Source organism: Pezoporus flaviventris, unplaced genomic scaffold, assembly GCF_033815535.1.
Source record: "Pezoporus flaviventris isolate CSIRO_AGI_PZ_B2104156 unplaced genomic scaffold, CSIRO_AGI_Pfla_v1 ptg000036l, whole genome shotgun sequence".
Taxonomy (NCBI): domain Eukaryota; kingdom Metazoa; phylum Chordata; class Aves; order Psittaciformes; family Psittacidae; genus Pezoporus; species Pezoporus flaviventris.
In genome coordinates, this window is record NW_026892584.1 from 7,838,351 (window position 1) to 7,982,529 (window position 144,179).

The window sequence follows — 144,179 nt, forward strand, 5'->3', positions numbered from 1 at the left end:
ATAGAAATATCACCATACAAATGCACCAGTAAGTGAGCAGCATTCCAATCCTCTTGTTGTCAATTTTTTTTCGTGTGGATAAAGCAAGACAGATTAGGCATAAGAGAAGTTGCCCATTATAAAGCAGCTGGTGTTTGTTTATTCAAAGGCATGGACTTCTACAGGACAAAAGTCCATATAAGTCACGCATCATTTTGCTGCATGAGTTTAGGAGGCAAGAACATTTTCTTCCCAAAGGCACAGCAGCAGCATAGACCCTTGTAGATGCAGCAGCATTCCTGACTGCTACAGCCTTTCTTCTATCAACATCTATGTCCGTAATCCACACAGTTGTCAACTGCTTTGATCCATCTTCTGTCTGATCACAAATCTCTTAAATGTTCAACAGAGGTAAATGACACCAGGCAGCACACTGATGTCCAGGAGGAGGAAATTGCATCTCAGATTTCCAGCATCTTGCCTGCCTTCATCACGATATTTTTTATTTTTTATTTGTTTCCATTTGCAGGACCTTAATATAATTTGAACAAGTGTTTCTGAAGTTATACCCATCTTGTCTTCCTCTCATCTGTACCTTTTTGCACAGGTACAGATTCGCTTGTTCTGCAAAACCCTTTAGAAAGTCAGCTTTAGCACTCTTTGTAAGAGCAAGGATCCAAGAATCTGACTCAAGTTTTCTCTCCCTTTGATCTTTCTGCTGTCTTCCATTCTTACTTCCAAGCTTTATTACAGTTACAATGCAATAAAACTCAAATTAAGGTGATGTCATAGAAAGCCGTGCTGGAATGTTAACGTGTACTTAAAGCTGAGTGTAGGTATGAGCTATAAGCATCTAACTGAATAGTTATGACTTCCAATTGATGCTTAGAAATTGAAAGGAGTCAAAAATTGATGCCAAGCAACTGGGGGCTTACACAGCCTGCCGAAACAGGGCTCGTATCAAATGTCAGCAGCTGTCTTCGTAGCTTATGTCAAAAGTTACCCCCTTCCTAGATTAGATAACAAAGCCAGTGCACAGAATATGATGACAGAAATCCCTTTGTCATGGTAATTAATCATAATTCTTTTTTAAAAATTACTAAAAGTCTTATCTTTACATTGAAAAACACCCTGCAATAATGAATCTCTTATTAAGAAAAAGCACATTTTTAAAATAAAAAAGCAAAATTAACATTCTAAAAGGATGATTCTGAATTTAGAACTGTGCTCTAAACCTTGACCTGGAGTCTTAGTTCATATTTTTTAATTCTCTCAAGTCTAGGTGTTTTTTTTTCAGTTCATGAAAAAACAGAGACATGAAAATGGCATTTTTAGCCACTAACTCATACGTTTAGATTTCTGGGTTTAGGTTTTGGAAAAAATGCACCCAGTTGTTTTCTTATTACAGTACTGCTGGTTTTGTTCACTGTTCTATGTTTTTCTTGGAATGTGGTAATGTGGAATGTTTTAAATTAGGGGTTTTACTTTTTACTATCCAGTGTCTACTAAATAAGTCCATCATCTAATTCTAAAATTGTGAGGCAGCAAACATACACTTGTAGCCAGCAATATATATATTTCTACTCCAGAGAAATGCTCTTCTGTTCTAAATTTACTGCAGAAAGCTTCAGAGACAAAAGAAAGGCTCTTTGCCAAACCTAGCATTGCTTCTTTATAATAGTACTTCAGGTCTCTTCAAATATCCTAACTAAATATTGTAAACTGCTGAGAAGTTTCCACCAGGGCTATAATCAATAATAACAGTTGTTAAGCTTCAGCTGACGTAACATCAGAATCTTTTGTGTGGAACAAATGAAGGCATTAGATCGGATGCAGATACCAATCAAAGTCATATTTTATACCCTAATTATAATCAGGTTTTGAATTATGAGCCATGTATTAAAAGGATACAGTATATAATCCCTGCTACTGCAACCCACTGCATATTGTGCCACCCACCACAACAATCACTATGGTCTGTTGAATACACAATGCTGTTTGGAATATGTAGTGATGGGTGCATTAACAGTGCTGAGGTGTTGAGAGACCCTCAAGAGGTTTGGAATTGGCATTTGCTTTGAATAAGAAATTTGAAGTTGGAATTAAAATCTGATACTTCAAGATTACCCATACGGTTCCTTCCTTTAAAATCAGAACAATTGACCTTGGGACTGAGGCACTGAGCTGGGTTCAGTTCCTGGGTCTGATACACAATCTATTGAGAGATTTCCAGTCCAAAAATTTTGGCTAATATGACAGTGTTTCATTATCCTCTTTGTGTTATTCTCTACTTATGCCAGTGTACTTGAGCAGGAACTGTCTCTTACTATATGTACAAACAGTGTACAAAATTATGGACTCTCTCAGTTGGATCTCTAAGTACCACTGAAAACATTAGCCATTCCTAATATTCTCTTCAGAATAAAAAGCTTCCCCCTCTGTTTGTCCATTATTTTTTCCCTAGCAGTTTTGCAGTCCACAGCTTGATGTTGTCTTTCCGTAAGGGGAGAAAAGGAATTTTAAAACTTCAGCATCTTATCTACTTAGCAATACATTTTGCTTAATGTAAGAAATCCTTTTGCCTAATGCAGACTGAAACAGCACAGTAAAATAGTTCTCAGATTGTCTTTCCAAACACCACTCAGCATGATGCACCTTGTCTGTAAAAAAAAATACAAAACAATCCAGTACTTGGAATTACAATGGACATCTCAGAACCAAAACTAAAATCACTTTCAGTTTGATTTGAGTGCTCTTTGATTGTTATTGATAGTGGTTTTGAAGAGGACTTGCTAAGTAAGAACCAGAATTATATAATTTTAGAAACAGTTCATTTGGGCCCTGCCCAAGCTTATGCGATATCTGTGAAGGTACAGACATTTTCATAGAATCATAGAATAGTTAGGGTTGGAAAGGACCTTAAGATCATCTAGCTCCAAACCCCCTGCCATGGGCAGGGATACCTCACGCTAAATCATATCACCCAAGGCCTCGTCCAACCTGGCCTTGAACACCACCAGGGATGGAGCACTCACAACCTCCCTGGGCAACCCATTCCAGTGCCTCACCACCCTCACAGTAAAGAACTTCCTCCTTATATCCAATCTAAACTTCCCCTGTTTAAGTTTTAACCCGTTACCCCTTGTCCTATCACTACAGTCCCTAACGAATAGTCCAACTCCAGCATCCTTATAGGCCCCCTTCAGATACTGGAAGGCTGCTATAAGGTCTCCACGCAGCCTTCTCTTCTCCAGGCTGAACAGCCCCAACTTTCTCAGCCTGTCTTCATAGGGGAGGTGCTCCAGTCCCCTGATCATCCTCGTGGCCCACGTCTGGGCTTGTTCCAACAGTTCCATGTCGTTTTTATATTGAGGACACCAGATCTGCACACAATACTCCAAGTGAGGTCTCACAAGAGCAGAGTGGAGGGGCAGGATCACCTCCTTCAACCTGTTGGTCACGATCCTTTTGATGGAGCCCAGGATATGGTTGGCTTTCTGGGCTGCAAGCGCACACTGCTGGCTCATGTTCGTTTTCTCATCGACCAGCATCCCAAGTCCTTCTCCGCAGGGCTGCTCTGAATCTCCTTCATATTTCATAAAGCACTAGTGTAAGAGGACCCTAATTTAATGAAGAAACAGGAAATTATTCTCCACCTAGCTTTTTAGAATACTCAACCGCGTACTGTCATGAAGACCACAGACTTGCACATTGCAGGTTATGCTGAAGAAATATTCAAGCTCTCCCCTTCATCTTATACCTTCCCTCACTTCCCCAGGCAAAATTTCAAATAGTTTACTTGAAAGGATCTAATAATTTCTATATGAAGCGTGGCTGACAAGCAGGTGCATGTGAGGAACAGGACAGTTCTCATCCAGGTGGCATGGCTTGATTAACTTAGGAATTGGTGCTGATGCACCATCAGGGTGATAAGAAATGATACCACGTTATGGGTAACAATTCTCACATTTTTGTTTTCATCTAGTAAGGATCAACATTTGTACAGTCCAGCTGACAACAATTGTGGACAAAACACGTGATTTCCGTCTAGAGCTATAGTGCTTATAGCACTAGATAAGAGAGGTGGAAAGTTCTGCCCTTTAAAATCCTATGCAAAAAAACTTCACAACAAGAGACGTTCTCATGTAATAATTTCTCACTAGAAAATTTTGTTCTCCAAGCACCTCTGTGCCAAACCAATCATCTCTGCCCCCCACTTCTAGCAATAATGTATTTGTAGATTTGGAAATATTTAGATTTAAGGTTTTGGGTTGGGTTTAACATACAGTAAGACCATAGTCAGGAATAGTCAGGAACAGAAGCCTGATGGTTTATGACTTCTGTGGCTAACATCAGCCTGGTGGGTCTATTAATATGACCAGCGTTACCTTGAACTGCTCTTAGACTGGACTTGTACTAGAAAGATTAATACTCACCGCAAGGGATGATATATAGAACTTGGAAAATGAAATGAGCAGGTTAAGATAGAACTACTGTTCTGCTCTTCTTTGTGTTTATATTTCAGCTTCTAGTCAGCTTGTATAATAAGGAACAGCTGCAGAACATGCAGGATCTATAAATAAAAACAGAAACAACAAAATGTCACATTTTGATAGTGTTAACTAGTATTTTCGTGTGTGTTCATACTGAAGATTGTGCCAAACTGTACAGTTGCATGAACATTCAGACTTCCAAAATAAAAAAGTTTTAGCTACTATTGACCCACATACTTTTCTAGGAGTCAAGATTTTCATCACACACACCAGAATGACACTGTAACTGAAGAAAATACAATAAACTGAAATAAAACCCAAAACCAACAACTAGAGCTTTATTTGTTCTTAATAACATTGAGGGTAGGTAATGTTTTTCCTTCCACAAAGTGAGTTACTCTTTTTCTTTAGTACGTCTGTTCCCAGAAGGGCACTGAAACAAATACTCGCATTCAGTACTGTTTCTGTAGACCACTTTTCAGATAGCCACATTTCTGTCAGAAATGCTTGGGATGTCATCTGCAAATATGATGGGAATGATTTTTAAAGAACAGTGTGAAACTAATACATGCATTAGACTTACAGCTCCCATTCACATAATTTGTTGCTATATCCAAACAATGTGTCTCTCACAAAGACCCCGGTGTTTCTTTATAGAGCAGTGATGCATGAGAATTTTTTTAACCAAGCACTTCTTTGTGTTCACTTCCTATGATAGCAGTAGAACAGAGCTGGATAGTATCTATATGGATAACAAAGTCCTGCTGTCAGTCCTTTGGCTTCAGCAGATTGCATCCAAGGTATATTTCCTTCTTTGGAAACAGACTTCAAGATGAGAGTCTCTCTTAGTACACAACAGACAAGTGTTTCAGTTCTATACTGACAGTCACACAGGTAGGCTTCTGAACCTCAGCTGTGAAGTACTGTTCAATGAATGTTTCTATTTCAAGGCAAAGATTAGATTTCAGTACCAGCAAAGTTGGAAATGCATTTGTGTTAGTATGAGTTACTTCATTCTAGCATCAATCAAAAAGCAACTATATTCATACGATGGAGGAATCTCTGATAATACTGTGCAGGGAGGAAAGTATGGTAGAGATCTTTTCCTTCATAAACACACAGTTTCAGCAATCCAAAATTGCACTTAGGTGTGCTTGGTTTTCCTTACTTCAGCATAGCACAGTAGCTGAAAGGTGGTATATCACCACCCTATTGACTGTAGGTGAGATTCCAAATTTTGACATTCAAGCTTTGCTTTGTATATGACAAGATAACTACAGCTCAGAGAAGACGTGATTTTTACTCTGTTCTGCACAACAAATGAGCCAAAGAATGATGAAATACGGATTCTGTTGCCCATAGTTTTAGGGCACTTAGTCAAGGATGTAAAAAATGTGACCAGGCTCCAGTTCTTCACTTTCATAAATAATTATTCCTGCAAAATTGTATAGGCCTTTTGTTGGCACATGAGTAAACAGGGTTCCCTCATTGACTTTCTGAGAAAATGATATTCCAGTCCAAGTACCCAACTGCAGCTGAAATGCAGGAGAGTTAGGAACTTCTGGTCAAGAGGCAGGACTAAAGGCACGATCCTTGTTACTTTACATTAACATTCCTTATTATTTTACATTATCTCATCTGGCCAGTTTCATCCACCTTCCTCTACTTAATCTCACAAGCGTCATCCTTCATGCATTTTACTGTTTGGTACGTAACTCAGTGCTTGCATTGCCTAAAAAGCTGGGATCATAAATGTGATATTAATTCTTCAATCTGGCAAGGTACCTGAAAGAATTGTGTCACAACACAAGGAAAAGTTACAATCTTGAGTTAAATTTGTGATTCTGTCTGTGATTACATTATTACATATATCTTGGTTTAGGCATGTCAATTGCTATTTACAATTGTAGATCTTAAAAGTAGAGGACAGATGCCCCAAATAGTTTTTTGTGTTCTTTGTGCTAAATGCTGTACAAGCCTAGAGTGAAATAGATCTCACTTCAACAAAGCATGTATGCATGCAAGGTAAACCATGAAAAAAGCTTGTCCTGTGTACTTCAGGGTTAAAAAACCCACACGTAGTTCTTTTTTTGCCAGTCATAGTGCTAAGACACTGTTTCATCACAGTCTTTTTAAAAATTACTTTTTAAGTAGGAGTGCAGCTGATATTTCACTGGCTCCTTCTACAGATTTTAGTGGCAAACATTCACACACATTAGACATGTATATGATTCTTCTATTCTGTGATTTCAAGATGAGACTTGAGCTCCAAGGTTTCTTTATTCATTAAATGTATCAGTTCAATGAACACACATACCAAACCTTACTTGCAACACTGTCTCTGTATGTGTTACTCCAAAATTTAAAAGAGGGGAGGGAGGAAGCAAGGTTTTACCAGTAGTTTTATTTTGAAAATTTAAGTGAAGAAAACAGAAGGAGGTGGTGTCAAAATGTACTCACCAGTTCTGCTGTGGTCTAAGAAACTTTCAGTTTTCAAAGGTCGTATTTGGCTGCGGTTTGGGTTTATTCCTACAAGGACTGATGTCCAACTTTCAAAGGCTGATGTTTTTGAAGGCAGGGACACAGGGGAAGCAAAAGTGGGTTTTAGACATCACAACACTTTGGGGACCATTTGGGGACATAACTATCTCTCAATGCTCTGAGGACATTCTGACAGGAGCCGCACCTACCAGGAGCCCTTATGAGCCCCTGCTGTATAAAATAGCTTTAATAATTGTTGAGACCTACTAGGTGGCTGCAAAAGATTGTGAACGCTTGCAGCTGGACAAGTGAGGGAGGCCCTGTGATAATGGATTGCTCAGGGAATGATCAGGAATGAGTTTCCACAATTTCCCTGGCAGTGAATACTATTACAGAGGTGTAATGCAGGGAATTTTTGATAGCCTGAGCCATCTCCTTCCCTTACTGCAGTGACACTGTGGTTCACCCCCTTCTCTTAATTTGATGAGGTAGTAAAAAAGCCTCAAGCCTTTGAATGGCAGGCTGGTCTCCCTCACATGGTCCCTCTGCTTCCCACCTCACCCTTAAGGGATCCGCTATCAAAGAATAAACCAATATGACATGACTAATTCATCACTATGCAATTTCTTTCCTGATATCCTAGGCAGAGTGTTTGGTTTCTTAAATTTCTTTAGCATGGTAGTATTTCTTGCACCTCTTATGTCAGATTGAGTTCTTCATAAACTTTCCATGCTAGGCTTCTGTCAAGGTATCGATCTTCATAATATTACTGGTTCAGAATATCAAACTACTGGTCAAATGTGAAGATGTAAGCTTCTCTAACATCACTAGCTAAGAAGGCCTTGTTGAGTGTTTTAGTGTTGGGAAAAGAACACATTCATCCACCAGCTGCTGGTGGCAGTGTGTGATGTCAGCTCCTTGGTATCTGGAATAATCTGAAAGAAAAACAATTCTGTAGTTAGTATGAAGAACACTACTTCAGTAAAGGCTGCATTGAACCACAACGCTCTGAAATCTTACTGACTCAGCTGATAGCTAGTCTCTGTTCTTGGGTTTATTTCTGCACTTTAGCTACTGACAGGGCAATGTTGAACGCATCAACAATTCTAGCAGTAGTATTCAAAACTGAGCTCAGTCCTCTCCCACTTGCTTGTTACACCTCTGATAACCTGCCTCCTTTTGGGATTTGTTACAGGAAGAAAAGTGCAGAAAATCTCCAAAGCACCTTGCCAATACCTTTGTGACATTTCAAGGACAGATCCTACTAGAAATTGCTGTGAAGAGAAAAAAAAAAAAAAAAATGCAAGGTTAAGGCCAGTTTAAAAAAAATGCCTAACTCTTCTCCAGGTTTTCAAAGGCAGCCTGACATACAAAACTGAAAAGTCACTCTATATTACTTATACAGTTAAAAAAGACCATTGGTGGATTCTTTTACCCCCAGTATTTTTTTTTTTTCTCTCTCATACCTTCTATCTCAGTTAAAGTTCATCTTTGACCTGCATATATCAGGAGCCATCAAGAAGAACAATAGTAGGAATTGCTTTATTCTAATATTAAACCAGGCATTCGTTAATGGTATGAAATCTCTCCATTATAGGGCTTCTGTCCTGGGTTCAGCAGGAGCAGTCATTTTTCTCAGTCTTAATAGGTGCTGTGTTTTTGACTTTCACTCTGGGAACAGCGCTGATAACACCAATGTTTTCAGTTGCTGCTCAATAATATTTACTCTGACCAAGGACTTAGTGAGTCTCATGCTCTGCCAGGGAGGAGGGGAAGCTGGGAGGAAGCAGAGACAGGACACCTGACCCAAACTAACCAAAGAGGTATTCCATACCACATCATGCCCAGTATATAAACTGGGAGCAGTTACCCAGAAGGGCTAGATCAGTGCTCGGGTCAGGCTGGGTATCAGTAGGCGGGTGGTGAGCGGTTGTATTCTCTTCCCTTGTTATTTCCTTATCATTATTATTATTGGTTGTAGCAGTAGTGATTTGAGTTATACCTTAGTTACTGGACTGTTCTTATCTCAACCTGTGGGAGTTACATCCTTTCGATTCTCCTCCCCATCCCTCCCGGAGAGCAGGGGAGAGTGAGCAAGAGGCTGTGTGGTTCTGAGTTACCAGCTGGGTTTAAACTACAACAATTTTCGAGGAGATGCACTCATTTCATTTTTTTGCTACAATGTATTATTTTTTATCAGTAAGTGTTATTCAAAGCCAGCAACAGTTACATGACTGCAAGGACGCTGATCTGAAATAATACCCACAACACACTTGACACAGCCTAACAAAAGCATTGAACTAGTCAGCTGTGCAATCTTCTTGTCCTCTGTTAGTGTCTCTGAAACCTCATGGCTATTCCCACCCCGTAATTTACATGAGCTACTATGTTTTATTTCGTACTGTGAACAGTTCAGAAAAAGATCACCCCTATCGGTACTATATCGTTTAATCAATGCAGCAAAGAATACCTAAGAAATACATACTGTGCCAAAACTAGATTGTTTGTTTCAAAGCGATAGATACTGAGGAAATTTCTCTAAAGTCATTTTACTCTATAGCATTCTTATACCTTAGCCTTTGCTGTGAACACAAAAAACAGTTTAATCTTCTTTTGTTTCTTGCCAATCTCTTACCTGGGAGAGGTGAAGGAAATAATTTTGATAGGTGATTGCTTAGTTCTCAAGAAGCATCTGGGAAGGAGAGGTGAAAAAAGACCACTAACTGAATGAAAACTGTAGTCAATAAAAACTAATGTTGATTTTAAAACAATACACTGTCAGACAAAGGCTTTAGTAAGCAGACTTAAAATGCTCTTACTTAAATCTTCTGTATTCATTCTTCATCTTCTCTTATTCTGATCTTGGTCATCAGTCTTGTGTGATGTACCATTTGCTCACTACAACCATAAGGTTGCTGTGAGTTAATTGTATGATTCTTTCAGTCCTCGTTACAGTCTTTGACACAAGAATGAGTTTTCACAGAAGTGAATGCTAGGATGTTCTGATTCTCATTGAATATTCTCATTAATCCATTCTTAGGAGAAAGATTAATGATAAAGAATAAGCACAGATATTAATTATTTTATTTCTCATGGCAATCTTGGGGATGTAATGAGAATGGAATGATCACCTCTTCTTGGTTCTTAAAGTAAGGGTGTTTTGAAGGATAGAAAAATATTCAAAGTTAATTTATTCTTGTAATTAAACTGTTATAAGACCAGAAGCTTAAAACCCATCACATTAATTCATTCTCATGCCAGTTTTAAGGGCCCAAACCTGTAAGTGCCAATTAGAGTGAACAGAAGCAGAGGATACAGGTCAGTGGAGAGCAGAGCATCACAAATTTGTGTGCTGAAAATAGGCAACAGTATAGTTCTTAGATGGCAACAAGATGTAATAACATCATATATTATCTCTTTTTTATTTCTATTAATTTCCAATGGGTTTTCTGTATTGGTGGCTGTGCATTAGCACAGTTCCTTAATTATCACTATCTTTCCCTTCAGTAGGGGTGGCATACTGAATTAGGCTATAGTTTGATAGAAGTCAGTGAATAGTTAAACTGTACCTCATCAGATAAACATACTGGTTTTTAAAGATAGCTAAATCTGTCAAGATTATTTCTGAGATTATTACAGAGTAAAATCTACAGAGCTTTCTTGATACATCCATCTATGAGAGAATGAATGCTGCAAGAGGGCAAATATCACATATGGGAAAGGCATTAAGGAAATCTAGGCTCCTCAAACTGTTAGTAGAGTACAAGGCCATGAACTGCCAACAGCTTCCTTTACTGGCCTTTTCTTCTAGAAAATTCTTTCAAGAAAGGAGAAGGTAGGAGGACAAATTCTGACTTTCTCTTGTATTCTGCTTTAACCCCAAGCCCCACACTTCTTTCAGCAGGAAACAGATGAGAGCTTCTGACTACTGAGGTCATTGGCAAATCATTGATAATGCTGCCGTTTATACTGGGACAGCAGAAGAGTGTGAAGAATCCAAACAAGGCACATCATTTACTTCCAAACCTATTTTTAAATGAAGTTTTGTGTCAAACCTTTTTTAAGAACATCTTCAATCTTTCTTACAGCTTTCATGAATTTGTTGTGATATTATAGGCATATTTTGATTTAGTGCACAAACAATATGTGGCTAATTTCAAAATAAATCTATTAGAGATAGGAAGCAATGAAATATTGTGAAGTGATACTCAGTGTCGTAATGTGACGATGCACAGGATGAAAGCAATGCATTGCCCAAGTGCTCATCCTGTTCCCAGCCAGTTGCAGCTCAGTCTTTCACTAATCCTACTCACTTTCCACATACAAAACACTCAGACATACCTGTGGTTGAGTCACTCCAGGATCCTTAAACAAGAAGTTATTTCTCTGGAGTTACAAGTGCTAAGCATTCATTGATATGTTTGTGCTGAGCCATCAAACAGATCTAAAAACAAAAAAAGAGAAATTACATAAATATAAAATGACAAACATGTTTCTCTGAAAATGTCTGTGTTAATTTGGCAGTTTTCACTCTCATTGGCATTAATGCAACAGTGTGGCTACAGCATTCTTTACAGCCCTTTGTCTGAATAGTACACTGCCTGTGAAAAAACTAATTTCTAAGATAACACAATAAAAACACAAAAAGCAAAAAAAAAATGTACTTCATAGACTTTAATAAAGTTAAAGAGCAATACCAATGCATAGAATCCTAGAATCGTTAGAGTTGGAAAGGACCTCAAGATCACCTAGTTCCAAACCCCCCTACCGTGGGCAGGGACACCTCACACTAAACCATACCACCCAAGGCCTCGTCCTACCTGGCCTTGAACACCACCAGGGATGAAGCATTCACAACCTCCCTGGGCAACCCATTCCAGTGCCTCACCACCCTCACAGGAAAGAATGCTTCTCCCCAGCATCCCTATAGGCCCCCTTCAGATACCGGAAGGCTGCTATGAGGTCTCCACGCAGCCTTCTCTTCTCCAGGCTGAACAGCCCCAACTTCCTCAGCCTGTCTTCATATGGGAGGTGCTCCAGTCCCCTGATCATCCTCGTGGCCCTTCTCTGGACTTGTTCCAACAGTTCCATGTCCTTTTTATGTTGAGGACACCAGAACTGCACACAATACTCCAAGTGAGGTCTCACAAGAGCAGAGTAGAGGGGCAGGATCACCTCCTTTGACCTGGAGGTCACGCTCCTTTTAATGCAGCCCAGGATATGGTTGGCTTTCTGGGCTGCAAGCGAAAACTGCCGCCTCATGTTCATTTTCTCATCGACCAACACCCCCAAGTCCTTCTCTGCAGGGCTGCTCTGAATCTCTTCTCTGCCCAACCTGTAGTTGTGCCTGGGATTGCTCTGACCCAGGTGTAGGATCTTGCACTTGGCATGGATAAACTTCATGAGGTTGCCATCAGCCCATCTCACAAGTGTGTCAAGGTCCCTCTGGATGGCATTCCTTCCCTCCAGCGTATCAACCGAACCACACAGCTTGGTGTCATCGGCAAAGTTGCTGAGGGCACACTCAATCCCACTGTCCATGTCACCAACAAAGATGTTGAACAAGACCGGTCCCAACAGCAATCCCTGAGGGACACCACTCGTTACTGGTCTCTAGCTGGACATTGAGCCATTGACCACAACTCTTTACGTGCGGCCATCCAGCCAGTTCTTTATCCACCGAGTGTTCCATCCATCAAATTGATGTCTCTCCAATTTAGAGACAAGGATGTCGTGTGGGACAGTGTCGAATGCTTTGCACAAGTCCAGATAGATGACATCAACTGCTCTACCCCTGTCCATCAGTTCTGTAGCCCCATCATAGAAGGCCACCAAATTGGTCAGGCAGGATTTCCCCTTAGTGAAGCCATGCTGGCTGTCACCAAACACCTTGTTGATTTTCATGTACCTTAGTGTGCCTTCCAGCAGAATCTGCTCCAAGATTTTGGCAGGCACAGGGGTGAGACTGACTGGTCTGTAATTCCCCAGGTCACATTTTCCCCTTCTTGTAAATGGGGGTTATATTTCCCTTTTCCCAGTCTTTGGGAACTTCACCTGACTGCCATGATTTCTCAAATATGATGGCCAGCGGCTTCACAACTTCATTTGCCAGCTCCTTCAGGACCCGCGGATGGATCTCAGTAACAGATACTCAGGAAAGCCATCCACAGAGTTCAAAACTAACCTTGTCTCTCTAATCCAGGTACTTTTTGGCTGGTTTTTTTGTTGGTTTTGGGGGGATTTTTTAAGTGTTAGTCATCCAGAAGGGTATCTGTTGGAGAGGAACCTACCTACTTCATGCAGGTTCTCTAAAGACTCCCTGCAAGAAGGGAAAATCGTATGCATATATGAAAACTCTGAAGGACACTGAACCAACAAAAGGGATTATAAAGACCTTGCACGTTACAGTACTTGTTTCTTAACTAGTTTTAAAGGTTCTTAGCCTAGAGAATCTCCTGTGCAAGAACTGAGGTAAATAATGCAGGTTCACATTTTGTTTGAAATATTTCAAAACTCTTTTGACTTACGTTTCTCATTCACAACACCCAGTTGGGCACCAGGAATAAGCAAAAAGTGCACCAGCAGAAAGCAATGGAAATATCTGTGGTCTATCTGCTTATGTTGTTTCTATTGCAAAGTGAGAGATAGGGTAGTAATCAGGAGATGCTGAAATGTAGCACAGAATCCTCTGGATAATGTTTCACCCAACTACAGAAATTAGCCACAGTTGCCCTTGCAGCTGGAGATCTGTAAATGAAGAGTGCTATAGTCTGAGCTAGATTTCATTAGATTTCATAAAGGAATCTGAATAGGAATCAAGACAGATGCATCCAGCTCTTCAGTAGGTCACCTGGGCTCTCATCTCATTTAGCTAAACTCATCTTGACCAGTAAAATAAAATAAATTTGTGTTTAAATGTTGGTTTGTGCAGTGTAAATCTAACTCTGATTTCAGGGAGCTTTGCACAATGAAGGTGAGGATAATAAATATTTTTTTGTTGCCCTGGCCATTCAGAATGTAAATTCTAGGAGGCTAGGATATTTTTTTCTTTCTAATTTTATTTTGGCTTTGCTTGGTTTGTGCAGTGTAAATCTAACTTTGATTTCAGGGAGCTTTGCACAATGAAGGTGAGGATAATAAACATTTTTTTGTTGCCCTGGCCATTCAGAATGTAAATTCTAGGAGGCTAGGATATTTTTTTTTCTTTCTTATTTTATTTTGGCTTTGTTCACGTTCACTTGCTGGGATTTTCACAAATATTCTATCATGATAGTTGAGGAACAGGAATGTTCACCTACTCATTGAATTTGAAGTTTGATCCAACTAACACTAAAAGTAATGATAAGTGTTCAAGGAACCCTTACATTTCTATGCAATATTGCATTCACAGAACTTCAAATTTAGCAGCATCTTATTCACATGAAAACATAATTCTAAATTTTTTTTGCGTCTGGTTAGGAAACAGAATTGTAATGTCTGACCCATTTCCCCATTCAAAAAAAAGCATAAATGTTGATTTGTACAGGCTCAATATTTGCAGTGAATAAATAACAGACAAAAAAATTATTTTTCAAATAATTTCTAATTATGAAGAAAATCATACTTTGCAGCCTGGTGGAGACACAGATTAAAGTATTGTTCATAGTCCTTTCTCTCAACTTCACGTCCGTGTCACAAATTTCTTGAAACAGTGTATTATGTGAAACAAATTTACCTGTGGTGTTACATCATTGACTGCCATTTGAATTGCCTTCCATGTCACTAGAGAAAAGGTGAATGTACTCTTATGCCTTTTCATATAGGCATTACATAGAGTGCTTTCCCACAGTACTATACCACTGATGAGGGGAAGCCAAAAGAAGTGAAAATGTGCCTTTGGGGAGCTGGCAGAGAATTCACTGGGACAGGAAAAATGTAAAGGGTTTTGCAAGAGCAGAAGCTAAAGACTATGAGAAACTTTTGTTGTTGTTGTTGTTTATAAGCACTGTTTAAAATAAAAATTTCAGACTAGGAATTAAAATTTAAACAATGCAAGTGCCTCAGAGAACCAGGCTCTAAAGCAGTCCCATAATGGGACTCCAGCACAGCTTTTAGTTTTTAATGTGAAGAAGGGGAAAGATTTTTCATTAAAATTTAAAAATTATGAGAATAAAAATCCTTTTTGTTTTTGTAGGCAGTGTTACTAAGAATGATTGTGTTCACTTAATGGGTGAATTTCCTTTTCTGTAAAAGCGGTTAGATTCAAATTTAAGCTTATCTCAGTTGTCCTGTAGTCTACCTTTTTTCAGTCAGTTATGCAGAATGTTATGTCTGAAGTATCTCCTCTTTAACAATTATATCTCAACCATTAGTATGTGTGTAAGTGCTTAAGGACTCACTGCTTTTAGAACATGAAATAAGGCATATGAGACAACTGTATTAAATAAATGTGATCTGGAAGATCAACACCTGGTGCTTTTTGCATTATTTGCTGTGAGAAGTACAAGCACACCTTAGCGTTATACTGCACACTTCACGCCAGACAATTACCCAATTCAGTGCAAACCTTGAGAAAACATGAAACTATCATCTTTCTGTTCTACTATACAAACAAGAGTTTTCTATACTGCCAAAGGCAGTGCAAAGAAAAGAATACATTACCCATTCTTTAACCTCCTTCTTTTGGGTCTCCCTCAAGTAAGCTGGTCACTGTAATATGTAGAAACATAGAGAATATAAACAGGAGACACTGCAGTTGGGGAAAAATGTACATTTCTAAAGGACAAAGCAAATCCAGCCTGTAGGAGGAAACCTCGGAACTCGAGGCCCTAAACTTCCAGATCAAGCCTGTTAATACAGTAGTGTACCTCTTAAACTGAACCTTTAGGCTCTGTTACTACTTCTATGTCAGTAATGAAAAATAAATGAAAATAAATACACAAGCAATGCTCCTTGATACCCCCAAGGTTTAATATAAGCTGATGAACATCAGTATTTCCAACAACAAAATTATGCCTTTCTACTCATTACTAGTGGACCATGCTCTCACAATATCGCTACTTATTGTGATAATTAAAGTTACTTGGAAGTTGAATCTGCAAGTGAATGTACCGTGGTGTACACAGTACATAGTTCCCATAAATTTAATACACAGGAATTTATTTCAGAAGCTACAGCTTTCAGTAGTTCATCAGTTTTGTTTTGCATGAATGTAATTTACTTTTCAGCCACCAAAGGCTTACAGTACAGGTCTTGTACTGAAACAAAACTAGTACTGTAACGGCACTCACATCTTGTTCCTGAAGTGTGTGGGGGGAAATCCTCATATTTATTCCAAAGTTTTCCAAGCAGTTAAACTCAAATGCATATGCATATCGCTGCACATTTTTAGAGCAGTGTTAGCATTCTGGTTGCACAAGGCTAGTAAAATCACAATTTCAATAATGCAGCTGTAATTATTTCTGTAATACAAGGATGCACAGTCTCTTCCTTTTTTTTTTTTTTCCTCTTAAAATAAAGAAACCACGGAAAGAGGAAAGGTTATTGAAATGTTGTCGTATGGTATAGTCACAGTTCTTAGGGGAAGAGAAATGTTGTAGTCTAAAATGAAATATATGACTGCATTTCAGAGACAGTCTTACCCACTGGAAATAGCCACAAATAAAGGAGAAGACAAAAAGACGCTTCAGACCCTGAAAGTAAAGAGATTTCCAATTTTGTTTGGATTTACTGGCTTTCATGAAGAAGGACCCATTTCATGAGTGGAAAATTTACCTTACTAAAGCACAAAGAATTTGGCCAAGTTTATACCACATGCGTTAGCTTCTTGTATAAAATGTGGGCTAGCCTGTTTTATGTTGAAGTCATTAGGATTTTTGGCGTTGATTTCATGATGAATAGCCAGTGGGTCCCAAGCAGAGAAGCTGAGGGGAAAGGCATACTCCGTCTTACCCAAAGTGCAGGGCAGATCAAATGCTGTGAACTTCAGGGGTGTATTTCCTGATGTTTTCTTAATGCCTTAGACATTTCTGTTCACAATAACCAACTTCTCTGGTAGTCAATTTTACAACTACATTTGAGTTTTGGAGCAACATTAATTTGATGGATGGACCACTTGGTGGATAAAGAACTGGGTGGATGGCCGCACGCAAAGAGTTGTGGTCAATGGCTCAATGTCCAGCTGGAGACCAGTAACGAGTGGTGTCCCTCAGGGATCGGTGTTGGGACCAGTCTGGTTTAACATCTTTGTCAGTGACAGGGACAGTGGGATTGAGTGCACCCTCAGGAAGTTTGCCGATGACCCCAAGCTGTGTGGTTTGGTTGATACACTGGAGGGAAGGGATGCCATCCAGAGGGACCTCGACACACTTGTGAGGTGGGCATATTAAGCAGGTTCCTGAAGAGGCCAAAGTCTGTTCTCTTGAAGTCCAGGGCATTTTTAAGACTTCAAGGATACCTTTAATTATAAATCCAATTCCCATTAAGATACTGTTGAACTTCCTAAATAGTACTAGATCTTGCTAAACTGTAGATGTTTGTCTTTTCATTACAGTGGGGTATTTTGCCAACTGGGCTAACTGCCTCTTCAAAAAGTATTAGAATCATAAAATCAACTAGGTTAGAAAAGACCCTTAAGATCATTCAAAAATACATGCTGAGTTTCAACAGCTTTTCGTCGTTTTGGGATTCCTGTGAGCCTTGATACTACAGCATTCAGGATCATCTAAGAATCTACAGAGTTATGGTAACTTTATGTTTTGACACCTTTATATACAACAAATACAGCTAAAATGATATTCTTTTCTGCTTTGTTTTATGCACCAAGTTCTTTCAATGAACATTGTGGAATTTTGTCTAAGCAGTCTTCTACAATGTAAAGAAACATACATCAGAGATATTTATAAAGATATTTATGGTCTACTTTCGTTTTATGGTGCATCATCACTGACATATATGTGTAAAATATCTTTTAGTCTTTTACTGTATTTCTCAAATATTTGGTAGAGCAGTAAGAAGCATTTTTGTGGTCATGCAAGGAGTACAAAATCAATACTGTATGTTTTTCTGGATTAAATGCTTCGTGCACATCCATATACACCTGAGGGGTGCAAGACTTAAAGTTTCTACATAACCTTACTTTGATCTGTGTTTTTTTTGTGTTTTATTTGCAAAATAAATAATTTTGAAATGAGCTTCAAACACCATTCATAATTGTTCCATCCTCATCCATCTCATCATTTAAATGTCATGAAAGGGTCACATAACAGATTAATTTGTTTAAATCAAACAGGATAAATATTTTAAAGTATAAAATAATATGAAAGATGCTTTACTGTTAAAACAATGTGACAAGTTAATACATTTCTTATGTCATCACAAAAAGGATTATCTGTTGTCCCAAATATGCAAATTATTATACAGAAATGGATTTACTATGAGCTTTATTGTCTTAGTAAAGATGAGGGATTCGTCCTTCAAGATTGCCTCTTTTAGATTGCTTTAATGCAGCGATTCCTCAGAATATTACTGGAGTGAAAAGAAAGTCATCTCTTATTAAGCGTGAAAGATAAGTATTTTAGCTAAGTTACTCTGGTAAATATTCCACAGATACAGTGGAGTATTTTAAGGCCACCAAAGGGCAAAAGCTGTACTTGGTATGATGCAAATCAGAGGTCCAGGCTAAATCATTGCAGGTTCATTGGGATAGGAGACAGTCTTCACTGCATGCATCAAACAAGGTTTTTTTGGTACTTTCCCTGTCCTTTACTGCCCCTTTTATATCGCCAGGTATCTCTTGCTTCACCAGTTGTTTAATTTGTATTTTATTGTCCAGCAATTTGAAGTGCACTGCAAATAACATCCAAGTCTGACCTGGTATCATCTCTGTCAAGCAAAGATCTTGATACATGATAGTTTAAGTGATTTTTTTTCTTTTAACTAGCAAAATATAAGCAACATTGTAACATCATATGCAACCTTGGAAAGTAGTTGTAGGTTTTTTTCATTCTTTTTTTTAATGCTGAAGTGGCAGAAACAGCAGCTGACAGAGCTGTGCACTTGCATTTGCTTCGCATACTCTCCGAGCTCTCCCTGTCTTGTCCCTGTTATAACTACAGCCACATTAGCACCCTAACTAATTCTATAATCAAGGCTTTTCATTCAGCAATATTGGTCCAAAAATTAGGGTCAGACTGGCAGTTGCTGACCTCTTTATTCACATAACAAATCCTGATTATTCTAGGGTCACAGTTCATTTATATAACCTTGTTGTTACATACTTTACTGAGCATTCACACCTAGCACAATATTTTGCTAACTGTATGAAAATGAAATAAATCATAAGCTCAGATGTTGTGGCACACATGAAAAAAAGAAAAAAAAAGAAAACTACCAAAAAATCAGAACATTAGCAGTCAAGGAAGTGAAAAATGGAGATGAAAGCTGCAGACCTATCAAACAACATTCACTATTACGCAGTGAAAACTATGAAACAGTATTAATTTTCCTTAACAGTTTCCTGTAAGAAGATACCTGTTAAAGATTCCCCAAAACAAATTGGAAAAGTCTTTGGATGAGAGTATTTCATTTTATGTTCAATGAAAATATTAACTTAAAATACTCACTGTAGGTATATAATTATACCCTGCAGTTGCAGGGGCCACCTACAAACCCAGTTTGTAGGTGACCAGTTATCAGTTGATACAAAAAGTAGTGTGTATTCTCAGCAACAAAGACTACAGAGAGAACACCATGCTCATTTTCTTGCCACTTTCCCATACTATCTCCAATATTGCGAATAGATACTAAACTGTTTTTAAAACTACTTTCGTATCCCTCTTCATCTTCCACGGAAGTCTCAAAATTTGCCATATATCAGAGACAGAAGCAAAGTACTGCTGAACTTCAAGAGCTTTTTTGCTTAACAGCCCCTTAATCCAGTACAGATGAATTTGCCTGTACAAACTATTCTGAAGCAGCTCTAGTTTGTGCCACAGACCAAACCACTGTAAGTAGCCTGTGGGAAAAAATACATGCTGTCTTCACATTTTCATTTTTGATAGAATAGAGCTGGGCTTAAAATCAAGCACTTTATGGCATCTAATGAGAAGCTCTGATTAAACAAATATTCCGTTCAAAAATGAATGTCTTTCAATAAATAACCATCTTATTGAATACTTCTAATAAGATTTTTTAAATGAAAATAATGTTTTCATTTGTAATTTTTTTTTCTAACCATTCAATTTTCAGCAAGCTCATTCATCACAGAAAATTAAGTTATCTGTTTAAGAATGCTACAAACATTACCATTTTATTTCATTTCCATCAAAATTTTGTACAAGAGTAAAAGCAATTATTTCCAACTTTGGTAGAAGCTTTTTCTCTTTTGTTTGTTTTATAAACATGTAGTCTGGATAGCTAGCAATTGTTGGCAATTACAGTTCAGTTATATACTTCCAAAGAAAAATGCAGACAAAAGACTTATCTCCTGGGTTTGTTGCATAATATCTTCCTTGTAAATGGCTTGTCTTCATCTGTATATACTTCTATGACCAGTTTATTCCTATTTCATTTTAAATTTATAAACAGGAAATTTTCATATTCATCTGCTTAATGCCATCTCAGTTCTCTTTTTCACTGTCACCATAGTCTGAAAACTTACACGTCACCTCTGCTAACTTAAGACTTAAATGCAGTACAAGCTGAGAAAGTGCTGAGCTGTACTAGATGATGCTCTCTAGGAAATCAGAGAGAAGGAAAATCTAAGCAGTTTTGTATGCCATGCAAAGATGATGACCTTAACAATAAATTAGCACACACTAAATTTGCAGCTGCCACCTAACTGTGAGGAGAGACTGTAGGCAGAAGAGCTAGAGTTCAAAATTAATCTGATATCAGTTGACCTAAAAACTGATGGGTTCATCAGTTGGGAATGCCCAATATTCTAAATTCCAGATAAAGACAGCTAAGAGATGGCAATTTCACAAAAAAAATGATTCAAAGGAGTAGGCATCATGGGTCACATTAGTCATTAGTCACATTAGTCAGCAGTACCACCACATCTGGGGTGGGAAAAAAAAAATCCCCCCCAAAAAACCCAGTTCACTAGGATAAGCATGAACAGGAGTATCATTAGAAAGACACATGAGAATTTTTACCCACTACTTTGCATTATGGTCACAACTGAAATACAGTGTGTGTGCTGGGGCATCACATTTGAATAGAAAGCAGCCTCCATTTGGCCCACTGAAGAATAAGAATGATCTGGAAAACACATTCAAAGCTGGCCATTAGAGATTACAATCTTCCAGTAGTGATGGTAGCAAACAACTAAGAACACTGTTGAATCCCCAAGCCTGCTGACTTTTGAAGCAAGCGGTTTAGGTATAATCAATCCAACCTTGAGGCTGCATCTGTCATGTAGCCCATAGTAAAGGATATATATAAGGTCCCTTTCTGATCTTACTTTTAATGAATATTAATGACTGCACACACACCCCTACCCTGTGGTATTCAAGAGGATATAATTTCATATCCACTAGCTGTGGTGTGTGTAATTAACAACAGAAAGTGAGGTATGGTAAGCAAGGCCCAGCATAATATCAGAAATAGCCTGAAGTGAGCGACATGTTGGTTCAGGCCTTATAGCTGCAAGTACCCACCTATATTATCCCAAACTCCCCAAAACATGTTTGGAAAGACATAAGTACTTCATTGATTCTAACTGTGACTGAGAACAACTTCTCTGGTATTAGACTCTTACAATAAAGCTTAGCTCAAGTTTTTGGCCCAATGGTAATTTTTGAGGTTTCTTCATGGCTGGGTTAGTTTTTCAGAGGAATCTATCTGCTCTCTATATACATAAGTTTTGCGTGTATATAAAGAATCTAAATTTTCATTCTAATAGCACACCCATAATTTGCTTACTACATTTTCAGTGAAGCCTCACAGCTCTCTTAAAGAAGTACAGCTTTGACTGCATGGTTTTTTCTTCCTGAATTGAACAGACTTGAAGCCATGTTTCAGATTTCAAAACAGCAAGAGAACACAAGCCATCATGAGTGAAAAGACTGGATTTTACTATTTCAAAAATGCTTCTAAAATAAACTTTTGGGTTTCTTTCCTCCTTGTCTCTTATGAAATGCTTTAAGGAAAATCCATGTGCTTCTTTTCATGTAGTTCATTTGAAAAATGCGAGAAAGCCCATCCTGCTTATCCACATTTAGCATAAAAACCACAAGATCAAACAATTAGAATTGCATCTCAAATGCACGTGTTTGCTGAATGAATTAAAATGTAACCTTGACTGTCTCCTCCTTCATGTTTGGATCCTGACTCTATGTAAATAATGCTTAGATCAGGGCATGAAATGGTGCCAATTTCATCCTTCCTTTAGTGAAATTACCACAATCCTATAAATTTAAAAATAAAATAACATGCATTATTTACTGCTTCTGTACATAGTGTTTTACTTTTTCAGTGTGACACAACTAGCAACAGAATTGTATGTTACCTCACACTAACCCGATTCTTAAAGACTAAAGGACTTGTGCACTTAGAGCAATTGCCTTAAAGGCATTTTTATTTCATGCTTATAAAAGACTACCTTGGCTTTGAAAACTTGATGCCACTATACAAGGTTATATATTTACATTCCTACTTAAAATTAAATTATATTTGAGTATGCAAATGCAGTATGGGGGAGGATTTAAAAAACTGGCAAGTAAACCCTAGTGCACTCAGAGGTAGAAATTATTATCCATTTATCCATAATGATTAACAGTTAAAATGCACTCTCTGCTCTTCCCTGTGTCTCAGGAAGAACAGAAGCTTTTGTTTTCCTGAAATAAAAAGCCACATCTCTTTTTACAGTAAGTGCCTTAAAAGGAGGGCACATCACTCTTATGGCACAAAGCCAGAGAAATTTAAAATACAGATCACATGCTAAAGAGTAAGTTAAAGCCATGAGCCTTGTTTCTGAGACATGAATAGAAATACGAGTTGAAAAAATACATTTTACTTTCTTCATATGTATTAACTTGCATAGGGTATTGCAGAGGGAGGTACATATACGCTATATAATACCACCTGAAAAAGTCTGACTGTTGAAAAAAAGAGGACAATAAAGCCCTCCCAAGGGTGGGGACACTACTTAATAATATGACATGCATCACAACATCTTTTGGTGGTCCAATACACAAAAATAAACAAATTATAAAAAAAAACAAACCAACCAACCCTGCAGAAAAACATGGAATTACTTTGGAAACATTCAGCAATCCATAAGAAAAACAAAAAATTCCATTACAAATAAAAAGGAACCATCAGACATGAGAGCATCTCCACCTACCTAACTGATATTATAAGGACCTCTTGGCACTATTAAGAGAGAGAGGATGGGTTTGATTTTGTTTTTTTTTAAAGAATGATTTAAGCTGTTTTTATTTAGGCTTCACACTTTTCCTGGGGCCTCTGGGCTCCTGTCCAGTCCAAGACACTTCACAACTGACTTTGATTTTTCTGAGGTAGGTGCTCTGTTGCTTTCAGAGCAGTTACAGGAGGGGTCAGGAGTGAGGTGGCATGGTATGGCCTCACTCTGGCTCCTGACTCTCTGACATTGTACACGCTAATGCAATGTGAAGTAGCACGTCTAAATAGCCTGTCAAACTTTTTTGATGTTAGCAGACCTACAGATGGGATTCATTTCCACACTGTTCAAAAAATGTAAACGATACAAGGACATTAAAGAGCATTAAACTACTTGATGACATTTTGGTCACATTAATGAAAAGTGGCGTTTGTAAACTACTAAAAAAAGGTGGAGGCTGGGGGAAGAGAAGGGAAAGCCAGAGGAAAGGAGAAGTGAAGAGGGGAAGAGGAATTAAAAATCAATTTAAAAAAAAAAATCACAGAAAAAAGAAACCAACCCAAACAAAAAAAAAAAACCAACCCACACACACCCAAAAAAAAACAAACCCACAAAAAACCCTAAAGAGATCTGTACAACCTTTGGGTATTACTAAAGAAATTAAAATCTTAAAATGAAATAAAACCCAGAGTGAAATTTTCCCTGTGTGCATGTACATGTGCATTTGCCTGTGCTGTTGCTTGGGTGTAAAGGGTGACCCCAGGGATCATTGAGTAGGAAGTATAACTGCCTCTTCAGGTCTGTATTTGTATCTTTTCATTCATAGTGGTTAGTAACTTTCTAATTAAGGTATCCCATCCACACCAATGACTAGAGTGTTGCTGAATATAAAAAAGGGCGTCAAAATCCAGCCTCACCAGCTTAGTCCCACTTAGCTCAGGGTTAATTTATCATTCAGTGACTTATATGAAAATATCTCCCATGTCATCCAAGAGTATTAGGCCACACTATACCCTATAAAGCCACAATGGACATCAAGAGGGTAAGATCTAATAAATAAAAAAAAACATTTTACCATGGAAATTGCAGAGATCCATTTCTGCCACTTGTACAACCTGTTAGGCACACTCAGATAAGGTCTGGGACTCATCTGGGTATAAGGGGTGAAGAGTTGCTGGTTCATTTGCTGGAGTAGAGACCTTGGAGCTGGATGAACCAGGATGCCAGCCTTGCTGGGAAGAAGGGCAGACAGGAGACGTGCTGCGCTGGCTGTGCCACTGCCACTTGTGGCCACAGCATATATTTTTGAACGCTCGTGGTTACATTAATTGTTAATGACAAAGGCAGCCTTCACTCTGTGTGGTTTCCTGCCCATATTTGGATCCTTTACAAGGCTCCCCTTTTTCTTCCTCTCCTCCCCCTCCCATTACCCCATCCCTTTCTCTGATAGGAAGTGCAACCCGAGATGTGCGAAAAAACAGTGTGCATATTGTTATTTAATTGGCCCCTTGCTCAGGCGCATTGGGCCTCAGCGCGTGTGCTGTAGGGTGTCTGCTCCACAACAGGAAAGAATAAACCCAGACTCAAATCATAGGAAATTCATCAAATATGCTTCTTAGAGTTCTGTCTTTCAAGGTCTGTTTCCCTGCCATATGATCTCTATAAACCAAATTACTGCTGGCCTGAGTACAAGACTGGAGGCGCCTGGGGCTAACATATAATGAATGCCAAATGAATGTGACAATAGACTGATCATGGAGAAGAATTGAAAATTTTTAAGTAGTTCTTTTATTTCATTTATAAAAAGCAAACTGACTACACTTAATACATTTAAAAGGAGCCAATCATTTCCCTGCAGTTCCAGACCTGCATTACAAATCTTTTATATCAACCCCATTAAATGGCTAAGACACAAGATACTTTTGAATAAGGCTGAATAAAGTGTAGAATAGGAAATAAATTAAAAATACCTCATTTTAGTTTGGGAGGAATGTATACATTACTGAATTATCTTAATTTTTCCTTTTACCAGCCTTTGCACATAAAGATCCTACCCTTCAACTGCAAAACAACAAGAAGGTAAATTCCTTCTGCTGGGGATGCATTATCTCAGAACTGCTGGATTCTAAAAAAGTGAGAAAGCGGCTTAAAGTCTAGAGTGCTGTGAATTATTTTTATTAATGCATACATTTATCAGTCAACTAGAAATTTTTATCCCTCTGTTGTAAATTTTTCTAAATAACCTAAAAAGTTCAAGTGTTGCTATTGCAGGATCACAGAAAATGTGAAAACTCCAGAAGAAAATATATTATACCATTATAGACAGAGAGGAATCAGTACTGCTTTTTAGGTTTCAGAAAATACTGCATTTGGAACTGCAAGTCAACTAACAGACCGTCTATAACTTATAAATGCTTCCATAGTCCCAGACATCAGCAGTCTTAGAGTTACAAAAAAGTAGTAACACACATTAATAGATCATGTTTTGTCCTTTGTGGAGTATATTTTTTAAAAGGGCTAAGGCAGCAATAGTAGCTCTTCTAAAATCTCTAAATGCTATAATTGTTGTAGATTAAGTACAGCGCTCATATTAATTAATGATGAATGGTTTGTATATGTAAGTATTTGATAAATTCAGCCAAACAAACAAAAAATCTTGTCTTTTAAGTTGACATTTTTGAAAAAAAACACATGTTGCTGTATGAAGGTTTGGAAATGGTTAAAGAAAAGATGATTCTGACCGCATTTCAATGAGGAAGGTGAATGATGGTCCATGAGGTCATGCAAATTCAGCAAAACTTTTTTTTTTTTTTTTCTCCTTTAATTTCTGGTTAAATAGAAATAAAAGCAGAATTGACAGAATACCTCTTTAGTTATATTTTAATCAAAGTGCTTAAGAAAACTGCCTGCAGCTAATATAAATTTGCATCCTTGGGGCACTATGCTTAAAGAATCTAAAGAGGCATTGACCTATTCATGAAAGCAGTAGCTGTGTCAGGAACACACATGACACTTAGGTCTCACCGTCCTCATTTTGGAGAGCTACTGTATGGACTGAGGTGACAGACAGGAAAGAGAAGAGCTTATGGGACTAGGGCGGTAATTTTGGACTCTAGCTCTTAATATCAGTTTATTAGGTGGAGCAGAGCAGCATTGTTTTTCATCGGTATTGGGTATTTCTACACTGCTGTAGAGAGCAGGTTCCATTCTTCTGTCAGTGCAAATCAGTTGGATATAGCTCTACTGACATTAGTTACAATTAACTGATATGAATCCAACAGCATTGAAATACGGATCAGTGCTAGAGCATGTATTTGTAGTGTTCTCATAAGCATTATGGAAAATGTGTGCTTTGGTGTGTGCGAGCAAAGGAAAAGCTTTCTCAAGTAACACCACAACAAAATTGTTCGGTCTTCCAAGTTGATGAAGTGAAGAACTATTTTAAATTCAGTTTCCAATATTTACTCCTACCTATAAAACTTCTTTAACATGGTCAGAAAACCAGGAAGTAGCAAGATACTAGCTTGTGTCAAGTATTTGTTTCTGATTTTTTTATGCAGGATGTCAAAAGGTACATGTACACAAAACGACTAGGCACACTGAATTATAGTGACAGCCAATGCATCAGTCACATTCTTCAAAATTTCCAGAGACATTTATATACAAAAAAAGTTTCAGTAAGCTACTTACATAAAACAATGCCAAACAAGCCAAAGGATTATTATAAACTGTGGTTTTTTAAATGCACAAGAGCAAAATGCTTTTGATGAAAAGCTGCTCTCTCTAAATCTCTTCCATAATTTTAAAACAACTTTGCTTCCTCTTTGCTGAAAGCTCTTTCAGAACTTTGGCAAAATAACTAATTTATATTGATATAATATATAACCAATTTACATTAATCTTGTACAGTATTTTAATATTAATTATCTGAGTTATCTTAATATTAGCAAACATCCTGTTTGAACTCCTGAAATTAAGGATGGACGAGTCAGCAGAATGGGACTTTCTCTCCTGGCCACTGCTGGAATGAATCTGTGACCACTGCCCTGGAAACAGGGAGGACAGATAGAAAGTCTATCATGTCACCTGTAGGTCTGTATGACAAGAACACTTATCCCTACCCCGCCACCTCAGTCAGGCCACTCTTTCTGTAGTCTTTGCTGCCTATGAGGTGCAGGATGTTTAATCTCTTCTTGCACTAAACATGCTGAGTTTCACAACAGTGTATGACAATGGATCACAAAGTTGCAGCCCAAGCAATATTTAGAGCAGGTACTCAAACATTTTCTGTGAATTTGTGGCAGATTGGTGCATTTGAGATACAAGAATGCATAAAGCATCAATGAATCCATAATCATTTGGACATGCATTCAGATGTATTAACAATACAATATAAAAAGCTGTTGTTACTCGGAATTGCCACTTCAGGTTTTGACATTCTGTTCTACTATGTACATTCTCCTGGCAAATGGAGAGTACAAATAGTACCAGAAACAGTAATCTTTAAAAACAAATAGTCCAGACTATCTCAAATACAGTTGATCTCCTTCTTCATAAACACAGAGATTAAAGGTATCTACCCTTCTTCAGTTCTAAATATGAAGTTCAAAGTACCCGATTTGGACTACTATTTAGTGCTATATATCACCCAGTCATTTGCAGCTATGCATATTTCAGCAGATGAAAGCGCCATGTCTCAAGTTAGACACCCCCCTTCCCCCACCCTAAAAAAAGAAGAGAGATGAATGAATAATGACTCCTTAAAGGCATAGCTTGATGGAGATTTGATGAAAACACTATAGTAAAAGACAACAATTCTGTGCCATAACCAAGAAAACATCCTTTTATCTTTGCAGTCTTCACTAAATCTACATAAAACCTCAAACTGCCAAACCTGGAATACAAGGCAGGAAGTGTAAATATTAAAATACATAATAAATTCTATGGGATATGTCCATGTACCTCAGATACCAAATATTTACAGCTGGTTGATCTGTGGGAATTAAAGTCATCATATACTACTGAACAGAAACAAAGTGATGGGCTACTCTTGTGTGAGCAGAGCTGCACCCTGAAAACTAAGCGACTGCTTGTCATATGGAAATTAGAAAGAAAAAAAGCAATTTAGTACTAAAAAACAGGCTTCAGCAATTGGAAGGCCATCACCCCACCAAATGCCTTTTCAATAGGTATCTATTTAATCCTGGAAGGCTTTATTGAGCTTCTCCTTCACTTGGAATTCCTTGAAATACAGTCTATGCCTATTTGGTAACAGCTCACAGAAAGACTTGTAAAGCAGCAATGACAGAGAAGCAGCAGTCTCAGTTCTACTCTTCTTTTCTTCCTGAAAATACACCCACAATATCATTTGAAAAAACAAAGGCTTGAAACAGCAGAGATTAAAGGTTGTGACCCTGCGCTGCAATATATACTGCCTGAACACATCGTGGAAAGAAACTCCACTCTGAAGAAATTTCACTGGCAAGTCAAAGAAAGCGAAAGATAGCAAGGAAACCAAAACTGAGAGAAGGAACTAGACCAAGCTGAACATTAGCTGACTGGCACTTCTTGGAATAGGTTCTAAATTTCCTGAGTCCTTGTCTGCTGCTGTTGTTGACATCTGGCAAACATTGGGAGGGGATGTGTTTGGGAATTTTTATTCTCGCTTCAAGTGTACAAAGGGCCACAATGTTAAATCTAGTTGTAATCTCAGCCCTGATAATGTAACAGGTAACTTTATCATGGTGATACTAATAAGATTTAGCATACCTATTAATGCAGATTAACTGTTAAAATTTATCTTTTAACAAAGTTATAAAAATATTACGAGCAGCTACCATGCATTAATGTTTTAATGGCAACCACTGAAACAATAACATTTGTATATGTTCATGCTGGAAATTCATGAACCATATATGACTGGGGGGGAAGAGGAGAGATCAAAACCTGCCTACAGCGCAAGAAGTATAGAAGTTAGAGTTACACACAAAAATTCAAATGAGCCAACAAATACAGAGAGCGCCAAAAAATAGTTTAGTTGAACATGTGTGCTTCCTGTTTATAGAAGCTTTTTAGAGAATGTTTTTCATAAAAGTGATGTAGCACTGTTCAATGCTCAGTCGCTGTGTTTCTGAGGATCTGTCTTGGCTGCACTATGATCAAGAGTTTAAACTGCTACTGAAGGAGGAAACAATTCTCTCCTGAGGCAGTTACGATTTAAATCTCCTATTAGGGTGGAGAAGTTTGTTTTATCCTACTTTTTCCCCTCATTTTTTTTTTTGCTATTACTGGGTGCACATGGCATCCATCAGTTTCTTGCTGCAGATTTTTCACACAAATAGAAGTAGATAGAAGTGTGATGTTGCAGCTGCAGGACAAATGCATGAAACCATCAATTCTTAAAGGCCAATTAAAAAAAAAAAAGTTAGAAAGAAGCTCTAACAAGTCATTAATGAAAACATCCATATAATCCATGGTCACCAGATTAATATTTGATCAGAAATGATAGCACATAGAGTTGGTGATTGATATTATTATGGGTTAAGAAATAAGAAACAGGATTTCATTATGTACTACTGGATGCTCAGTGGGTTTCAAGTTGCTTTACTTTCCTGGAGTAATTTCATTTTATTATAATATAAATAGAAAGTTAGTTAGAATTTCTCAGGAAGGAATATCTTTTTAATTTTATCTACTGCTTTTAACACCCACAAATATTTTTTATTTCTGCTAGAACAATTTAAAAGCATCCAGTATGAACTGGTGCTCTTACTCATCATATATTTTTCAAAGAATATACTAAATACTCCTAATGAAACCTTGTCACTGCTCACCTCTCTCAGTTCCCTGTTGAAGTCAATGAGTTTTGTTACTGAACTCAGTTAAGGATTTCATTCTTTCTCATTAGAGGTATTCAGAGACCACAGGCTTTTGTTTGGCAAGATCTAGTTTCCATTTTATACAAACCATCATAGCTCAGAGAACAGGCAAGGTCAACTCCCTCATGAATTCCAAGATCAATTTGTATATCTCAGTCAACTACAGAATCATGCTCACTCTCAGATATTCTTTAAAGCATTTCTTCTTTAGATTTGAAGCATTAAACTAAGACAGTGGGAAGAATTCTGTTTCCAGTAATCTTAATACAAATTTAAAGGACCTGTACTTGTACTAATGAAAAATAAGATAGATGGCTTTTTTCTTCTGTTCGTGACAGGGATTCTAACACAGTTTGAAAAGCTGCAAAATGAAATTTACTCAGCTTATCTAATTGATTAACCTAATTCTTCAAATAACTTGTACCGAGAACACAAGTAAAAATTTTTTTTTCCTGGAAAACACAGATCAAGTAGTTAGAAATTACAAGTATATCATCAACATCTCAATACACAGCCTGTATCTCAGTGCTTTGTAGATGAAGTCCTCCAATACGTGGCCCTGCGCACATGAAGGAAAGTGTGCAATTGTCAAATTTTCCTTGTCTTGAATTTGAGAACCTTAACCATAAAGATGGCTTGTCATAGCCTGTTAAGTCCCCAAGATAAACTAGCTGGTTTATACATAGGGTAAATCAGTTAGTGATTTCATAGCCATTTCACTTCCAGAAGTGTCAGATATGCAAGTGGGTGAGGCCACCCACATGGTCCAGTGTTGTGGTCTGATTGCTCTGCTGGAAAAAGTGGTGTAAAGTCATTTTTTTGGCTTCTGCCAGTGCATCCAGATGATTTCAATTTGTTAGAATTCCACTAGAGTGGTCAGCATTACTTTGATGAAGCTGTGCCAACAGACAACTCTTTCTGCAGGCTTAAGAACCTCAGTATACTTTGGGACCAGGCAGAGGTACAAACCTATCTGCTTTATAGTCTATTACCCATATGGCTTCCTGAATTTGTATCCATTAAGTAGCTCACATATATATGAGTGTTTATTATGTGGCTTACACACAATAAACACTTGACTGATCTTGAATTTCTGCTGATGGAGTAAGGAAAAATTATGACAATATCCATACCTTAGGGAACCATATATTGAATTCACTTTTAAGTACAATTCAGGCTCCTGAAACAAAGAATAAGACATTAGACTGAACTTGTTCATTATTAGTCAAATCAGTAAATGCCAAAAAAAAAAAATTTGACACTACAATTTTTATGCTCGGTTCTAAATAACTGAAATTTTATATGTAAGACACCAGTACCACAGAGGTCATTCTCATTTTCAGCTTATGTTTGGCAACTCGGACTACAAGGACTCAAAGTTATTTGGATCATATAAGATTATCTGCTGATCACGATACAGTTAAATTATTCAAAAGGTGCTCCTTGAATTTTCTGATGAAGTTTTACTATGCAGTAAAAGAGAGGAAATAGTCTTGGCACTTCTTATGTTCCTGATGTTCAACAAGTTAACCATCAGCATGAGTCCAACCTCACATTGGCAAGAATCTCATGTTCTCAGAATTTCCATCTACTAGTTTCTATTTTATTAGAGAGATGGTGTGTGGAGAACAAATGGGTTCTCTTTCTAGACATTCAGACAGTTGTATAGGTTGTTAAATAATCAGAGGAATTAAGTGTTTTAAAAGTCTTTGGGACTAAGACTGCAGTGCATAATATATAAGAAACATTTCTTAGCTAAGTACTGTATGTACTTGGAAAAGCAGATAACATTGCTGATGCCACTGATTAACTCATTACGTGCAACAGAATTTCCAGTTTTGAAACCAGGCCCAGGACACAGTTTACTACTTGGAATTGACAGGAAATCTTTTTCCTTTTACTTCCTCACTTTGCCATTCTACGTTCACTGAACTGTAATGATGACTTAGAGAAAATGAAATGTATCTATAACAAAGCGTAATACACAAGTTGAGTTCCTGGACAGAGACAAATACAATTTCATAACACGATTTCCAGCATTCAGGGAACAAACCCATCAACTAACAGTAACCCAACTGGTAGGCACACACATACTTTCTTGATTTTTACTGAATCTATAGGCTTCCTGAGCCAATTAAGAATATTATGTGTACAGGACTGCTAAAGGCTTGGCACATTTTACAGACCTTAACACTGAATTGATATTCTACCCAAGTTAATAAAAGTCTGTTGCATAATGTAAGTGGATTTTCCTATCCAGTTACAACTTGGCTCATTTAGCAATAGGAAGTCAGGATTGTCTCAATGACTTTCCGTGTTTCTTTTGGAAGATACAGAAAACAAGTAACAAGTACTGTCCTGCTGGACAGTAGCGAAGGGGAAAGGGACCTGGGGGTCCTGGTGGATAGGAGGGTGACCATGAGCCAGCAATGTGCCCTTGTGGCCAAGAAGGCCAATGGCATCCTAGGGTGCATTAGAAAGGGTGTGGTTAGAAGGTCAAGAGAGGTTCTCCTCCCCCTCTACTCTGCCTTGGTGAGGCCGCATCTGGAATATTGTGTCCAGTTCTGGGCCCCACAGTTCAAGAAGGACAGGGAATTGCTTGAAAGAGTCCAGCGCAGAGCCACAAAGATGATTAAGGGAGTGGAACATCTCCCTTATGAGGAGAGGCTGAGGGAGCTGGGTCTCTTTAGCTCGGAGAAGAGGAGACTGAGGGGTGACCTCATCAATGTTTACAGATATGTAAAGGGTGAGTGTCAGGATGATGGAGCTAGGGTTTTTTTAGTGATGTCCAGTGATTGGACAAGGGGCAATGGGTGTAAACTGGAGCATAGGAGGTTCCATGTGAACATCAGGAAAAATTTCTTTACTGTGAGAGTGACAGATCACTGGAACAGGTTGCCCGGGGGGGTGTGAAGTCTCCTACGTTGGAGATATTCAAGGCTCGCCTGGACAAGTTCCTGCGTGATGTACTCTAGGTTACCCTGCTCTTGCAAGGGGGTTGGACTAGATGATCTTTTGAGGTCTCTTCCAACCCTTGGGATTCTGTGATTCTGTGAAATAGTCATGAATTGACTGTTGTATGCTGCAGCAGAAAGGACCAAACAGATAGTACTTCAGCTCAATATGGAGCTGAAGTCCAAACACAGCATTAACAGACAAAACTATTATAGTAGTTCAGTTTTGTGAACAGTTAGCTTCTGTGGTATCTTCCCAAAATTAAATGGGGAAATAATTGGTTTCACAATCAGAAATTCTGCTACTTGTAGGAGATATGCAAAGACCAAAACTCAATCCCCCATCTTAAACAAATATGAGAAAGCCATAGGCTACAAAGTCAAAAATATTCTCCTTCTGGCACTGTAAAAATCCATGCAGAAAAAAAGTAAAAGCCATGCTCCTATCCAATAACTTCAAGACATAAAACCAGTATTAGTCTTCACATATATGTAGAAACTAATAGATCTGCAGATCAAGTCACCAAAACAAACAGTAAGTTCTTCTCAGAGCTGAAGCTGTAACTCTTAAGCACTTAGTATCTACAATACACTGTTAAATTCTCTGAAGTCCCAAGAGACTCATGAGAGGTCCCAAGTACCTCTGTGTTCAAAGAAGGCAAAGGTCTTCATCCTTTCTGAAGTCGTTCAGCATTTATGCTTACAGTGTTAGAACTGTTCAGTAAAAAGATATAAATTATGATCTGTTTATTTCAAACAAATGGACAAAGCCTATGTTTCATTAGCAAGGAATGATTTCCTGAGAAGTGTTCTCATCTCAAACTAAAGAGCTGCCAGCTGTACAGAAAACCTTGCTTAAAGAAATATCATTTGGGGAAAACTTAAAATATCCCTATACCCCCTCCACCTCCTTACGTGTATTTAAATGAGAAGCAACATACCAAATCTGAACTCTTAAAAGTCTGAACAATGTAATTTCTATATTTAGCATACTAGTAGTTTGATGCCAAGATTTAGTCTTTGGAATATTTGCTGCATATGTACCACATACATGTTGCTACATGTATGTAACAAATATGTAACGTCTGAAATTTTTTTGTTCCGGTCTTGAAACATGAAAAGTAAATGAAGCAATTTTACACAATGCTTAATAGTAGTACATCTAGGCTTAGTTCAGGAAGTGATCTAATTGCTAGCACAGGCTATTCCCCCGTCTCATGAACACAGGACTTTTTGAAAACACTGAACCCCAGATCTTAGTTTAGTCAAGACTGTCTGATCTGTTTTTGTGGCAGCGAGCCCCTAGGACAGTGGACTTTGTTACTTTTTGCTCACAGGGGACAAATCTTTCTCTTCTTAAAGGTCCATCCAACAGTTTTAGTATTTGTACCAACAGAATTGTTAGTTTTAGTTCCCATTAAATGTCATTCTATTCAAAGAGAAAAGGAAAAAAAGATATTTTAAAGTATCTAGTCTTCACCTAACAGCTCCTGGACTTTAAAAAAGATCATGAAAGTGCTATGCCAGTGTCTTTAATATGACATCCTGCAAAATACCTTTTTCTAAGCTTTTTATTTTTCTCTTCCATAGGATGGGGAAGGTACAGATGCTGTCATCAGGGAGTGAAGTAAGGACAGATGAGGCAGAAGGATCTGAATCTCAAAAAAGTGTGTTCAGATGGTAAACACAAGAGACTTCAAAACCAACATAGTCAGTGCATCCATCACTAGGATTCAAAAAGAGAACTGATAAGAATGATTAATTTCTAATTTGATAATTTCAATTAGAAATTATTGAAAGCATAAAGGAGACAAACTAAATCCAAATAGAATTTACAAAGAAGATCATAAAGTGTTTAAAATTGCACCTTTGTCTAAAAGTTATAGCACTGGCTACTGCCTAATGGAATGTGCACATTAAGCTTGTTTTCCAGTTTTGGAGGTTTTAGTGTTCAGCTTTTTTTTGTGGGTTTGGATTTATTTTTTTGTGGGCGTTTTTGTTGTTTGGGTTTGTTTTGGTTTTTTGTGGTGTTTTTTTTTTTGGTTGGTGGTTTTTACTTTTTTTTGTTGTTGCTGTTTTATGTTTTTTTTTCAAGCCAATCACAAGCTTTATTATCAATACTGTATATTTGGAGCTGATTGAAAAAATTCTGTGTGACTTCTTACCGGATACAAATCATATGCCTTGAATAAGGATTAGCTGGATAACTCACAAGTTCCCTAGGGAAAATATGTTGTACAGACTACCCCTTGTAAGAGGGGATTAATATCAAATCCCACAGGAAGTCATGTACTGCAGTGTTTGTTTTCATTTCATTTTATATTTACTGGCAGTTTATACTGTTCTTTCAGCTTGTGTTTAACAGACATTGCAGCATGACAGATTTTTCAGCACATGTAACATCATGTCTCACATCTTGGCCATCTGATAATATTTACTAGGTATAATTATTGTCCGGTGGGTCTTACAAAATTGAAGATGGCATGCACTCAATTTTTCCACATGGGATGTGCCCCTTACAGACTTTTTATGCTTAAAACATTTTCAAACTTAATATAGTATTGACGTGGCAACTGTGGCCACTGCTCACCATTAATCTCATTGCTGATGTTCTCACCCTCACACAGTCTTCACTCATTTTTTTTTCTTGTATTTCTTGATTCTTTCCCTGTATCTGTAAGATTCCCTATCTCTTTAGCTTAAAGCTTAGTTTATGCTAGTTCTGGCCAGCTCTCATTACCTTTCCCCACATCTTCAGAACTCGGTTTTTCTTACCTATCCCATCACCAGCCTGTCCTTTGAAATTAGAAAACAAGTTATCATTAATATAGCTGTGAAAAGGAAAGCATACCATACAAACCAGTGTTCAGTAAATCCCAGCACCGATAGTACAAAATCATAGAATCATAGAATCATAGAATACTTAGAGTTGGAAAGGACCTTAAGATCATCTAGGTCCAGCCCCCCTGCCATGGGCAGGGACACCTCACACTAAACCACGTCACCCAAGGCTCTGTCCAACCTGGCCTTGAACACTGCCAGGGATGAAGCATTTACAACTTCTCTGGGCAACCTATTCCAGTGCCTCACCACCCTCACAGTAAAGAACTTCCTCCTTATATCCAATCTAAACTTCCCCTGTTTAAGTTTTAACCCATTACCCCTTGTCCTGTCACTACAGTCCCTAATGAAGAGTCCCTACCCAGCATCCCTATAGACCCCCTTCAGATACTGGAAGGCTGCTATGAGGTCTCCACACAGCCTTCTCTTCTCCAGGCTGAACAGCCCCAACTTTCTCAGCTCATCACACTCTTAGCATTCAAACTGGAGGAATTCTTTGAGCTATCTAATCCAGTATTCTATTATCAGCTAATTTTAGACACTTCTGTCATTAGCATAAAACCAAACAATCCAATGGCAGGCAATTTCTACTAACAGTTTCCTCATAACTCTTAAATGAAACCTGACTGGGTGTGGTTTGTGCTAGCCTGATCTAATATTCCACCCTGCTTTGAGTGGAAAGACAATGCAAAGTGGCTGACCTCAGGAGGTCCCTTCTTTTCTATGAGTCTATTCATTAACTACAACCTCCCTATTACACTGTATTGTATCTCAAATCATAAATTTATGATTATAGTCATAGCAAGATCCTTTTATTTAGTGTCTTGGGTAAGACATAAGAACAGATGCATAAACCAGACTGCTTATTCCTGAGGTTAAATGAAAAGTCAAACATCACCCTTCAGAGCTTCCCAAGAAAGGGAAGAGGATAAAGTGATTGTGCTACTGGTACTTCCTGCGTACAGTATTTTGACATGGAAACCTTTGTAAAAAAAGCAGCAGTAGGGAGTGTAGAAGATCTGTTCATCTACTTCTGAAAACTACAGAGTTTGTGAATGGATAGTACCAACTACTTTACCTACTAATAAATGCCAGCGTGGTAGACAAATACTCCATCATGTTACCTGAGGCTCAATGCTTATAAATGCCCATTTGACTTACTAGTCTTATATTTATGAAATACTCATACGCGTCAATGTTATAACATTGTATAGACCACCTGTGTCTGCACACACATTTATCATTTGGATTCTTTTAAGTTTACTTTAGTGATCTTTCCAAATTCTCTCTAATTGAACAAAATCTTCTTTCGCAGTAATCTGTCTTGCCTCATTAGTGAAAGGCTATTGCTATGCTTTACAGGAATCTGTTACTGCACATTTTGTATATCTTGCTCTTTCAGTCTCTCCAGGAAAAGATCACTGAGGGATGGTATAAACTGAAATATACTTGATTGATAAATGATGTTGTGCCAACATACAGAGAATGCCCTTGTACAAAACCAAAAGTGTAGCTGTGCATTGAGTATTACAACAACAGGCAAAAACCCTGTGCCTAGAAAAGTAAAATTTAGGTCATGGTAGTTCACCTCTGCTAACTTAATGTAAGTAGCATAGGCAAAGGAGAGCAAAGGCAGTGACAGACTCCAGTATATGCTAACATATCCTTAAAACTTTGCAAGCACAAGCTAAACCATTGCATGCAAGTGCAAAACATGGTAGAAACCTTAAAAAATTTCCTGCTCAGTAAGATCTCTTGTGAATTTAACCTGCAGTGTCCTTCATTCCATGACTGCTTGAAAACCTTTGTAATATTTTAGTCAATAATTTATCTTTTATTACAATATTTTTATTGCAAACAATAAGAAATCCTTTGTGATCACCAGAGTTGGTCATCTTTGAGTCTTTCTCAGAGTTGGTCATGATAAGTCATTCTCTCATCAGTGTGGCAAGCACCCACACTGCTTCAAATTATGTCCATTAGCCGTACTTAAGGGGATAAAGGAGGGAGGCAAGGAGGATGCAAAGGAAACACAGCACATTTTTGAGCAGTGGTTCGCATCTAAAATATTAAATGTTGCCTGTGACCCATCAATATTAACATTACAGCCACCTACAAGTAGAGACAGTTTTTATTTGCTCCTTGCAGGTCTGAAGTGGAGATTTGCTTTTTAATTGCTTTTTCACAGTTAGATTTTCCAGTAGCAATTTTAACTACTACCCTTAGACATCATAAAACAATTGGATAGAGTTGAGAAAATACACCTATTCATCTATAAATTGTCAAAATACCTTGGTTACTTATAAAGACAGGTAACAATATTCAGGCCTTGAAATTGATTATGAAGGAATCAGCATTTAATTTGTTCTGTTCAGATTTTAATTATATACCATGTGCCTTCCTGAGAGGACACTACCAAAAAGTATAGCTGTCAGATGGAAATTAATTTCCTAGTAGATGACCACATACTTCATGAATTATACATGAAACTTTGTCTCATGGTGGCTGTTGCCAAAAGACTCTTTCATCACTCTTATGTTTAAACAAACCACAATAGTTTTTAAAGAAGTCTGATCCACAGCAAGAAGATTATGATAAAGTGCTAAGAATGACTTTTAAAATTGTATTTGAGGCACATTTCATATTGATGTGCTTTGCTGCAATTTGGGTCATGTTCCTCTGCTCTTAGTTGTTAGCAGAATGATGGGCAGACCATTGCATTTGCTTTCAAATACAACACTGATAGCTGGATTTACATTTCTTTTTAAGACTCAGCTTCTGCAAACAAGCCTTAGATTTCAGACATAATTCTGTTATTCAAATGGGAGAAGAGTTTGATAGCTATGCTAATCACTTTTATCTGAGAAAACATAACTAATAGCTTGGTTTACATTTGCCTGCATTTACGAGCATAATTTTAGCACATAATTTTATTGCACTATAAAATATAATACTGCATTAGCCTGCTCTTAAAAAAAAAAAAGTTACCTTAGAGTGATTTGCACTTAAACCTTCATACCACATTTAATAACACTATCATTTTAAAATTCTGACGTTTTATTTTTTATTTTTTTTTAATTCTGTATAACAATTAATCCTAAAAGGCTACTTTCTGTAGAAATAATATTCAGTGAATGTATCTAAGGTAGTCACATTGATAACAGGACTGTTTTGAGTCATTTATTTTCATGTATAAATTGGATTGAATTAAGATAATTTGTTCTTACATTGCATCAAAAGGACCTCTAAGTTGTTCATTGCTGTATGCATTAACAAAGTGTGTGGAAGAAAAGAGGAATGATCCACACAATTACTTTTATGTACTTTCAGTATTTTCAGCATTAGAAACTTCAAAGGAAATAATGCCTTATATTTTAAGAGGGTCAGTTATTACTTTCAGTGGTGCACAAACATAAAGGAAACATGAGTAAAAGAGCTCCATTTTGTAGTATTCTACAGTCCTGGGTGCAGCAGTAGCAGTCATTTTTCTCCTTAGCAGATGGTGCAGTGCTGTGTTTTTGACTTTTGGCCTGGGAACAACACTGATAACACCGATGTTTTCAGTTGCTGCTCAGTAATGTTTACTCTGACCAAGGACTTCGTAGTCTCATGCTCTGCCAGGGAGGAGGGGAAGCCAGGAGGAAACAGAGACAGGACACCTGACCCAAACTGACCAAAGAGGTATTCCATACCCCAGCACGTCATGCCCAGTGTATAAACTGGCGGCAGTTACCCAGAAAGGCTAGATCACTGCTCGAGTTGGGCTGGGTATCGGTTGGCAGGTGGTGAGCGGTTGTATTCTCTTCCCTTGTTATTTCCCTTATCATTATTATTATTGGTGGTGTGATTTGTGTTATACCTTAGTTACTGGACTGTTCTTATCTCAGCCCGTGGGAGTTACATTCTTTCGATTCTCCTCCCCATCCCTCCAGGAGTGGGGTGGAGGAAGAGGGAGGAGTGGGAGAGAGAGACTGTGTGGCTGACCGAGTTTAAACCACAACATCTACTTAATGTTTTCTTTTGGAATAGTCATAGCTAGTAATGATATGAGAACTATATTCTGGGACACAACTATGCCAATTGGCACAAATCAACAATATTAATAATACTTTGCACATACACGGCATGTTTCCTCTCAGAATTTGAAAATATATTTTCAGATTTAACCTTCCCATTCTGGGGGGTGGGGCGTGGGGGTGGTGTGAGAAAATAAAATAACACCAAGGTACAGAAATGCCAGACTCCCTGTGATACCAAGAAACGACCTATGACAGCACCTGGATTTTCACATACTTCTCGTTTTCTAGCCAGTCATAGACCTTGTCTAAGAAAGGACTTAAAGAGTCAACAATTGGTCGTGTAATTGCCTGCAGTATGCAATGCATTTTGTTCCTCACCAAGCCCCTTCTCCCTCAGAATAGGTTTTCTCCTGCAATACAGATTATTACCACATTAATATACCTGTTCAAATAAACAGATACCCAGAAGGTTAATCTTAACTACATGAGTAAGCCCACATACATTGTATCTCAAACAAAGGCATGGTAAGGGGATGTTTTGTCTTCCCTAATATTACAGAAAAGTTGTTTTGAAATGGCTTGCTTGCTTACTGACTGCAAATTAATTTATAATACTAAGCTATATTTTTTTTTACTTGGTTTGATAAGGTTTTTTTATTTGTTCTTTTATTTTAGATGATGTTGGTGTTCATTGAATACTTCATATGATATATTGCATTGACTGTAATACTAATATGGCTCAATTGTAGAATTATTCCATGACATTCACAGGCAGATAGAAACATCAAGAAATCTGCATGCAGAAATAAGCATTAAACAGAACCTTTTTACATTGTACCAGAGCACAATGAATTCACAGTAATGAACAGGGAAAATTTAGACATATTATTACAGTTTAAGTATAAGCACCCCCCCCCCCCCCAAAGTGAATTAGACAAGTTAAAACACTAAGAATTTCTAACCCAGAAAATACAAACTGTATTTTCTGCAAATACAGCTTTTGATTCATTTCATTAAATAACACTACAAAATCTCAACTTTATGCATATCTTCACTGCTTCTGAAGATAGTGTGGCCTAGCTGTAGATGTCCAAAACTTAACTGCTTAGATCCTGCTAATGGTCTATTCAGCCCATATTGCTAAAAAATATGGCACTCACCAGTGATGTTTCTGCCTCAATCAACTGTAGAGTTCAATGAGACTAGGTATTTAACTAAAGTCATATCAATTAAGATGAAATCCACCAATCTTTTCCTTTCAAATGCCATTTCTTGTTCACATCATTTCACAAAAAACCATTTTTGGGGTTGGGTTTTTTTTGTTTTGCTTTGTTGGTTTGTTTTTTCTTAAGAAGAAGAACAAAGTTCATAGCATCACAATTTTTAAAAAGAGCCTTGAAAACATGACCAAAAGCCAATTAACCAGCACAGAATGAAGAAAGGTAATAGAAATACTAATAAATAATTCAAATAAAAAAGCATAATTTTAACCTTACAGTATGACTTCTGGCATTCAAACCCAAATACCTGGAATACTAAATCTTATTTCAAATCTGTTACTGATAATAACGTCAAAACTGTGAAAAGCAGGTGAAGAATAGCCCCAAGTATCATAGCACAGGTCAAAAAGGTTAACAAAAAGGACAGCAGGAAATATCTATTTTTAGTGGCTCAGAGGTGAAAAAACTAAAAGGTTTTTCTCTCCATAAAGTAGCATGAGATTCTCTAAAAACTTCAAGACACTGCAAAATAATTTTAAAATTAGTACAGATGTTTGTGGAGTATAGATTTACTTCTGGTCCTTTACTTTTCCCTATTACACCTGCAGGAAGGTAGGAAAAATGGAATAAAAATCTTATTCCTCTGAAACAACATTATCATGCCCTCTTTCTCCAAACTGGCTAGAGAGACCGGTTAAACTGTTGGTGGAGCAACCACTCTGTCATGAACAATTTCTTGAGTTACATCATAACACAGCCTACAGAATTGGTCTTTATCCGCAATATGCTAGACAGAATTGTGATGGCTTCCATGTAAATTTTACTTAAGACGATGCTGGGACTCAATTATTGCATTTGCACAAATTTGTTCATATTCCTTCATATCTAATACTAGACCTGTGGTAGGTAAGAATCAAACAGTAGTCTTGTCCTTCTGTGGTCAGTCTGTAGTGGCCAACGTGGTTAATGACCTCAGGCACAAAGGCACTATTAAATCTTCCACCAATAGGAAAGATACAATGCAAAAGTGCATGTCTAGAAGAAGGGCTCATTTACTGACTGTCATGGTTTAAGGCCAGCCAGTAACTCAGAACCACACAGCCACTCGCTCATTCCCCTCCCTCTTTCCCCCCCCCACTCCTGAAGGGATGGGGAGGAGAATCGAAACAATGTAAATCCCACATATTGAGATAAGAGAAGTCCAGTAACTAAGGTTACATAAACCACTACTGCTACCACCAGTAATAATAATGATAAGGGAAATAACACAGGAAGAGAATATAAAACTAAAAGGGGAAAGGAAAAGACAACAAACACAAGTGATGCACAATACAATTGCTCACCACCTGCTGACCAATACCTAGCCTGACTGGAGCAGCGATCTGACTTCCCAGGTAACTCCCCCTAGTTTATATACTGTGCATGATATGCTGTGGTATGGAATACCCCTTTGGCTAGTTTTGGTCAGGTGCCTTGTTTCTGCTTCCTCCTGGCTTCCTGTGCCCCTCCTCACTGGCAGAGCATGAGACTGAGAAGTCCTTGATCGAGGTAAGCATTACTTAGCAACAACTAAAACAACTGGTGTGTTATCAGCATTGTTCCCAGACTAAAGTCAAAAACACAGCACTGCACCTGCTACTAAGGAGAAAAATAACTGTTACAGCTGAACCCAGGACACAGACACGATAAGCATATCCTTCACATACATACATACACACGCAAACCACATTATATTTTTATATATTTATATATAAAAATACAGACACCCTTTTGAATTCCTGAAAATTCCCAAACAAACAGATTCTTATACTTCAATAAAACCTTCAGTTTAAAGCCTATGTTTCCCCACCATTTAAAAAGGAGCAACTGGATTTTTTAGATGGGGAGGGTTTGCTGACACCAGTATACACCCTCTTTTGAGTTGTTGGAAACCTTTTATTCACTTACTACCCCCAAATAATTAATGTTTGAAAATCAAGCATGTGAGTCATCACGTGTCAGCAGAAAGTCACAAAATTCCAATTCAAGATTGATGTTCCAGTGTTAATTCAGGTAACTGTGTACACTGTGGTGCTGAGGGGATTACAACAGGAAAAAAGCCAAAAATGATGGCAAAAATATCATCCTTAAATTTCAGTTCCATAGCTACCGTTACCTTAAGCAACTCCTGTATCAATTCCAAAGTCAACAAGATTGCATTTGCTCTGTGCTGTGAATGACACTGCCTCAGTATGTCATTAACAATTAGCTTTATTTCCTCCTTGGGCATTTTATTTGATTGAAGACTGGTATCCTTTAAAAATAGAAATGATCATTCTTTTCAGTGAACAATGCTTCTCAGAGATACAATCTTTTAGCATCACTGGATTTTTTAAATATCCATAATTATATGCTTAAAATTGGTCATTGTTAATTAAGACATTTTCAATATTTATTTCTAATGCCGGAATCCATATTTTGAGGATCAAGCCAGAAGCAACCTCACCAACCAATTTCCACAAATAATAAAATCAAATTACTTAATTATCACATAAATGCCTTTAAACTGAGAACTTTGGTGACACCATCTAGCACTGAAACTATAGGAGCTTGGGATGGGGCAGACAACTCTACTTTTTATATGGTGGAATCACTAGCTTAGAAAAACAGCCTGCTGTTGCAGCAACTTGTTCAGCAAGTCTTTTAAAGGTCTCATTCAGTAGTTCCTGGAAAAATTTATTACACAAAGACTTTCAGTTTCTAGGCCAGAGTCTTAGCACTGTCCTTAGTGAGCATTATCTATCCATCTATCACTCTGAAATAGCTTTAACATATGAACTTTGATCAACACTTTACCAAAATGAGGGTCTCAAGCATAATAAATTAACTTAGTGCTGACTGATACTTGGAGAGGTCAGATGTCAGTGCCCCAGATAATTGTAGTTTCACACTCATATTCACCTGAGAAAATAAAACTGTTCTATGAAAATGAAAATGAGGCATGGAGTTATAAAAGACTTGCAGCAAAATTACACAGGAAGTCTATCAGATTTGGGAGCAAAGCCTCAACTAAAGCAAAGTTTCCAGAAACACATTCCTTTAAGGTTGCATTTGTCCATTTAATTCCCCCCCCAAAGTTATCTCCTAGACTCAGTTTGGTGTATAAAATAATTTTTATCACTTAAAATAATCAGACTCTTTAAGATAATAAAGCCAGCATGTTTCCTGTCATCCTGATTTTTTCCTATATTCAATTTGATAAGTATGATAAAACCTTTTAGAATCTTCAAGCTTCAAAATGTAGATATTGCTACCTTCAACATAACAGGATGATATAATATGGACAGGATAATATCTAGCTAAGTAGCTGTTCACTTAGCAGTTAATAGTTCATTCATTTCTATAAGAACTAGGTTTATTTCCAGATGATTATAAAGCTTCCAGTCAGAGAAAAGTGAATAGCAGCTGAGGTATAAGAATATAAGAAAGTTAGAAAAAGGGGAAACTGGGAAAGCCATTTTTGCTGTGATGGGCCAGCTAATTATTTCCTAAATGGGAAAATGCTTTTGCCATAACTGGCTGGCCACTGTGCACATTTGGTATGAAAAATGCTTCCTAACATCTGTTCTGAATTTTCGTCTTGCTTCCACGTATGCTCCTTTGTCCTGTCGTTTGTGTCAGCCTGCAAACAAGAACGTGAAATGACAGGTTCTAATCACCTAAATATTGAAAATTGTCCTTTTTTATTATTTTTTTTTTTTTTTTTTAAGACTAGGTTTCAGTAGCATACTGTTTCCACTCAGTTAAGTGTCTTCTAATTGCTGTCATGTGACAAAGTTCAGTTTGTGACAGGATTAAAAAAAGGTTTCTAACTGAGAAAATATGGTCTGCAAGACACAAAGAGTGAAATTCAGATTTCCCAAATGGAAATTGGGCTCAATGGAAACACAGATTACCCACCCCTTTCCACCAGACAAAGCACTTCCTAGCATGAATACTTATTTGTGGGTCTCTTGCATATCTAAATTGCCAATTACTACTATAACTATCACTCCTGGCACTGACACAAAGAGACTACATAGCCTGAAGAGAGGCTAAAGTTGCAGAGGATAAGTCTCATAAGTTAAAGTCTTCCTGCATTAACTTCATACTAACACAGGCCAATGCCAGGAGATAAAACTGTGATGCCTTCAAAACTCTCAGAGCTCAAAACATACCTGGTTTAGTTCATGTCTCTGCGAGAACCAGGAGACTGAAAGAAGCTAACAAGCATACGGATTGCTCCTAGTATTTTAAAATAGGAAGGATTCCAAATGCTGGTTATTTCTGTGACAAAAAAGTAAGGTTTGCAGTCAGTCTGTTTTGAAGACTCTATTGAGAGTCTCTTGTTAGGTGAACCATAAGAAGAATGAGGCACAAATATCCAGATCATTTTCACAGGCTTGGGCAATTAGATTTCCAGTTCATGCTAATATATGGAGATGTGGATAATAGAACTAAACAGCCACATTCCCTCATGAAGACAAGACTTGACTTAAATGAGCAAGAATTTTTCTGAACCAAGACTGGCATGCAGGTCAGTTTGTCATGATGTTTCACCAAAAAACTCAAGATAAGCCTGACAAACCTAAGGTCAGGATTTGATTCCAGCCCTGCCCCCCACCCTCCCCCTTCATAAAAAGTCTAAATAAACTTAACATGAGACCTGGTGCCTAGTACAAATTCAGATAATCTATTTGGTTGCAAAGTAGTCATTAAAATATTTACACTGTTCTTTAGTATATCCTATTCAGTATGTGCTATTTGCTAATCTCACAAGTAAAATCTGCATAAGCATCTCTAGCCCCAATTCAATGAAAAGTAAGTTTCAGACACAGTCTATAAATTATCTTCTGTCCAGTAGCCAACAGCGTAATTATTTTACTTCCCACAAATGAAATATGGATACCTGAAAGTTTTCTTTTTTAATCTGCAAGAAAACCAGTATTATGTTCGTAGCTGGAATTTCCATCTAGCATAACAACAGCTATCATTGTGTGGCTCTGTTGCAGTAAGCATATTCTGAAGGAGACCAAGCATTCCCCTTTCATCTTCTTCTTGCATCCTCTCCCACCCTAAGTCTTAGGCCCCAGTCCTGAGGAAAGAAATGTACTGACTGATCTCTTCACCCTCATCCCGCAGAGGTCTGTAGGGTTTTATGTGCATGTATCTCCCAGTTTGAGTTTCTAATCGAAGAAGGCCATAGTAAGGGTTTTTGTTCTCTACCAGAGTTGGCCCATGTTTTTTGGTAAGTTTAGCAGTCGAGCTTGCAGTTTTCCACTTACAACAACTTCAGGCCTGACAGAAATAAACTGATTCGTAAGTGTTGGGTATAGAATGATCAGCACTGCAAGACATGATGTCTGTGTCTGTTGTTGTAGAGTTGGCAGGATACATTATGGAACCGTTGCTGCTATAACAGCAACATAACATATTGGGCATAGCTGGAGGCCATATTTGATGATCTACTGTGGTTAGACATACTTCTCTAGATACATTAAGACATTAAGACTCAAAGACTTGAAAGGCTTTTTGGTTTGTTTCTTTTAATACCCAATATAAGAGATCCTTTGGCAAGAGTTTATGAAGCTGAAAATGGTGATGCAGAAAGATGTATGATCAAAAAGCAAAGCAGGAAGGTTGACTCATAAACTGACTTATAAGAGCAGCTAAGGTGTGTCAAAATGTGTTCATTTCAAAACTAGATAGTCTTTACCTAAAATACCTGAACTGCTTTGGTTGTATTGCAATTTCTGATTATTAAAAAACAATTTATTTAACTTCATATTAATTAAAAAATAATTCCTTTTGCTGAACAGCATGGACAAAGTATAGCTTTGACCCAGCTTTAAATGGAAATTAGCATCTCAATTTTTTGGTTTGCTCAAGATCCTACAGTATGCAGCAGGTGAGTTTTCGCAAACCTGAGTTTTGGATCAGGCCCAAAAATATGAATTTTTTTTCTTCTCTCTCATTATAATACAGCTTTTGAGTGATCTTTTGGTGTTTCAGGAAGGAGCCATTTTTCAGCAGAAGAAAGGACAAGGGAAACAGTTTCATTAACTGCAAAATCAACCTAAGTCTTTGATGCAGGCTTCACTTTTGTCACGAATTTACACATTTATAGAGCACAGTCCCCAGAGAACAGAAATATATGGTGTCTAAGTTGCTCCTGAGTTAAGACCTTAGTCATAAAAATAATACTGTGAAAAATTCAGTCTGTAGGTAACAATGAGAAGTTAATACAAATGATCATTGACTTCATCATTGAACTCTTTGGGAGCAACTTTTCCAGACTCATGTTGAGCCTTGAGAGGGAAATGTTTCAGCACAGAACCACACAGCCTTTCATATGAATGAAAATGAGTGCAAACAGAATGCTGAGATGGTTTTAAGATCACCTCTTTTTTCTTGTACAGAATACCCACCATAATTACATTTTCCTTGTCAGTTCATAAATTTTGCTTATTACAAAACAGGCATTATTGATTACTTTTTAAAAGTACTAAAACTAAGCTAAAAGCAGCAGATCTCTCAGCAAATTCAAAACATACTATCTTCCAAGCTAATCACTGGCAAAGGGACTGTGGAAAAACCATCCAAGTTTATTGTAAGCCTAATGCAAAAAATTGAAGTTACCATGAGTTTTAGGTTAGTAACTTGGCTTTGGGTTTAGCATGCTTCAAGCCACAATGAAAAAAAAAAGATAAACTTATTTGGCAAAGCGAGACACTTTTAAAGCCCACATCCTGTAATTGTTTCCTCATTTGGACTGGCAGCTTAAGCAAAAAGAGAAAAGAAAAAAGGAAAGGGGGCAGGGGACGGGAGGAGGGAAGGGAGGGGAGGGAAGAAAAAAAAAAAAAAGGAAGAGGGGAAAGAAAATAGTGAAAATGCAAAACATTTTGAGAAAAAAATGGAGGGGAACAAATAAATCAACGTATTTGTCTCATTTGTAGCAAATGAATATATAAATTATGTATTTGCTTCTTTTGTTCCCCTCTTAGGTAACATTCAACAATATAAATGAAGGAAACTCACTAGTCTTGTCAGAAAAGCTTGAATTGGTTAGAATTAGTGCAAACAGTGAATTTTCTAACACAGAAGAGCCAGAGCGATAGCAGGCAGCATAAGAGGACTCAGCCTCTTTGAGATCAGTTGATTAAACATCTCCAAGTGAGATTAATATACACTGGGAATATCCATATCTAGAACCAGTTAGAAATAAATGCTATCAGAAGGGATTTAGAGCTGCCATTCTCATTAAAATAAGGTTAGAGGCTGACACCTACAAATAGTTATAGGAGAGGGAAAGGAAATCTTGCAAAAATGAAATTAACAATGTTTGCTATTGGATTTGATCTAAACAATCTCTGAGCATACTTAAGCTTTTACTTCTTTTAACTGCTGTATTGTTGCCAATCCTGAACTAGTACTGAAAAAAATCCATAGGGTAGCTACTGATCTGGGCTGGGAAACAATGTCCTATTTAAAGTTGGTATCTGCTCTAAGTATCAAGCAACAAAACTAACTGTCCTCTGTAAAGAGGAGGAGAAAAAGAGAACATTTATGTCAGTGTCAAGCCAGAAAAACAATTTTCTACTAACCTAAGAAGTTAATAAAATAGAATACATGAAAGTATTTTTAAAGTGGAAATAATTTAAGAATGTTAACAGTGCACTTGGCTACACTTTGATTTAGGAAGCAATATTTTACATGCAGCAGTAGGTTATTATTTTTATTTTTATTTTTTTTACAGCTTTAAATCCGAAGAGGCTGCGCTCCATCAAGAAATGACAACAGCAACCTTAATGCCACTGTGAAAGTCCCAGATGAAATTTGGAAGTAGTCAGAAAGCAGCCAGATAATAAGGCTATGACTCAACAGGTACTGTGAGGGAAGCTGTGTTCAAAACAGTTGCAGACATATGGTCCCAGTGTCAGATGAGAGACAGCTGGAAAAGCCTTTGTTCATGATGCTTTTAAAGACAGCACAGCAACTGTGCAATTATCTATGAAACATATTGCAAGAACAAAACATATGCAAAATGCTTTTGCAGCACCAGCCAGGGGAAGAAAAGAAAAGAATGAAAAAAGGAAGACTTAGTTTCACACAACTGTCCTTTGCACTCTTCTGGTGATCTAAAGAGAATACCATGGTGGTACCATTATACTGTAACAGATAACTGTAATAAAGGTAAATGACCTACTGATATACTGGAATCGAAAATAAACTCTCCATATTTTCCACATTAGCAATTCAAGAACAGAAAATTACTAATATGTAGCCTAGTAAGAAGCTTATTTTTTCTCAGAATAAACCATGAACTATGTATCTGGACTGAGAATAAAGACTACCCTAGAAATAAATAGCAGGAGTATGTTGAGAAGCGGGTCAAGGTCTGCTTCTCTGTGTGCTGTGCTCCTGAATTTCCTCTCCCTAGTAACTGAGTTACAAGGAACAGGAACTCACATGTGCCCAGAAAGCTCAGGTGTCCAGAGATCTGTCCTTTCCTTTGCCTTTAACTTGGCATCTGCCCTCAAGGAGACAGAGGTGGTAGAAGAAATCAGTTCTGTCCCCTATGAAGACCCTTAAGCTACAGAATGACAGCCAAAACAAACTGGAAATTTAACTAGTTTTTTTATGCACTTTGGGGCAACAAAGTAGAACAAAGAGTTGACAGACTGCTAGGTTATCTGCCAGGTTGCCTTTTAAGTGTATGGGCCACATTCATTGGTAAACTGCTGCTGCATGTTGTTGGAAAGTAGCCTGCCCCTGGGACAATGTCCTGGCCAAAGGATTCATTAGGTAAGGTGGTTTCCCAAACTGGCAGTTCTAGCTTTCATAGAAATTGGTATTTTCTATTATTTCACATGGTGTCTACCAGTCTCACAATTATGATACACAGTTGTATCTTTGTCCTGAGTTCAGCAGTAGCAGTCATTTTTTTCTCATTCTTAGTAGCTGGTGCAGTGCTGTGTTTTTTACTTTCGGCCTGGGAACAGCACTGATAACACCGATGTTTTTAGTTACTGCTCAGATGTTTACTCTGACCAAGGACTTTGTGAGTCTCATGCTCTGCCAGGGAGGAGGGGAAGCCAGGAGGAAGCAGAGACAGGACACCTGACCCAAACTAACCAAAGAGGTATTCCATACCACAGCACGTCATGCCCACTATATAAACTGGGAGCAGTTACCCAGAAGGGCTAGTTCACTGCTGGGTGGGGTGAGGTGTTGGTCTGCGGGTGGTGAGGTGTTGTATTCTATTCCCTTGTTATTTCCTTTGTCATTATTATTAGTGGTAGCAGTAGTGGTTTGTGTTATACCTTAGTTACCAAACTGTTCTTATCTCAACCCGTGGGAGTCACATTCTTCTCACTTCTCCTTCCCATCCCTCCAGGACTGGGGGGAAGAAAGGGCTGGGGCGGGGGGGGAGGGGGGGGGATGGGGGATTAGACTGTGTGGTTCTGATTTACAGCCTGGGCTTAAACCACGATAGTGGTTTATATAACAGTCCTCCATCTTGTGCCATATCATAATGCCAATAAGATTAGATGTACCAGTGATGGTGTTTTTAGTCTGGGAAGGCAGTTAAATCACCAGTTAAAATCAGCAGTTAAAGATGCAAGGTTAGCCTGTTGCAGTCTTATTTTCTATTAATGTTGGTAACTAACCTTTCCTCAAAAATTTGTGCATTCCAGCATAACAGACCAGATGCTCCAAAGACTATCACAATCATCTTACATACCATGCCATTCTCCAGCCATCTGGTGCCATTCATAGGCATGTTAAAAACTCTTGAAACAAGATTTTTATTTCTTTCAGTGTTCTAGATGGAAGAAATCTAGTTCCCCAAATATAAGCATATTCAGCTCTTTCAATTTTAGTTGCACCTTGGTTAATTTCTATTTCCATTGTATTACTCCCTAGTCATTTTGCCTTTATTTCTGTATTAAACAGCTTCAAATTATTATCACTCCCAACTTGACAAATCTTGTCCTAAATAGGAGATTATGTTAGAATATATTATTGTAGGAATTAATTATAAATATGCAGCCATTACCCATGTTACGTGAAAGAGCTCTGTGGCTACCAAAAGAACTACGAAACAGCTTTGCAGTGAACAGTGAGAAAAAACACTGAAGACATTCTTCTGTCTTGAATATTACCTGCCAACAGGACAAGTTAATCTGATCCAGGTAAGTAAAACTTAGACTGCCAATACCACAAGGATCTACACAATCCAGCAAATGTTTGAGAGTTTAGAGAGCAGACTTTAGCCTCTTCAGGAACCTGCTTAGTAAGGTTTCCTGGGATATAGCCCTAGAGGGCAGGGGGGCCCAAGACTGTTGGATGATATTCAAGGATCACCTGCTACGAGCTCAGGAGTGTTGCATCCCAAATAGAAGGAAGTGCAGCAGGAGGGCCAGGAAACCTCCTTGGATGGATAAGGAGCTGCTGAGGAAACTTAGAAGGAAAAAAGAGGCTCATATAAGGCAGAAGTGGGGACAGGCAGCCTGGGAAGAATACAGGGATGTTGCCCAGAAAGCTAGGGAGCAGGTTAGGAAAGCTAAGGGCCAGTTAGAATTAAACTTGGCTAGGGATGTTAAAGATAACAGGAAGAGATTCTGTAAGTACATAGCAAAAAAAAACAGACTAGGGAGAACGTAGGCCCCCTCCGGAAGGTATCGGGAGAACTGGCTGCACAGGATTTGGAGAAGGCTGAGGTTCTGAATGACTTCTTTGCCTCGGTCTTCACTGGCAAAGGCTCTGACCAAACCACCCAAGTCTTGGAAGGCAGACACAGGGACTGTAAGAATGAAGACCTTGGGCCCACTGTAGGAGAGGATCTGGTTCGAGACCATCTTAAATACCTGAATGTACACAAGTCCATGGGACCTGATGAAATCCATCCACGGGTCCTGAAGGAGCTGGCAAATGAAGTTGCTAAGCCGCGGGCCATCATATTTGAAAAATCATGGCAGTCAGGTGAAGTTCCCGATGACCGCAAAAAGGGAAATATAACCCCCATTTTCAAGAAGGGAATTACAGACCAGTCAGTCTCACCTCTGTGCCTTGGAGCAGATTCTCCTGGATGGCGTGCTAAGGCACATGAAAAACAACAAGGTGCTTGGTGACAGCCAGCATGGCTTCACTAAGGGGAAATCCTGCCTGACCAAATTGATGGCCTTCTATGAGGGGGCTACAGAACTGATGGACAGGGGTAGAGCAGTTGATGTCATCTACCTGGACTTGTGCAAAGCATTTGACACTGTCCCACACGACATCCTTGTCTCTAAATTGGAGAGACATCAATTGATGGATGGACCACCCGGTGGATAAAGAACTGGCTGGATGGCTGCATTCAAAGAGTTGTGGTCAATGGCCCAATGTCCGGCTGGAGACCAGTAATGAGTGGTGTCCCTCAGGGATCGCTGTTGGGACCGGTCTTGTTTAACATCTTTGTTGCTGATGTGGACAGTGGGATTGAGTGTGCCCTCAGCAACTTTGCCGATGACACCAAGCTGTGTGGTTCGGTTGATACGCTGGAGGGAAGGAATGCCATCCAGAGGGACCTCGACATGCTTATGAGGTGGGCTGATGGCAACCTCATGAAGTTTAACCATGCCAAGTGCAAGGTCCTACACCTGGGTCAGAGCAATCCCAGGCACAGCTACAGGTTGGGCAGAGAAGAGATTCAGAGCAGCCCTGCGCAGAAGGACTTGGGGGTGTTGGTTGATGAGAAAATGAACATGAGCCGGCTTCAGTGTGCGCTTGCAGCCCAGAAAGCCAACCGTATCCCACGCTGCATCAAAAGGAGCGTGACCTCCAGGTCGAAGGAGGTGATCCTGCCCCTCTGCTCTGCACTTGTGAGACCTCACTTGGAGTATTGTGTGCAGTTCTGGTGTCCTCAACATAAAAAGGACATGGAACTGTTGGAACAAGTCCAGAGGACGGCCACGAGGATGATCAGGGGACTGGAGCACCTCCCGTATGAAGAGAGGCTGAGAAAGTTTGGGCTGTTCAGCCTGGAGATGAGAAGGCTGCATGGAGACCTCATAGCAGCCTTCCGGTATCTGAAGGGGGCCTATAGGGATGTTGGGGATGGACTTTTCATTAGGGACTGTGGCGATAGGACAAGGGGTAACGGGTTAAAACTTAAACAGGGGAAGTTTAGATTGGATATAAGGAGGAAGTTCTTTCCTGTTAGGGTGGTGAGGCACTGGAATGGGTTTCCCAGGGAGGTTGTGAATGCTCCATCCCTGGCAGTGCTCAAGGCCAGGTTGGACAGAGCCTTGGGTGACATGGTTTAGTGTGAGGTGTCCCTGCCCATGGCAGGGGAATTGGAACTAGATGATCTTAAGGTCCTTTCCAACCCTAACTATTCTATGATTGTATAAAATGTGTCATAACTGCAGTAGTTTTCTGGTTTTTTTTGCATGCATCTATGTATCAGACATCTTCATTTCCCTGCAGCTACCACATCGCGTTACTGTGCTCAAGTTAGTATTCTGGGAGACTCTAGGCAACATACGTTCAGAATGTTCTTGGCTGCTTAGAATACAGCAGAGGAGTGCGATTTTTTTTACTTGTGGACGGTATAGGATTATTTTGTACAGAGATGAATCCTGTTACAGTTTCATTGTTACCAGCTTGGTTAAAATATATATTCAATACAGTTAAATACTTAGCATGAAATCTGCACGTTAATTCCGTAGCGTACATAGGGTCTTATGCCACTCTCAAGTTGCACTATTCGCAAAAATCCTCTGTTGCTTTAACTGTGTTGAAAACCCAAAACGTTTTGAATGTCAGCCACAACCTCTTTCACAGCAACTTTCCAACACAGTGTTTCAGTAGAGAGGATTAGTAGGATCAGCTATGTTATTTTTCATTACAAAGCTGTTAGAGGACTCATCTGTGCAAAAGTTTACCTCAAGTAAATCCTACAAAGTGTATCACAGAAAGAAATACCATGTAACACCAGTATATTTAGTTACTTTGACTAAAGCCCAAAGTACAAATATACTTGATGGTAATAGAAAAAAAACTGAAAACTGAAAAATAACTCCTTTTACAAAAGGAAAGGATTCCCCTCCTCCATTTTGAGGATCTTCTCAATAAAGAAGCCTGTTCTTAACTGAGACTGTAGCTGACTAAATTAAAATCTAGGCACTGGCCTCTGGATAAGCAGAATGAAATATTCGGGAATTTAAGTCTGTGGGTTTTTATTACCAAGCTTTGAGGTCAGAAGCCAAAGATGGAAATCCTGTTCTTAAAAAAAAAAAGTGGAGTAAGGACAAAAAAAACCAGCAAACACTACACTAGAGAAAAAGAGTGTGATGTCATCAGGCTGTCTTAGAAGGCCTGTAGGATTTCCCATGGAACAGGATTGAATTCCAAGGCTTCATGCATTTTGTAAAAAAAGTCTATGGTAACCCCCATAGAGCAGAACTAAAAATCCAATAAATAAACTTATAAGGAAGGCACGCAGGTGGGTAGTGATGGCAACTCTTTTTGCTATCAAAAAGATTGCCCTGCCCTTTACCACAGTGTGTATTTTGACAGTTTATTGCAAGACTTTAAAGCAGTCAGACTATACTATTGGGAGTTGGTGTCCCATAGAAAAGTAATCACAGTGTTACACCACGACAAATCTCTAAATTTTCTGCGAAGATACCAGGTTTGCTGTTTCAGGGGGTGTTGAACTGAATTCCCATAAATTGAAGTGGAAGAAGCAAGATCTGGCCTAATCCATGGTTCAAGAATAGGCTGTGCTTGGAACAGAACACAGGGATGACAGGGCTCAGTTCTCAGGCTGGTGAAAGGCTGTTCTGGTTGACAGATTATGCTAGCAGCTTCTGTGCTGAGAGTCTGTCAAAAGGCTTCAGGGAAACTGTCTTTTTGCTTTCATTCATATTTTATATAAGTTATATATATACACACAGAGAATGCTGCATGTATTAGCCTGTAATTTTCTCTCGCAATCATGGTCATCACACTATGTATGTGAGTAGTCATTGCTAAGAAGGGATATCTCAGATCTTATTTAATAGTCTCCATTCTTACATTCTGGCAAGGAGATCTGAGAAACATTACCTTACAATGTTAAGCAGTGTTCCCTCTCGTGCAGCAGATACCACTTCCAGTGCAAATACATGTGCTTACAAGTTTAATGTTAACTGTCAGCAGGTACTCAAGCATGAAAAGTTAACATTTGCTTTCTATCAGGATTCACGTGACCAGTGTTCAGTGGCTTGAGTGTCGGGAGAAAAGCAAGCACAGAAAGTCCTTGACACCAGAGTAATAAAACTTTTAGATTTAAAATAAAGTTTTACAGATGTTTTGGCATCTCCCCAGTACAATTTAAAGACAATAACAACAAAACCAAGCAAATAGGCAGGTGGTTAACTAATGAGAAATGTTTTTCAGTTGCATTTCAGTTTAAACTTCACTCGTCTGGTAGTTGACTGAAAGCCAGAAATAGCCGATGTTGAATACTGTGATACTGAGGGCGTTGCTCACTAGCAGTCCCCCCAGAAAGTCAAAAGGACCCAAGGCTGTTTCTATACTTATTTACAATAGCAGAATTTTAGGAGTGTATAAAAAAAAACCCTGGCTGATCCAACGTATAGATGATCCATCTTGGATTCAAAAGTTGCCTTCCATCATTCACAAATATATCCAACGTCAGATCAAATCTAACATTTAAGCCACAGAAACTCACAATAAATTCCCATGTTGAACCAGCTTTCCTTTTCAATTGCTTAGAAATTTCAATTGCTTAGAGTTTTTGCAAACTCTTGAAAAAAAGTTTTTACTTCCAAATTGAATGCAAAAAGTTTTCAAAGTTTCAAACTGTTAAAAATTAAAAAAAGGCATTCTAGGTTAGACTGGCAACCAGATGTAAAATGCAGGACTGTGAGCTGACTACATGTACTCAACTGGAAGTCAGAAAATTTACAGAGAATGAAGTTATATAAATATTAGCTCAGTAGCAGTCAAAAAAAGGAAATTAAAGGTTAGAAATGTTGAAGCTGAAAGGGTAGTGGTCAGTACTTCAAAGACTAATGGCAGCTGGTTATGAGGAGTTTTCCTCAGGTGCTGCTACCTGGGTAATTGTTTAATGTCTCCATCAGTGACTAACTCTAAAATAGAGAACACCCTCACCAGCTTCACAAATGACACCACACTGTGGGGAGCAGTAGATACACTGAAGACAGGGCTGCCATTCAGGAACACCTCAAACAGCTCAAGGAGAGGGCCAGTGTGAGCCTCATGTAAACTAAAAAGACAATGCAAATTCTGGAAGAAAGACCCCAGTGCAAAAATAGAGGCTAGGAAGCATTTGACTAAAAATAGCTCTGCGGAAAGAGAATTGGGGGTCAAGTTTAAATGAGTTCCTGTGGCAAAGAAGGTCAACAACCTACTTGTTTGCATTAGCAAGAATATAGCCAGCTGGTCAAGAGAAGGTGCTCAGCACTTGAGAGGCTACACCTGGAATACTGTGTCCAGTCTTCCACAAACTCCTGAGAGTGCAGAAGAAGGGCCCTAATATGGGTAGGGGCTGGAGGAAATGATACAACACAGGCTGAAGGATCAGTATTTAGCCAGAAGACAAGTCTCCAGAGGGATCTAACTGCAGTCATACAGAGTGCCTGTGGAGCCTCTACCTTAGGAATTTTTTATAACTCAGCTTGATAAGGCCCTGAACAACCTGATCTTTATGTTAGCCCGCCTTTAACAGGTCAGACTGGATGACTGCAGTTGTCCCATCCTAAGATTTTCTTAAATATTGATGCAGGACAGGACAAGTGACCACATTCAAACCCCTCCATATAAATTCATTTACTTATTCCTCAACTACACTGTGCTATTTGGCTTTCAGTATTGAAAACGATACTTTAGAAGTATCTCCTTCTATATAGAAGGAAGAGACTGATTACAGTAGGACTTCAGCATGAAAGACAGTGTTTAGAAGGTGGTATGATAAGGCTACAAGATCATGAGTGGCGTGAAAAAAGTGGATAAGAATAATATGTTGACTTTTTCCTAATACAAGCACAAGGGACTACCAAACAAAGCTAGAAAACAAAGTTTATTAAAGAAAAAAGCAGGGGGAGGGAGACATGACAAAAAACAGCAAACAAGATAGTAGACCAGCTGAATGTTTTTCAAGCAAGAGCACACCAGCACCTTACACTTAAAAGAAGAAATACACTGCAAGTTACTAAACAAACACACAACATGAGACTCAGAAATTCTGAGCTGAAAAATAGAGGCTAGTGGAAGGCTGGGTTAAAAATATCATACATATTATTCCTGTTCTTAATCTATGCTGTGGCTTATTAGCATTGTTGAATAAATGATACTTGGCCTTAATCAGTGCTGTCACTCTAGCAAGGTTCCTAAGCACATGTTGGCCATCCACTTGTAATTCTGCAACTTTTGAGTTCTAGCCATTACTAAAAAGAATTATCTTCATATGATGGTCAGAGCCCTTCGAGTTCTTCATGAGAGATTTCAGTAATGCATACATGCACAGCAACCGGGCATCTTACAAAGAGCCTAAGACACAAGTAGTATTCTGGCACCATGTTCTGTGATACCAGACCATATAAAATGACAGAAATACTCACAGAACGTGAAACACCAGAAGATTAAGCCACATGAGTAAGTTCGATAGAGATATGCTGATTTATATAAGACAGAGATCTATCTGAGTGACGGTTTAGATCAATAAACCCACCACTGTTTTATCGTAAATGCTCTGCCACAGCAGTAAAAATTACAATACAGTGTGAAACCAACAAACCTTATAGATAGACAGATGATGAAACATGATTAAATACATGAAGCAAGTAAAAAAGGTCACACCAAGTATAGAACGTATGCAAAACCAGAGGTCATGTCAGCTGTGTTAATATACAAACTGTTGCCACTTGTATTTTACATAATAGGGTGACCAGGCAAAGTTAGTTCTTACAGATGAATAGAATTGATTGTCATTGATTACAGACACACTAGTTAACTCAATTTGTTCCAAAACTCTATTAATAATCATTACAAAGATTTGGGCAGCCACATGCAATTTGGCATAGTTTCAATCACCACAGAGAACTGCAGCAGTCCCTTCAAAGAATAATGAAGAGACAGGAAAAATGCCCAAGAAAAAGAAACCTTTGGCAGAAAAGAAGCGTACTTAAAATAGGCCACTTTTCAACTTAAGCAGCTTGCTAATCACATTAAGCATCCTGACAATTTAGGCAATGAGGATTTAGAATTCATCCCATAAAACAATGTTTAAATGAGGGGTGTGAAACTGTGCCAGAGCTCTTTTATATAAAAGCTAGGGAGGCCATGTTTGTGCTTTGTTGGGGAAAAAAAGAAAACAAACAAACACCCCACCCCACAAAAAAAATATCCCTCACCCAAAAACCACCAAACTAAAAACTTGCCCAGATATATACTGTCCTGGTTTAAGTGAGCAAAAGCTGCCATTGAGAATCAGCCATAAGTCTGGAAATACCTTTTTTTTAACCCATAAAAGGACTGACAATATAGGCACAGTTAGGGGTTAAACAGGGAATGACTGCTGTTATATGATAGCTAGAGTTATGCCAGCATTTACTTTTCAAACACTCATAAGCCAGAGACTTATAGTAGAACCATGAACATTCTGTCTATCCCAAGACTAAGCTTTGTCTTGAGATCTTATCTCTTTTGCCATTTCTGGACCAACACACACACACACACTGTTCAGTTATGCATGTCTGAAGAGAAAATGGAATTTGCTGCACTGAAAAGCTTTTACAGATTTTTATCTTGGGGGGTGGAGATGGGGGTGCATGAAGAGGAGGGGTGGTAGTGGTAGGGGGAATAGTTCCGGCATGAAAAAAAGGCCCTTGGCAAGACATTAGTCCATAGTCTCCTCTACTATCTGCTAGCATTTCCAAAGAGAAGCAAAGTCTAGTTAAGCTACTGAGATTTCTATAATCACAGTAACATTTTCCTCTCAAATCTTTCAGGGGGATTTCACAACCCAGGGTAGATATAATTATTACTCTCAAAAACACTTATTTTTTTTAAACTGTCTATACAGAGATTTGCATGAGCACTCAATTCCACTCTATCAAACCCAGGTATTCTGTCTCAGAATTTAGTAAACCAAATAAGGTTTGACTTAGTGTTCATGACAAATAAGTTCTGAGCCAGATATAAATTGAATAAGCTGATCCTGTAAAGATTCTTGAAATAAATAAAGACAAGAAAGCAAATGGCTATAATTTAAAGGTATTTTTACTGCATGTTGTCTTTATTTGATTTTCACACTAGTTTGACCCAGGTATAACTCTAGGTACGACAACAGATCTGCACTGGGCCTTGGGAAGTCAACTGTTTCTGCAGTACCCTTTTACACTCTAGGTTATCACATGGGAGAAACAAACCACAATAAAAATAAACCCACCATGCAAAATCCCCTTCTCTTTCACTCACCTACAGAACCATGTCCTGAATCTGCCAACTTCTTCTTAAAGTATGCCTTTTCTGATGAAATTACACCAAAATAAGAGACAATAAGCTGTAAGTACAGCTGATATTAAGCTATTAACGGGACACAGGGCTGAAGAATCCCACTGAATAAAAAGCAGGAATAAGATGCAATGACCAGTGAACGTAATGGGTAAAATCACATGGAAAATACAGAAGACACCAAAATCTGTGTCTGCTGGACAACTTACTAAGTTCCCGCTGCTTAATAATGAAAGCAACTTTGGGTATGGAACACACCACTTGTGCAAGACCTCACCAAGTCTGTCCTTTCACATGTCTAGCCTTGTAGCTTTATTGCATAGGGCCATATTATTTGGCATCTTGGGAAATTAAGCCTATTTGTGAGAAGCTGCTTTTACCCTTCATCCACAGAAGGGTGAGGTAAATAACAGAGAGGATGCAAGTTGACAAAAGATACTCTTGGTTGACCAGTAAAATGTACCCAGAACAATGTATTACACTTTCAGAAAACAGACAAGATGAAAGCATAATTAAGAAAGAGGTGAAGAGCAGATGCTCTGTGCCGTTTCCCCTTCATCTCCAACTGCTATGCCTACGAACCACTCAACTTCATCTATTCTTTAGAACAGCAACCAGAAGTCACGCAGGTTCTGAAAATCCTACAGAAGGAAATAGAGAACATTTCCAAGCAGTTTTTTTGCATATTGGATGCAGAGTAATTCCTCTCTTAGCAATGATGGATGTGGGCAGCCCTTGAACTTTCTAGGAGGTGCTAAGAAAAGACTCTGCTGCATCTTCATCAAAATTACAGCAAGAAGCATAGCTAAACAGCAATCTTTGCTTTTGTCATAATCATTATTCCACTCCTTTTCACATGTGAGAGGACAGCACGGATGCCTGCGTGACTTCCCCTGGTTCACAGACTTGCTGGCCTGAATCTTTTTTCCAGCCTACGGATTATCAGTCCGTTTTAGGTTCACCCAGTCTTACTGTAATTCTGAGCAGTTGATGGTCTGTCCAGCCAGCTTTTCTGGGCATTTCTGATGTCATCAACATAAAAATATCATGGAACTGTTGGAACAAGTCCAGAGAAGGGCCAAGAGGATGATAAAGGGGCTCAAGCACCTCCCGTATGAAGACAGGCTGAGGAAGTTGGGGCTGTTCAGCCTGGAGAAGAGAAGGCTGCATGGAGACCTCATAGCAGCCTTCCAGTATCTGAAGGGGGCCTATAGGGATGCTGGAGAGGGACTCTTCATTAGGGACTGTAGTGACAGGACAAGGGGTAACGGGTTAAAACTTAAACAGGGGAAGTTTAGATTGGATATAAGGAAGAAGTTCTTTCCTGTTAGGGTGGTGAGGCACTGGAATGGGTTGCCCAAGGAAGTTTTGAATGTTCCACCCCGGGAGTGTTCAAGGCCAGGTCGGATAGAGCCTTGGGTGACATGGTTTAGTGTGAAGTGTCCCTGCCCATAGCAGGGGGCTTGGTCCTTTCCTACCTAACTATTCTATGATTCTGGCAATCATTAAAAATCTTCTAAACAAACCAATGTATGCTTATTGTGACCCATTATTAATGGGCTTTGAATTTCATTCAGTCTCTGTGAACTATAATAAATAGGAGGAACAAAAAGCAACCAAATCCAAAACAGTACAGTGTTTAGGGCCAGCCAGCAACCCAGAACCACACAGCCACTTGCTCACTCCCCCGCTTTCCTTCCCCTGCTCCCGGAGGGATAGAGAGGAGAACTGAAAAATTGTAACTCCCACAGGCTGAGATAAGAACAGCCCAGTGACTAAGGTATAACACAAACCACTACTGCAACCACCAGTAATAATAAAAAGGGAAATAACAAGGGTAGAGAATACAACCGCTCACCACCCGCCGACTGATACCCAGCCCAACCCGAGCACTGATCTTGCCCTTCTGGGTAACTGCCCCCAGTTTAAATAGTGGGCATGACATGCTGTGGTATGGAATACCTCTTTGGTTAGTTTGGGTCAGGTGTTCTGTCTCTGCTTCCTTCCGGCTTCCCCCCCTCCCTGGCCGAGCATGAGACTCAGAAAGTCCTTGTTCAGAGTAAACATTACTGAGCAACAACTAAAAACATCAGTGTTATCAGCGCTGTTCCCAGGCTGAAAGTCAAAAACACAGCACTGCACCAGCTACTAAGAAGGAGAAAAATGACTGCTACTGCTGAACCCAGGACATACAGACTACAGAGGAATTTTGAGATAGAAGCCAAATAGGTGCCAGATACCATTCAGACATAAAAGAGGAACGGGTGGTCCCTGTGTGGATTGGGGCCTAACCATCCCCAAAATGTAGATGTCACAGAGCTGGAATGCAGCTGTCTAATTCAAGAAAAGACAGTTTAAAACTGGAAAAGAGAAAAAACACTGTGCCAATGGTGACTGCAGGGCAGCTTAGACAAGCAAATGTAATCAATTGTAAATTCGGCTGGAATACCAGCATGAAATGCCTCAGCGCTTACAGAGTGCCAAAGGATCCAGAGTTCACTCAGAGGCCTGGTTTCACATGTGCTCATCACCATACGAAAATGCAGTGAAGAAACGTGTATAATTACTTGTGACCACTCATTTCAGTGACTTAGACAACAAAAAACCTCAATCTGGAAAACTAACAATAATGCATAAATATATAGATGCATAATCTTACAGGAAACAACAGATTTTCACAGAATACTGGGTTCCTCTTTGTACCAATGGTCAGGATTAGAATTTTACATCTTCCCTACGCAGCCTTTCCTTACACTTTCTTTGATTTTCAAAGTTGCTGACAGAATATTCCAAGTAAAAGCTGGAAATTAAAGAACTCTGTTCTTATAAATATTAAAAATCTTTTTTTAATACTTTTAAAAAGTTTTACAACAAAAGGTAATTGCACTTAATTTGTCTGCCACACTACTGCAGCTAAGTTAATGTCAAAAAACATCTGATTTCCTCCACCCTCAGTAATGGTTTATTACACATCTTTGTCTGGCATGAAATAATTCTGTAAAAAATAAACCAAGCATAAATCTTATTTGGGTTACAGAAAGGTCTGAATCGTTTATAACTGAATTAATTGCTAGAAAGGCTTATGAGCAGCCAATTAGTAATATTTGTATTTGGATCTGCCAGTTGGCCCAGAACTGAAAATTAATATTAGTTTCAACATAAAGACTGTAGTGTTTACAGATAAAAAACATTCAATAAAAAAATCAAGAATATCCTTGAGAATTACTGTCTTGAATGGAACATGTCTGATAACTGGCCAGATAATTCTATTAGCCAAAACTGCCTAAGATCTTTCCCAACTGCTGATTCAAAAACTGATTCTGTATTCCTCATACAACATAGTAAATTCTTGGTGCTACACCTGAAACCTGTATAGATGCTAGTCACTTGTGTCCATTAGACTTCCACATGACTCTGAGGACTGAATTTTCCCCACTGATGTCCTGCAGAAGCATCCTTTCAAAGACTATTAAGGAAAACTCATGTTCTGTCATCACTGCTTACAAGATGGAAACAGAGGCTAAGATGTGGCTATACCACAGCTAATGGCTTCCAGGGGGACAATAACACTCTTCAGTTATTCTTTGCTCCACATCCTCTTCTCAAGCTGAATGTAACCCAGCAGAATGGGGCACCAGAGAAAACTACAATTTCTGGAAAAGAAATGTATTTTTGAGCTTCCTTATGACCAAGCAAAGACTGCTGTCTGTGAACCTTGTTTCCTTTAGCTTGTCATCTTCCCATCACCCAAGTCTGATAAGACAGCCCAAAATTAAATATGAGCAGAGAAATAAATAGATGGAGAAGCACAGAAAAGAAGCTACCACAAAATAAAAGAGGAAGGATAAATATTGACAAAGCATTCACTCCAATCAGAAACTTGTGTGTTAGGCAAGCATCTCTTAAGTTATTCTGTAGCTCCTGATCAGAATATGTATATTGTGAGTCATGGCAATTTAAAAATTTTTCACTTAATGGAAAAGTAAATAATTGTATAACATGTCAAGGCACAACTCTGGGTGTCCTCAGGCACTTAAGCTCCTGGACTGTGTTTTTCCTCTTTCTTGAATGATCTTTAACAGTGAACTGTTTTTTAATGTATTCTGTGTTCTTTACTACATACTGTGCTCTCTTTTAGGTTACAAACTTGAGAAGTTGTATAGCCAAAGGGGTTTTTCAGAAATTCAAAGTAACATATTTTGCCCATGAAGAATGCATTCACACTTTCTTGAAGTAAATTATAACAAAATCCTATATAATTAGAGCATAAACTTTAATGTATTAGTACCAGTAAGGAATGTTAGAAAAGGAAGACAGTGGAACACTCTGTAATGCTTAGAGGGGTATTTGAAAGCTTTTAAGCTAAGCATCATTTAAAACAGATTGTAATTAAGGATTTTTCTTTTTTTTTATTACATATTAAGGTCTCTAAGACCATAACTTCCATAAATAGTCAAGAATAAACTACATTCAGACGTACATATAAGCACATTTCTTGGCACAGACAAATGAAAACTGTGATTGCTGACATCTCTTTGAAGGAAGATTTTTCCCTTTTTTTTCTTCATCCCAGCCCTTGTTTTATTTATATGGCTCTGCACACTTTTTATTTTTAATTATCCTAAGGAAAAGAAGGGGTGGAGAGAAAGAGATCTTTGTTTTCCAACTGAGACAGTGAAATACATTCCAAAGCTGCTTTTGTTTTTAATTTACAGAAGCCCTCATGTCTAATCTACTAAGCCAACGAATAATCTGTTTGCTAGGTTTTACATGACAGTCATGAAAAGTGCATACAGTTGCTGACTTCATTCTTTTTTAGGATATGGATTCATCCTCTGCCACAGACTTGAAAAAGATTCTTTTGGAGAACTTTTCACAATTAATTTATTTTTAATTACACATTTTGTTTCTCAGGAGTTACTTCTTTTTTACCCTGTTGCTTGATATCTTTGGCTCTCTTTTCCTTAATACAACAAAAGGAGTGTGTGCCTATCTGAAAGATAATATAGCTAGGTCTGTACCCTTCCCCAACAAAAGCAGCTGTTTAAAAGCAAAAAGAAGGGTACTGAGAAATGTGTTCCCCTCAAAAAAAGGTACAGAGCAGATGAGCATTCCCACATATTTCCATACACAGGGAAAATTGCAATTTTCATCCTTCTGTCCTTTCAGAATAACTCTACAGCCTACCTTTCCTAATACTTAACGTGAATCTCAATATTTAAATACTTAATGTGTATCTTGAGATCCATCAAGAAATTCCATGAGATTATGGGGGAAAAGTGGAGAGAGCAGGGCAGCAACACAAAAATACAGTGTCTCTACACTGCTGTAAATATCTTCTCAGAAATTCATGTATGCAGGCAAAGCAGAAACAATGTTATCCAGTCAGATTTTTGGATGGTATGATCTATTGCAAGGAAATTTCTTCTGGTGCAAAGGAGCACACAATTACATTTTACTTACTTCCCTCCTCTCAATTCTAGTACGTCTCTTCCACTAGAGCACCATAAATCTAAGAAAGCAGTATCAATGTACTTCAAGGACAGAAAGATCAGTGACTGCCAGCTTCCCCAAAACTGAGTTTTGCCAGAATTTTCACAGGTGATGCCAGGGCTCAGAATGCATTGTGTTCCTCTGGAAATGCTAATTTATCATTTGTCCCTCTCTTTCTTTTAAAGGATATAGGGCTTGAACAACCCTGAAGCTAATAACATAACTGGTACATTTCTTGTCTTTAAAATGGCCCATTTATTGATGTCTTAAGGGTATTCAAACTGTACTTAGAAGTGGAACTTACTTTGGAGAGAAAAGGGAACAGGATGAAAATATCCCAGGTAAAAAAATTCTGCTCTAGATGTGCATCTTACTTTCCATAGAGTTACTCCATCCACAAGTATTAACCAATCTTTTCCACTTCATGCACATTCCCAGAGCATTGTGCTGAATGCTGTGAAGATCCTGGCTATATGACTTTAGCCCGACAGAAGCAAAGAAAACAAACAAAAAAAGGCAAAGAGACTGCAAATAAACAACCTTTTTAATATGCTAGACATGCAAACAAGAATTTGAGGAAAGTGCAGAAGTATTACTAGCATTTTAATTAAACTCACATCTATCTTGTTTGTAAATATATATGAAGGATGTTCATAGTCCCAGCCTTTGGGTGGTAGTCCCTAATTTACATAAACTAGAATAAAGGTATCCATTGTCTACCAGCTGTAGGGAAAAGGCTTTGGCCACAGCTTTTACTGCAAAATCATGGGTGTAGCCAAATAGAGCATTACTCAGTTGAAAAACAAAGTTTAAAGTTATTTGTATAAATTTCTTCACAGGCAGTTGTTGATTTTAGATACATTGCAGAGTGAGCAGATGAAAAGCTCCCCATTTAATTTTACTGCTGTGAATTCTCATTTAATTCACGGGGCTTATTTTACCGAATACTTTCCTTCTAGTTTATTCTTGTTGAGTTCTGTATTACTGTACAAGTCAACCGACTCTCATGCTAGCCAGAAAATAAAGAGGCATTCTGTGCTAGTGAGATTCAGAATTTATAATTTTTTTAAAGCCATCATAACAGATGCAATTTTTCAAGTTTTGTTAATGAATTTCTTGAGAAGAAAAAGCAACCAACAATCCAGAATCAGAATTTTTTCTTAATTTGTCTATTTACATTATGTTCACATATCTTTTTTACTCAGAGATTTAGAATCTATATTCACTGAGTCCGTCTTGCAAAGCTGTCAGTGCCCCTTCATGAAGTAACTCGTTTCTCCACCTCTCAAATACCTTCAACTCTCTTGGATGAAATAAGGAGATGCAAATTCTTTCTCAGACCCATATAAATATATATGGAGGGAAAAGCCCTATTCAAAGCAGTTTGCATGGAGTCAGAACATGAGCTCAAACCCTCTTTGTCCTGTATCGTTTACCTCCACAGCAGAGCAGCCTCAAACAATGTTGATGGATCTGGCATAAGAAGAATGAAAAAAGTTTCTTAATGAGGGCGAACTGTGGCACAGGCAGTCAAGCTATAGGATTAAATGTGAACAACTCAAATACGTGGCACTGCCACCATTCCCCGTAAGTACTGTAACTGAGACAGCTTGCATTGTCCTGCATTTCCCCTCCATTCCATCCTTCAGCCAATGTAGTGATGTAGTGTAGTAAAATTAGATGGAATGATTGCAAGAAACTGGTTTGCAGGAGGCTGGGGAAAAAAATATTTTTTTTTCTATCACATGCCACCATAACTTTGCCAGCAGCTCCCAGGCCACACCTACAGGCAAAGACAATTTAAGAAAGTAATGCAGCTTCCCTCTCAATGCTCCTGGTCAGGCTGCTGTGCCTTTCATTCATTTTTTTTTTTTTTTTCATTTCCTGCCTTTACAACCCCCGTGAGGCACATGTTCCTCAAAGCGAGAACTACTCAAATATAGTTTACGTTACCCCACAGAACATTATAAAGAGGCAAGAAAATTGTCAAGCAAGGTGACAAGTTTTACACCAAAAATTATTTTGTAAACTCTCTGAGATGCTGTCACAACAAACCCAGAGGAAGAATTCTACTTTCTCAGCAGCCTATATTGGAGAAGGTGACAGAAGAGCAGAAAGGGAAAAGGAAGACTCTCACATGTGCTTGGGATGCTCTTCAGATCCTCAGCTTTGTCTATACTTAGGCTGCTAGATGATTTATGATCGCTAGTCTCTGCTGCCAGTGCAACTGTTCACTTCAATTCTGCATGTTCCTTGATGGGTTGGTTACATTTTCACAGATGCTATCATCACATCTTAACTGTAATAATCATTTGTTTGAGTTGTGCTGTTACTGTGCTAAGGCTGCCAGCCAGCTCTTCTGTACTGAAATGTCCAGTGCTGGTGAATAGTGCAACTGCCTGATAGCAAGCCTAGAAACTCCTTCTTAAAATGTTTCTTAACTTAGCACTGCTTTGTAGGGAGTGATTATTTCCATGACCTGATGAGAGAAAATATGATGGAAAGAATGAGTGCCCAACAAAGCAGCAAATAAGGGTATGGACAGGTGACTGCAAACTACAGTTAGCACAGCTTAACAAATTCCCACTTAGTAGACAAACTGTTAAGGGACCACACCATACTTGTGATTCACTGTTATTACAAAGGAAAGTAGATTAGATTAAACCAGTTGTTAGTTGAAATCATGACATTCTAATATGTAATACCTCTTATCTTGGAATTATAGGCTAGAAGCATGCACATGAGTAATTAGGAACAACTCCTTAAGTTATGAAAGCCCAATTACTCACCTCTCCCTGTTCTCTAAAGTTCTACCCATTTGTTGCAAACCAGTGCTTGGACTACAATTTCCATCCTAAAAGCACTCATAGTTCTCACATGTACTTTACACAAATAAACAGAAATATAAAATTTTCAGCTGTAAATTGGTATCCACAGCAGTCAGTAGGACTAGATCAACAGCAGTGCTTCTGCTCATAAGATGAGACCAAGGGGAATATACCTGCATCTATACTCAGGCCTATTACAGACCTATTTGTCTCAGGGGACTTAACCAGAGCACAGTGTAACTTCCTTCCTCCTTGTGCACCAAATTTCCTTTTCAAAAGGAACCCAGGTTCACAAGGGGACTGTGCATCACATTGCATTCTGACTCCCAGTTAAGCTGGGATAGTCTGTATTCTGGAGCACAAACACAGCCAGCAGTATCTTGGAAAAGACCAGCCAATATATTCAAGGCTCTGAGGTTTATTAACACGAGATCTCCCATGCTTTCAAATGCCAGTTTCTCCACTGAAAGCTGTAACGCAAGTGCCAGTTCCAAGAAGCTCATGATTCTTCACAAACTGTTAAATGTACGTATTCACCAGCACAAAGTTACTGAGGATCTTCTTGCCCTATGTGAAAATTCATCTTAGCTGAGTCAAAGAATTTTCCCATCTTGACTTGGACTGAAAGTACTGAATTCTGAATATGAAGAAATAGCTATGGTTATTACATTGAATAACATTAAAGAGCCTACAAGGTAAGCAAATGAAGCAGGTATTATACAACATACCATAAAGCAAACAAGGTAAGCAAATGAAGCAGGTATTATACAACATACCATAAAGCAAACAATATAAGCTAAACATTATAAGATGAGAATTGATCAGTGTCTCACAAGTATGTTTCTCATTTTAAAATCAGAATTGTTGCCTTTTTAATCTTATGAAAGTTTTAGGGGCATGATGCTCTGTGACACTTAATGGGAAGCCAATTCTTTTTTCAGCTCAAAGAAGAATGGAACTGCTATGCAACCACTTTGTGGCCCATGTGACAAGATCTAAGCAAGGCACAGAGAAATCAGGCTTCCTTCTTTTAAACACTACTCTCATTAACAAAAGCATCTGGAGCTAGTCTGGTTATTAAATACACTCGTAGGGAGATCACATTGCCTAGGTGGCACTAAGTAAGTAGTTCTGTATCATCTTTGTTTTACAGCTGCCAAAACCAACCAACCAACCAAACAAACAAACAAAAAAATAAGCAACATCCCCCCAAACAAAACAAGCAAACAAAAAAAAAACAAACCCAGAAAACCAACCAACCAAACAAAAAACCACCCCACCAACAAAACAAAACACTCAACCCCCCAAAAAACACAAATAAGCCTCAGTTACCAGCTACCACCTTAACAGTGGTACTGTTACAACTTCTTAGTAAACTAGTTCACTGAAAACATCTGGCTTAAAGTAGCTGGGTTGAAATATGGAGGTGGTACACTTGCTTGCTTGTCAACTGAGGACAGTTTACCAATCCAGTTTACAGCGTGGTTACACAGAGATACATAGACACAAGTAAGACAGCAAGATACAGCAATACCAGGGCATTTTTTGATACTGTAGCAAGCCCATCAAGGAACTACACTTTCTACATACCCCAAGGAGAGGCTAAGGCCTGTAAGAGCAGTTTGGATTCTTAGAAAAACAGAACATTGCATTTTTATAAAAAAATTTACTTAGTACTTATAATACTTCACACATTACATCAAAATACCCAGGACACGACACAGGAGCCCATGTGCTAACTTGATTAACTAATAGCAGGACACTAATCTACTTAATTAATGCATCCTCTGAAGCGCAGATAGGAAAACAGAACACAGAGGAATGAAGTTTCTTGAAAACAGAAATGGAGCAAATGACAAAATATTCTTGCAGGAATATCCAGGTCCCTAGTGAGTAAAAAGGTGAAGCCCTGTATTATTCTTTAAGAAAGTGAATTTACAAGCCACATACCTTGAGGATCTATTTTTTCTTATGGCTTTTAACTGCTCCCCCCACCACAACTCCAAGCCCCTTAGCACTACATAACCAAACTCAGATTTTCTTTTAGCCTTTTAACACTCCTGCTCTATTATTGTAAAGGTCATGTCCTCAAAGCAGGACCCTTATCCCATCCTTTCCTAACTCTGACTACCCCATCAATCCAGCACCTTTTCCTCTACCTCCCAACCCACCTGAGTATATGCAACATATACAAGATAGCTTATTCCTTTTTCAGGACAGCCAGTGTAAGGTAGTCTGATATGAGAAGGCTATCCAGGCTAGTTTTCCAAAACTCCAGGCAGTCACTTTGACTGCTAATGTCAAAGACAAAGCTTGTGTATTAATAAAACTGGAAACTACTACCTTGTCTCACATGGTGAAATCCTGCTCTGCTGGGTTTGGGAATGAAGATTAAAGACTGTGTGGTCAGAACTGAAAGGCATAAAACCAAACACCTTCACACCAAGTAGTTACTTTTTTGTGGCCTTGACTACTAACTCAAGGAGCTGTTTCCAAGCTCACCCTAGTGATGACACACTGAATTTCATGGCTGGGGGAAGAGATATTATTCAGCACCTCACTTGCTCCTCCACCACATATTCAAGAAACAGAACCTGAATAGCAACTAAAGGCTTGGTATATTCAGTCGAGATTAAAGGCTGCATGTTCAAATAGGCAGTAACTTGGGTGGGTTGGTTGAATTCTCCCTACAGTTGTTTTATTCTGGGAACCCCACAATGGAGAAAAGAATTCTTTTGATATTCACATTTCAAAGAGCACACTTTTGTGATTGTTTTCAGTAGATGATAGCACTACTGATTTATATAGACTGTGTATAAACCTACACATGCATATGCACAAACATACATGCACAGCATATACGTAAGTATATGTAGAACTGTCTGTAACAAAGAAGGAGATCCTTTCATTTTGCCTTTTTTGCTTCTCACTCCAGGAATCTATCCTTGATCTTGACAGAACTGATAGTTTATAATGAATACTTTTCCAGCTTTCATGACTGGCATCACAGAAACACCTGGGACTAAGATTTGTTCACCACAGGTTTATTTATTTTTTAGACATAGCTACTGTGCTGTTTGCCTCTAATAAACATTTTTATTGTGTTTAAATATTTTATTGGTTCAGGCAAAAACAAAGCAAAAGAAAACAAACAAGTAAACAAGAGGGTCTGCTGTGTTTCTACAAGTGGAAAGAGACCCTGAAAGGATAAACTGGGCCAAAGTCACAATACATGCCACTGACTGCACTGCAGACAGTCACACAGCTACGCATGACATAGTAGCACCTCATTTTCCCTTTAGTTACCTACACAGAGAGATACAGGAAAATGGTGATAGCTCTCAAGAAAACCCTGATTCCTATTTAAAGTACTTGGACGGTGCTCAGAAATGTGGCATTCACTTTGTATTACACTCATCTCTACAACAACCCTGTGAGGTTCTGAATATATTATTCTCATCTAACAGGAACCAATAAATTAAAAAGGTAAATGATCTACTGAGGGTGACACCAGAAACTTCTGTCAAAGCTCCAAGAATCTCACATTTACGACTACAACATGTTTTGTTGCATCAGTTTAATACAACTGGTAACAATCCCACAAATAATATCAAAAGGTGAATAAAACATCAGATGTACAGCACAGTAAACCATATTTCCGAAGAAGAAATTTAAAGATGCAATACCCCATTAATTTTATTTGAAGGAACCAAGTCATCGCAGTCAGAGAACATTCAGGATCTCCACTGATGTGGTCAGACTTCCTTTGTCATTATGACATCCCTTCCTACTTTCTTTCTTCCTATTTGTCTGCTTAAGATTTGAAACCTCTTGAATTAAGCTATTAGACTTAAAACTGCCTATTCCATGATTTTAACTATTTCCAATTACAACTACTCTTCTAAGTAAATTATAGAGATTAGAAATAGAACTATCTGAAAAAATATGAATTGTTTTAGTTAATCTCTTTACAAATGCTCTTGACTAGCCCTGTAAACAGGGGGAAAAATAATTGAAGAATCAAATATCTCACAAAATTAAGAACATCTGTTCTACAGGTGAGGCTTTGTTATTTAATCTACATAGAGAATGTGTAACCTACAGTTAAAGCCTTGGTTTGCTGTCTTCTTTGTACATATGAATAATTCATGTTAAATTGTCTTAAAACACAATCAATGATCAATGTCTTATTTGATAACCTCTTTGCAAAAGTATAAACTCCACACAGGGTAGAAAATAGTGAAGAGTCACTCTCTTGTTTGCATGCAGATTAGCACGAAGAAGCTATTTTGAAGCCACTGAAACGCTTACATGAAAGTGCTAGTGCTTATGTAGGCAGTTTAAGAGAGCAACTATGGAGTCTGTAAACCTCAACATCCCCCTATAGTCTGCTGCTCCAGCTGAGTGTGGAGAGGAATAGCATTCTACAGAGTATTTTTGCTTCTTTCAGTACCTTGCATTTTAGTCTAGCCCATCTCAGGAAAGAAGCTTCACTGGAAGTTCAATCAATTCCACAGCTTCAGATGAACTTAAAACCAGCGTACATGAAGAGGTGAATAAAAGGGAGCCTGACCCAAACTAGCCAAAGGGGTATTCCATACCACAACACTTCATGCCCACTACATAAACTGGGGGAAATTACCAAGAAGGCCAGTGCCAGATCAGTGCTCAGGTCAGGCTGGCTATCAGTTGGCAGGTGGTGAGCAGCTGTATTCTCTCCCATTGTTATTTCCCTTATCATTACTATTATTGGTAGTAATGGTTTTGTGTTATACCGTAGTTACTGGACAGTTCTTATCTCAGCCCATGGAGTTACATTCTTTTGATTCTCTTCCTCATTCCTCTGGGAGAGGGGGTGGGGGGAAGAAGGGAGGAAGTGAGCAAGCAGCTGCATGGTTCTGAGTTACTGGCTGGGCTTAAAGCACGACACACTAAAAACTCCAATAACTAGCCAGGAATTTCACAAAACTCAAATCAGGGTAATGGCATGCTTTCACTTCTGTTGCATATCAGTTCTTTCTGGACATGTATTTTGAGAAGAACGAAATAACTAGGTGGGATCTCAGGAAAAAGGGAATCACTTCCCAGTTCTGGCACATTTTAAACAAATAGTTTAATCTTCAAGTCTTAGCTCCCCAGCAGTAAAAAAAAAAAAAAAACAGGTATCAGTTCATTTATTCATTCTCATTTACATAGGTTGTAAATGCTGAAGGGCAGAGGCCATCTCTTATTATGGATTTGTGTAGTGTCTAATACAATAGAAGTATGAACACAGCAGGACCTTTAAGAGCTATCTCATGTTTGAAGTACATTCAAAAATACATTGTTCCATGCTGTATGCCCCCAGAGCTTATTACAGCAACAGCTAAATAAAGGATTCACAAGCACCGACCATAATTTAGTGCCAGAAATTAAGGGGTCAAGAAAAGTATCTATTAATACTTGCCTGTCTTCATTCCTTCCCTACATAGATTGCCAGCATTACAGCATGTGAAGAGAGAAGGAGAAACAAAATCTAGATCTGTTTTTGGTTAATAAAGAATAACAAAAAGCTCCTAAGAAATCTCAATACAAGTTCTTCAGCCCTAAATTGCGCCCCCCCCCCCCCCCCAAAAAAAAAAACCAACAAAAACACATAAATTGGCATTCATTAATGAATAACAATCCTTTTGCTTTGTCTGGCAGGAAGAGCCACCTTTTCTAAGGGAGAAATACACAATAATCTAGAAATCCTGTTAATAACATAGAGTCCTGAACTTTAATTTATTAATGAATGGACGTGCACCCATGCTGTAATCAGGAATTTCAGCATCGCCTTTGATGCTTCATTGGTCACAAAGCTCTTACAAAATGTTTGAAGTGTCTGGCTGTGTAATAATGATTTATAATTCTCTTGAACCAAAGCAAAATTTCCTAGTAAAAATCATTTTTGAAATAAAAAATAAATTGTGACTGGAGGGTCTGGGTTTGTTTCAAAAAGAGATCACCCACAAGCAGCAAATTATTTAAAAAGCCACTGGTTCTACTGTTTTGAGATAGCGTACAACTCAGAATTTCAAAGTAGTGTTAATTAAGATCAGTTTATTAAAATGTCAATCTTGCTAACCAAAAAATTCTCTACCATGAATACTAGCTGCAAGTTCCTTTATGTTCAACTTTTCATGAAGAAAATTATTTTTCCTCGCACCATATATTCAGCTTTATCCCTTTTCCTACTCCTCCTTCCTTCCTCCCCCCTTTTTGTTGGGGTTTACCTGCAGAATAAGTAGTCTTCGTATGTTTGTCAGATTAATGCTTCTTTCCTCCCCCCATTCTATCAGAAAGGTCTCTGAATCATGTTAAAACAGATTTAAAAAAAAAAAAAATCTTAAAAAATGTTAAGGTTTCATGACCTTTTCAGGTCATTTTCCTTTTCTGCTCAGTCCAATGCCTACCAGAATAATTTTTTTTTTTTCTTTTTACTTCAGAACAATGTGGATCATATTTTAAATTCATTTCATAGCTTTATTATTATGAGTGCTTCCATTCCAAGACTTTTCTCAGAAAGCACAAGGAAAAGGAGTGGACAGAAATGAAGCTGGCAAGAATGTCCTTATCACTCTCAACAGTTTTGGCAAAAATATTTAGCAGAACAGTCCAATATTACAAAAAAGTCTGCCAGGGAAAAAAGAATGGACATCGTACAACTGGAGACATCCCTCTGCATTACTCAGGATATTGCAGCCAAAGACAATGAGGGGGGGAGGGAAGGTTTTGGAAAAACATCTTAACTTTCCTCAAGTTCTTCCAAGTCCTCACACCAAATAGGGGGCTTTATTTTGCAAAATATTGTCGTTCCTTCTCTGAATACATAGTAGCTGTGAAAAGTGTTGAGTCAGATAATTAACTGTTTAGGGTATATGTCGTAGCTGATCTGCTCACACCAGCTGTGCAGCCAAGCAGAGTGATTCTGCTCTGGCCTAAGATAATGTTTCTTCTGCTTATGCTAAAACAGCAAGAGGAACTGAATTTATTCACAGGTAAGCAGCCTGTAACCATATGCAGCACTTGCACGTGGCTGCAATCAGACTCACATTAAGTATACCTGTGTTATATTTAGTTCAAATTTTAGCAAAAGGAACCTGGTGAAGGCAAGAACAAGATATCAGCTTCCCTTGGGACAGGTACCAAAAACAGTTTGGAGTTCACAAAACCAGAAGCACCATATAATAAATAAGCTTGTAAGCATCCAAAACCACATCTTAGGTGCCACTGTTACCGTGGTCAGTTCACAGACAACCAAGACTCTTCTAGCTCTTTCACACAGCCTACTTTCCTCCAGAGGCAGTTAACATCACTTTGGTTAAAAGGTGTAATTGATGTCTTCTTACACTGTTAAATTACCAAAACTCAACCCCATTGGCTTTAACTGGTCTTTATGTAAATTTATCTAAAATGTCTATTGCTACACTTATATTCCATACAGATTAAATCCTTTTCTTCTGTATTTGAACCAGGTACAATAACAGTTTCCACCCAAATTTCTGAGTTTAAGTCATGGATAAGCATCAGAGCATAAGCTCCTACTCTGCTTCCCATGGAAGAACAAGGACTCTGATGATTACTGGTCAATTCAAGAGAACTGATATATGACAGAAAGCACTGAAGTCTGGGATCCACCACTGCAGGGAAAAACTGTTCTCACAGATACCATGTTTCTTAAATGATAGTGTATCCCAGATCACAAACTGTTTAATCAGCTATCTTCTGACAGGCTTCTAGTTTGTAAAGGGAAAATTACTTTTCTGCCGATTTCCACCAGGTTTCCCTGTACAGACCTTGCTTGCTTGGGCATAGTCACAGCTCAGTGTAATGTAAATCAACCTCCAAACAGTCTGTTAATTTAGCTTCCTCTCACTGAAGTGAATGCAATTCTTGCCCAGAAGAAGAATCTCAGTCCTTTCACTTTGAGACTAAACATTTCCTGCCTCTACTCCAAGCCTTTGGGGTTTTTTTTTTTGGGTTTTTTTTTTTGGTTTTCCTGTGTAGAAGAAAGCAACTAAGGCTGGCAAAATGCTTTATCAGTTTACACTCCAAAAAACAATAAAATCCTTAGTCACAATAACAAGCCACCATTTGCAAAGTATGATGTGTAAGCACATTCCCTAAAGCTGTTTATTGAATTTGAGGGGAAAAAACAAAACAAACCTTAACCCAACAAAAACACACAATAAACCAAAACATTAAAAAAATTAATACATCTAAAACCTGTAGGAAGTAAATTATGCAACTCCTCCCATGATATCATGGGGACAGGGGAATGGAGCAATCCTCATTAAAATCTGACAAACATAGCAAGACAAAGCTTCCAGTTGCACTTTGCTTTCACTAAAGGTACAAAATTCTATTGTCCATCTTTCCAAAACTTTCTTCATAATACAATACATTTTTGTTAGCTGCTCCTACATTATAATAAATATTTTGCAAAGACTTTAGAAAATTACTTTTTATCATTTTTATTACAGTTATTACTAAATTATAAATACTAATAGTTCAAATCCTGTTTCACCACAAATACCTGCAAAAGACTTTATCACCATTTGAAATGCTACAAACCAAACGCCAGTCGAACAGTCAAGCAGCCTGTTTTCCAAAATTAAGACAGAGCATAAGCAGATAATAAGTTGTTTAGAAAGCAAAACAACCAGATACAGAATAAGTTGGCCAAATTTTAAAATTCCAAGATGTTAACAGTTTGTTGTTTGTTTTTTTTTTTTTAAACTGAGTTTTAAGTATCTATAATTTTTCATTTTTATTTCTGCATGTTTAGGTATTTTATATATTCATTTCTTTACATGTCTTTATGCAGAAACATGTCACATTTATATGTATAAACACTATGTGTATAAAAAGAATAATTCATATCATGGTTATATAGAAAGATGCAGCACCCAAACTCCTTCTGATCACATGAATTGATTAATATCAGTAGAAGTAAGAGAATGAAGACCATTATAATGAGATCCCTAATTCCAGTAAAATACAATACTGACACAGTAATCTAACAACTGTAACATTTATAAAGGCACCAAGGAGCCAGTCTGCATGAAATCAGATTTGAACACGTCATCTACACAAAAAAATTAAGTCAATACAGCAGGTTTTACAGAACTAGGATAGCCCTATCTAGATAAAACAGGGATGAAACAGAGGTGCCTTGAAGATACCAATGCATTGAAGCCAAATATCACTTTTTTGAGCACCATTAGGCAAGCACAAAGAGACACTGTAAGCAGGATATGCTTAACTGAATAGTATAATGCAATTTTCATTGCTTAAACACATATAAAATACAGTAAGGATTTAACAAGCTATAAAGCCAGGTGTTACAGCTAACCATCCCAATAAGTCAGCTGCACAGTGTTCCCAGTTCAGGCAGGCAATGATCTGCCTCTGAGCTCCCTAGAAGGCCTTCTGAGCCTGCCTGAGTTGCCACCTTTTACCAGCTCCATCAACACAGACTCTGCCCCTGCTTTGTGACACCCCTTTTCCTTTTAGGATTCTACACTTTTCCATGCTGGCTTTTTTTCTCTAATGACCCTGTCATGAGTCTGCCCATGTTTTATACCTTTCTTTTCTCTTTAGAAATTTTTATCACAGGTCTTCTTTAGCACCTATAGTCTAGATTAAGCATCTATGCTCCATTAGAGCTGGGCCCTGAATCCGTGGTGTGCAGGGAATTTCACAAACACACACACACACACACACACAAACACAGAATCTTACAGCAAGAGCTGCTGGCAGGGCACTACACATCTCTGACAAATCCACGTCTCCAGTATAAAATGGTCTAGAATTTTGCAGGGATCTAGATGTCAACACTGTGACATCAGCTTCTTGCTATACGCAGCAGCTTTCATGATAGCATTTTTAGTACAGTTGTGTTCAGGGATTACAGTGAAGTGACACAATGATGTAATCTTCAACTTCTAAACTAGCTTCCTTCACCAGCCTGGAGCACACTGCCATTGTACTCCGCAGTTTCCTTTGAGACTTCATGAGTTATTAAGCAAAGCCAAATAACTCATTTATAATAGCACATTATACAAAAAAAATCAAGATGTTCACCTGGATCTCACTGGGGAGAGCAGTGTCATGTGATAGATTTACACCATCTTCAGGAACTTTTTTTTTCCTAATTGAAAAAGGGAGGATTTTCATGTAACTAAGCTATCTATGAAATTTAAGCAAGGAGTCAAAAATCCATCCTACATTATTGCACAAACTCAGTGTAATGAAGTAATTTACTCACAAGTCCATCCACAGTTAGTACCATAGAATCACAAAATGTTTAGGGTTGGAAGAGACCTTAAAGAAAGATCATCTAGTTGCAACCCCCCTGCCACGGGATCAATATATTACTGTCTAGATGTCAAACTGAGGACAGACTGGACAGACTTAGCTTCTCTGTGCTAATACTTCCCCTTTCAAAACACATACTCTGAAGTATGGTACCTTAATATTTCTTTAACACTTACAGATTCTCAGGTAGAATGTATTGGCATTATGTAAGTCAAAGTATTAATCTATTATTACCTATTTAACACCTTGTTAAACATTACTTAACCCACTACCATAAACCAAATACATCCCCATTAAGTTAAATATTGCTAATGCACTATTGTTTAAATTAAGCACTATTCTAAGCAGCAGTAAATGTCATTCACTGTCATTAGGGTAAATTGGTTCCCTGGGCAACATACCAGGAGCACAGGTGTCCTGATTACGTGGGTCCTCATTAAATACAGTACACTATTTCTTCAAAAATGGAACTCAAGCTGATTGTGACAAGAAAAAAAAACCAAACAAAACAAAACACCCCCCCCCAAAAAAAAAACAACCCATACAATAACAACAAAAAGAAAAAGCCACAAAGAGAAAAACAAAGAAAAAACAAAACAAACCCCCAAAACTGACAACCCTCCACTGTTTCTTTTTGCAACAAGGGAGGATGCACAAACAACTACCAGAACATACACATGCTCATCTCCCTACAGTATTTACAGATCTCTTTGCAGAGCAATGTTTGCCAATTGTGTCATGGTTTTGTCACAGGCCCCGAACACAGAAGAATCTCTACCCAGATAGGGATCTATGCGAGGACAAGAAACTATTGAAGCCAGGCATCCTCCTGCAGAGAGCTCTTTATGTGACTGAAACCTTGAAGCAGATAAGGCTCCACACAGATGGAAGTACTGCTCCTATAGCAAATTGCGGAACTAGAGCTTGAGATGATAATCGCTTTCTATTCATCAAGGATTGTGTCTTCTGTAAAGACCCTAGTATCCCTCAGGGGGCTAAATAATAACGTGTACTGTATCTCACATACCTGAAGCATTACAGATCAGCTGTACTACACACATTCATGTTCTTATTGCATTTTTCAGTTACTAATGTGACCAAATAGCCTAAAGTGTAGTAGCTTAATAACCATGAAAACCCCCCATAGATTTAAAAACATGTGCTACTTTTCTTTCCTTTTTAAAAGAAACCCAGGCTTTGAAATGGTAACTTCAGTATTTTTATTTCTGTTCAGTGAGGGATTCGTGCATTGGAAGAGTTAAGAAGTGACAGTAGTTCTGAGAATCAAATGAACTGCTCCTGTTAGTAACTACTTTATGGAACTGAAGGACAGCTGGTGATCCTTGCCTTGGGGTTAGCAATCCGATATCTATTTCGAAGGGTTTTTTTCTTCACAATATGAACCCCATACATCATTTACATAATGCAACACACTTGCATTCTTCTGCTGGGCCTCAGAATTTAGATTAGTAACAGAAATATGAGTTACATTGGTTAAACAATATAGATATCATCCATTAAAATATTAGTTTTACTCATTGTCCCAGTGCAACCTAGACCATTTTCAGCCTGGAGAGGTAGCTCCTTCCACACAGCTCTTTCTAATAAAGTCTAATATGTAGACTGAATGACATCAAGAGGTTTATTGATTATACTTCTATTGGTAATGAAAACCAAAGCAATTCATTCTGTGGAACCTAGAGCAAAGCACAAATATTATGACTTTAAAATGTGACTGTGCAATAAACATTAAAGATTTGTATGTTAAGAAGCAACTAAGACACTGAAATTAAAAAAGGGATCATACAAAGAATGAAAGCATCCCATAGGTGTAAACTCACTAGCTGTAACAGCGTGCACACATGTAAAGAAGAGCAGCTTGGGAGAACTATGCTCCTTCATTAGCCATTACTGAGGCCCTCAAAGCAGCATCATATGCTAAGATGTCAAAATGATGCTCTCCTTCCCCCATCATTCCTCTTAACTAGCAAAGCAAATAATCAGGCAACAAATTTATGATAAAAATATAGTAAATCTTACACAAACGTTTACCTGTAAGCTTTTATATGCATAAGAGATACAAGGAGGATTCTGAAGGTGACTGCTATGAGTAAGTTTGGTTGAAGAGCATTATACTTGGAAAGCAGGCAAGTCATTCTACTTAACTCTCAGCACTGCTTGAGCTCTGCCAAATGCATGCAGCAAAACCACAGAAAAATTGAAAAATTGCCTGTTTTTGAATTTTAAGCTTGAAAATCATTGTGTCTTTATGAAAAGATTTGCTAAGAGACTCATGAACAACACACACACGATTTTAGGTATGTCAAGCCTGAGTAGTAAGTGACAAGAGGATGCTACTATAGAAAATCTTACACATTTTGCCAACGTCTTAACATGCAGGTAGCTAGATGTTGGAGGGAGCTCCATCTCCTCAGATACTGGGAAATTCTGCTGTCAATTGTAATATATTGTTAATGGAATCTAGCATTGCCAAACACAAACAGAAAGCTTAAGCCAAATCATGAAACTGAACTAGAAATTGTGAATTTTAAATATACTCAATATGTATGTCTTCCCACTGACTCTCATTTTTAAGATTCCATCACATTCACATTACCACTTTGAGATGTTCATGGGCAACAACAAAAAAGGAAAAAAAGGGAGAGAAACAGAAGGGGGGGGGGAAGAAAACTTCTTGCCTCCAGAGTTAAAGGAGATGAAGAAAAGTAGTAAGTGAAGTAGTAGCAGCTGACAGAAGAGCCTGTTCTCCCCAGATGAGTCCTTTAGACTATTTAGTTCACTACTAAGCGAACACTATGTTTGTAGCGCCTCCAAGAGTGCAATTGCAGTTCACAGAGCTACATGGGAAATAGTTTGCTGCACTAACAGCATACACAATAGGCCAGGCCAGAACCATTCATACAGTATTCCAGTCACAGTTTAGCAAAGCAAGCTCAGTGCTGCATTAATTTCACAGCCGTGGATACTTGAAGTTTTTTAAAGTTAAAATTAATTTTAGCTAAGAGATGCTATATATAAAGAGTATAGCACATTCTATTAATTTCTTACAATGTCAATTCCTTATGTAATTTGGAACAGTCCCTTTTTTCTTCATCTTTGCATTCATCTCTCTGATCACAGGAAATGATGTGTTATTTTTTGTTAATTTCATTTAGGGTTTGTTTCTTTTTTTTTTTTAAATTAGATATATGTGAAACAAGATAAAGCTAAACTATGAGTGCTGTTTGCAGGCACAAAACTAACAAAACATAGCACAAGTGTATAAGACAGCTGTTGAAATCTAGTAAGAACTTACAAAGTTCCCTATGTACTGAAGTCACCCACTACTATGGAAGGTGCTTACAAGCAGAGATGTGATTGGAATTTTGACGCTTTGCATAAAAAAATTGAGAGGTTTAGTGCAAACCAGAATCTGCGGCTTATATCTTCAAAACATCCTAGAAGTTTAGTGCTGATGCAGCTTCTCCCTACAGCAGAAATAACAGTAGTATTGATAAAATATGACATTATTTATTTACCAAGTAGAAATCTTAATATAAATGCAGAGATAGCCTACAACTTAAAGTAGCATTTTACACTCAGATTTCTAGAAACAAATTCATGTGAGAAACTGCCAAAAAAAAGTCACAGAAATTATTGTACCTGGTTAAACTACTTCTAACTTAACCAAATAAGAAATAGTAGCTACATAATAGACAGACCATATAACTTGAAAACAAAGGACTGGAAGAACAGAAATGAGCAAAGGACACAAAGATAAACACAGAAAGGTCATTTCTATAAATGAGGAGGAAAAAAAAAAAACCAAACCCCAATACCCTCTTTCTCAGTAATATCATATTAGTGGCTCCTCCCATGATGGGCTTTAGCAACAATGCAGCCACTTGGAATATATTCAGCCACGACTTTTTCAGACAAACAAAAGAAGTGGAAGAGAAAAAAGAGGAGACACACACAATAGAATGCCACGTGGCATGAGAGCATCTATCCCTTCCACTGCTAAATGCTGATGACTTTTGTATTTGTGCTTATGGGCAGGAAATCCTAGCTTATTTGCCAAGGAGCATATCATACTGTGATTATGGAAGGAGGTGATACCCATCTGCCTTATTCCCATAACAACTCAGGCTACTTTCAGAAAATACATGGAAGAGTTCAAAAAGACTACATTGTGTGAACACAGTTCTATTGGAATGCAATCAGTATGCCTATTTACTGTGAGAACACTCAAATTATTTCCATACCTGGTGTTTGTTTGTTTGTTGGGGGGGGTTTGTTGTGATCATCCCATTTCCCTGCTCCCTCCCCCCAGATGTACTGTATCCCTGTGTTGCCTGCTGCTCTGAAGAGGTGCAGAATTTCTGACCTCAGTGCATTTTTTACTTGATAATGGATTGGTATGCACTAAAAACCTACCGCATCTCACCAGGTGATAAAAATTGCTCCAAACAGTTGAAAAGCTAGCACTTACAAATACTTGATTATGGAATGTATTTCTAATCTTAACAATCCTTCAGAACAGCGTAAGTTTTTCTGAACCTGGACAACCATTGAAACTGCTGCAGTGGCATCCTCCTGCAACATGGCATCAGTAACAGTGGTCTGAGTTCTTACATACAAGAGCCCCCTGTTCCAGAACAGGGGCAGAACAAGACTCCAACAAATAGCAAAGTACAGGCTTACTTTTCTCAAGAAAAAGAATGTGGCTGAATTTGACCATAGGTCTACAAAAGTGCCAGGAATTACACCCACCTCCAAATGCTGAACATCTAGTCCCAACTCCCCTTTCAAATGAACTGGGACAGGGCAGGCTTGTGGTTGGAACATACTGCATTTATGGCTCACCCCAATTCTCACAAAAGAAAGCAGTTCTCTATCCTGTGGTGCAGTCAGGGGTGGCACTAGGAGAATGGCTGAGCCATAAATCAGTCCCCTCCTCCTTCCTTGTGCCAAACTCTCTGCACAGCAGAGAAGAGAAACTGAACCCTGTTCCTTTGATATTCTAGAGGGCCTACATCCTAATTCATTAGTCAAAGATGTCTTTTTGCCTTTCCCTGGCCCTTACCCAACACCATGCATGCTTTGAAACCTCTCATTTACTCACTCATTCACAGACCAACTTTGCTCATAGCTTTGTACAACACTCCAGATGAGCTAGAACGGTTACCTGGGAATCAAACAGTATGCATGACACAGGAAATTTATGATTGGAAAATAAATATATAAATAGATAATTGCTAGGCTGTCAACCAAGACAAACGCCATAAACTATTGTGTTTGCAATATCACACTGCAAGTTTCAGTACTTGAAGTCATACAGTATATACTTTACTGATCGATTTGCATACCATATCGATCTCAAGGGTTGTATAATGCATTTGATTTGGCACTTCTGCATAATTTTCTGATTAAGTTACTTATTTAACCTATTGACCTTTACTGTTAATTAAAGAGCCTACGTAAATGTTGAGCCGTAATCAACTTACACACTACCAAGTGGAATTTACATCTCATGGAATTTACTTACTCTAAGGTTTTACACTGACACTGTGTGGTGCGCAATGGACATTTTCATCCTTTGCAGTTGAAATTTGTGAAGCATCCTAGGAATCTAACTTTCTTCCAACAACTTTCAAATAAAATTCTGACTGGTCATTAAAAAAAAAGTTCACACAACAAATTCCCATGTTGAAAGCATAAAAGAGAAATAGCAAGTTAAATCTGTGTTTAGTTTTCTTATGCAACTGGTCACTTGTAGTAACACCTGTTGAACACTCAAGAATTCAAACTGGGATCAGATGTCTATTGTGTGTAACACGTAGACCTGTGTTATATATACCCAAAAAGAAGTCTCTGCTCTACAGAGCTGGCAGCACGTTACATTCAGCATTGATTCTCACTAACACAGAATCCTAATTTGAGCAAATCAGTTGGTGAACAAAGCAAAACGACACAATATATCACAGTCATTGCATTGCACTACACTCTGTTCATTATTGTTGAGAAAATTTAATTTAGCTTTAGTAATTTATGGCACTTAGGTGATCTTACCAAGTGTAGTATAGTATTTTACTGATTAATTGTAAAGCTAGAGGACATCTCAATAATTCAGTTAAAAAACAAACCACAATGTTTCATGAGTGTGAAAAGTGTTATACTGATAGCTTGGAAAGTCAGCAGTTTGACAACGTACATAAACTAAGTATTTAGAAGCTGACTGCAGTTATAACTTCCTTAAAATCGCATCTCCTCCTGCATATACCCCAACAAAGGAGTTCAGTAATCACTGTGAGCCAAAGAGTATGACAGTGCTATGCCTCTTCAGACAGTTCTTACTCCTCTACAGTGAGCAACTGGGGTTGGGGGGAATAAAAAATCCACCAACTTGCTCAATGAACGATGGCCTCAAGCTAGGCCAGTTTGGTTAAATCCAAAGGACAAGTCAAAAAAGTAACAGGTATAAACATATATAAAACAAGCTAGTGAACTGTAGCCAAGTAGGTTGTACTTCATGCAGACTGAACAAAGCTAAAGGCATTTCCAAACAATTGAAACCAAACCCCCAACCTTTCTATACAACTGCTTCCTTTCCAATACCACTCTACATTGAGTTTACACATAAGAAAGTCTGTTTTCACAATCTTAGTTCCCTTTTCATTATTTAAAGCTCAGAAATCTTTTTCTGACTGGAGATTTTACTTTACTTACCTTGTTTCCATATAGACAGCTGCAATCACAGACCTTTTCTCAAAGCCGATTTTTTTTATCTTATGCCATTAATTAAGTTGCTGAAACACAGACTGAAATCTTTCCTCACTGTACAATGCAACTCTACACTGTTGACCACATGTGCCCCTACATTAAAATCCACAAAGTGAAGCAAATAAAATGGCAGAAGGAGGCTTAACACAGATCAAAGTAATATGTTTTTCCCTGCAATACATGCAAATGAGTCCATCAGCATTTTGCAAACAGGAAGAATCTATTTCTACATTAGATCCAGAAGACCACCAACGCTAGAACATGTTAACTTGCAATACAGACAAGATATTTACTGGCCTTAATTATTACATGCAGATGCAGAGTAGAAATTTGTGGAATTACTTGAGTTTTCTGTATTCTCTTTCTCTCTCTTCCACCTTCAGCTCTACTTCCTACCTGTATGCTTCACTTTGCCATCTTAGTCTCCTTAATTGCACACTTTAACATTATTCCCTAAACTAATTAGAAAGCATTGTTATGTTGGCTCTGTGTAGCTTGTTCAATCCTAGTGCTGAATGACGCTGCTACCAAACTTTCTGCACCAACTGTTTTTTCCTCCATGGGTTCATACATATTTCCCAGTATGTTATGTCTGCTATTGGTAAGAGAGGAAAACACAAAACTACCATTCTTCTATCTTTGTCAATTAAAGATGTGACTGAAATGCAGTGCAGTTCAGATTGAATTAAAGTTACCTGAATGAGGACAATAATAATCATGAGAGGGATTTAAAGATCAGTTACTTTATGAGAAACCTGCAGACCAAATTGAGGTACAAGAGTCATATGGAACACATGCACCCTTCCTATTGGTGGGAACTGCTATGGCAGGAATGTGTTCCAGTGTAATCTAATGAGACTTATCAAAGGGAAATAGTGTCATTTACTCACTAGGGCTAATTTTGATTACATCTTCCCTAAGCTTCACTGGAACAAGTATCAAAGTGAAAACACACATTCCTTCCATTGTCAGTAATGGAGTAGCTCCTGCTGGCTTTTTGCTGGCCACGTAGTAGGCAATAAGAGGTCTCCAAGCCAGTTACCAGAGTATATAAAAAAACTCTACATTTAAAATATTCAGCTTGCTCAACAAAGAATTCACCTTGATTAGTAGAGTGTATTAAATTTCACCTACTTAGCTTTGCAGCTTGATTAGTGAAGTATGTAGCTTAATCAGCACAGCATGCAATTCATGACAACATGTACCACCTTAAACTGAAACTAATGCTAGGACCCAACAGAATCCCCAGTATATGTCTCTAAGGAAAACATGTAGGTCAGGAGATTCAAACAGGCTCCTAGGTCCATAAAAGAACAATTAAAGTCTTCAGTGCCAGCAGCAACCTCGTGGCTTTGTAAGATGTATGATTTAGGCTGTAAAGTTTCAACTGTCCAGTATCTGGGGTAGTCAGGCAACAGACCACTTCTTTCAGTGTTAAACCAAGCAGCGCCCTCATATGTAATAGTGCTCACTGTAACCGCAACATCCTTTTACTTATCCATGGGCAGTACATGGCCAAATCCAACTTTCAGTATTTAATGTTAAGGACACCTGAGATAGTATGCAAATTGTAATGATAATTTACCTCAATTGCTGACATGCTTGCTATCTTCAAATATCTTTCCTAATTCCCCTGGGATAATGAAATCATGTTTTGGAAGGCCAGCGATACTATCAAACTAAACTTAAGAACTAGAAAGGGGTTTGACCCTACACAGTTAGGATCTGGAGGCATTTCAGATATGAACCAAGTCTGGATTTTAAATACTCCTAAATGTAAGATAGTTCAGACACAGTGTTTTGGATTGGACTTTTTGCTGCCCAGAAATTAACTAACATAAATAGGAAGTAACTTCACTTTCAGTAGATTATAACTACATGTTCTGTCCCTAACCTGTGAAGAAATGAAGTTATAGCTGTAGCTTTTTGTAACTATCACTTTACATAGCATTTCCTTGATGACTTTTTCCCCCCCCATGGTTATCCTATATGCTGTGAACATGTGAAATAAACTCAGTGTTATTATTTATGGTACAGATTCTAAGACTGCTGCAGTTAATGGAAACACATGTTGTCTACAGGGGAGTTGTGCAGAGTATGTGGCATTTACCAGAGCATAAATCTTAACAATAGAGGTACCTGTACTAATGTAATTCTTAACTAACATCCTTTCCTTTGGATAATACACATTCACTAAGAAAAAGAAAAATAGTTATGTCTCAAACTCCAGATACTCAGCTGTTTCTCAGCAGACCTGGATGCCATTCCCATCTCAACAAACCTAGAGCTATTAATAGTCTAGGTTTTGGCTTCCACAGCACTTAAAAAAAAAAATAATTATTCAAACTTTGACAACTGTGAGACAAATAAAGTACAGAGACTACTACTTAAAATGCTCTGTGTAAAACAAACCTCCAAACCCCTCAAACCCACCCAGGAAAACAAATAAACAACAAAAAAAACCCCACACAACAGAAGAACTAACAAAATTTAATCTTTTTAATTCCTCAGAAAGGCTCACATTACTAAGGAAAGCAAGTGAATACTAAACAGCATTGAACTTTGATTGTTTACATTTCTACACAGCAAATATAAACACACATATCTCAATATCTCAATCTTTCAATTAAGTAGTTTAGTCAGGTAAGACCAACCAAAAGCTGCACTGTTCACCGATCTTAAACCACATACCTAAACACCCAGTATAGTGATAGAAGTATGCTAGCATCAATTCAGACCCACTTCCCAGTGATGGTGCCAGTAGAAGCAAAGAGGATAAAAGGCTTCACAGTCTGGGAATCAGAATCACAGCAGCCAACCCAAATCCAAAGGTTAATTTTCAGACTGCATCCATTCTATTACAGCTTGCTAGACTGGGATTCATCTTCTATCATGTTTCTGGAAAAAAATTAAAGCTGCATTTAGAAGTCCTGTGTTGCTCCATTAATCACTGTGTTAGGCCCTTCAATATCCTTAAACCATTTTACGCAAACCATTCATAACCCTGTGCCAGCTGGTTGGTACTGTCCCTGTTACTCATTGCTGTACATCTACACAAATACTTTTGTCACATCTTTCAAAAACAGTAGTAGAAATTTTTATATTTCCAAAGTGCGGTCTACTTAGCTTAGTTTGAAAAATGTCATTTTTAGCACCTATATTTTAACTCAAAGTATTTTCTTATTGAACACTAATTGGAGTAGCAAATTAAAATAAATATTGTTTGCTTTCTAAAGCATTCCACTGATCACTTCCTGGTACAGTAAAAGATGTTAAGTTTTCATTCTATGAATTTAAGTAGGAGAACTTGCAGTAAAACTTGAAGTGTATTCAATGTTAGATTGAGTGAATTAGGAAAACACATTAGATATATACTATAGGTCTTTGTGAATTCAAAACACCACTGTCTACATCATTCTAATTCAGAAGACTCAGAACTTTGTAAGTCTAAAAACAGTACTCCAACAAAGCAAAGCAAAACCAGGATGGCCATCTTATTAGCTATGAATATAAATGTGAAGCAGTTTTAACCTGTATTTTTTCACTCAGACCCATTTTACACCATACTCTATTCATATATCCTTCTTCCAAACACACAGCAATGTGACCCACTGAAGAATCCTGCTGTTCTTTTAATTTGGCAGCCAGAGGATTTTACATAAGTTTTGGTTGTTCTGAATGTCAAGCAAAAGATTACCATAAAAAGATCAATGTAACAGCATTATTTGAAGTACACTATTTCCCCTATTTGAAACATTGCCAGTTAGTCTCTATCCATTCCTGAAACTATAGACATTAAAACAGCAAGTATCTTATTAACTTCAGTTGAAGTATAAATATTAACCTGTCAATCACCCCTCTCAATTGTGTACCATAGCTGCAGAACTTCTGTACTGGATTTTAAACAGACAACAGAAAAATCCTTTGAAAGTTAATTTTGGAAGAACAATGCAAGTTTAGCATACATTCTGAACATAAAATTTAACCTGATTATGTTGTAGGCAATATCCTTTTCCTGTAAAATGGTGTCCAAGATGAAGCTTTGGAAAACGTAGCAATTTCAGCAAGTTGCTAGTTGGCATTGCTATTTATATGTCCCCTGGAAATCTGCTGTTCCCCTAAGCAAGGTGAAGATAGCATTTCCATCGGTTATAGCCTAGGACTAGTCAAGAGTTAAGAGGCTATTCTGAACTCCCCTTTTCTGAAAATACTCCCAGGTTGTATTTTGAAGCCCTATCAAGCTATGAAATAATACAATGGCTATTATTGCAACTGGTATAATTTACCAAATCTTTTTACACAGCAGTAAAACAGAAGTCCTGAGTAGGGACACGATGACAGATACCTAACATTACTGAACAATATCTAGTCATGTGACACAGCAGAATAGGAGAGAGAACAGAGCCTGGAAAATACGTTTCCTCTCCCACAGGTACTTCCCATCCTGTTCAAAGAAGTAGCTGCAGTACCACAGAATCCACCATGTGGTGTCTGTTAGCAAATGTTGACTTTTCATGGCAACTGGTGTAGGTACATCTAGATTGTGTATTTAAACATCACAGTTTTGTTTTCATTTCTTGCAAGAAGCATTTGACTGAGGTTAATGTTTTATATCAACAGAGTAAAAATAGCTAATTCTGGGCCCAAAGGTCATACACATCAACACAACTTGAGTTCTGAAGTGCTTTTAACCTTGATTTTTCCTTGTAAGCCAGGTCCTTTAAAATATACAACACATTTAAACCCAATCTCACAAACACAGAGAAAAATAAAAAAACAAAAAAAAACCAAAACCAAACAAAAACAAATAAAAACCAAAACAAAACATTTGTACTGTTTTTTGAAGACTATCACCATCTGACAATCTGAGGGATCCGACTGTATTGGAGACAGTACTTGCCAGGAAATGCATAAGAGAAATACATTTCACTTTACAGAAAGGACTACAAATCAGAAATAACAGCACACAGGAAGGAAATAAAAACAGAAATAGAAACAAAAAACAAAAACCCCACATCTTCCCCATCTGCTTCATTAGATTTTTGGCACCCCAGTTAAGTTCTGACAAGCTAGTATTCCAGGCACAGTAAAATATTGTTGCTCCACTAGGCTGGCTCCAATGTTTAGTCATAAGATCCATACAATAATAACAGAACAGTGGCCTATCTTGACCAACAGTACATTAGTTATTATCTGCAGCACAAACACCTACCACTTTATACTAACATTTTGGCAGTTAATCTAAACATAGCACTTAAAGCTACATCATAATTTTGAGATCTAACTGGGTCATTTTCCTTCCAGCTGGCACCAGTAAAAAGTATTTTATAACAAAAAAGTAAATGAAACTTTTATTTTTTATGAGGGTAGGGTTTTTTTGTTTTTTTTTTTATTTTTATTCTTTAATGGCAGGAGCACAAGTATAATTTTAAGCACACAAGACACATTTTTCAAGGCCTGTTAGCAGTGATGCTAGCTCAGTGAATTACAATAAGATTTATTGTGCAGTGGTGTATGTCTAATTTTCCGTCTACTGCTGGGAGCTTCAGTTGGCGGGAACTAACAGAGACACCCATTATGTACAGCCTGGTTTAAACTGTGGTTTTGGTGCAAACTCTCAGGGACAGGAACTTACTGCACATGCTGGCAAGTGGTCAGGGAGAAAAGTTATGAAAAGAAAAAAAGAAAAAAAATGAACTTTTTAAAAGACTTTTTAAATATTTGGTATCCCATACCTTCTCCAAAATTTTTGTGGCAAAGGGAGAGAGTGGAAAAGGGAAAAGTCACAACAGATTTTCTTGTGAAAATTGTGTCATCTTCAATGGATATAAAACAAGGCAGCTAGTGACTTATTAGAGCAAATTTCACTGCTGACAGGATTCAAAACGAACAGAAGCTCACTGGAACAGAATTCTCGGTACTTACTACTTTACTCCCCCCATCCTTTTTTCCTTTTTTTTTTTTCCTCTCCCCCTAAGTACTGGAAACACTTTTTAAACAACCATCTAGAAATTTCATTCCCTTCCCTTCCTCTACCTTATTCTGGTTTTCTCAAATGTTCCATGTACACTCCAAGCTAGCTGACTTAACATAGTCCATGCAAAGTGAAGGTGGAGAGTGGAAATAACAGAAGGAAGGTATGAGGAGCAAACAGACACAACAAGAAAAAACAAAGTCCTGGAGGGGTAAGAGAGAAGAGCAACTGTGGAACTCAGGGTTGCCAGCAAGTGATACATGCAGGTTAGTGGGGAGGCAGAGAGCACTTGATGTAATGAAAAGGTTAGAAAGAAAAGCTTTAAAATGGGAGTGGGAAAACCAGTATGAATAATGGGGGTGGGTGGGCAATAACAGAGTAAATAACTTAGAGCAGAGCTGGGGTCTGTCTCACTAAGCCACAAAGCACAACAACATTGTTTTAATACACTGAGCACCTTACCACAGAAAGGGGGCTGAAGACAAGCTCCATAATCACATCCCTGCTTCTTAGGGAGCAGCTTATCAGGGAGAGAGAAACTGTATAACACACCATGCTTCTTCTATACCAGAATAAAGAAGAAAAAAAAAAAAAATTGGTTTGCATAGTCTGCTCCACAACTGGCACTCAGAAAAGGCATTTTGCTTTAACAATGCAAATCAAACAAAATGTGAAAAATATACAACCGTCCATAAACCTAATGCTCTTCCTCACTGGTTTGCAAACATTCATATATCCAAACACAGTATTATGCTTCATGTTTACAGTACAGAGTGATGACCTAGAAATAATACTTTTTTCTGTCTTCTGGTTATATTAGGTGTTATTTACTATCCTCACAAAATCTGCTTCAACTATCCAATTTAATGCCATCTTTTCAATTTTCTCAAGGATGCTAGTTTACTATCTATAACAGTGTAGTTCCGTAGCCACACACGGGATGGCACTGTTAAAATAAATCCTCACACACCAAATCTCTCTTCCACTCTTGACTGTGGGCAGCAGATTTAAGGGACAAGTACGTTTTTATTCCCCATAATAGTATTTATCCACCACAAACTGACATCACGTATTTTTATGCCTGGGCACTCAGTTATATTTTTACTTTGTTTCAAGCATGGAAAGCCAGTACCCATAAAACTATTAATGCTATGTTACGATTTTTGGAAAAATTGGCAGAGAGAAGCAAGTGATTAGATGCAGTATTGCAATGGGCACTGTGGTATTTCATCCTCTCTAGAGACTGTAATTTTATGCATGTTTTAAAAAATGTTAAGGAAACAATGTACAGAACATAAGGAACCAATTTTCTTCCTTGAGAAAAACACCAAAACAACAACAACAAATCCACAACAACAAAATAACACCTTTGGGCTATAAGCATTAAAAACACCAGCAAAACAGAATGGGGAATACAGAGGGTAGGCAGTGGTAAGAAACAGCCATTATTTGTTGCTTGCCTCCTCTTTGCAGCCGTATCTCTCTTAACCATCACTCAATTCATTAGTGCTCTATAATAGTATGTCAATAAATTCTATAAATGGACAACAGGACATGAAGACTCCTTTATAACATATTGACTGGCTCCAAACACAGGATACCACAATAGGTGCTTTTTTTGTTGTTATAGAACTGCATAGAGAGAACAAGGTCCAAAAAGACAAAGTACAGCTAGAGCCCACCTAAAGCTAAGTGCCAAAAAGGCAAGCTTTCTTCAGATTTCTGCTATTACACCCTTGCCAAAAATCCCCTTCTGATCTCTAATCAAGCAGTCAGCTCAACATATGCAGGGTAGCAAAAGTGACCCTATACTGTCATCAAGCAAACAACATGGTATTGTACAGCACAGCACTGTTCTATGCCCCAACATAGAAGCATTGCTCCAAAAATAGCATACACCTCTAGGTGATATTTAAAAAGAAAACCCACACACATGCTTTCAAGGAACTTTAGTACAACATACACATTGTGTGGACTGTAGTCTGGAACAGCACATTATATAATACACTGCCAGACAGGCTTCTCAGCACTTCAATTCAAAAGCAAGTACTAGACATAGCACATCCTTGATGCCAGTGCCTTTTTTAGCCAGTAGAAAGGGGTACAGAACTTAGTGTTGTAGAAAATGGTTATTAACATCTGTTCATTGACAGCAGGGAGCTGGAATTGCATAGTCTTTAGGCATAATTTTTACCCAGTCTTGCATAAGAGCTAATGGTAACTGCAGCCCTCTTCTCTTACTTCTCAAGAAGCCTTCACATTATACTTGAGAAACAGACTAACTGCACACTGCTATACTTGCCACTAGCATAAAATAGCACCTCCACATCAATAATAAATCCTTCCAGACAACTGGGTAAGGTCTCTGCTGCCTTCCAGACAGGAAGAAGTTCCAAACCCAAAAAAATTCCCTTGAGATGTCGTCAGAGATCTTTGAGAGATACCGATTTGGTAGAAGACATAGTAAGGAGGGCATAATTATCTCAAGCATCCAATGGACTCTCAGCACACAAACCAAAATAGGCAAGCTCACATAACCTCAAAGGTTGCCGGCATTATTTTCTACAGACTATCACCCACATCCTTAAATATTTCTCTATCGTTTTTTTTTTGGATGGTTCAACACAAGGAGCCAGGAAAACTGCCCTCCCATGACACTGGCACAAGGAAATCCAGCTATGCTTATGGCTCTCTAGACTTTAAAGATCTTGCTCCACATATGTCTTGTCAACTCACCATGACCAAAAGAGACGGAAAAGAAATGGGTGGAGAATGGTGTGCACTAACAAACTAATTTCACAAAACATCCAGCTGGTTAGGGTCAGCATTTTAGGGCAACAGATCTCCTTGAGGAATTCTACTTGAAGTCTTACAGAGATTTTAGCATGCCTGGAATTAGTGACTTGGGCCTTAGTTTCTACTCACAAGAGATCCATCAATATCTGCTGGAAACCGGACAAAAACAAGAACACAAACCACAAACTTTCTTGAAAGTGTTCTTGCTCACATGAACAAAAGAAATTCTTCTTCCAACTAGTATTACATGCATAATTTTTAAGCTTATAAACCAGAAAAAGAAATTTTCAAAAGTCATTTACTCCATCAACCACTGGCCTTTGTGCTGGAAACTCTCCACGTAATGTCAAAGATAAATTTCCCCTGCATTTAATTATGAGTTGCGTTAAACTTCACTACCACAACATATACTGGTAGAAGTACTATTGCCATCATATATAAAGCCAGAGGAGCATGCATTTCTAATAAGAGTAATCAAAGGAACAGGTATCACTCTATTGTGAAAAATGCAAAATAAACCCACCTAATAAACCAGTTTACTGAGGAAAAAAACTCGCAATAACCCAAGGACAGAATATTAAAAGCACCAGCTTACACTACATAAACTGAACAAACACAGGACACAGAGTTCAGAAACAGCAGCGCAAGGTTTTAGCAGTGCTTGTAGTAAAGCCTTCTAGTTGCACGGATGTAAGCCCTCCTTCCACAAGGTCAAAAAGCAGAGTTCTACCTCTTTTATGGAAAACAGGTGCAATACCTTCTTAACATTCTTGCATGTTTGAGACCTTTATGTGGAACAATGGAGTCTTCCAATGAGGGGGATTCTTAGCTAAACAGAGGTTTGAGACACCTGTGGCAACATTTCAGGTCCCTAGGTGTATCTCCTTCCTCACTCACATCCACCTGGTCAGCACACAGATTGAGGGGGTTTTCTCCTTCCTGAAAAGCTGTCAATGTAGTAAGACAAGGACAAATTGGGCTCACTTGTACTTTAATATACTAGGTCTGTAGTGCCATCCCAACACCAAGAAGCAAACCCCACTAATGGCAAGTCAAGCACTGTGCTGCTTGCAATCCCTGCTGATGCAAGCCTTGCCATTCTTCACTGTTTGACAACTGTGCAGGTACCTGGGCCCTGCTTTACGCATGTCCAGCCTTGGATTTACTATGACAGCTGGCTTTGGTGAAGTCAAGATACGAAACATTCCCAAGCCACTGGTGGTGCAGTTAGCTTGTTCATTCATCATCCAGTCCTACATTTTCAATATAAAACAATCTGACTGGAAAGTTCTGGAGGACAGGCAAGAATAGTTGGAAACAAAAAAACAAAACCACAAGAATTCCCACCTTTGCTCTAATGTGAGAGTCCTGCTAAACCAATGTTTAGCAGGGTGGGAAGGTAGGAGAAGCAAAAGTTCTCATTCTAATACATCTCTAGCAGTCATATTATTCACTGATTAGCTGGCATGTTTATCCTTAAAAAGAAACTATAAAAGGAATCACAGACAAAAATGACATTTTATGAAAAAGAAGAAAGTGAGAATGAGTTCCCATTTCTGATACTCTGACACATTTCACTGTACTGAGCAACATCAGCTCATTATTGATAGACCACTAATTTACCAGGGTTTTTTTTTTTTTGCTTTTGCAGTGTAGCAAGGCAGGCTTAAAGTGACTCTCTGAAATCATCAAGCAGCCCTAGACCTCAGTATGCAGTGGAATTTTGTGCTCTGTGGAAGGAAGTAGAAACATTGCAAGTTAAGAAAAGCCACTTCCAAAAGTTAAGAACTCAAAGAGTTTACTGTTCTTTTTCTAAAAAACATCAAGCATCTAAAGGCTGGGATCTCAAAGAGGCCTAAGAGAATTAAGTACTTCTAAACCTACTGCACTTCAGTAGTATTTAAATACCTCTATTTTCGAGGCTGCCCAGAAAAATTTAAGATGGGGCTTTTCCTTTTGATTTACCATTCTCAAACTTGCTGCCTTATTTTCAGTGGGCACTGTGAGACATAATATAGGTTCCTCAGTCAAAGCCTTACAGGGCATCAGGAATTTACTACTGTTGTGGCTGTTGGAGGACTAGAATGTCTCTTAGAAATTTTTCAGGGTTTTTTTTCAGTCATTTGTACTGTAAATTACTGACTCTCTTGTACTGGAAGGAAAAAAAAGCAAGCACAAGAAGAATACACCATTCAGAAATACAAGCAGATGAAATTCCTGATTAACATGAGGTAAAATCCCAACATCCATTACCCTAACCACAACCCCGTTTGCACTTTAAAAAAAAAAAACAAACAAACAAAAGTGAGAAATTACACATCTGTTCCCACCAACAGCAGTAAAAGCTAGGAACAGGCTTGCACCCAGATAGGTACATTTTGGGTGCCAGTATTATATTAATTACATTAAAAATGGAAAAGCAGAAACCCTTCTGCCTTCTTCATTTAGCTCATAACCACTTTTTTCCTTTTTTTTCTAGAAAATGAGTGTTTTTCCATTTAAAAGGTGAGAGCCACTCTGTAGTTACAAGTGGTACTTTTTGACTTTCTTAATACAACCCTGTGGCTACAATTAACACAACGGATAAATAGCAGATCAAATTAAGGTCTGATCCTGTTCTAGAATAGGTGCAATCCTTGCAATAAATTGCAGGTTAAGCTGTTGGAGGTAAATGAGGAGAGATGGAAAGAGTGATCTATGATGCCTGAATTTTAAGTGTTCAGACATTTAAAGCAAGCGTGTGACAGACTATATGCAAATATCCAGACAGAAAATTTCGAAATTTTATTTCTCTATATGAGCTATTAAATGCTGACTTTAATCCTTCACATGGGAATATTATTTTCAAAAGAGGAAAAAGAACATAATTTTTGTTCACATTATTTCAGAATGCTTTATGTTCATTTCACAACTTCATTGTCTTTGCAGTTTGAGGAATAAGGGAATGCAGACTGTTGCCATGTATGGCCTTATTGTTGTGGAAATCCACTATTTCATCCACATAATAATGAATAAATAACTGAACCAATCTAAAGTCCTTCACAACCTGCGACTCTTACAGGCATCTTAAAACTGCATACTGCCTGATCTATTTTGTTTGCAATTCAATCACAAATTCCTTGCAGTATAAAAATCAAAACATTGTAAAAAAAGTGTATACTGTCTTTAAGGGTGATTAGTCTAAGGATTTTTGCAAAGGGATCAAATCAAGAAAGGTAGCTTCATGAATCATTATCTGAGGCATATAGTGTCTAATATGAATCCTTAGATTGTATCTGGAAAAATAGTGTGCACATACTGCCAAGTGCCAAACCAACTACCCACTTCCTGTGACATGTGTGGGAACAGGACATACTCAGAACTTCAAAGTAGCAACCTGCTATCTGGAGAAAAAAAAAAAAAAAAAGAATAACCAGATAATCATTCACTGTCCTTTATATCATAAGGGATGACCAAACAATATATTTTTGTAATTCCACTCTTCCTACTCATCAGAGAAATTATCAAAAGAGACACTGAGATCTTCTACATTCTCCATCACAGCCTTTTCCAATCCCCCTGTTTTGTAGGGTGTCTACCAAGGTTGCCTGTTACGCTACAGCACTTATTTCCTTCTGGTTTCGGTTTTTAGTTTCTTGTTCTTTTCCCATTAAACTTTAGAGAATGCAGTTAAGAAAACATAGAAATATACTCTAACCTCCACAATTTCCTTCTACTATGAGACAGAAAGAACAGTACAAATTATTAGCCCTCAATATCCCAGATAATCTTCAATCAATGTGTGAAGATTGCTTCAATGAGCAGTCTTCGCACAGGCCAGGTCTGTCCCATGAGACCAGAAGTTCACCAGCTGGGGGCAGTTTGTCCATTTGGCCCCTTGCATCAGCTCACAGCCCAAGAATCACTTGTGTGGCAGAGCCATATGGACAGGATCCATACCCGTTCTGCTCAGACTGCATCACCAACAGCCTAAGGGTCCTGTTGAAAGGGGGTAACTACATTTAAGGCAGATTTGTTAGTGGCAAAGGCTATAATAGGAAAAAAAATGTAGACTGGGTCAAAATGTAAAGTTGTGAGGTTGGGTGTTAAATTTTCTCCAACTGTTTGTACCTTATGATTACTGAATTACACAAAGAAGAAAAACTAAGCTTTCAAACTCCCATTCTGAGGTCTTTCTGAAAGCACTTCTGCTTCCAAGCAGCACCATGAGAGTCACAACACTCGGTTTGTACTCCACGCACCCCTTCCGGTGACACAAACGCTCCCAAAAGCCTCTCCCAGGAGGCTGCCCACAGCTCCAGCCACCCAGCGCCAGCACCCACGGCTGATGCGATGGAGTAAATGCTTTAACCACCACCTGCTTCCCTTCAGATCAAACCAAGCCCGGAGCTCCACTTGGTCGAGGAGACCTGAAGAGTCCGGGAGGGTGTCAGGGCCGGGTGGGTACCTGAGGGGTGTGCTGCGCCGCGCCGTCTTCCCCCGCAGTCACTCCCCTGCAGGAGGCTGGGGAGCGGCCGAGGAGCGGGATCGCAGCGGCAGCAGACGCGGGCGGCAGCCCTCCCGCCGGACAGGCGCGGAGGCGGGGGACGCCGTTACTAACGGTTCGCCGCCCAGGGCTCGCGCGGGGCTGCCGGGCGGCCGCCGCTGAGGGACAGCGCGGGGGCAGGAGGCGCGTGGCGCCTGCACGCCGTGCTGGTCCCGCACACACGGCCGCGGTTAGAGGTCGCGCGGAGGGACACCGGCAGGGACCCCTCTCGCGGAGCCTCGATGGGCGCCTGTAAGCTGCCGAGCGGCGGTGGCGCGGGCTCAGCTGCGGCAGCACAAGTACCGTGGTTACGAGTCTGTGAGGGTGCCAGAGAGAAACGTTCCAACCGCGTGTTGGGCCACGGACTGCCGTAGCAAAGACCTGTGGGTGTTACAGCTGGTTGAACTTTGCAGTCTTGCTGCCCACTGCAACAGTCTTCCTCACAGGCCGTGGGAGTAGTTGGTGAACTTAATAATTATATTTAATCACAGAATGGTTTGGGTTGGAAAGAACCTTAAGATCACAGAATCACAGAATCCTAAGGGTTGGAAGGGACCCCAAAAGATCATCTAGTCCAACCCTCCTGCAAGAGTAGGGTAACCTAGAGTACATCACACAGGAACTTGTCCAGGCGGGCCTTGAATATCTCCAATGTAGGAGACTCCGCAACCCCCCTGGGCAACCTGTTCCAGTGATCTGTCACTCTCACAGTAAAGAAATTTTTCCTGATGTTCACATGGAACCTCCTATGCTCCAGTTTACACCCACTGCCCCTTGTCCTATCACTGGACATCACTGAAAAAAACCTAGCTCCATCATCCTGACACTCACCCTTTACATATTTGTAAACATTGATGAGGTCACCCCTCAGTCTCCTCCGAGCTAAAGAGACCCAGCTCCCTCAGCCTCTCCTCATAAGGGAGATGTTCCACTCCCTTAATCATCTTTGTGGCTCTGCGCTGGACTCTTTCAAGCAATTCCCTGTCCTTCTTGAACTGAGGGGCCCAGAACTGGACACAATATTCCAGATGCGGCCTCACCAAGGCGGAGTAGAGGGGGAGGAGAACCTCTTTTGACCTACTAACTACACCCTTTCTAATGCACCCTAGGATGTCATTGGCCTTCTTGGCCACAAGGGCACATTGCTGGCTCATGGTCATCCTCCTATCCACCAGGACCCCCAGGTCCCTTTCCCCTTCGCTACTGTCCAGCAGGTCAACCCCCAACCTGTACTGGTACATGGGGTTGTTCTTCCTCAGATGCAAGACTCTACACTTGCCCTTGTTGAATCTCATCAAGTTCCTCTCTGCCAAACTCTCCAAGCTGTCCAGGTCTTGCTGAATGGCAACACAGCCCTCTGGTGTGTCAGCCACTCCTCCCAGTTTAGTATCATCAGCAAACTTGCTGAGGGTACACTCAGTTCCCTCATCCAGGTCGTTGATGAAAATATTAAACAGCACTGGTGCCAGCACCAACCCCTGAGGGACTCCACTAGTCACAGACCTCCAGCTAGATTCTGCCCCACTGACCACAACTCTCTGCCTTCTTCCTTCCAACCAGTTCTTGATCCACCTCACTACCTGATCATCAAGCCCACACTTCCTTAGCTTATCGATGAGGATGCTGTGGGAGACAGTATCAAATGCCTTACTGAAATCAAGAAAAAACACATCTACCGCTCTACCGTCATCCATCCACCTAGTTACTTGCTCATAGAAGGCTATAAGGTTGGTCAAACATTACTCCCCCTTGGTAAAGCCATGTTGGCTGCTCTTAATGACCCCCTCATCCTTGATATGTCTAGAGATGGTGTCAAGAATAAGTTGTTCCATCACCTTTCCAGGGATGGAGGTAAGGCTGACCGGTCTATAATTACCCGGGTCCTCCTTCTTGCCCTTCTTATAGACCGGCCTGACATTTGCCATCCTCCAATCCTCAGCCACCTCACCTGTTTCAAGATCTTCTAGTTCCACCCCCTCCGGCACAGGCAGAGACCTTCCACTAGACCAGGTTGCTCAAAGCCCCATCTAGCCTGGCCTTGAACACTTCCAGGGATGGGGCAGACACAGCTTCTCTGGGCAACCTGTGTCTCACCACCCTCATGGTAAAGAAGTTCTTCCTAATATCTAGTCTAAATCTACCCTCTTTCAGTTTAAAGCCATTCCCTACATGCCCTCGTAAAAGTCCCTCTCCAGATTTCTTGTAGGTCCCTTTTAGGTACTGGAAGGCCTCCCCTAAGGTCTTCAAGGACCATTCTCTTGTCCTGGCTGAACAACCCCAGCTCTCTCAGCCTGTCCTCATAGGAGAGGTGCTCCAGCCCTCTGACCATCTTTGTAGCCTGCTCTAGGCTCCCTGCAACAGGTCCATGTATTTCTTATATAATCTGCTCATAATTTTGTAATGTTAGTGGTCCACCTTAAATAACTGAAAAAATCTAAGTACAGCAAATGGTCATTAAACAATTTGTTATAGGATAAAGAGCCATTTTTTATAAACTGTTACACATGTATGCATGGGAGAAGTGAAGCGATGCCATTCTTAGTTGATACGGAGAAAACTCCAGGAACAAACTTGCCAACAAAGTTTTCAAGCTGACAAGCAGGTATTCTTTATTGCGGCGCCGGGAGACACGGGGGATAGCTCCTCCTAACGTGTGTCTCCCCATTGCCACACAAGCCGTCCTTTTATAGCCACTGGGCATACGTACATATTCATGAGGCTACGTATGGATTACATAATTTTCCAGAAAGTTCCCCGCATGTGTACAGAATTGTGGTGGTGGTCTCTGAGGGTCGTTTACTTCTTCCAACAATCTTCATCACTTCTGGCAGCCTTTGAAGCATGCGCAGTAGATGCTCATACCAGTTTAATTGGTTCGTTAGCACCAGAGACATAATAATCCTCCTATCCTCCTACTTATCAGGTAGTTTAACTGTAGCCCATCCTGGACACCTGCGGTTCCCAGATACTCCTTATCCCTGTGTCCTGTTCTTCTACACTGTTTTTCTTAAACTATGTCACAACTATAACGATTTATCTTGTGAGAATTCTCAATATGTTCTCCAGCTGTACTCTTATTTTTTTTCTCTATGTATCATGCACCTCAGTAATTTTCCATTGCTACTGTTACAAAGCCATCAAACTTAACATTACTTAAATCTAATTCTAAAGGTTTCTATATTCCATTTTGTGAATTTGTGCCCCCTTGTTTCAAATTCCCCCCTTTTTCTGTCCTTTTGCAAATTCTTTTGCAACATTTTATATATTACCATTACCATCAAAATTCTTTCTGAAATAATTTCCTATTTCTACTTGGTGCTTAATTTCATTCCTTTTCCAATCATAGACCATTTACAACACCAGAGGGAATATTGTATCATACCACAAGTAATCAATATTAAATTAATTAACATCAATACTACTACAACCAGTTGCCTCAACCAGGAGAGACTGGGTAACCATGAAGTTAACTTTTTCCGTATTTCTTCAAAACCCCAGGAGGTGTCATCCATGGCCATTTCATGAAATATCTTAGTTTGTTTCCAAATTTCCTCCAGATCTGTTTCGATTCTGCCACTTTGGTCTTATAGGAACAACAGCTTTCATTCATTATGGAACAAACCCCTCCTTGTGATTCCAATAACATGTCTAGAGCCATTCGGTTTTGTAAAACCACTTTAGAGAGGCTGGTTAAAATTGGGTATTACAGCACTTAAGGTGCATGCCCCCTTCCAGTTGGGGGTTAGAGTCTTATAAGCATTTTCTCCACATAACCAATACCATCCTTTCCCTTTAGGAACGGGCCATCACTGAACTACGATACCATCCGTGTTAATAGTATGACTGCAATTTGAATGGTGACCTACATCTGTGGCATTTAAGCAAGATTTCCTACCCTGGTTCCTGGTGTAATACATCTTTGTGCACAGGTGTAATATTTATTACCTGGGTTAGGATTAACTATTCCAAATTTTAACCTTTCCTTCAAATACAGATTGCTAGTGTTCACCCACAAATTTGTCCATGAGACAGTGTTAGGAATTGGAACTCCAATTAATGGGAGATCCAGGCTTTCTCCTAGTTTAGGCAACTGTGCACACACCCAACAGTCACTACGATTAAAAACATTAGTAACATTCTGCACTAATTTCAGGTATAATTTCTGGTCCCAAGCTTATGCACCAGCTATCATATGAGTCCAAATTATGACTGATGCAGTTCCATACATAAGGGTCCTGAAGGTTTGATCTGCCATGTCTTCTCTGGCTCTGGTGCTTTCTTAATTCTTGAATAATGTATCCAAGCAGGTTGTTCCTTTATCTTCACTGCTATAAAGGTGGTCAGTAATATCTGGTATGGTCTGCTCCACTTCTGTAGAGGATCTCCTGAAAAATTCTTAGCATAAACCCAGTCTCCAGATCTGAAAGGGTGAATCAGATAATCCAAACCTCTTGCTCTTGTCCCTAATATTCTCTTACTTATCTCCTCCAATTGTTTTCCCAGATTGATCAGAAAATGTCGGAGATAGCCTTCTCCCACTTCCTGAAGACTTTCTCCTTTAAACTGGGACTGATACGGTCTTCCATACAAAATCTCAAATGGACTGACCGAGGTTTAGTTCAAATTTTTAACAGAGTCAGTGGTAACGCCTGGTACCAATAGAAATTCGTTTCCTGACATATTTTACTAAGCTGTTGTTTAATCAGATGGTTCATCTTTCGTACTTGCCCACTGGCCTGAGGCCTATATGGAACATGTATTTGCCAATCAATTTCTAATTTTTTGCTAATTTCTTGTGACAATTTTGCACTAAAGTGTGAACCCTGGTCGGAAGAAATGGCCACTGGTACTCCAAAACGAGGTATTATTTCTTTTAATAATGTTTTAATCACCTGTCTTGCATTATTTATCCTACAAGGGAATGCTTCTGGCCAGCCTGAAAAAGTATCTGTTAACACCAACAAATATCGATAACCCCCTTTTCTTGGTAATTCAGAAAAATCTGTTTGCCACTGCTATCCCGGAAAACTTCCTCTTCCAATTTTCCCAATTTGATTTCTATTTTCAGTTTGGGGATTATTCTTAAGACATAACTGACATTGTTTTGTCACTAATTGAACTGTGGTGTATAGATTCTTTCCTACAATTTGTTTGTCTAAATATTTATACAAAGAGTTGGTACCCCAATGAGTTTTATTATGTTCTTCCTGAACTAACTTCCAGAGTTGGTTATAGGGGATTACAATTCGCCCATCAGGTATTTGAGCCCAATCCTCTTTATTTTCCTGTCCCTTTACATCCTCAATCAATTTTCTATCCTCTTTTGAATACCTAGGTTTAGATTTTTCAATTGTTAGTTTGCCGTCAGAGATTAAGGACATGATTTGAGATTGTTCAGGTGCTCGTTTGGCTTCAAAATCAGCCAAATTATATCCAATTTCCTGATCAGAGTCACCTTGTTGATGTCCTTTACAGTACATAATAGCTACTTGTTCAGGTAGCTGAACAGCTTCCAGTACTCATAGAATTTCTGTAGCATGTTTAATCTGTTTCCCTTGTGTGTTCAAAAGTCCTCATTCTTTCCAGATAGCACCATGTGCATGTACCACACCAAATGCATATTTAGAATCAGTCCAAATATTTATCCTTTTATCTTTAGGCAATTCCAGGGTTCTCTTTAATGCTATTATTTCTGCCTTCTGGGCAAAGGTGTTCGCAGGTAAAGGTTTAGCTTCTATTACCTGTGAAGTGATGGTAATGGCATATCCTGCCTTTCGTTTACCATTTTTCCTTAAGTTACCTTCAGTAAAACAAGAATTGCATCTTCCAGAGGTTTGTGTTTCAGATCTGATCGGCTCGAATATACAGTCTCTATGGTGGTCAAGCAGTCGTGTGTTAGTGGTTCTGTCGATTGTTCCTGCAAAAAAGATGCTGTATTCACGACGTTAGTGACCACAATTCTATATCATCCTGTTCTACAATGGTGGCCTGGTATTTTAAAAAACATGAAGGATATAACCAGTGGGCTCCTTTCTGTTCCAGGACTGCTGATACCACATGGGACACTAGCACAGTAATCTTTTGTCCCAAGGTGAATTTGCAAGCCTGTTCAATATTCATGATGACTGCTGCCACAGCCCTTAGGCATCCAGGCTATCCTTTGCTCGCTTCATCCAGCTGTTTTGAAAAATACGCCACTGCTCTTCTGTATGGTCCTAGTTTCTGAGCAAGGACCCCCAAGGCTATTCCTTGTTTTTCATAGGAATATAGCCAAAACAGTTTAGTCACATATGGAAGTCCCAGAGCTGGAGCTCTCATTAACTCTATCTTTAAACTTCTAAAAGCCTCCTCTGCTTTATCAGTCCAGTCCAAAGAGGGAGGGTTTCCCTTCAACAGTTCGTATAGTGGTCTTACCAGAACACCATAATCATGGATCCAAAGTCTGCACCATCCTGTCATTCCCAGGAATGTCCGGAGCTCCTTGACGGTCGATGGTTGTGGAGTCTGGCAAATGGCTTCTTTTCTGGCAGTTCCAAGTCCTCTGTGTCCTCCTGTTATTTCATATCCTAGGTAGAAAACTCGGGTTTGGATTAGTTGGGCCTTTTGTCTGGATACCTGATAACCATTCAGTCCCAGAAATTCAATAATCCCACCATTCACTGGACACATTCTTCCTTTGTTTCTGTAGCATTTAACAGGTCATCCACATACTGTAACAGAGTCCCCGTCTGAGCAGGTGGCTTTCATAATTCTAATTCTCGTGCTAACTGATTTCCAAAAATTACTGAACTGTTTTTAAACCCCTGTGGTAATACTGTCCAAGTTAATTGAGTTTTTCTTCCTGCGTCAGGATTTTCTCATTCAAAAGCAAATAATTTTGGCTTTCTTTGGCCAATGATAAGCAAAAGAAAGTGTCCTTTAAATCCAGGACGGCAAACCATGTCTGATTATTATTCAATTTAGTCAATAAATCATACGAATTAGCTACTACTGGACAAATATCCTCTGCAATTTTGTTGATTACCCTGAGATCATAAACCAATCTGCAACTTTTCCCATCGTATTTCTTTACTGTATTATACTTTACGAGTATTATATTCCAATTCACAGTCAATTAATAATCTATATTTTAAAATTTATCAATTTTTTTTTCATTCCCTTTGATCTTCTAATTTTAAGGGATATTGTTTTATTCTAATTGGGCAGGCCCCCTTTTCTATTTCCACTTTAACAGGCAAAGCATTTTTTTGCCTTACCTGGAACTTCAGATGCCCATACTCCCACATATACCTAATTAAGGATTTCTTCTATTTCAAGGAAGTCCTTCTTTTTGCTTTTCTGTTGAATTAAAGATAAACTCAGAACTGCAATTAATTGACTGTTTTTAAGTCTAAATTCCATTTTGCCTTCTTTAAATGTTGCTTCTCGCCCTAATAAAGATTTTAGAGAATTTGGCATGCATAGAAATTTATGCATTCCTATTTGTTTTCCCAATTTGTACTTTAAAGGTTTCAGATAAAATGCCTTTTTTTTTTTTTTTCCCTGCTTTTTCTTGGTGGCCAGTAGCACCCACGTCTGTAACAAATTCTTTCCTCTCTGATTTAACACCAAATAAGTTGCTCCTGTATCCACTAAAATTCCACTTTATTTCCTCTAGTCCGTAGTTTAAATTTAATCACTGGATCTGCTAGGGTAGATTCACCAGGTCCCTCTCAGTCCAGTTCCAGTTCAGTCACCGGAGCCACCCCATGGCACTGTCGTGTCCTGTCCCCCCCCAGGGCAGTCTCACTTCCAACGTCCAAACTCCCCATAGCACGCACACCGATCCGTTTCCACAGAAGAGCCCACACCCCCAACCTCTGCCCGTCGTCCCTCCTCCCACGCTCAAACACAGGAGCTGCCCAAGGTCCCCCCACCCCCCTTTCCCCCTTGGTTTTCCCTTTTTTTTTTCCTCACGGTTGTTCACCCTGCTCTGCAGGGGCTGCAGATGCCTGCCTCGGCAACAGCACTTCTGGTTTAACCCTTTCTTAACTCTGAATGTGAATGTGCTGCTTGTTGCCAGTGACAGCAATCTCTTCCTCTTTATCAATATCAGATAGGACAGATGCAGAGGGTGATCCTCTCGGAGGTACCTGTGATACATAATTTTCAACCTATCTTCCTGATTACTGTTTTATTTAACTTTAAACATCTTTCCCCAATATCACAGGCTGAAGACATCTCTTCAGCTTAACTTTCAGTTTTTCCCTGTCCTTTTCCAAAGCCAAAATTCAGGAATCTGGGGGTGCTATATTAATTTTGCATTCAGTCTGTCACTCCGCGTAATTTCTTAAAGTGAAAAACATATCTGCATACATTACTTCATGCCATTTTCCTTGCCCCCTCAAAACATTAATTGTAACAATGTATTATAGTTCAGAGTTCCATTTTTATGCCATTTTTCCTGATCTTCCAAAGTATACAAGGCCACCATCAGTTACAATATTTTACCAATGTTTTCTTATTTACCGAGCCCCCAGGAGACTATCCAAGTTCTTTCCAGTGTGCCAAAATGCACCCAAAAGACTCTTTTTCAAGATGTCTTCACTCTGCTGATTTTCCATTATCAATCTCACATTCACACACACACACACACACAAACGGGATGCCACAGACACCCTCCACACAGTTACAACACTTGAGACAAAGACAGAGACTAAAATTCAACCAAACAAACAACAGTTAATAACACAGTTATCCTGTCACAAGTACCAAAATGGCAAAACCAAAACCATTACTGTAACAAGCCACAAAATAAGACAAATACCAGTAGAATCAAAAGCAATACATCCTAACCCCTATGGCTCAGACCATATTGTGACATTAATAGGGGGGTTTCCTTGAACCCTTTATAGTTGACCAGCCTGTCAGTGTCCCAAGAAGGATAAGACCCTTGTGCCCAACCAGCCTGTCTGCATCCCACTGTGGGATGTACTGGACAGCCCACTGTATCGGAGGGTGATTCGACTAAGCTGTTCGGGGACCCACGCTGACAGCATTGCTGAATCAAATCCCTTATGGGCTGTTGATGGCACACTGGACCCAAAACCATTTCCACAGGACACCCCCTGTGTCTTGTAGGACCCAAACCACAAGATGCCCCCTGCTTAGTTATAACAGTCCGTCACTGATACCAAAATCACAAGACCAAAATCCTTAATGTAACAAGCCACAAAATAAATGCCAACAAGATCCAAAACCTTTTCTACAAGACACCCCCTGCGTCTTGCAGGACCCAAACCACAAGATGCCCCCTGCTTCTTGTGGGTGTATACCAAACGGACGCTAGCAGCCGGGTACGCCTTTACCTATGAGATTTCCTATCTCGATTTACGAAGGCTTCCAAACCATGCATACGCTTACCAAACCAATTTACCAAACCAGTTTACCAAACCGAGATGCCCCCTGCACCTTACAAACTGTATAAAAGAAAAGAATACCTTTTATGAGATGGTCCTTGTCTGCTCCCGCAGCTATCCAAATGAGACGAGGGGTCCCTCTGGGAAAAATTCCCTAGGGCCCTAGGGAGCCCTGTCCTCAGCGGGTCCTGCAGCCGAGCAGACAGGGTCCCATCTGGGGTGCCAAACTGATATGGAGAAAACTCCAGGAACAAACTTGCCAACAAAGTTTTCAAGCTGACAAGCAGGTATTCTTTATTGCGGCGCCGGGAGACATGGGGGATAGCTCCTCCTAACATGTGTCTCCCCATTGCCACACAAGCCGTCCTTTTATAGCCACTGGGCATACGTACATATTCATGAGGCTACGTATGGATTACATAATTTTCCAGAAAGTTCCCCGCATGCGTGCAGAATTGTGGTGGTGGTCTCTGAGGGTCGTTTACTTCTTCCAACAATCTTCATCACTTCTGGCAGCCTTTGAAGCATGCGCAGTAGATGCTCATACCAGTTTAATTGGTTCGTTAGCACCAGAGATATAATAATCCTCCTATCCTCCTACTTATCAGGTAGTTTAACTGTAGCCCATCCTGGACACCTGCGGTTCCCAGATACTCCTTATCCCTGTGTCCTGTTCTTCTACACTGTTTTTCTTAAACTATGTCACAACTATAACGATTTATCTTGTGAGAATTCTCAGTATGTTCTCCAGCTGTACTCTATTTTTTTTCCTCTATGTATCATGCACCTCAGTAATTTTCCATTGCTACTGTTACAAAGCCATCAAACTTAACATTACTTAAATCTAATTCTAAAGGTTTCTATATTCCATTTTGTGAATTTTGTGCCGCCTTGTTTCATAGTACAGTTACTGCAGCTCAGGAAAATAGCATAATGTGAATATTCATACTTATTTGTTTTCCTTGAAATTAGCCCTTTTTTCCTTAAAATAACCTAAAGCTGCTAGGATATATAGTGCTTCCCTCCTGTAGTTAGAGTCATATAAAATCACTGGAGCGTTACAGGTATTTTGCAGGCTTCCGTTCACAGGAGAAGCCATACAGATAAGATAATGTACACCACCTATCCCTTACTTTTTCTTTCAATCCATACTGTAGTTGCCAAAACTGGAAGACCTTGAGAGTCTCTTGAGTCAAACTCCTCAAAATAGGTAGTTTGTACCTAAAGTTTTACCCAAAGCCCTTCTTCCCACATGCTCTCTCAGTTTGTGGCAGAAAACTTGCATTTAGGTGGAGTGGGATTGGGGGTTGGGGGAATTTCTTTTTCCCTCTGCAGCACTTACCCTTTGATTTCCCAGCAGCTGCAGCCATTCTGGTGGAATGAACTGAGTCTTGTATCAAGTGTGGATTTCCTGGTGTTTGAATAAAAGATACTTCATTGTGATTGAGTAATTTGATCATTAAAATCAATGATCTCCAGATTTTCTGAATTAAATCTGTTCAGTTTTAACCAGATCTTGTGAAAAATGGGAGAAGGTTAGCATGGTAAATGCTTTAGATCATATGACGGACTTGGCAATTCAGTTAAACATAGACTGTTTTGATTCTCTGATTTTTTTGATATTAAAAAAAACAAATAGGGCTGTTGCAGAGCTCCTCATCAAGGCCCTTCATTGGAAGGCTGCAAACCTAATTACTAATTTGCCTCCAGTCACTTTATTCACCAAAATACCACACCATGTTCCTGACTAGGAAAGAGCTGTACAGTTCAGAAGCCCAACACGATGACACCAAATGAAACTAAATGCTGAGGTATATGAGAATGAGCCACAGATGTTGAGCAGGCTCTAATGCTCTCGGTAGCTACCATCTCCTGTTGCCACTGCTGAACGTAAAACTACCAGGCCAGGCGGACTAGTAATCAAGTTACTAGGACAGTTACTGTGGTTTCAATTTTGTAATTTATTTGTGACTACTTGGTTGTGAACACACAGTAGGTCTAAAGACACTATTAGCCATCATGGGGTCTTGGTGGCAGAGATGCCTTTCCACTGCTGATTGTAGTGGCTTGCAGGGTAGGGTCCTGCTGCGTGGCTCTGGATCATGGCACAGTAGTTATACTTCCTGATTTGCAAATATAAATGAGTGGCCTGACTTAGAAAGGAGCTTAGTCCCATGGCTGAAGTGTGAAGTACCCATTTCATAAAATTAAAGCTGGATGTTGTTGAAGTAATTCAACAGTCGGGGGACGGTAGGGGGTGATGTTTCACATTTACAGGTTTTGAGCTTATATCCCATTTTTGAAACCTAATTTAAGATGATTAGCTGGTTTCTCCACAAATCCTGCTAGTAGCTAATTAACCAGAAGACTGGCAAGAAAATACCGAAATAATCAATATGCATTTCTTTTGCAATTTGATTATTCGAGAAGAATTATTTCAAGCTCTGAAAACTACCTTTCTTCTTCCTGGGTGATCCTTTGCTGATGACCTACTACAGCAACCAGACCTCTAAGTAGGTTTTAATACAAGTACAGAAGCTTTTAAAGTCTGTGGTGTCAAAGTAAATTAAAGTGTTCCTAAGCAGTTCTTAATACAGCTGACCACAGTGATTTCTACAGGGCAATTATGTTTTACTGTGTCAATCACCCAACAGGCATTAATATAAAGCAGAATGGCGCTGAAGAAATTTGGTATGGACTGTCATGTCAAGAACCCAAATGCTAACCTGCACTGGCCTTGATACTGTTAGAACTACTAAGGGTCAGATTCTAATTAAGACACAGATTTAACAGTCCTCCATTGTAGTGGGTCTTGATACAATTAAGCGATAATAGATGACAGGAAGGATACTTCCTGGCAGTTAATGACCAATGGCAGTATTTGAAGGCCCTTAACCCAGCTGGTCATTAGCTGCTCAGAGACACAACCTGGAGCTCATATTTTCTATTGTAAACCATATATTAAAGAAATAAATCAGCTACTATATTTCTCCCCTTCCTCCAGTCTCCATACCATGCAAGCTGCTGCTGTTGGGCTACTGTAGTAGCAGTTAACTGCCGCAGGAAAATCACAGTGCAAGCAGCCAGTAAGGAGACAGACCATCGTACCAAACATTGTAATCCTGAAACCCCCTGAAATTCTGAAACTGAGGTGAGTCCTAAGGGTTCCAGGAGAACCTGCAGCTAGTGAGCAGTTTGTGTTCTTAGGCTGCATTTCAGTGCTCAGCAGGAGAAATTCATCCGAGGGAAGGAGAATGCACCCGAGCAGCAGGAGCACCTTAATTCTCATCTTGGTTGTTCTCTGTCACTTGTTTGGTGCCAGAGAAGTGGCTTGTCTTCCAGTGTGGTAGGTTCTTCCTGTGATGACTGGAATAGCAACAACAATTTAGGAAGCCAAGAGGCTTATTTATTACTCATCCAACAACGTGCTGCCTTCCCCTTGCAGTGACCTGATGAATGCCTTGTATTATTAGTAAAATTTCTGAAGGTTGATGGTCATTTAGAGTGACAACAAGGCTGGCTCAGGAAAGCCAGCGTGACCAAATTGGTCAGAGGTGATGTCTTTCAGGAAAGAAACCTGGCAGTGCCTGTGCATGGCCACCCACCTGTCCTGGACACGCTACTCCTCTTGGCACCAGGAGCAACACGTGCTGCTCTGCAGTCTCTAACTCATAGCCTTTTCCAGACGATTGTTTATTTTACATGAGGAGACAGCACCTTGTCCTGCATAGTAATTTGTGTGTATTTTTTTGGATTGACTTCTATAAGTGTCAAACATTTTATCTCTTACTGTTGCAAGAATCAGTAACTTTTCGTATGTCATTCCTCAGTTTGTTTTAAATTGCACCAGTGTAACAGCCCAACTGATAACCATCAGTGTTTCCTAAATTACTGATCAATATTCTCAGCTGCAGATTCAGCAAGAAAAGGAGGCAAATCATGTGGTAGGGGTTGTGGGAGGAAAACAGAGAAAAAGCTAAAGTTTGGATTACATAAGTTGACTTTAATGGAGCAACATGAAAATGCAGCAGAAGAATATTGGACCCCATTTCAGATGTGTCATATGAAAGTAGAATTCAGGTCCGATGACGTGGTGTTTCATATCCAAGTGCCTTTGACCTTAGTAGCTTAAGCTGGACTGAGTGATCTAGTGCCTAAATACGTTTTCAAATTTATGGTATGGCCATGGCCACATTTTGTCAAACTGTTATTGATTCAGTAACAGAAATACATGTTTTTTTGCTGCCTCTGTCTCAGGACCACTTTAGGGCTGCAGTTTGACTGAATAACTAGTTGGTTGCTTACTGGAAACTAAGCTTAAATCTCACAAGTCAATATTTATGTATTTATCCGTTGTTACATGTTGGTCATCAACTTCATTACATCCACTTTTGACCCTTAAGTATTTCATCACATAGATTCATAATGCGGTATGTCATTTTTAATAATGTCATGTATGATGCTCTCTCAAGGGAAGGATTCTTTCCCACATACATGTTTCAGGGTGGTTTGTACAATAACTGAAACTAGACTGAAATCTGATGTAATGCGCTATCAAAATGTTCTGTTACATTTCTGTTACAGTATAGTACACTTTAATGTAATTTTTCTTTTCCTGTGAGAACTATGACTAATTACTAAGTTAAAAGCCAATCATAATACCCAAATGGCAATATGGCAACTATAGGGATTTTTGTTGTCAACTTTGGTTAGTTTGTTTAATGTTATATGCAGCGGAAAAAGGGAATGCAAAGAAAGAAGAAACCTGAAAACCACTTTGTCTCATTTCAGCTCAATAAAAATATGAGATTACGTTGCTACCAACAGCACTTCCTGCTTACAAAATTGACAGTGAATATTATCAAATTAGGTTGGTTATTATGTCTTTGACAGCATATGGTATTAATGGATTTCAGAGGCTGATAAATGTGTTTGTAGAATAGAAAGGCCTGTGGAAAACCTAAGAGATGGAAGATTCAGTTGCTAACTTTAAAGGCCAGCTGAACAGGCCTAGTTGCATTTTCCTGTCCATCATCTCGTCATGGTCAATGCTTAATGCTAACTTCAATGCAATAATAAGGGATGCATAGAAGAAGTCAAACACATATCTCATAAAACAAAATTTATCTTTAATTTGTAAGTGTCAACAGCAGTACAAAAGATGGAGTGATGGTGAATAGATTAAGGGTAGAGAGGACAGTCTTGAGGTAAATGAGCATAAATAGGCAGTCTTATAGACACTCCCCTGAGGGGTCTAAACCCCTATCATGGCATAAACTGTATCACCCAAGGATGACATGTTTAACATATCAGGAAAGCACCTTGTGCAAAAAAAAAAAAAAAAACCCAACAAAAAAAACAAAACAAAACAAACCAAAACAAAGAAAAAAACCCACCCGAAACATGTAGGTAAGGTGCCAACATACACCAGAACATACTGTATATGAACAGTGTCTCTCAATTTTGTCTTTTCCATTAGTAACTGAGGCAGAGGAGGAGAAGACTCTTAAAAGTACCACTGAAAGATTATTTCATATTTAATTTACCTCACGTCAATACTGCACAACAAAATCCAAGAAGTCTGTTTATGCAATGAAGCAGAGCTAAGAATAACTATTCTCTTTGTTAAATTGAGAACAGACTTTTTTTTTAAATCAGTATCCTTAGCAAACTTTTTTCTATTTTTTTTTTTTTTTTTTTTTTACTGTGTCAAGAGGAGAGTGTGAGATGTGATGGCAACCTTTAAGTTCATTTAAAAACTTTACACTGGACTGTACAAGATTTTTTTTGATAAACTATTTACATTTTCAGACTTTAAAACATATTCAAAGCAGCAATAGACACTAGTTTTTCCTCTAAACGCCCAAATAATTATCGGCCATGGGCCCAGGTAGGTACCTGCATTGTATATAGAATTTCTACAAAGAAAACCTGCCCATTAAATTAGCCAGTGGGTGTCCAACGAGCAGCCCTCGCCATTAAGAGCTGCACCCACAGTGTTGCTATAGGAAATCAAAGCATAGTACCGTGACAAGAGAGTCTCAGTTGTCCCAATAGCTCTACACAAACTTTACAATTTGAAACAGCAGCTAGCATGTCAGTCCAGCATGTCAGTGAATTGTGCTGATTAAATTAACATAGAGTACAATCTCACAATATACATCACAAACAAATTACAATGTCAGGAAATAAGAGTTACAGTAAGATAAGTTATGTAGTAACAGCTTATAAGCTTGTCTTAATGTAATAAAAAAATTTTTACATGGGAAATACAATAATGAATGAACATAAATGCTAAGCATTCTAGTTTGCTACAAGCTGAAGAAGGGTACAAGAAAAAAAACACATTGCTTTCTAGAAAGCAAAACACAAATGACAAAGGAAGACAAATGGAGAATGCACACTAGCAGGTCTGCAATGTGCAGCATACAAACAGTTAAATATTTGCACATTCCCCATACTCCAAGAGCACCAAGGACCTCACTTGTGGTTTTTAGAAAGCGGAAATTACAAAGCAAGCCATGTCACTAAGTTGCTTTATAGCTTTCATATTGCCATAAATAACAATTTGATAAGTTTTCCTCTAGCCCAGTTCACCCCATCCCACCCCCTTTGTACCCAGCGTGTGAAATCTCAGAATATTTCTTTGTCATCATCTCCATCAAATCTGGTAGTTAAAAAAGGGGAATGGATTAAAATTAAATGCATTTGCGTATACATTTCTTTTTTCCTCCTGTGGCAGGACATTACAGGATATCAAAAATGTAGTTTGATCTCAGAAAAATCATATTAATGGGTTATATGAAAAAAAGGGGGGGTTGGGGGAATTTTTTTTTAAAGGAAAAAGTGTTTTGTAAAAGATCAAATGAGATCATATAGTATTATTTAAAAGAACATGCTTAAGTGCCAACCTGAATCTTAAAAAAGCATGCAAAAAAGCAAGGGTCCAAGCCCATTCATTAACATCTCATCAAAACATGAAGAACGCTATTATACATTCTGCTGGCTGCATCTCCAGTGCAGTTGTTCACACCATGGCCCTGGCTCAGCAAAGTTTGCCCTGCTTAACACCAGCGCTTTACTGGTCATTATGATGGCCATGGAAGTACTAGCAATGCTTAACAGTAAGCAGGTAGATAAGTGTTTTGCTGGGGGAGGATAGGGGTGTTAATCTTGTAGTATGTTTTGCTAGGAAATGATTTTGTAATGCCATGCCTTTGATACGACCAAAAAACAAACCCAGAAATTCAACCCAGAGAGAGGACTATCTTTTAGATTGCACTGAGAGGTGGTTGTGTTTGTACTTAGAACAGGAACTACCCACAGCTGGCTGCTGTACACTTTGCACAGGGTATCATATTTATTGTGACTAAAGTTGTCATTTGGCATTCCCATCCCAGAGCAATCCCATCTTTTGCCCTCCCCCTGCCTCATACTGCACCTGAGTACACTGATTTAGGAGCGCATTGTAATCCCATGTATTCTCAGCAGGCGGTTTCACAAGCTAAGTGGTGAAGCCAAAACATACAGGCAGACCAGAACTGGGCCAATTCGTCAGTCATTTCTCCACGTAAACCTGTACCCTGAAAAGCAGTACTGTTTCCATTAAGACTTTCATCTTCCATTCTTAAGGATTATGAAGTGAACTATTTGAGGTGTTATCAGACTGTTTTGGGAGTGTTCTTCTCTTGAAAATAAGTATTTTATAATTTTCCAAAAAGAAAATATATTGTATCTGTTAATTAAGTAAACTGTCCACAGAGAAAATAGTATTACTATATTCATGCGTTACCTGAATGGAGTTGTTACTTTTTTCAATCAGAATTATTAAGAGGGGCTGAAACACAATGCTTAAAAAGCAATTCTGCAAGTCCTCTTTGTGTACTGTGTGAACAATTTCTCCTGGTATTATAGCTTAATATGACAATAACATGATTTAAGGGAAGTAGGAAATAAAGGTTTGATATTATTAAGTCTTGCCTTCATTGCAAGGGCCATCGTGGGTATGATAACCTTCCAGGGGTATACTTCTGAATTCCAAGTTAGGCAGTTATTGTTAGGAAGTAAAATATCTCATCAGTTTTACTTGGATTCAGAAGACTAATTGTGTTTCCTATCAAATGTATCAGAAATTTGGTATGTTTAATGTATCAACTTTCTAAAAAAGAAAAAAGTATTCTGTGTTTCTGGAATACACTATTAAAAATCAGTGAGAGCACAAGTGAGGCGTCTTGCTGTCCCAGCTACAGGTCCACAATACTGCACTCACACTGCGGGTGTAAATTCAGCATCTACATGAGGTACAGTGACTTGTCAGCATTTAATATGGACCAACATACACTGATATAGAACAAAAGTAAATACATAACTTATACTTCACTAAGTATCCATGAACAAAAAATAAAATTCTATTTCCTATGTTATATTTACACAATTTAAAAAAAATCTAAAATGAGATGGTAAATTCATTAAAAACTTTGTTTTCAGCTCCGATAATAAAGTACTGTTGGTTTTACCCTTATGATTGTCCTTTCTTGATTTCTACTGACATTTTAGAGCCAATGTTGGCTAATAAATAGAATAAAATGCTCACAGGCACGATTCAGATTGAAATATGTTCCTCCCACTCTCCCAGCCAATAAATGCAATTTTTAACCAGCCGGCAATTCCTGAACAGCCAGTCATTTTCAAGAATGTGGCTTTAACATACAAAGCATCAGCACGGAGGCAGGGCTGGAGCTAAAACAAAGTGTTCATACATACATGTACTTTGCATAAATAAATGAAATAACAAGACATAAAAATGACTCAAGTCCGGCAACTGTGAGGCAGGCCCACACGAGTCGAAACAGATGACTTTTGTTCATGTAGTTTTCGTACAACAGTTTCACATTAGTCAGAAGTGATAAAAAATACCATTTATATCCAGTGCTTATAACACTTACGAAACAACATCTGTGAGTGTGTGTTTTTTTGTACTACAAGCAAAATCAAGTTTCAGTCCTAAAGAACAGTCCTTTGTTCTCCACAAGCCTGCAGAATATTATTTTGGCATGGTCATAAAATTTAAAAAAATTAACCAACTAACCTAAATGTTTGCCTTTGCGCAAAAAAAAAAAAAAAAATTACATAAAATACAATGCTAGCAATACAGCATTCTACCTATGCAACAAAAACAGAAAAAAAGAGAAAGTGACATGGGGGGGGAGGGAGAAATAATTCTAACTGGAGAATTATGTAAGACATTAATAAATAGTCATTATTTTAGGAAATAATGATATCCTCCCCCTCATCTGAGTTGAATGAATTAAAACCAGTTCAAATTCCCAAGCAATAATAACAAAAAAACACTTTCTATCAGTACCTTAGCTAGCTTAAAGAGGGCGCTCACCAGCTAACGACACAGAATATGCCTTTAAAGTCTTGGCTAGACCAGTTTATTGCTTATTAGACATGGACTCAGAACACAAATAAATATTAAAAATATAGCATTTTGTTCCAAATTACAAAATGGTCAGAGAAATTTGACCATTGTGTTTCTATGCCATTTTCTTTATAAATTGAACAATCCCATTTGTCTTGGGGGTTGTCTTACACACAGAATTGTGATTCCTACAGTGGCAGCAACGGCTGTCTCTGCCCAAATAGGTATTAGTGGAGCTATGAGGAAACTGACTGCTCCCAATACAGCATCTTGTCATTGCAGCTTACATGAATTTCTGCGAGAGAGGATGATAGTACAAGGACAGCCAACATTAACACTGTACTTTCATTGTCTGGGCCCTAAAAAAGCCTGTTCACCTCTGTAGGAAGATTCCCACAGACTTCAAGAGGAGCTGCTCTATGCCCACTCATACCTCTCAGCCTGAGTCTGAATTTATCACCAATGTGCTGAACATATCCAATGAAAAATAAAAGCTAAGAGAGTGGAGGAACTTCAGCTTCAGCACATATATCATCAGGCCCATTGAATCTGCATATACACATATATATACAGTGATGTATTTGTGAACAGGAGTGGAGTATGAGGGGAAAAAAATAAAGGCAGTTTCTTCTCTGTCTTAAATGCAATCAATTTGCAGTCTTCAAATTTCTATCTCTTGTGTATTTCCCAGATTTGTCTCCAGCAATTGCATTGTTTCTAGAGGCAATGCAAATACAAATTTTAGTTTCTATAGCACCTTACATCCAAAGATCCCAAAGCACTTGACAAGCATTCATCCATATCTGGCGCACATTTCCACATGACTAGTATTCAGTAAATACATTTGATGCACCGTTTTCCCAGCTCTGCAAGTCAGGTATTTTCGTGGCTTTCCCTCACCCATTAGAAGTCTCACATATAAATCACTACATAAATACTTAAGGTAGCAAACAGTTCCTTCAGGTGACAATAGGAACATGATATACAGAGCTATGATTCACTGCAGGATTCTACAGGCCCTAAAAGTTCATCATGATGGATTTTATATCTGTCTTTGCTGTCCAAGTATAGAGGTTTATAACTATAAACACAATTCTTTAGGAATATTGGTACTCTATGTACATATAAAAGAACTCACTTTATTTTGCATTACATATAGCAGAGTGTTTCCAAGTGCTCCTTGAACATACAGTGTTACAGGGACAACTGAATTTCTCATTCATAACTGTCACGATCATTTTAGTAGCAGGTGCACTTTTATTTTCATATCCCTGTGTGATTTAGGGGAGGAGAAAGAACGTGTTCTTTAAAATATCAGTAAGGAATTGTAAGTGTAATGCCACCAACAGTACTTTTAAAAATAAATATTAAGTATTTGGACCCTTGACATTCTGGAATGAATAAATTATTTAAGAGAATATGTGTTAAGACTGAATGCAAGGGTTAAAAGCAGAAGGGTAGAGAATGTAATCAGAGGTGGCCTCACACTGCTAAGACAGGCCTGTCCATAGCTGGTGATCGCTCTTTTGTGCTTACTTAAAATGTCACACTAATGGCACATCAAGAGGCAAAAGCAATTGGGCACATGCACTATGGCAACCATATTCACTACTTAAGAATATCCTGTCTCCAGATTCCTGAGTACTTTACCATATTCTGGAAAAAATTAGGTTTTATATATAATTTTTTTTTAAGATGCCAAAGGATTGTCTAAGACTTTACAGTGTCTCCTTTAAGACTTTCTTTTTTTGAATGTTAAGATTCAAAAGTTATGAAAAGCTTGGCACATCAGAAGTTCAGCTATACATATGGAAAAAAAAATGGAATTCAGAGACTATTTTTTTCAAGACAAGCTATGATGCACAGATGTGCACACTTGTGGACTTGTTCTGTTTCGCAATATGAAATCTGCAGTTTTTGTTTTCTAAAATAATCCAGAATAAAAACACATTCACAACCTGTAGGCTGGCACAGCATACCTGAGTGAGAATGTATAACCCCCATCTAAAACAGTAACTTAAACCTTTATCAGCATCCAAACGGAAAAAAGACAAAAGGTAAGACTTGTAAGACAGCTATTGATTCATATAAGTTTTCAAGTCCTGATGTCTGATATTTAATATATGTCTTCATCTAAATTAAAAAAAAAATCCAACAAAACAACAAAACAAAACAAAACAAGTTCATGAAAAATTAGGGTAACAATCTGTCTCACACATTAAGAAACATTTAAGACCATTCTGCTGATGTAACTGTAGGAGCCACACATGCATTCAGGCTCTTTAAGAACTTTTGTTCAAAAAAAACCCCAAAAAATCCAGTTGAGTCTGAGTAGTTTAATTCTGTGAACACTCCTCAGTTGGCACTGACTGCCTCATGGGCTTCATTTTCACTACTATAGTCTGATTTGGGATCATCCTCATAGTCCTCGTACATTTCTATTTCATCCTCTCCATTTATCATTTCATTTCCAGCAAGGCTTCCGCTGTCCGTCTTCATACCATAAGTGCTCTGAATGACAGGGATGCTGGGCTCAGGGCTGGCAGAGGTGCTCGAGCAATCTGATGTCATCTGAGGTGATGGCGTGGTAGTCGCCATGGTAATAGCACCAGGATAGACAACCCCCGTTCCTGTGGTGATTGGAATTTGAGGCTGTTGTCTGGAAGGAAAAACGAGAGGGGGACATGATTTCCTGTGTTCAGAGGAGGGAAAATCTTCTACAATTCCAAATGAAAGAAAAGCGTGTAGTTTCCTAGAAAGCATGCATGCATTCCTCTAGGGTTCGCAGTTAGGTCCCTTATGGTATTGTTTCCTCTTAGCTCCCCCACAAGGACAACTGGTGATTAAACTGTTCAGTAACTAGCAGATGTTGATTCTTTTATGCATTTTGTGTGTTTGTTTAAAACATACTGCAAACCAGCACTTGGACAGAGATCATCAAAAGGCTTCGGGCATGCATGTGACGCCTGACTGCTACTGTAGATATCATGCATCCAATATCTAAATCCTCCGAACACCTGACAAGAGCTTTTGTTAGTGAGGGGACCTCAAAAGTAAGTACCTAAAATGGCAGACAGGTGACTGAGTAACTTAAATTTACTGTTTAAGTGCTAGGTAGACTCCTACATCACTCAGAAAGGCTTTTGATATTTTATTGCTGGCTTCCGATTTTTATTTATATCCATGATCAGGATGCCGTTTATTCTTCAGGATTTAATGTGTAAGACTGAGGGTTTTACGCAAAATACTTAAAAAAAAAAAACAACTAATTTTTTCTATGTTAACAGACGGTCTACAGAAATTAAGATTTTCTCCTGAGCACCTGATGTCAGATCTGATTTATTTTGACAATGCAAATACATGGGACGACTCAATTAAGGATGTACTGTCTCTATTTTTGACACATCTTACCTTCTGATATTTGCACTATATGATGTGTATATGATTTTAAGCACAAAGGAACAACAATATCACACTTAAACTAAAATAGGCTTATATCACTGCCAGTCAAGAAATTCAACACATGCTTTACTGTAAGCATGTACTAACTGATGCAATGTCTCTTCTTACAGTGATGTATGTATACTCAAATGCTTTGCTGAGTGAAGGTCAGGTTGCTGAACCTGTTCTATGATCAAGCCCTTACTGGCTACAAATTAATTAAATCTACATCTTACATTTAGGTCAATTAACTAATAACATACTTTCTATATTAAAATACACATACAAATATTCTCATACAATTTCTGGATCATTACCTTTAGTTAAAAAAAAAAAAGCTAAGAGAAAGAGAAGGGATGTAACTCATCTGAAGGAAGAGAATCTCCATAGTACCTTAGATGCAGTATTGAATGAATATACTTCAGCACCAGCATTACCTCTAAGTGCCCTGGAAGATGGTGGTTTAGTATTAACTAGTTATTGAACATAGATACCTATCTGCGTAATTTATTTAAAGGATCATAGATTTCAATGTATTCCCAATCATCTTTAGAGCAATATTGACCAGGTTAATTAGACAACTACTATATCATTTTAGCATGAGAAACAGTGTCAAGTTTATTTGAATAGTCTAATGAGTTAAATTTCTTGACCACTGTGTCATTCTATGCTAAAATTCAAAAGGACATTCCATAAGCCAGTCTCTTACAAATCCATAATCGCTGGCTAAATCATACACAAAATAATGTAAAGCTTATTGACAAGACCCGTAATGTGGAGTCTTCATTGTTCTTTGATCAAATTCTGATTTTGATAAATATCGCACTACAGAGCGAAACCAGAGTCTTTCAAGTTTGAGAACTAATACTGACAGTCAAATCATGAACACACTGTGTAAGATAATATTAAAATAGCATGTAGCTCTGTCATTGCTGCTACTGCTAGCCTGACTCTTAAAGCCTCTGCACAGCTTGAGAAATTCGAACATCTGTTGTATAAGTATGGTACACCTGGCTAGCAGCAAGCAAAAATATTGCAGTAATTCATTTGACAGAGTCTTTATACTCCTGTTTGCAAATGATGATTTGCAGATGATTTACACACAGCAAGGAATTTTTCACTAAATTTTCACTTTTTAAATGATCTGATAAATGTTCTGTGAAAACAATTTTCAACCAATGCATTTGCTTGCAAGTGATTTTCTGCAAATATCTTTCAATACTTTATCCATAAAATTGAACACCCACATCTCATGGGAACATTTCTGTTTTAGGATTGCATGTTATCAGGAGTATAAACTATTACTGTTAAAACCCCACATTTATCTCCTCCACAACTTCAAGGCACAGAAAACATTCACTTTAATGACTCTTTCCACAAAGCAAAGGAAAAAGAAACCCACACATGGTCACAGCAAAATTCTACATAGTTGTCATCAGACCATACACACTTAATTCTCTCTAATCTGCTCATCTAACAAATTCTGGTACTAATATTTTTCCAGTATTTCTTAGAATAAGTAAGTTCACAAAATACAGCATCCAAAATCATTCATCAAAGAACACCACAATATTAATGCCAAAAGATGTTCTGAGAGAAGTTGTTTTTATAACTCTTCCAGTAACAGTTATAGAATATACTGAGAAAATAATTGAGTGTAAGCTGTTCTTGCATTATAGAAGATGCTAGGGATTGGGACCCTACTATCCACTGCTATCACTCCTCCCAGAATATTTGCATTTTTTTAGAAGCAAATTGCCTTTTTATAAACAGCAAGAAGGAAAAAAAATCTTTGTTACACAGGGCTGTGAGGGTGTCTTGATAAAATGATGGCTGTCAGTGTTTAAGCCCTAAAGGACAGACTGCATTAAAAAAATCAGATATTCTTTCAAATGCTTATCAACTCAGAAAAACCCTTTTGTATAGCCACTTTTCAATGGGACAGGGTATATTTGTCCAACTACCACTCATTTCAAAGTATAAGGAGAGCAGGTCATCTGAGCATAATAAAGCAGAATTTAGAGAGATAACTTTTCCTTAAAAATGCACCAGAATCATGGCAAACTGTATAATGAATCTAACTGGTAAAGATCTTGATTAGTGTGACAGGAAACTTAAAGGCTCACTGAATTCATCATTCGTAAATTCAGTTCTTTTTTATATATTAAACAAAAATCAGACATGGTGTGCATGCGTGCTGGTGGATGGGTAATAACTGTGAGCTTTAAATTACCTGTATCTCACTGTGGAATAGTAAACATGTGGTGACTGTACCACCTAAATGGGAAGTGTTCTCAAATTGTCAAATTGCTATCCTTTTGCTAGCAAAAATTTGCTAACACTCAAACATGGGCACCCCCGCACTTCCAGTAACTGGACACCTATTTCTCACTCAAGCATTTTTATTATTTAAAGCTGATAAGGTTGTCAGTGTATATTCTGCTCAAGCTGCTGCATTACATCACAGAAAGCCTTATTTTAAGATATAATGAACTGTATGGATGGCATATATTACTGGAGATGAGTGTTACCATTTTCTAAATAGTTAAATTTTATAGGATGGGGAGGGGGAAAGAAATCAGAGCATTTATTTGAATTCTAATCACTCTCCCTGAAAGGAAGATTTGGATTTTCTAACCTATGACTCTGACAATTTTTTTTCTTTTTTTTGTGGTTTTGGGTTTGTTTTGTTTTTTGCTTGTGGGTATTTTTTTTTGTGGGTGTTGTTTTTATTGTAATTTTTGGTGGGTTTTGTTTTTTTTTTTTGGTTCTGGTTTGGGTTATTTTGAAGGCATTCGCTTCAGTGGTATTTTTTAATAATATTAAATTCTGTGTTTAATCCTTGGGCCTAGCTAGATTTTTTGCCTTTCCTAAGACCCTAGAGTAAGGAGATAAAAGCATACTTATTGCAAGCTACAGGTTACAATTCAGCTTAGTTGCATGCGTCTAAAGCAGCGTGTTCTGCCTGGTTAAGATTTCCAGAAGCCAACATTAATCTTTTTATCTCTTCAGATCTGTGAGGAATGGTGACGCATGGCTACGTACACTGTCTTCAAACACACCTGACTCCATCATCTCCTCCTTGCCAAAGCAATCTTTGTGTCCAGTTATTACAGGTTGTTTGTCTCTCTGCTCTGCATCACTGCTAACATGTCTGTCCATTCTGGGGCCAAAGATGTGGCCCAAAATAGGTAAATATAAAAAAGGAGGTAACATGAAAATTCTTAGACCAATTGACCTGCTCACAGGTTTGTAGCATTAATCTTAGGATTTTCCTGGCGAACACTCCACTTCTGACTTTTGCAAAACTGGCTAAACATTTAAACTGGCAAATTACAATTGTTTTCTGGTCCCTTCCCAACCATTTTCTGACAGCCCTTTAAGTGATTGAAGCAAAATCAATTGCATTAAAGAAAATGCTTATGTGTTACACACCCCTGAAACTTACGTTCCCGTAAGGAATGAAATAACAGTAAATCTCACAAAAGCACCCATTGTGTACTACTTTAAGTTCAAGCTACAGGAGTATAATATTACAACCTTATTCAAAACCGTAGTCTAGCAACATTCAGACTATGTGTGTACAGTAGTTATAAACACTGTAAAGGCTTTATTCTAAACATCTTACACTGGTAAAACACACACAAAGAGTTACTGCTTACATAATTCTTCAGAGAGATGTATATATCATATACTTGTATTTAGAGTGTATTGGATTGTAAAACTGACTGAGAATTGAATTATTTTTGTAAGACAAAGCAACAAAAGACAGAGTCTTAACTAAAAATGTCTGAATTTATGATTTATATATGATCCATCTGTTAGTTTGCATTTATTCATTATAAAAGAAGTACTATTGAAGATAAATTGTAAATCACTTGAAGTCTGTTCAGGGATTAATTTACACTGAAGTTATCATTCACAACTTTCCATTACTAATTTTATTGTTAAAAATAACTCAATTACTTTAAAGACATAGCTGGCTTCAGATTCAGCTTCCACTAGATTAAAACCAGTAATTTTTTAATATACTCTGCATTAAATGTGAATTATGTCTGTATATTATCTGCCTCATTTGGAACAATATCCATTCATGTAGGGATGCAATAGAAAGTCTACACACAGTTTAAGTTCAAACACTGTTCTTTAAAATATTTGCCAGTTCCTAGATTTTTAAGCTGGTCTATCACATGACATTTATTTCAGAATATTAATTTCCTCTCTGGTTAATTTCAAGAAATCTTCAATCATTCAATTCTTTGGAAGCTTTTCTTTAAAAATCAGAACAGAACTTGGCCATTTTTTACCTTATTTCTTTATTTTATTTTAAAGCCTGGCTAGCTTGTATATTGAGATTCTTTAAACAACCTCTGTGCATCTTACTAATGTTTATCATGAATGAATCTCACTGAAGTAAGCAGTATGAGCATTTTTTGCATCTTGAAAGTTCAAGCAGTGTACAACACTTTCTGTGTTTGGGAGGTGGGAGGGTACCCGGTGGTGTTCTAGTTGTACACATTGCAGAATTATTCTTTGCTAGCCAATGGCTCACCCATGGGGATCTGACTGGAACTAGCCTTTATTGGGCTGCTTAAGCCATAGATTTACAGTTAGTAAAAGAAAACATCAAACACAAATAAGAAAGAACATAATTCCTGCTATTTATATTTTCCTCTAGCTACTTGTTTTGAAGGTTTACCTTTCTCTTCACACATCTCCTATTTATGTTTTTATTCTGTGATGGTTTTATGGTTGTTTTATTTTCGTTTTTCTGTTTTGGCATACCTGTTCCCAACATAATCAGTACGTTCTTTAAAAAAAAAAAAAGGGAGAGAGAAAACCAGCAGGACTTCAAGCAGTACGAAGCAATTGGCACTAGACTCGTTTGAGTCTATTTTGGACTTTTGTTCTCTGTCTTACAATGAAATATTTACTGCATAGTGTATATTCAATCCTAAAACCCACATTTGTCTCCTATTTCATTGTGAAAATGAAACTGCACCTCAACTCTCAAGTCTGAAGAATGGCTTATGCTGCTTGTTCCATTAAAACAGTGGAAAAACGATGGGTGTAGAAGGTCAGCTAGGAAAACTGTTCCAGCCGATGCCTTATGTGATATTTACCTTAAACACAAGGAAGAGTAAGCTTGAGAAGTTGACAGGCTCAATTATCATATTTCACTTAATTATAATGTGATTAGGATGAAATGTTGCTTTTTATTACTCAGTAAACTATTGTGATGAAATAAATTACGCCATGTTTTATGTTTCTGTTAAAAACGAAACAAAACAGACAAAAAAACCCACAACCCCCTCCCCTCCCCCAAAAAAAACAAACAAAAAACCCCCAACCCTACTCTAGTCTGTTTTTTTTCTGTTTTTTTTTCACCTTTTTTGCTTGGTTTCTTCCAAGAATTTTGTTTTTTTTTTTTTTTTTCTTGAGGGTAAAGGGAATTTGGGGCAACAGTGGGAAATCACAGAAAAGCATGAAAATATTTTCCTAAATCATAGCCTGTGTTTCCTCATTATCAAAACCTGTATTCTTACTGAACTGCAACACGGATCTCATTTCACCTTCACTGAATGTATCCATTAGACTTCATACTCCTCCTTTTTTTTTTGCATAACTAAGTGTACAGAGTCAGTTTACTCTTTACTTTAAAACTTCTTCTACATGGATAGAGCATGGTAGAGAGGACTTAACATAAATATGAATTAGAACCAGTCCTTTTAAGAAAACAATGAAATTCTTGTGGTCTTTCTGATCATACTGTTTGATATATGAGAAAGATGCTACATTTAGGTTGCACCAGCAGTTAAATTTTGAATAGTTTTCATTCTTTTCTTTTTCTTCTTTTTTTTTTTAATTCACAATATCACTCTTTAAGTAGGCACTTTTAGGAGTTTCTTGAATCTTTTTTCCATATTCACCTCCATATTTAGCCACTACTTCCAAAGTGTAAAATGCTACTGCTTAATACTGTTTTCAATTAGCAAACAATTCTCAAATTGTCCAGACTGCTGTTTTGGCATTTCTTTTGCATTTGCTATCTAGATACGATTTGGTCTGTCAATCTGCTTTGAAAGACATAAGATAGAGTTTCATTCCTTCAATATGAATATCATTTGTGATGGCTTATATAAATTCAGATTTCCATTTAGAGTTCTATGCACATTTTTAATGGAGCCTATTAGTGAACAATTTTGCTTAGAGTGAAGCATAAAAAACAATGTCAAAACTATAGAATGCAAGGCTATTTCAAGATACCAGAAACACTTCTATTTACTGATTGAAGAAAAAGCCCACATTATTACAGGCTGTACCACAAAATAATTGACTGCAACAGGAGTTCTGCATCCGAAGCCAAAAATGAGGGCACATAATCGACGTCAAGGTCAATTATCTGGTAGTGAAGCACTCAACAAAAGGAGACTATTGTGATTAAAGAAATAAGCAGAACATTGTGAATTTGGAAAGCCTGGCGCTGAAGATAGCTTTTAGACTCTTTGCAAACCACCAGAAACATTGTGTTAGAACACTGAGAATCACAGATTAATTCATAAAAAACCAGGAGACAGAAATCAGTTATGGTGCAGTTGTTTCACGGGACTTCTGTTATCTTTAGCCTGTAGATCTTTCATTGTGCTGCTTTCTCTGCTGAAGACTAGAAGAAATGCTGCTAAAAATCATACAGTTTTTAAAACTGTGCCAGGACCTTTTTGAGCCATGTATTCCAAGTTGCAAATCTAACCCCTCTATCTATGCATTACTTGAAAGACACTTCTTAAAACATTTATTTTTAAAATCTATTTTTCCACAGTTTAATATATAACAAAATTCCTAATTGCCTCATGCTATGATATCATTCATCCATGTGTGTTCCTGATGTGACTGCTACTACTCCTGTCCCTTTTCTCTTTCCTGCATCTCCTGACTCCTTATTCTATGTGGGAATAGTCGTTCGTGTTTTTCTCTTTCTTCTTGTCTTAATTTAGGGAATTATCCTAGAGTCATTACTAACCCAGAACGGATTAGCTTTCTAATAACTCACAAAAGACATGGTTCAAACCTTTCAGGCTAATGGGACACAATTTCTTTTGACTTCAAAGAATTCCATAATCAGTCTCATAATCAGCATTTAGTGGCAAGCTGATAGCTCCAAATTCTGTGATATATCTTATGTTTTTAATAAGGTTTCGCAGGTTCAAATACTTACCTTCTAAATTACATTAGTCAGTGACTTAAACAGATAAGTCTATTTGTTTTCAAATGGTATGTTCTCTCTCTGAAAACAATTACAATAGTACTCACCCTACGGTAAAAAACTGCCTCATCTCCTGTCTTCGAGACCTCATCAGTTGTTTGTATTCACCAATACGCAATTTCTTTCCATCAACAATGCAGGTACGTTTTGGTCGAGGTTTGTATTTGTAATTAGGATACTTTTCTAGGTGGATTTTACTTAGCCGTGCCTGCTCTTCGTAGTAAGGTTGTTTCTCTTGATTTGACATGGACTTCCAGCGAGATCCTGTTAACACAAAACATTATCGAGTGCTTTACAAATACGTATTTCAACATGCCTTTTCCTCATAATAAACAAATTTTAAATAAGTTAATTAAATAAACCAATTTGAATTTATATCAGATAGCACATACATTGGGATGCAAAATCTGAGACACGTTAAAAGAACCTTGACTTTCAGATATTGCTACAGATCAAACATATGTGAATCTCTATTAAATAGGTGCACTTAAAATCGTTACTTCTGAATATACCAGCCTCGTGCTGAAAAACAGGCTATTAATTTTTTTACAATATGAGCATTAATCTGTGAATAATTCCATATCTTTGTAATACCACACACAGTATTATGGTTAAATAAGGTCTACAACTATACTTTTGCTGTTAAAAGCTTAACACATTGCCTGGGGATACATGCTTCTTTGATAGTTTTATGGGGATTTGGTTTATAGACTCCTACTAACAGATATTAATACCTTGCTATGTAGCAAGAAAAAAATATCAAAATTCAACAAAATTATGAAAAATTGTTTGCTGTCTGCATGTCTTAAATTTACTAATCTTACAATATAAGCTTGGCAAATGTGCTGGTTTTGCCTATGATAAAGTTACTTTTCTTCATAGTAGCTAGTATGGGCTTTGTTTTGAATTTGTGCTGAAAACAGTGTTGATAGCACAGGCATATTTTCCTTCTTGCTGAGCAGTGGTTATGCAAAGCCAAGCCCTTTTCTGCTCCTCACCCCACCCCACCAGTGAGGAGGCTGGGGGTGCACAAGGAGCTGGGAGGGGACACAGCCAGGATAACTGACCCTAACTGACCAAGAGGATATGCCATACCCTGTGGCATCACATTCAGCATATAAAGCTGGGGGAGGAAGAAGAAAGGGAGGGGATGTTCAGAGTGATGGCATTTGTCTTCACAAGTAACTGTTCCATGTGATGGAACCCTGCTTTCCTGGAGATGGCTGGACACCTGCCTGCCTATGGGAAGCAGAGAATTAATTTCTTAGTTTGCTTTGCTTGTGCATGCAGCTTTTCTTTTACCAATTAAACTGTCTTTACCTCAACCCAGGAGTTCTCTCACTTTTACCAGTACTCTTCCCATTCCACCAGGAGAGAAGTGAGTGGCTGTGTGGTGCTTTGTTGCCAGCTGGGGTTATATGATAGCATATTATTGGCACCTTACTATATTTTAAATCCAATTTGCATATTATCTTCAGGTACTATAAAATCTCATTGAAAGCTGCACCAATTAAAAAGTTAAAAAACAGTGTACACAGGAAGAGGAAAAAGTATTCAGATTTCTTGTACTGTTTATAAGGAGCTATCTAAACACTTGAATAGAGAAGGGATATTTTTTTTTTTAATCTTTTTTTTCCAAGGGATAAGAAATGCAGAAAATAGCTTATTGGTGTCTTTTAGATGAATAAAACAATTACAGCTGTGGTAAACATGGGTGGAAGCTATTCTTTTACCAAGATTTTTCATACATCAACAAATGGAAAAGTTGTATAAATATTATCTGTAGCCAGCAATACTCTCTGTCAGTTCTAATATTTCAGTCTCTTTTCTCATTGTCCTGGAAAAGCTGCACAGACATTATATGGACATAGACTTATTTGTGGCAGAGCAGATACTGACAGGTTAATTCCATGGTTAACAAACACTCAATTGCTGGCACTTCTGAAATATTTATGCTGGAAGTTTACATTTTAATGAATACAGTTACTATGCTCCTAATAGTTTTTTCACAGAATGCACACAAATAATATAGATTCACTACAGCTGCCAACACTGAAACAGTGCAGGTTTTATACAAAACTGAAAGGCTATTCATATAACTTACTTATATGGTAGGCAAAAATATGAGAAGTACCAAGTAAGATTTTGGGAGTTTTAGGACAAAGTAACATTTACTTCCATGTATTCTTGCCTCTAATTGAACTAATAAGCAACAAACTTTGGAAAGAATGTATTTAAACTCGAAGTTTACAATAAAATGATTACAGAGGAAACTTGATTTTTACTTTTATTTATTACGAGTTACATTTGGAATCTGTCTTTTACTTCAAAGACTCAGAAAGCAAATATAGGTTTTAACATTTCACCACTCATTCTCACGTAGTATGTTTCTAATTCTCTGGAGGGGTCTAAAAGCAAATCAAAGTTTCTAAAAAATGAGCCAATTTATTTGTACAGTGGCAAAATATAATCCATGGTATATTCCCTGATCATCCTAATTTACACAAATTAAATATTAACTATGGTGTCTTTTAACTAAGCAGTATTTTAATTATATACTAGTGCTTCCTTAGCTTTTTGAACATGGCAACATTTTGAATCAAACATCATTTTGCATGTAAGAAGGTATACATGTACATGTCTTTTGAACTGTGCCAGGTTTCTTTGACACTGCACTGTCTGACATAAACCTTTGATTCTGATTTTGTACTTTATTTTTTTTCTCAGTATTTACTCTAGCAAGTAGTTCAGGTGATTTCTAATGAGATCTTATAATTAGACCTTTTATCAGTACATGCTTTTGCAACAGATTTCACGAAACATTCTTTTTGAATGCTGCTAAGTCTTTAAAGCATGTCATGACTCTGCTGGCGAAAATAAAGAGCATTGGGGAAGGAGCAGAAAGGGAAAAGGGAATGAAAATGAAAATAACCCATGAAATTTCATTTGTATAAGTTTCAGTAATTCTAATTTCAGTTAACATCTCCCAGACAAAATATGTCCTAAAATGAGAGAAGCTGCGTATCCAAGGTGGAAGAAACTAGCCTGTGTCACCAATATAAATAATCTCATCTTTCCACAGCTCCAAAAATTGCCACTACTATAGCAGAGCCTTCTTTGCTTCCCTTATTTTTGGTTAAGTCACGATCACGATTTGTTCATTGTCTTGCACTTACCTAGGATTTTGCTAATGTTGGAGTTGTGCATGTCAGGGAAGGCTTGAAGAATTTTTCGACGCTCATCCTTTGCCCAAACCATGAAAGCATTCATTGGTCGTTTGATATGCGGTTCGCTACTGGCTCGGCCCCGTGAATCCCGGTAGACTCGAGCTTCAGCCACAGTGGCACCTCCTGTTGGCCAACAATAATACTGCTGTAGTTTAGCTGCAGAGCCATTCATTGCTTTACTTCCTGTAATGTCAGGGCAGGAAGAAACAAGATGGATGCAAAACATTATTACGTGGATTATGCAAGCGCTTTCAGTGCTGTGTTTATTTTAGCCTCATTCTCTTTCTCTCTCTTTTTGTTGCCAGATCTATAAGAGAGGAAGGCTGTCCAGTGATTTCAATGTAACTGATCAGGCTCACCCAGCTGAAGGCATAAAAATCTGAGTGAAGAAACAAATTGCACCGGTATTTCTCCAGGTAAGGCATGGAGATTTGAAAAAGTTTCTGTTTGGCACTTTAACATAACACACATGTTCTGAATGCTCAATGAAATTCACATAAAAGTTACACTCGAGAATCCAAACTGATGTATACTTGTTCACACAAGTAATTCACAACTTCGTTGCTTCAGCAGTGAAGCACATGCCAAATATTGCAAAAATTACATACAACACCAGGTACATGCTGCTAATTATATAGATCTGGTTATATTTGGAGCTGAACATTTTAAAGTCACATCTTCTTTAGTTGAGTTTTAGACATGTCTTGGAGCATTCAATCACATATATGTAACCATCTGCCTTCAACAGGTGCATGAACAGCATCCTGGAGCTTCTGGAATAGGAGACAAGCACTCCAGCTTCTTCATGCCTGCTGTGCTTTAATATGGCTTGGTGTCCTGTCTTTACACACTACCAATTCAACATGTACATGCTAACTTTAATTGATTTTTTTGAATGCATCCACTCCTGCTTCTTGACCACAAACAGCAAAGCTTCGTGGGTTTAGAGTTCACAGAACTGAGTAGGGGATGTAGAACTAGTTAATGCAGTTGTCTAGTTATCTCTTTCTTTTAATATCTCTAATACCAAGCCTAGATAAGGCGTGCTTTCACCAGAAAAATATTTGTAATTGTGATGATAACATTTATATTTAGGGTTATACCTTAGCTGTAAAAGTAAGGCAAAAAGTCTTTACAGTGGGAGAGTGACTTACTTAGTCTTAGGCCTCATCAAAGTGTTCGTATAATTCAATACCTTGGAAAAGCAAAGTACTTGACGACAAGCTAGCACCGCAATAGGCCTCCTTTTTTCATAAAGTATTACAGCTCTTGACATAGATTTATTTGCCAAATAATATAAGATTAGTTATAGTAAAAAATAAAAAGTCACAAGTTTTTGACTGTGCAAAACCTAAGTTTCTTAATTTAGTGGAAAAACACTTTATGTCAGGTACACCACTGAAAAAAAATCTATATGGGAAACACATTTACATGAAAAAAGCCCTAAAACAGAGGATGCATAACTAATACACTACCTTTTTGCCACCAGGTCCACAGTACATTAATTTCATTTAAAATGCACTGACCATACAGGATAAATTGATTTTGCTTTATATGGTGTTGACAGCCATGTTTATTGTGCATTGAAATGTATGGTAGTTTCAAGCTGACTGTATCCATCAACACAGGGCAATATGCTGACTACTGGGCCAGACGAAGACGTACGTTACCCTGAGAGCAAAACATTCATATACGGCACTGTCTTTTCCTGAGGATCACCGTGGTAATTTATGATGCCTCCAATGCCATTACTTTACAACTGACACCAATTTGGCAATTTGTATACTAACATGTGTGCACATAAAAGAAGACAGGTTTGTGGCAAATGTGAGATGCAGAACTATTTTAATACTGTTCTAAGTACCATGCTACAGGTGTTCAACATGCAGCTGCAGTCAGCTTTTTATTGCAAAAAGGAACAGTAGTTTTGCTGAGCGACCTGCATGTACAACCGGTTTAGGGGTGTGTATGGCTCATGAGGCTCTGCCCTTTGGTGGCAGAAGGCTTGCAAAATGCATATCAAAGATACCATCTTTTGAGAGAGGATATATTTATTGTGAAACTATATTAAGTTACAAACATAGTAAGTCAACACTGAAACATTTACTGAGACAAACAGTTATACAATTTGAAAAAAAATCAAATATATCACGTAACGGTTGTTCCACCTTTTAAAACAATACTATAAAAACTGTAACTAGTATTAGGAAGTTGGTGACAAATTGAAAAAAAATATTATTGATGCAAAAAGTTGTCATTTCTTGTACAGCTACTCACAGCAAAGAAAAGAAAACATATTTGAATCCATACGATGATTTCCATCTTTACTTTCCCAAAGGTACTTATTCACTGTGGCTAAGGAGTTTGTCTTTAGCCGCTTCTAACACAATTTTGACCTAACCTTTTAATCTTAGAGCAGGCAAAGAGTACCTTTACAAGTATCAAGATTAAAGATTATAGGTTTTGGTTTGTTGGTTTGTTGTGGTTTTTTTTTGATATAATTGAGATAGAATGAAAAAAAAGCAGCATACATGATCTGTTTTCAGATAAAGGTTATGTTAGAAACAATTCTTACTTGGGGTAATAAATTACAACAACCCTAGGAAGGCCAAGAAGCTCTGGCTGCATCTGCTTTAAACAAGTCCATACTTGAAGGACTTGAAAAAGCAGCCAGAGAGTTGATGTTCTTTGTGCTTGATCTCTAGGGGAATATTTGCAATTTGACCCATAGGCCATCACAAAAGCATCTGCAAAATGAATTTCTGCAAATAACTAAAGTAATATAACCTCCATGTTCTTCTAATTATTTCAGAACTACAGAATTATATTCAGTATATAAAACATTACAAGAAAATACTGCTCTTAGTGTGTGATTCTGTGTGGGGAGCCAGGAAGTCTCAGTACCTTTTTAGCTTAGAAATGAGGCACTAATGATACAAAAAGCACATATCCTTAGTGTTTTCACAAGTTGAAACACATAAGAACAAGCTTTCAAACTGGTTGTTCTTAGGCACTTCACCCTGTCAGTTAGATATTTAGACAGTATTGTGTGCTCTATAAACAATTTCAACAAGTTTTACAAAGTATGTATTTTTTCTTATTGTGATAATTATAGTACTGAGAAAGGTGGAAAGAGTCCCCTGAAATTTTTAAAGAAAACATATACATACAACTGCAAAGAGGTAGGTGATTTACTTCTTTACAAAAATATTTTCAGGAAAGTCTAATACAAAATAAACCTCAAATATTAGACAAAATAAAAATGTATTACTAATGAAAGGTGAGAAGGGAGGAGAAAGTTGGTAATTGTCTCTGTGGCAACTGATGCGCTATCAGCTAGTTAATGCTCATACTGCAATTGCAGGAGGAGTTTTTGATTTTCAGAATTAAGAGCTTGGTCAGAATTTAAGATTATTGCAAAAGCAGTACAGTTTGGCTGCCCTAATGGCTTAGTTGGCAAAGTCTGTACTTCAGCCTAAAGGCTGGGGCTGTTCTCAAAGTGACGCTTTAAGCTTCTGAGGGTGTAGACTGACTCACTTCCTAGTTACTTTGCATTTGCCCAACCTGTCATGACTTTGATGATTTAAAACTAAAAGCAGATTAGTGAAGAATGATCACTTTTTGTGGATATATGGCAGACAACTCCTCCCTGAAAGCTGGATTCCAGACTAGACTCCAAGGACAGTACTGGGTCAGAGAACACCACAGAATGCATCTGGAAATGTTACAGCTTCCTTAAAGTAATTTCAAACAGCAATTTTGTTCCAAAAGAGACTGTTCTCTAATGACAGTGAGGGGAATGAAGAATCCCTGTTCTTTAGGTAGAGAAAAGAATCTGATCATCGGCAGGAAACATAAACCCCCCCCCCACATTTATACATGAATGAATTCTTAAGAAACATACAGTAACAATTTTTACATTATTTATTCCTGCCTTTATCTGAGTGTCTCACTTTATATAATGACAAGAATTTCAGGACGGGCACCATCTCTTAGCATGCTCCCTAAAGTCTTTGCCACATTAGGGTTAATCATGCTGTCTTTAATGAGATGTGGTTTTACCTTCCATTTTATATATCGTCTACCACAACAAACCTCAGACTAGGTCTTTAGATGTTAACAGAATGCAAATAGTAACGTGATAAAAAGGAGCAAAAAAAGGGGTGAGAAAAAAGATGAGGAAAATAAAATAAAAGAAGTAACATCAAAAATATTTTTATCAGTCACTCTTTTATACTTTAATTACTCTTTACACTATGGCCACTGATTCATGTTTGAAGTGATACATTTTCTTTGACTCGCCCGAGATAATGAATCTTTGGCTACACCAGAGAATAAAATGGATACCATTATCCACAGGCATATAACAAGATAGGACATATGGAAATAAAGACAGTCTTACCAAGTTCCTAGTGCAGAAGTGACTGGTTAGTAGTAAAGCTCCTATAATGAGTTATTCATTAAGCTGAGATGACAATTTTGTCTACTTTGGAGAAGACTGGTTGCAACCCCCAAAATACATGGTCCTGTCTGTGGTAATACAAGTAGCAGAGCTAGCAGCTTCTGTTGCAGAAACCAGAATCTAATGAACATGCAAACAGAAGTCATTCTTTTCATACTAGAGATGGGTTACTTATAAACATGGAAATGCCATAAAAACAGGGAGCATGAAAAACCGGTTTGGCTGTCCCCCATCCTGCTCCTAAGTTGTGGACAGACGAATGCAGCTTTTATGAAAGATATAGCAATATTTCAAATCAAATAGAAACTGGAAAGAATGACAAAAGAACATCTGGAAAGTTTAAAATACAAGAACAATAATTTAAATATTATTTTCATTTATTAAATTCAATTTTGTAGAAAAAGGAATAATTCACTGTAATCTAAGTGACTTGCAGTAGTGTTAATATAACATTTATCGATTGTGTCCCTTGCTTGCCTCTTACTTCTTCATCCCTGTCCACATTCAGAAGACGTTCTCATTCTTTATTATCAGCAAGAGAGGCAAGATAAATTGGTATCTCATGAACTGTTGCCATTACGGGCATGGATTGTTATTACTAGGCAAAACTAATACCTACTTGGAAACATAACTAGTTTCAGGATGTGGATGCCTGTAGTCACACAGTGGCATAAATGTTCTGCAGGGAAGTGTTTGTTTGTCAAGCTGCTTTCATTCCAAATGCTAAATAAATATTATTCAGCTGGAATTTGAGGGCCAAACATTTCTTATAGGCTGCATGTCAATGAATGAAAAGGGGGAAGAAAGAGAGAAAGACATGAGTGATTCATTAAATACTGGAATATTTAAATGAGCTTTAAAATATTTCACCTGCAAGGTGAAATGTGCTGAATAAATACTAAGAGGTGGGAATACACTGTAGCAGAAGTTAGCTAAATCCACACAACACTCAGTTATGATAAGGTTTCTATTTCTCCTGTTAAGAGACTCCATTCTCTTTAAAACATCAACAAGAAGAACCAAAAGGGAATTCCCTAAGGTCAGCTCTGAGGAAACATAAACCTCTAATTCAATAACTCTGCTACTGCACTGAAAAAGGCCTTATTATTGCAACATCCATATGGAGTCAATTGGACATTAATGACTAATCAATCCCTCCCCTTTCTATTCTACTTATAGTGTCACAAACCATGTTTAGATTAGCCCATTTCCTGCTTAGGATCGCTCAAGATGTCTTTTGTTCTTTCAGGGCTGGCCTGATGGAGGCAGCTTAAACAAACACACGACCCAAGTGGCGCAGGAGTTATAAACTGCCATATGTGAATGAACAAAGGGGCCATACTAAAGCCTTTTGTGGTATTTGTTAATGTTTTTCATCTGAGTTTTAAAAGACCTAATGACTTTGCGGTGAGCTGATGCATGTGGCTTGTGGCTTTGCAAAATGAAGGAAATTCTAGCCAGTTATATATCAGCATATATTTTCCAAAGTGCCTTCTTTTCAGTTTTGGTGGCAGTGGGTTTACTTTTTTTTTCAGTACATTTGTTTTATGTATGCAAGCAAAATTCTTAATTAAAGCACAGCGCCAGTTTTCACAGCCATCCTCACAACCTGCATATATGTCTTTCCCCGTTTGAAAGTCCAGAGCTAAAATTAATAGTGAAATATTTTCTGTGTGTGAAACCAAGACAACTGCTCTCAGTAGTAGCTGTTCATTCACCAGTGTTTAAAGATTAATTGTTAGTTGGGTCATATTAAATACTGAAACAATTTTTCCAAATACGGTATTAGCACATCCATGCTCCACAGCCAGCCATGCCCAAATCTACATTATTTAAATTAATTAAAACTGCTAAATGCAACTATTTCTTGATGGTTTACACAAACAGTTTAGATTTCTTGACCGATTTTTTGGCAAATTTACATGCCTCATGTAAATTTGTCATGGAATAGAGCTAAAACAATACAATCACCTCTTAAATTACATGAAATATTACCTGAATTAATTAGTTCTTAAGGCCTGACTTAAGCCCTCAGTGGCCTACATAGTCCCACTTGTGCTGTAACATAACAGCATAAGAAGTTATTCTGTGAAGATCTATGAAACATCTAGATGGAAAGCGGGATGACGAAACAGCCTCTACTATAAATTTGGGGATGTATGTAAATGTCATAAGATTTTTCAGTCATGTGCCACTTTTAATTAAATGCTAACAACCCCATTCTGTCATAGATACTATTGATAGAAAAAATGTGAAAAATATTTAAGTTGGAAGTTATAGGCCTAATTAATGACACAAAAACTAAAGGATTGCTAGTCATCAGGTGTAACTGCCATTAACATTCCCACAAACACTATTGTTGTTTCCCTTTGATATTTCATTTCATACTCAAATGAAGAAAGTAGAGGCCTATAGAAAGGAAACCCATGGACAAAACAGCCCGTCCCAGGAGAAGTATTAGTAATAATTATTGCTAGGTATCTAACAAAAACTATCAATACTGAATTTTTTTGAGGTTTTTTGTTTTTCTTTTATTTGTTGTTGCTTGTCCCCCCCTCCACAAAAAACTGTTGTTTTAACAGCTAAGCAATTATTGTTACTAAATTAATTATATTCAAAGTCAAAACAATAAAAAGAGGAATGAATTAATCTATTTAACATAAATATATAGAGCTGTTGTTCACATAATTTCAAATTTCCCTTACCATGACATTGTCACTTAGAAAATCCCGAAAGCATGATACTGATTTAAACCACAGTGATAATTCTAATTACTGAAGGCTATCTCTAACAGTTGTTAAAAAAAAAAAAAAAAAAGTACTGCCTGAACAAGGGCCATGGTCCCTGATCCATTCATATTCCAGTCAATGTTTTGTTTCATTTTAGCATTTTAGGACAAAGAAATTACAGACAAGAATTTATCACAGAGAAAAAAGGCAGCCTGACTTCATATTTGATGGATGCATTTTTCAAGGTGTGGCTGAACCCTGTTAATGAACAACTTTTCTTGCTCCTATGTATCAAAACAATGAATTTGAAAGCTTAAGTACAGTGTGGTTTATAAAAGGGAGCTATGTTTAACAATGGGAGAGAGTTTACAAAACCACCTCCCTCCAATTATGTGATACTAATGAAATGCAGAATACTTTGCAAAAGGTTTCAATGTGTGTTGGAATCACTGCTTAAGCAGCCCATTTCCTGCATTCAATCTGCTATTGAATTTGTCACCTCCTAGCACATGCAACTGTCATTCTTTGTATCAGTCCAGTATTTGCTATTCTCACTTGTCATATCAGTAATTAAATGGATTAGATGGCAAGGACCTAAGGCTAGGATATGCTATTTCTTCTTGCCTTTAACATGTGGTGCTGATATAATAATAATAACAACATAATTAGTAAAGAATATATCATGAATGGAGAGAAGGGAAAGCAGCATGATAGCAGTAAGTAATATGTAATAATGAATGATAAGAAAAACTCTTAAGGCTAATTTTTCAAATATGCTGCAGTTGTGCATTTGGGACTTGTAAATGAAGCCAGGAAGTTGTTTTTACAGAGCAATGGCATGTCCAAATATTTTGCCACATTTGCCTGGTTTGGATAAAAAATGGGGAATTTGCCATGAAATAGGGGCTTATGTGAAAAATTTACAAATTACTTTCTTTGAAATACTGCACTTCCTGTGAAAATACCCCTGCCAAATTGAAAATATAATCATTTAATATTTGCAGAAACTGTGAAGATACCGTAAGGTCTACCCCACACACATTTTGAACCACCGATTTTGTAAAATTAAATCAAAGTACAAATTAAGAAAATATTTTCCTCTTGTTACTAAATTCTGGATTAAACTTGCTTAGATACTTAACATATTTGTGTGGAAGAAAGGCAGATGCTCTTAATCATTTTTTTGTGTTGCTGAGATACTGAGGTTCCTGAAGGAGAAAATGGTGTGCAGTATAGACTTAGAAAAACATACAGTTGTACAAAGAAGAGGATTTCTCTGAATCTCTATCAATTACTCAGGCTTAGCTAGAATATATAATGTTCTTTTGTTAATGTATTCTTATTTCTGCCCCACTCTGCATGCTCAAGGAGGTAAGGAAGAAGGGCAAGATTTCACCCTTCGCCATGCAGTATGATATAATGGTGGCTGTCTCTGACAGCTGAAAATTCAGTTGTGCCTGGAAATTTTATGCTATTTTAGGAAGCCCCAAGGTTCCCAAGCTTCTTTTGCGATACTGGAGCTATACAAACATGTTCAGAGCTAGAAATCAGGACCATGGGGTATTTTACACCTGCACTGGCTGTACATGGGTGTGAAAATATGTTTTAAACTACTATATTTGATTTTTCACTCACTCCACTTAAAAATAGCTATGCAAACTGACTGATGCTTTCAGCATTTGTGACAATAATTTTCTCATGGGCAAAGATTTTCTGTGTAAAACTGCAGCCCACAGTTACTTTTTACAGCAATGTTCTAAATTCCTGAAAATAATCTTTTACTATATAATGGAAATAGTGACAAGCAGTTAACCATAACTGTGCAGTAGTCGCCCCTGTGTAAAACTCTGGGCATTGTTAACAGTGGTTGGTTGTACAACATCAGAAATTCTAACTAGAATTTTTTTTTTAATACAGGAATGATTCTATAGGAATCAGTTACTGCAGCATGAAAACAGTGACTAAGAAATTCAGCCTTAGGAAAGAAAATACCTAGGACAGTTGAAAATCAAAAGGTAACACTCGTGGAGGAAATCCAGATTCATTATTCTGAAAGTGAGAAGCATACTATGTGATAAATATTTGTGTCTTGAGGGAACAAAGTTTCAGTGCCAAGGGAAGATCAGTCCACATACCTCCGGCTCATATTTTTCAGTACTCAAAGTGGGAGATCCCCCTGCAAAATGTTATGGGAATTCTGACAACAATGAGATTCGTGAAGTAGCTGTTATCAGAAAAGTGACAGGATGGTTCTTGTAAAACATAACACCTTATTCCTATCCCATGTGCAGGCATTGAGTAACTCCGGGGCTGAGGCACTGAGTCTGATCCAACACAATTGAAATACTTTATCCCAGATTCCTGATCTGTTATGAGTTATTCTGAAAAAAATTAAGTGTTAAGAGTTATTCTGAAAAAAATAAGTAATTCTGATACTCAAGTATCAGGCACAGTCAAATAGATTCATGGGTGTTAAAAATGGCAACCACAATTAATGAAGGTCACCTTTTAACATCTGGTCTAATTAACCAAGATATTAAGTTATTTTATTTTTAAAATATAAAGATAAACTTCTGGGATTATTTTAAATCAAATTCTTATAACAAGAATTCAGGGGAATAAAAATTCCAGTACTTGAGCTTACTGCATTCTGTCTGGAAATGCTTCTTTGTTTTCAGACAGCTTTCACTGTTTTCTGATTTTCATCTTTCCCCTCTCAACTGCCATAGCAACTATTACAAATATTTATGCGTGACAAATACTGGCTCGGAGAGGCATTCTTTCCTCCAGTATTTATGAAGCACTGTCACAAAAGTGGGCAATACTTTGTCACGCATATACTACCTGCTGTTTACACCTCTGCATAGGAGGGTGTTAAGCAAGTTACCTCACAGGTTTGGATTGTGTTGGCAGCCTGCCAAGATTGATCTGCCTGCAAATATATGGTTCCCTTTCACCTCTCTCCTCAGCTGCTCGAAGTCAACCTCTTTTGGAGTTAAGAAGGGACTGTGTCACCCTTTCATATAAGCAACTTACTACCAGGCATATATGAGAATATTGAGGCTTTGAGTACATAGTAGAGGTGCTCCTTTAATAAAGAATTGATCTGGTTTTTACTTCATAGATTTGCAAAACCCAGGCATTTGTCATGATGTCTGCTCTATCACCAGGGAGGAAGAAAATGAACTCTGACAGAAATTTGGACCTGGACAAGGCGGCAGTTTCTCCTCACCCTTAGGTATGTTGTACTACAACATGCCTTGCAATTTGGCTAGCTCAAGTCAAATATGAATGACAAGTGCTAACTTTATGGACATATGGAAAGACAGACTGATATTAACTGCTGCAAATATTGAGCAACTCATCGACCTCGTATGTTGGTCAGCAATCCACCATCTGAAATGCTCCAGAACTGGGTTCTTAAGCTTACTACTGAATAGAAATACGTTATTTTAAAAGCAAAGGTGAGCTTGTGCTCCTCCAAACTATGGTTCAGGTCCAAAATCAGGTGGGGGGGTGGGGTGTGGTGTGTGTGTGGAAATAGATGATCTTAAGGTCCCTTCCAACCCAAACCATTCTGTGATTCAGACCAAAAACTATGTATATTGAAATGGGATTTATAAGATTAAACTGGGGCTTACTACTGGAACCACCCTATTACCAATCATTATGCAGCTCGCAGTTCCTAACTGGCTTGTATTCAGCCTACCCGAAGCATGGTCAAATATACTATGATCAAACAAATAAGGCTTAAAACTATATAATCTCCAACACTGACATGGTATATAGAAAAACACAATCTTTAACAAAGGAGGTTAAAAAGGAACTTAAAAATTAGAGACTTAGGCAGGCAGTGAAAGGGAAGACATGGGCATTAAGGAGGACACAGACACTACTCTGTGAATTTAAGAATGTCAGTGAATTGAAGAATGTCAAAGAATTTAAGAATATGGGCTGGTGCCAATCCAGTGCTGAGGAATCCAAGATACCTCTTAATGACTGACTTGACATTTAGGTTTCACAGCAAAGGTTATCCTTTGGGAGACTTTGAAAAGTAATAGTCTAATACAAGGATAAATAAACACATAGATACAGAGAAAGTAGTTAAACAGATCCCACCACATTATTTAAAATTGTTTTTATCTTAACTAGCAGGCAAGTACCTATCCTTAGAACTATGATTCATACTTAGCATACACTGGTAGATGAGTATCAAAGGAAGGATTAGCAAGTGCTAAACACAAAATTTACAGAATCAAGAAAACTAGCAGATGAGAAATAGAACAAATGAAAACATCAAAACAGGGCTCAGAAGCAAGTGCATGTTGCCCAATGGTAAACTGTAAGGCCAAATTCTAATTGGCCCCTGATTCTAATAAATTAAAATGAATGAACATGGAACTAAATGTTCAGTATTAATATGGCATTTCCATTTTCATTTAAAGAAATATTTTGCTTTATAATGAATCAGATTTTTCACTTGGGAAAATAGGACACAGGGAAGTTATTTCTCTTTTACAAAATCACATAGACAGGTAGTGGCAAAACAATAACATTCAGATATTTTTGCCCTGAGCCCAGGATCCAATCAAGAAAACTGTATTTTAGCAGATCCAGTTCTTTGGCAGGAATGAAGATCAGGTCTTGATGGAATTTAAATCTCTGACTGAGACTGCTGAAGGAAACCACAGTGCAACCTGAGCTAAGGTAAAATCAGTAATTATCAACAGGAATGTCAGGTCTAGTCTGCGGATTTCTGTCAACTATGGAACAAAATCTTAACACACTTCCTACAAATTTCTAAAGCATTTGACCACAACCACAAAACCAGAAGGATCCATAAACACAGAGCATATTATATAAGCACAAGATTCATAAACATAGAGCACATTATATGATTCAGAAGAAGCACTATCACCAAAAGTCAGCATTTGTGAAAAGAATATAATTTTTAGAAATAGAACTAGAAAAACATATTCTTATCATCTAATATTCTCAGATAACTGAGACCCACCTGGCATTTAAACAGGTCTTACCTATGTCTATTCTACACACTCTGGTCAGTCATGTTGAAATAAGGGTTTTAGCTATAGCTAGATTCAAAGCTGTTCTGGTGTGTCCATGCCAGCTAGCTGTATTTCAGTACTGACAATCTCAAATGTTCAATATTATGAAGCTGTCTACAGCAAGAATGATGTTTCTTTTAAAATTATGAGGTTTGGAGAAAAAAAAAATCATTGTTTAGTTCTATAATTGGCTGTTGTTTATAATTTTGCATACCAGTCACAAAACATTTATGAGGCTCCCAAATCATGTTTTTGAATTTTGCTAGCTACAAATGTATCATATATTTTAGTATGACAACTTAGATTTCCAGGTAATCATATAAGTCTAATAGCTGTGAATTACTCATCAGTGGTGTCCCAGTGAGTGGTAATGTTTTAGAATACAGTTTGACCATGATTTTTAATATTGCTAGCCTAGTCCTGTTGGTGGCTAGAGAAAGTAATAGTGATGTCAGTTTATGTCATATTTAATCTAAACCTCTTGTTGAAAATTTTCAGGCCTCCAGTTAGGTCATTATGAATAACACAAGCTTTGAATACAACTTTGTATGCTAGGTCATCTATGAAAGTACACCTAGGTACCCCTAATCTTAAAAAAAGTTTCACACACTGAGCAGGGACAACTTAAGTTTTAAAAAGTCATTATTTAGTCTCCTTTTATATTTGTCT

The 144,179-nt window shown here is 38.1% G+C and overlaps 1 protein-coding gene and 2 long non-coding RNA genes across 17 annotated transcripts in view; all 3 read right to left on the minus strand.

Moving 5' to 3' along the window:
• Positions 1–9,588: 9,588 nt before the first annotated feature.
• Positions 9,589–94,784, minus strand: LOC133274728 (uncharacterized). Its single transcript, XR_009745216.1, has 3 exons — positions 94,741–94,784; positions 11,295–11,379; positions 9,589–9,645 (listed from the first exon to the last, which is right to left on the minus strand). It is a non-coding gene; the product is annotated as an uncharacterized LOC133274728 (long non-coding RNA).
• On the minus strand, positions 64,070–74,334 carry LOC133274745 (uncharacterized). Its single transcript, XR_009745228.1, has 3 exons — positions 74,268–74,334; positions 67,390–67,731; positions 64,070–66,725 (listed from the first exon to the last, which is right to left on the minus strand). It is a non-coding gene; the product is annotated as an uncharacterized LOC133274745 (long non-coding RNA).
• A 21,623-nt stretch (positions 94,785–116,407) lies between the features above and the next one.
• The window catches only part of SOX6 (SRY-box transcription factor 6), a 374,009-nt gene continuing 346,237 nt past the window's right edge, over positions 116,408–144,179 (minus strand). For 13 of the 15 annotated variants that reach the window (XM_061464268.1, XM_061464265.1, XM_061464263.1 and 10 more), the window contains 3 exons: positions 131,203–131,436; positions 128,074–128,290; positions 116,408–119,980 (listed from right to left, as the gene is read on the minus strand). In XM_061464268.1, coding sequence (XP_061320252.1) covers positions 119,677–119,980; positions 128,074–128,290; positions 131,203–131,436 — 755 coding nt within the window. In that variant the 3' untranslated portion in view covers positions 116,408–119,676. The remainder of the gene's footprint in view (positions 119,981–128,073; positions 128,291–131,202; positions 131,437–144,179) is intronic. The other 2 variants (XM_061464272.1, XM_061464273.1) reach the window with 1 other exon arrangement.